Source organism: Neoarius graeffei, chromosome 3, assembly GCF_027579695.1.
Source record: "Neoarius graeffei isolate fNeoGra1 chromosome 3, fNeoGra1.pri, whole genome shotgun sequence".
In the NCBI taxonomy this organism is placed as follows: Eukaryota; Metazoa; Chordata; class Actinopteri; order Siluriformes; family Ariidae; genus Neoarius; species Neoarius graeffei.
This window is the reverse complement of record NC_083571.1, coordinates 99242927-99384478: the sequence shown is the minus strand read 5'-3', so window position 1 is coordinate 99384478 and position 141552 is coordinate 99242927. Positions and strand designations below refer to the sequence as shown.

Here is a 141552-nt window from a genome sequence, read left to right as displayed (position 1 = left end):
GGGGGAAACCGGAGCACCCGGAGGAAACCCATGCGGACACGGGGAGAACATGCAAACTCCGCACAGAAAGGCCCTCGCCGGGCACGGGGCTTGAACCCGGATCTTCTTGCTGTGAGGCGACAGCGCTAACCACTACACCACCGTGCCGCCCTACATTGTAAGTATTATCCCAAATTATGACTTGTCTGTCATTCACTGAGAAGCATTGCTAAATAATGTAATTATGTCATTCCTGTTACCAAGTTGTCATTCCTGTTACCGCTTGGTTTTAACCCTCTCACCGAGTCTGTCGTAATTGTCAACTATCATCACCTGAACAGAATCAGCCATCAGGCTAAGGCCTTTGATCCTGTAATGTTTTTTTCAGATTGGCCATAGTCCAACCATACAGGGCTAATACTTCACTTTCATTTTTGTGCAAAACTGGTATTGGGGCGTAGTTAACTCAGCAATTTGCAGTATAGTGTTAAAATCACTTCAGTTTTGTCTTTAAATCTGTTGAAGGGGACCAAAAACAAATTTATGATATCTGTTTTAGAATACTGGTGTGCTTTTTGCTATGTTGTATCCTGCTCATGTCCAGTAACAGGAATGACCCAAAGTCACCTACGGTCACTTTTGAAACATCTGTGGGAAGACATACATAAATTATTGAGCACTGCTAATGACATGTTTAGATGTTCACATGTCCTGTGAATAATGAGACATATACACTAGGGCAAAATATTTCTAGTAACTGAACTGAAGCTTCAGTAAAAGAGCTTGCACGTTCTGAGGAGAATGACCCATATTCAGAAGATTGCTATGTGCAATGGAATCGACCCCTACAGTCTGGGAAAGAAGGATTTGTCATACAATCTCGAAAACTACCCTTCAGTCGAGTTCCCCGACATCTCGAACTATCTGGTGTTGCAGACGTCCTTCTACACCGCAAAACAGATGAAAGCGTGGAAGAGTATGGAGGCTTACAACTTTTTTGCATGTGGCTGGGTAAAGGACCTCGGTATCAAGTCACTGCCGAATGAATCCTGGATTGTTTTTGCCCATGTAAGTATGTTTTTTAAGCTTTTCGTTCGTGTCTTTACAACGAAGCGCTGCAAGTTGAAGTGTAAATAAACAACAGTTGGCTTGATTCTCACTTGTGTTGGCTCTTATCTCTCAGGTAAATAATTCACAAAGATCATCAGAAACCCCTTTAAAGACCTGGATCTTAGTTAAACAAGACGGAGAAGTGATCACGGCGCATTGTAACTTTATGGCTGGGGAAGAATTTTGTCGCAACCTTCATGCATACGGACTTTGTGAGGAGTAAATAAAGAAACAGCTGGGGACTTTAGCACTCTGTGACTAAAAAAAGTACCGTAAAATAACGACACATCGCAAGAAAAGTACTTGGAAAACACTAAGGACATAGCTGAGAGGGAAATACAAACTTTTCGCCAAGTGATCACTGCAAACTCGAGCATGCTTCAACTCTGCTCCCTTCGATTTCAGTGAGAGGTTCAAAAGCCACATTTCTCTACATCTTTTTGTGAAATCCTGTGTTCGTTCACTCTTTTTTATGAGTTCATGGGGAACCCCGAAGAAACTTTTATCAGTTTCACGGTTTGATTGATTCGAACAACCTAAAACAACGCAAGCATAAGGCATTTTTCATGTGAGAAATGCACCTTCTCCATACAAACACTGTCAACTGAGCTTTAGTAGACCACCAGCTAGAGTTTTGAATAACTAATGAGGCGGATGTGACATCACATGAAACCCAAGAATAGCATAGGGTCTAAGAATACTATTAAGGTAAAACACTGTTTGAAGGGGATTTGGAATTTAGTGGTATACTTCAAACCACAGTATACGTTACTGATAACCTCCAAATACAAAACAGAAAGCACAAAGATCATCGTTAACTGGTTGAGCGAGAATCACAATGAGCACTCTCTCTCCCTGTTTACTTTGTGATGCTTTTGGGAAACTCAGCTCATAGTATAGATTCATTATGATTAAACTGATTAAAGTTAAAATGGCTTTAAACTGATTAAAGCCATTTTAATCCCTCAACACCTCCATGAGGTACAACCATAGGGTTTTGAAACAGCACGATATCATAAACATCTGTAATAATAGGAAAAGACATGGACAGAAATGCTGAGGTTTCTGTGACTGAGAATGAATGTAATTATACCCAGTCCACTGTATAATGAATAATCCATGAACTAGGCTTCTTACAAGTGCTGAAATCCCATGAAAGTCTCCAGTAGAGCTTTCATTATTAGATAGAAAAGAGAAAAAGAAAACCTCAAAAAAGAAAAGTCAATTCAGATATTCTCTTTATTCTACTGTGTAAAGCCTCCATTTAATAATACATAAGTCATTGAGACAAATTGCTTTAGGTCTTGGCACAGAGGAAGTCACACTATGTCCCTGTAGGACCCTTGCACTGATGTCACATTTACCTTAGCAACCGTCACTACCCTAGGCCTGGGGGACAAGCAAACTTTGTTTACATACTGTCCGCATACTGAAGCCAAGCGAAAATGTCCAGTGTCTGTTGCTGTCGCCTGAAGAAAACTACAGCTAACAAAGCTCTACTACCGGATTACTTGGATAATCTTAGTCAGAAAGAAGCGAAGGATAGATATAAGTGGAAATTAGAGTTTATTAGCAGTTATGATCGGTACAAAATTCCTCGAAATGACTGGAGTGACGGTGCATATTTGTGGCCTGGCATTAGCGTTAGCTACATGTTGGAATATACCTTCTTTTTCCCGAAGAGTCCCGACACAGAAGAACAGTTAAAAAAAAACTACAAAAGCAAGAAAACCTTCTTTGGGTAAAGCATTTTTCCCAACATCAGCTTTTGGGAACAGAATGTTGCGAAAGCCAAAGCATTTACTCTCCTACCTGAACTGTGGGCTAGATGGTATTCCTGCCCTCCATGTCTCCGCAACCCCGAGAACATCAAGTTACAGAGCTATTTGCACTCTATCATTTATACAGTGATACTTATTCTTGTTAAAACAATATCTGAAGTGTTATTATTTGCAAAATAACAAAATAATTTGCTCTAGACTTTCAAACAATATTATAAGATTTTATTTTAATTTTATCTAATAGTGGATGGTACAATAATTACAAACGCAAACAGAATCAACACATTCCAGTTGTAGCTACAGTGGATATAAAAAGTGGTCACACCCCGTTAAAATGATAGGCTTTTCTGATGTAAAAAAAAAAAATGATATTACGATAAATAATTTAAAAACTTTTCCTACCTTTAATATGACTTATAACCTGTACAATTCAATTGAAAAACAAACAAATCTGTTAGAGGGGAAAACATCTCATTATCTCTAACTGCTTTATCCTGTTCTACAGGGTCGCAGGCAAGCTGGAGCCTATCCCAGCTGACTACGGGCGAAAGGCGGGGTACACCCTAGACAAGTTGCCAGGTCATCACAGAGCTGACACATAGACACAGACTACCATTCACATTCACACCTACAGTCAATTTAGAGTCACCAGTTAACCTAACCTGCAGGTCTTTGGACTGTGGGGGAAACCGGAGCACCCAGAGGAAAACCACACGGACACGGGGAGAACATGCAGACTCCACACAGAAAGGCCCTCGCCGACCACGGGGCTCAAACCCGGATCTTCTTGCTGTGAGGCAACAGCGCTAACCACTACACCACCGTGCCACCCCAGGGGAAAACATCTCATCTCATCTCATTATCTCTAGCCGCTTTATCCTTCTACAGGGTCGCAGGCAAGCTGGAGCCTATCCCAGCTGACTATGGGCGAAAGGCGGGGTACACCCTGGACAAGTTGCCAGATCATCACAGGGCTGACACATAGACACAGACAACCATTCACACTCACATTCACACCTACGGTCAATTTAGAGTCACCAGTTAACCTAACCTGCATGTCTTTGGACTGTGGGGGAAACCGGAGCACCCGGAGGAAACCCATGCGGACACGGGGAGAACATGCAAACTCCACACAGAAAGGCCCTCGCCGGCCACGGGGCTCGAACCCGGACCTTCTTGCTGTGAGGCGACAGCGCTAACCACTACACCACCGTGCCACCCCCAGGGGAAAACATAAAAAATAAAAAACATACAATAAGCTGGTTGCACAAGTGTGCACACCCTTAAACTAATACTTTGTTGAAGCACCTTTTGATTTAGAATTTGAATTTGAATGACTTTAAACATGAGCTAATTTTATCCCTAATCTATCCCCATTGAGCAAGCCTGTGGCGACGGTGGCAAGGAAAAACTCCCTCAGACGACATGAGGAAGAAACCTCGAGAAGAACCAGACTCAAAAGAGAACCCATCCTCATCTGGGTGATAACAGACAACATGATTATAACATTAACAGTTTGAACATGAAGTCAGTTTCGTTGATGTTATAACTCTTCATTGATAGAAACTTGAGTGCAAAACTGTTCATGACAACTGCAGTCCTAAATTTAGCAAGTCAACTGTAGTCCTCAACCATAAAAGCATTACTGTAAGAGTCCAGAGCATCTTCCAGGTGTGACTTTCAACTGTTCATATGGGGCTGTCCTCCACAGGAGCGATGTGATGAGACTCCAGCCAGACACAGGGCACCAGGATGGATCAAGCAGGTCCGAGGAGCAGAAGGAGGTCAGCATCTTGATCTCAGGATTGACATGTAACTCAGAGGGACAGACAGGAGGAGGGAGGGGGAGAGAAAGAGAGAGAAAACACAGGTTGTTAGGTATGCCCAATGTCATCTGATAAGTAGAAACAGTATACATTTTGCGCTGAGTGCAAGCAGAGACTCCGGCAAAATTAACTATGACAGCATAACCAATACGGGAGAGCCAGAAGGTAACACAGGCATGAGAGCACCCCAAGACATAAAGTAGCAACCACTACACCGTCAACAAACTCAAGTGAGCAAGTGAGTAGGGGCCGACAGCATCCATACATCCCAGTTTACCAAAACACACTCTGTCTGAGGACCCTCCAGATCTACTCCTTTACCTCATAAACACCATTAACAAAAGGCTTGACTAAACAGATATGTTTTGAGGCGAGACTTAAACGCTGAGACTGTGTCTGATTCCCGAACACTACTTAGAAGGCTGTTCCAAAACTGTGGGGCTTTGTAAGAAAAGGCTCTGCCCCCTGATGTAGCCTTCACTATAGTTTTGTCAATTGTAAATGCATTTTCAAAATGGCTTGTTTACTGTTATTTGAGTAATTTTCTTGATCACCACTTTTACTTTACACATTTTAATTATTAATGAATTCATTAATGAATTATTACTATAGTCAAAGTATTTTTACTCAAGTCAGTGTGTCAGTTTGTCTTCTTTCCACCACCAGTAGAGTGACAGTAACAAGCCATGTTGATTATCTCTCTGAATGGAATTTTAAAATATAACTGCTGATTTGATCTAATGTTCAGGTCAAGTTCTTCTTGAATTTGTATGATATTTTTAAATGAAATAATAGTTATTCTTTGGCTGTATTACATTTTATTAGCATGTATTATTGTTCCCGTCAAAGCTGACTCTTCTGAATCAGTTGGTACTTCTTTCGGGAAAGTTGATCACTGTGACTGACTCATCCACCTCAGCTCTAAGTCACTGGTCAGGATCATATGATTTAATGGCATCATTACAAGTCATCACTTTGAGACATCTTGTAATTTCCTGTTTGCTGCACCCCACTCCATGTTTATGTCTAAGTGTTGATATTCTGTCTGTGTACTTGAGAATTGCGTAATACTAACCACTCAAGATCGGTTCATGTATTAAATGGCTATGTTCCGTGTGATATTCAGGTACGGAGTCTGTAAATAGAATACAAATTAACCCCTTGAACACACAATGTGGTAGTGAATTTAGACTGCAAGATGGATAACTGAATAGGAAGTTGTGAATTAAGGGGCAAAGTGCTGTGTTTTGTGGCAGAGGCTTCCCAGGACTGGACAGATCATGCTCTCTGGTGACCTAAGAGCCTGAGCAGCATCGCACTCTATGGGCGCAATAACAAACTGCAGCTGCCCTTTAAATCCTTGGAGGAGGAGTTCAAGGTAACGAGGGCTAGAGAAGTGTTGCTGTACAGAGACTCCAGTGATCCAAAGGTGGCCAATGCTGGAATCCAAGTGAGGATGGGTAGAAAGTGGAAGGCAGAAGAGGCCGTGCAAATGGCTGAAGCTAGGCTGCGCCACAGGGCTCTGGTGGGGGTGGTCGCATGAGGCAGAGCTGGTCTAGGATCCTTTCCAACTCCACAAATGAACACCAGGGGGAAGGAGAAGCGGCGCCTGGTCCAAGAGGAGGTGAGGGCTGCTGTGGAGGAAATAAGATCTTGCAAGGCGGTGGGCATGAGACAGCAGGGGGCCTGGACAAGATGGGAGAATGCGCTGGAGAGGAAAGTGACCTGGACTGAGATCTGGAGAGCTGAGCCTCACCGCATCAAATTTCTCATCCAGGCAGGGTCACCTGGATGAGGGTGTATGATGTTGAAAGACCCGAAACACCCAATGATTCCAGGAAAATCACTGACGATGTGTCCAGTTGCATCAGTAGATGTGTTTCCACAGTCTGGTGGGAACAGAATAACTGCTGGCTACTAAAAACCCACTGGACACTGGATAAATACAGTGTGCAAGCAGACGCTGGGCTCTGCTTCACCCCTCAACACAAAGCTCTGTGTCTGCAGCTACCCAATATGAAGACTGTCAAACTGACAGTCAGCTTCTCAGCAGTGGTCTTCAAAGCTGTAGCAGAAGTCTGCAGAACACTCAGTAAGTGTAGAAATATCCAGGTAATTTTATCGATGTGAGTTTCGAATGAAAGACTGGGGTCAGCAATCACCCCGAGGTCTTTTACTGCTGCATGTGAAGAAACAGAAAGGCCATCCAGAGTTACTGTGTAATCAGAAAACTTACTTCTAGCTGCATGTGGTCCTAGTACAAGTACTTCAGTCTTGTCAGAGTTAAGCAGAAGGAAGTTCATAAGCATCCAGTGTTTACTGTCCTTTACACATTCCTCAATTCTATTAAGCTGGTGTGTCTCATCTGGTTTTGCAGAAACATACAACTGTGTGTCATCAGCATAAGAGTGGAAACTAATACCATGCTTACGAATAATATCACCCAGAGTTGACATATATAAAGAAAAAAGCAGTGGACCCAAGACAGAACCTTGTGGAACACCAAACTTTACCTCAGTATGTCTAGAAAAATCACCATTTACATCAACATACTGATAGCGATCAGTTAAATAAGAGCTGAGCCAGGAGAGGGCTGTTCCCTTAACTCCCACAACATTTTCTAGTCTATCCAGAAGAATGGAATGATCAATGGTATCAAATGCTGCACTAAAGTCAAGCAACACAAGCAGCGAGACACAGCCCTAGACGCCAACAATAGGTAATTTACTACTTTCACCAGTGCTGTCTCTGTGCTATGATGAGGTCTAAATCCTGACTGATACATTTCATGGATGTTATTCCTATGTAAATATGAACATAACTGCTGTGCCACAGCTTTTTCTAGGATCTTGGAGATAAAGGGGAGGTTTGATATTGGCTGATAATTGGACAGCTGACAGGGATCAAGGTCAGGTTTTCTAATCAGGGGTTTGATAACTGCTAGTTTAAAGGATTTGGGTACACAGCCAATCCTAAGAGAAGAATTTATTATTTTTAGAAGCAGTTCAATTACTTCAAGTATTATCTGTTTGAATAGACGTGTAGGTAAGGGATCTAGTACACAAGTTGAGGATTTTGATGAGGAGATTAATGAAAGCAATATGATTTCTCTAAGGGGAGTAAAACATTCTAATTGCTGATCTGATACAGTTATATTGTTAACTACAGGGTCACTTACATTGTCTGACCTTAAATTAGTAGTTTGATTTTTTTTTTTGTCGGATATTCTCAATTTTGTCATTAAAAAAATTAATGAAGTCGTTACTACTACATACTGCAGGTGTGCATGTGTCTATAGTGGACTTATTCCTGGTTAATTTTGCTACAGTATTAAATAGGAATCTAGGATTATTTTTGTTATCTTCTATTAGGGAGGAGAGATATGTTGATCTAGCAGCACTAAGAGCTTTTCTATACTTCAGGAAGCTCCCCTTCCATGCTAATTTGAACACTATCATTTTTGTTTGACGCCATTTACGTTCCAGTTTTCGAGTGGTCTGTATTAAAGTGCGAGTGTCATCATTATTCCAGGGTGCTAATTTTTCTCTCTGATATTTTCCTTTTAAGTGGAGCTACATTATCTAAAGTATAGCGAAACGTTGACTCTAAGCATTCAGTTGCCTGATCAAGTTCTGCAGGGGCTGACAGTGACCCAATCAAAGTTGATAACTCTGGGAGATCATTTATAAAACTCTGTGCAGTAGTTGACATGAATGTACGTTTAATACATGGTGAGGTGCAGATATATTTTTAATGAGATGAGATAATGATCTGAGATAACTTCAGACTGTGGAAGTGTGACTATATTTTCTATGTTTAACCCGAATGTTAGTATCAGATCGAGAGTGTGACCACCATTATGGGTCGGTCCACTGACACTCTGATTAACCCCTGCTGAATCTAAAATGGACACAAACGCTGTTTTCAAAGGGTCTTCTTGGTTATCGAAGTGAATATTAAAATCTCCGACAACTAAAGCTCTGTCTAAGGAAATAACCAGATCTGAGATAAAATCTGCAAATTCAGAAAGAAACTCAGAATATGGCCCCGGGGGCCTGTAAATAATAAGTAACGGAATTAACTGGGTAGACTTGTTTTTCAAGGCTACATACATTATATTAGTATGAAGAACTTCAAATGTATTAAATTTATAACCAGATTTGTGTGTTACACCTAGATAATCATTATAAATAACCTTATTATAAATTACTTATTATAAATAAGTAATGTCATTGTTGTCCCATATTTTCTCCACTTCTTGATGACTGTCTTCACTGTGCTCCATGATATATCTAATGCCATGGAAAAAAAATTTTGTCCCCTTCTCCTGACTGATACCTTTCAACAATGAGATCCCTTTGATGCTTTGTAAGCTCTCTGTGAACCCTGGCTTTTGCTGGAGGATGCTACCGAGTAAATGTCTGAACTTTATTTGGGGTTAATCAGAGTCATTTTAATTGATGGTGGGTGCGAACCCAAAAAGACTGAATGCTGTAATTAAATCAAAAGGTGCTTCAACAAAGTATTAGTTTAAGGGTGTGCACACTTGCGCAACCAGCTTATTGTATGTTTTTTATTTTTTATGTTTTTCCCCCCTAACAGATTTGTTTGTTTTTCAGTTGAATTGTACAGGTTATAGGTCACATTAAAGGTGGGAAAAGTTTTGAAATTATTTATCATGATAGGTTTTTCTGATGTAAAAAAAAAATCATTTTAATGGGGTGTGTACACTTTTTATGTCCACTGTATAGTCATATAGTAACTATAATCACCCTTGTCATTATAATTTCAATAAACAGTTAATGTTCAGTTCCCTCTTCATTTATTCTCTATTCAAAAGGCACAACTGAGTCACACAAGTTGATAAGTGTGTAATGGACAGTAACAATTTTATCCAAAATAGTTTGTCCTGCCTGAGTCCATTTATTTCCATTTCACATGCATACAGCTGTTGTAAAGTTCAGTGTGTTTGTGTAGAACTCTCTCGAACTGTAGGTTCATTACTACACTCTGACTCCATGGTGACATTTTGCACAGGACTGGGTTCCTCTGATAACAGAAACAAAGCTCCAGCTCTCTCTGCTCTTAATCTTTTCTGTTCTTTCAGGATATATTGTGCACGTCGCTTCTTGTGGGATTTTTTACTGAGTTATGTCCGAGTTGTTTGGTGCCCAATCTGGGTTTTCTGTGTCGAATAAGGAAGCTGCTTCACCTATAAGAAAATCAAACACTTTCATGAAGTAGCTAACTCGAATGCGAGCAGAAATAAAACAAGATTCTTAAACACACTCTTCCATCCTCACTTCTGACTTTCTATTATTTAAAAATGCATTTGAAATACAATCACGAATTTCTCTGGAGTTTTCAGGCTTAGCTTCTCTCATCGTATTCTCTTTAACCACTCATTTCTTCATTATTCTTGAAGCATTTGCTTCACGTTGTTAACATTTTTCTTGAAGCATTTGCTTCACGTTGTTAACATTTTTCTTGATAGCAGGGAGATGGTAATATCTTTTATCTACTTCTCGATTTGAACAACCAAAAACAGCACAAAAAATTAACCATATTGAAGACAGGTTAAGCCTTGCTTACATGAAAGACAGTGTCTGTTTGACTCCCAGGTGTAATTATCATGTGACGCATGACATCATGCATACGGGGTCTACTGTATATATGGCAAGAGCAAGAGGAAGTGGTGGACTTTTTTTTCCTCATTATGGCAATGTCTTTTACATAGAAACTAGTAACTGTTGCTTTCTGTGACAGAGGAAAAATGCTCAAACATTAAAGACCAGTCAAAGACATTAAAATAAACTATAGCTTGTGTGTCAAGAGTCATAATTTACTGGCTTGATGCTGCCATATGTTTGTCAAGACAGTAATGAATAATTAACTTCTCTTCTTGCTCAATCCAGATAGGTGCTGTGTAACATCCAGTACCTAAACCTCTTTGGTAAGTTTTATATTTCTTAACAAAGGAAATTTTACACATTTTTAAGTTGTAATATTTACTTGTCTCGGTATATAGTATATACCATCATTTTGCTAAAAAAAAAAATCACAGAAAATTGGTTATCAATAGATTCCATTCATACTTCACGTTATAATTTTTGTTATTTGTATTGCTTATTTGCACGTGCAATCCAACAATAAAAGTAGTGTCCATCAATATAAGCAACTTAAATCACTACATTTGAAAGAATGAAATAATTTTGTATACTGCTTTCTGTAAACATTTCACACTGAGGCTCCCTTAACTAAAACTGATGTTTGTTTCAATGTTAACTGAGATTTGTTCCGTCCAAAAAAGGTCCACATAAGTTAACATCAAATAAATAACACCATACTAAATGCTAATAATTAATTAAAATATTGTAATTCAGCAATTCAGCCTCACTTCTGAATTGTACTAATTTCCTGTCACAAACATACAACCCCAAATCAGAAAAAGTTGGGAAGGTATGTTGAAATTGAAATTAAAACTGAAAACAGTGATTTGTAAATAACACTGGTTTATAGCTAAGATGCTTCCGAAATAAATATAGTCAAACTTTACTAATTCTGGGTCACTGAGAATGAAAATGAAGCTTAAAATTGTTCATTGGCTCTAGTTTTCAAGATATGCTCCTGAGTCAGTATGTACAAACCATGACATAGGAATGGTAGAGGTGATACAAATTATAAAGTGAAGCATTCTCAATTTAAAGCAGAAATGACTAAAAATATTCAATAAGTTTCAAAAAGAATCAATAAGTTTTGTATACTCAGATTTAAATACAATAGAGAATTAATCCATCCATGCATCCATCCATTATCTGTAGCCGCTTATCCTGTACAGGGTCGCAGGCAAGCTGGAGCCTATCCCAGCTGACTATGGGTGAGAGGCCGGGTACACCCTGGACAAGTCACCATGTCATCGCAGGCAATAGAGAATTTGTGAAATAATAATCAACCATGGGAAATGGCCTGAAGGATCATTTCCAACGCACTTATATTTAAGTAGGTATTACAAGTTAGTCTCCAGCAGATGACTATGACAGGGCTATATCCTAGTCCTGGCAGCTCACAAGGAGGAGCATCTTCAGAACCTCCTTAACTGTTTCTCCCAAGCCTTTTAAGACTTTAAAGGTCATAGGCAAGGGTCAGAGGTGGAACATAGAATATCAACTTTATTGTCTAAAAGAACGACCCAAAAAGCGTATTCAATCTTCCTGGTGTCTAATTTGCACCCTAAAATTGAATAAAATGGTTAAAATATACTGGTTTGCACAAGTTCCGAAGGTTTGTTTACATCTCACTTATGTGCACTTTTACCGCCAGGGGACAGTCGTTGTGACGTCATTCAAGGCAAACAGACTGGGAGCAGCTCTGTGTTTACTTGCGAACCGAGCACACGTATATGGACTTTGGTCGTGAGAGGTTGTGTAAAATGTCTGAAAGCAATAGCGATTTTGAAGTAGGAACTCTCCAAATTGAATATCGAGAGGTGAAACCATATATGTATGAACGTATGGCCGTTGCAAAGCAATTGGTGAATGTGGTTCACTGGTTTGACCGTGTGGCCTCGGAATCGGACAGCGACTCGGCCGACTCTGATCGCGGTGACCCCGGACCTCAACAAGACTCGCGCCCAAATATAAATACAAGCATTAGTAATTATTAATAGTAATACAAGCATTATACTATTATAGCCTACTCTAAGCAAGGAAATATCCCTTTTGTCTCATTTCCACAATGATTGTACAGGAGCCCTCAGGATTCTTGACTTGTCAATTGCAAGTAAAGGTAAAAATGTTTGTCTCCAATCTTTTCCTTTTTGCTTGAGTGTTGCTGGTCCTTTTCTTCTTTGACTGCTTGATTTTGTGTTCAAATTTTGTCGGAACAGCGTCAGGTTTGAGCCTTCTCTGTCCGACAGTGACACCTAAACTTGCCAACAGATGGGGATTCTTCAAAAAGTGATCAGAGCACAGAGTGGCATATTTACCCGGCTGCCAACTCTCTCGCTTCACATGCACAATCCACTCTCGCTACCTCTTCTCCTCTCTCGGAATAAGGTAAAAACTTCTTCCTGAACCGGTCCCGTTGTTACAGTTCACTGCACAACAATAAGGCATGGTTTTTCTTTGGAAATTCCCAAATGCACGTCTGCACTCAAGCTGAACGGGAATGCGAATAAAAGGAAGTGGACTCAACTCAAGTGGTTTGTTTGCCATAAATGACGTCATGCGCCGAGTGGTCACGAAAATTGCTGAGCAGAAATTCGCTGCGATCCGCACTAACTTATTCTAACTTATTTTAATTATTACTTATTAACAATACTTCTTGGGAGCAGAAGAAAATTACAGAGGGTTTTTTTAACATATAAAGTTTCAAATGTGCATAAATTGAAAACCTTTGCCTATGACCTTTAAACTGACAATCAGTCTAAAGAAAACACATATCATGGGTCAGGATACTGAAAGCCCCCCAACCATCACTATAAGTAATTATCAGTTGGAAGTGGTGAAGGAGTTCACGTATCTTGGTTCAACAGCAACTGACGACCTCTCAATGGACTCCAAAGTCAGTAGATTGGCCGAGCAGCTTCAACATTTGCCAGGCTCACAAAATGGGTTTTGAACAATGCCAAGCTGACCCTGAAGACAAAGATGACTGTCTACAGAGCTTGTGTCCTCAGAGCCCTTCTTTACGGCAGTGAGTCATGGACCCTGTACTCCAGGCAAGAAAGGAGGCCAAACACCTTCCACATGCACAGCCTAAGGCAGATTCTGGGTATCAAATGGTCCGACCATATAACAAACAATGAGGTCCTCAGGCATGCTACCACACCCAGCATCTACACTCTGCTGTGCCAACATCGCACGTCTGCAGAATGCAGGACATCAGGATCCCCAAGGACTTACAGTATGGAGAGATGGCAACAGGCAAGAGAGCTCGAGGCCACCCCCAGCTCCACTTCAGGGATGTCTGTAAAAGAGACATGAAGGGCCTCAATCTGGACATTGATGGATGGAAAAGCCTTGCCCAGGATCGCTGCCGCTGGACACAAGAACTCAACCGCTGCCTATGGAGGGGCAAGGAGAGACTCTGGCTTGAGGCAGAAGCCAAAAGAGAATGCCAAAAGAACAAACGAATTGTACCTACTGACCCTGTCTACAAGTGCAGTAACTGTGGCAGAGTATGTTTGTCCCGTATTGGCCTGTACAGCCATAACAGGAGCTGCACCAGCACCGACAATTAGCCACTACTCCAGGAACAGACCATGGTCACCCGTGACTGATGGTGCCAATGATGGAAAATGGCCTGAAGGATCATTTCCAATGCACTTTTATTTAAGTAGGTATTACAAGTTAGTCTCCAGCAGATGACTGTGACAGGGTGAACTTACACTATATCCTAATGTTCATTTGAATATTGCTATAAAAGGTGAAACATTTTCCCAACACTCCATTTGTTTAATTTCCAGCTAATAGGGAAAAATAAGGAAACAAAGCAAAATGCTTATGGTATATTTGTAGCCATGCAAGGTGTGTATTCCATGTGCAGTTTATATTATTCCTGAAGACCTAGTGTGTATTTAACTCAATAAAACTATAACAAGCTTTGAGTCAACAAGGTGATTCTGAATGTCTCATGCCACTATGTTTGATTTTCAAGTCTAATTACTGTTAAAAGGAGGCAGATGGGCATCAGGTATGCAGTCTCAGAGCTGAGATGTTCTTGAGCCTTGTGCCCTTTCCCTTTCTAATCTAATCCAGGGAACATGTGATGAATTGGATCTTACAGCTATCTATTTAACCCTTCCTGATAATGAACATATGTTTGCTCTGTAGAGCAAATACAGCTTTGTTTGATGTGAGCTGGTATTTCATTGACAAATAATGAATCCTAATGCCAAGAATTCATTAAACAATATTGACCTCCTTAACTGACCTTTGTCTCATTAGGTTTCAATTTGGTTTTATAATCAGTTAAGTAGATCAGGGTCTATATGGGGTGCATTTCTAATGTTTCATAATGTGATATACAGTGTTAATGAGTTTTAATGAATTAATTCACTCTAATCACTCAACTAGTGGACTCACCCTGCTGTATGCTGCTTTAAGGCTATAACCTGTTATTCTGCACCAGTTCAGGAAGAAATATACAGTAACAAAAATGACTGATGGAAGGATCTGACCTTTAAATGCTGTCAAATTATTTGCAGTAGATGACATAGTTGTTATTATGTTATGGTGTTTCACATGTGGATCTGGGAACAGAGCTAATCAACACCTTTATATTGGCAGTAATAAATAATTACTTAAGACTCTTTTGAAAAAAGCACAAGTTGGCCTAGTGGTTAGCCTGTCCGCCTCTCAACTGGGAGATAGTGAGTTCTACTCGAGGTCGGGTCATACCAAAGACCATCATAAAAATGGTACCTACTCCACCTGGCAAGGCACACTGCAATACAGATGCAAGTAGGGAAGTCAAACTCTAATGGTTACCAGAGAACTAGCCCCCCACTGTAACCCTAGCTGTATAGGCAAGAGGCTGAGGCCTATAGAAACGGAGATCAGCGCTGCACCCATTTGCCTCAAAGAGCTGGTTCGTACTGGGACAGGAGACTGCCTGGGAAGACCAAAGACCATCATAAAAATGGTACCTACTCCATCTGGCAAGGCATGCTGTAATACAGATGCAAGTAGGAAAGTCAAACTCTCACAGTTACCAGAGGACTACCCCTGCCTCTCACCCATATATCTTTGGCTCTTGTGTCTTTGTAGACAGTCTTAGCAGCTGCTTGCGGATGCATGACAAGCATGTTCATGACTGATTCTGCCGATGTTGGAGAGGCACTGATGATTGCATTTGTGGTAGGGGAAAATCGGTCCATTGGGCATGGAGGATGATGACGCTCTGTCTTTTCTGTGCTGTCGCTTTGCCTTGTGGTCACTGTGCTGCTGTCTCTTGTATGCTGAGGCTCCCTTGTGGATTGCTGCCCTCCATCTGCTTCTGTCGGTGGCTATTTTCTCCCAAGTGTCGGGTTTATCTGAAGGTTCTTCATGGTATCTTTGCAGACATCCTTGAAACGGAGTTTGGGACGTCCTCAATGTCGTTCACCTCCAGCCAGAGCGCCAAACAGGAGCTGCTTGGGGATGCGGGAGTCCTCCATCCGCCTGACATGACCCAGCCACCTCATCCACCTTTTGCTCAGGATGGTTGCAATGGATGACTGGTGAGACATTTCGAGCACTCGGGTGTTAGGCGCTTGGTCCTGCCACTTAATGCCAAGGATTTTCCGGAGACAGCGAAGATGAAAGGTGTTGAGTTTTTGCTCCTGACCCTTGTTCATAGTCCACGTCTCTGATCCATACAGAAGAGTGCTCAGCATGTACGCGTCATACACATGGATTTTCGTCTTGGTGGTGAGGTACTTGTTTTGCCAGACTCTCTTTGTTAGCCTGCCAAAGGAGGTGGCTGCTTTGCCTATTCTGCAGTTGATTTCCTCATCCAAGGAGACAGAGGTAGTGACGGTGGAGCCCAGATAACAGAACTTCTGGACAGTGTCAAGGGGGTTGCCATCAACTCTTATTAGCTCTTGCATGTTGTCAGGTGTGCCTTGATGGAGAACAACAGTTTTCTTCACACTCACAACCAGGGAGAAGGCCTTGCATGTCTCATTCAGGCTGTTGATCATCTCCTGAAGGGTGGTGGGGTTGTGAGCAACAAGTGCATCATCATCTGCAAACAGCAGGTCATGCAGCATTGTCTGTCAGATTTTGGTTTTGGCTTTGAGACGGGTGAGGTTGAACAAAGGGCCATCAGTCCTCCAGTGTAGGAGTACATCCCCTTCAGAGTTCTGGAATGCTGTTTCTAGCAGTATGGCAAGGTAAATACCGAAGAGGGTAGGCGCCAGTACACACCCCTGTTTGACCCTGCTTCTAATTTCAAAGGCCTCTGATCTTACTCCGTCAAACTGGATTGTGGCTTTCATTCCATCGTGGAAGGAGGATACGAGCTTCAGTAGGGTTGGTGTGCATCCAACAGCTCTGAGAACTGTATACAATCCAGATCCGCTGACCATGTCGAACACCTTGGTTAGGTCGACAAAGGCGATGTGGAGGGGCTTCTGTTGTTCACGGCACTTCTCTTGCAGTTGTCTCAGGGAGAAGATCATATCAGTTGTAGCGTGCTTTGAGCGGAAACCACACTGGCTCTTGGGTAGCACTCTCTCAGCTAGTCGCTGTAGTCTTGTAAGGATGACATGAGCAAAGGCCTTTCCTGCAATGCTGAGCAAGGAGATGCCACGGTAATTGTTGCAGTCCCCTTTATCACCCTTTTGTTTGTAGAGTGTGATGATGTTAGCGTCTTTCATGCTAGATGGTACTGTTCCTTCCTGCCAACAGAGATTCAGGAGTTGATGTAGGTGTGGTAGGAGGGATGCTTTGTTCAGCTTTAGCAGTTCTGCAGAGATGGCATCTGTTCCGGGGGTCTTGCCGCCGGAGAGCTGGTCGATTGCTTTGCTCAGTTCCTCTATGGTTGGGACCATGTGAAGTTCAGTCATCACAGGGAGAGTGATCAGCGGTGTTTGGTCTTCCAGATGGTGTTCCACTGAGTAGAGGTCCGAGTAGTGCTCAACCCAAGGTTCTAGCTGCTCCTTCTTATCAACTATAATCTCACCAGTTTTGGACTTGATGGGGGCCACCTTGGTCTTGCTTGGGCCCACTGCAGTTTTGATTTTGTCAAACATTGTCTTTGAGTCACCTCTATCTTTAGCGTTCTGGATATCGGAGCAGATACTCATTTGCGCATCTTCTGGATTCCCTTTGAAGATTACTTTTGGTGTTTTTTAGTCGATCTGAGTGTGACTGGGTGGGTGTGGAGTTGTAGGATAACAGTGCTTTCCTTTTCTCTTCCAGGAGAGGAAGCAGTACCTCAGCATACTCTTCAATCCAGTCTTCACGCATCTTCTGCTTTCTCCTAAAAGCATCCATTGCTGATTCAAGCATGGCAGAGCTCAGGGTTTTCCATTTCTGGTCGATGGACTGTGCTGTGCTGGTGTTGGGTCCTTGGTCTTCAAGGGCGTCAGTGAGCTTAGCTGTGAATTCACTTTGTCTGGCAGGGTTGTACATGTTGACAGAGTTTAGCTTTGGGATCATGGGCTGCTTAGCAGAATGGGACTTCTTCTTTGCCAGCTTGGTTTTGGAGAGAACCAGTGCATGATCTATGTCGCAATCTGCACTGTGGTATGATCTGGTAGACTTTGCTGTGCTCAGGTTGCTCCTCCTTGTAAGCACAACATCCAGCTGATGCCAGTGGGATGACCTGGGATGGTGCCATGAGACTCTGTGCCACTGCTTGCTGTCAAAGAAGGTGTTGGTCACGCACAGCTGATGCTCAGAGCAGAACTCCAGCAGCCTCTGTCCATTGTCGTTCATCTTGCCAATGCCAAATTTGCCGAGACAAGATGGCCAAGAGTGGTGCTCTGATCCCACACGGACATTGAAGTCACCAAGGATAAAGAGATGGTCACTGGCTGGTACTCATTGCATGGCTTGGCCAAGGTCTTCATAGAACCTGGACTTGCATTCCTGGTCAGCAGCCAGGGTTGGTGTATTGGCACAGACAATGCTGATCTGAACAGAGTGTCTCTAGCTTCATAGTGATTATTCTCTCTGAGATTCCAACTGGGGTGCTGATGCTTTCTAGGAGGTTGTTGCGCACTGCGAAGCCCATGCCGTGAAACCATCTGTCCTCTTCACCAAGTCCTTGCCAAAAGAATGTGTAATTCTTTTCCTTGATGGGACCGGTGTCAGGTAGCCGAGTTTCTTGTAGAGCTGCTATGTCCACACTGAGTCTGTCTAGTTCAAGGTTGATGATTGCCATTTTCCTGACACTAAGGTCTTTTTCATCAGTTCCAGTGCAGAGAGTTCGGACATTCCATGTTCTGAGAAGTAAGTGTTTGTTTCCGGGTCCATGGATATATTTGCCGTTCGACTTTTGGTCTATCCTCTTGCACCCAGAGAGGCAGGCAGACGTGACGGATCCATACATTATTGGCCGAGGACTGCTCAGCTTGGGTGGGCAGTAACCAATCAGTGGAGCACGATGAATCCTCCCACCATCAAAGAAAGCCCCTGGCATCTCCTCTTATGTCAGTTCGAGGGAGCTTAGAACTGGTAGACTGCCTTCTTCTGTGCTGATCCCTCATGATGCATCCATCATGAGCAGGAAGTGTCCTCTTCACCCACCAACTTGCTGCTATGCCTGGGCGACAGGTATGGAGAAAGTGTTGTGCCCAGGTTCCACTTTCCCCCTCTCAGGTGTGTTGAATGTTTCCAAGAAAAGATAAGGTCAATACGTTTGGAGTTTCAGCAGGACTGCAAGGGATGCCAGTCATGAGCATTGCATGTGTGGTGACTGTCTAACGGGTCCCTCCCTCTGGATTTTTCATTTGGGGTTCACTCCTAGCCTTTGCCAAAAGAGACATGACCTACAAGGCAGCAGGTGGGTTTGATTTTGGAGCCACCTTCTCCTAGCCTTTACCTCTGATAGCATACCCTACAAGGCAGCAGGGGGCTGATTAGTGAGTGCCAGGGCGTGTCCACTCACTGGTGGGCCTGTACACTGCACCTCTGGGGCTCAGACCTGCTCCGAGATCCCTCACAGTTCAGCGTTACCCATGGTGTGCCAACTAGGAGGCACTGTGAGAGTCCTGGTGTGGTAACCATAAAACCAACAGGAGAGGGCTTACGCACATGGCCCCTCTTTTCTCTCATGGAGCTAGATGGTGGCTGCAGCTGGAAGTGGAATGACAAGCACACATGCATGCAACTACAACACTACAGCACACACACACACATCCTGTGCATAAGCACCACACCACCGCCCATATATATGTATATATGTAATACCCATTCGCTCTTGGAGGCGAATGGGTCCGGCACTGATCTCCATTTCTATAGCCCTTGGCCTCTCACCTATACAGCTAGGGTTACAGTGGAGGGCTAGTCCTCTGGTAACTGCAAGAGTTTGACTTCCCTACTCGTATCTTCCTGGCAGGGAAGGGACTTTGACTTTTCACTTGACTATTCTGAGCATTTTGAAATCCATCCATCCATTATATGTAACTGCTTATCCTGTGCAGGGTCACGGACAAGCTGGAGCCTAACCCGACTGACTATGGGCAGGAGGCAGGGTACACCCTGAACAAATCACCAGATCATCACAGGGCTGACACATATGGCCCTTTTCCACTACCCTTTTTCAGCTCACTTCAGCTCGCTTCAGCCCGACACAGCTCGCGTTTCGACTACCAAAGAACAGCACGACTCAGCTCGCTTCAGCCCTGCTTAGCCCCTAAAACTCGCACTGTTTTGGAGTGGGGCTGAAGCGAGCCAAACCGAGCTGAGTGAGGCTGGGGGCGTGAGCAGACACTCCCCTGTGCACTGATTGGTGAGGAGGAGTGTCCTCACATGCCCACACACGCCCCGCGAGCACACTGGGATCTGTAAACACCGCAAACCCGGAAGAAGAAGAATTACGAGAATTTCTGAAGCCTTATACGCCTCGCCTCATCTATATGCTCTTGCCAGTATCTGTTGGCGTTGTTGGTGACAACAAGCCACAGAACCAAGACCAGCAACACTAACGACTCCATGTCCTCCATGTTTATTGTTTACTATTCGGGTCGTGAGACTACCGCTTAAAGGATCACTGATGTCACTGTTTGTGCTGCTTAACGACATCATGTGACGTCCACCCACTTTCGCTAACTCCACCCAATGTGTCCACCCACTTCCAGCCAGCACGGTTCAGCACGGTTGTAGTCGAAATGCAACTCCAACAGCCCCGCTCAGCCCAACTCAGCACGGCATGGCTCAGCCCGACTCAGCCGCGTTTGTAGTGGAAAAGCGGCAATAGAGACAAACAACCATTCACACCTACAGTCAATTTAGAGCCACCAGTTAACCTAACCTGCATGTCTTTGGACTGTGGGGGAAATTGGAGAACCCCAAGAAAACCCACACAGACACAGGGAGAACATGCAAACTCCACACAGAAAGGCCCCCATCGGCCACTGGGCTCGAACCCAGAACCTTCTTGCTGTGAGGCGACAGTGCTAACCACTACACCACCATATCACCCACATTTTGAAATACTAAAGCATAATTTACATCAACTTATTCAGACTTAATAAATGTTATTTTCTTCAACTAATGGAAATTAAATATTTGTCTTTTGGTTGTGCACACATCTCTATTCCCGAAGTGACTTTGACGAAATTGTAGAGCAAGATGCAAAGTAAGTCTATTAGACACAGCCATGTATTTTGCATTTTTAGGTAGAAACCAAATTACACCCCCAAATTACATAATTTTAATGCAAATGTTCACATCTCATCCTGTCTTACTCACATAAAAAATGCACTCCTGCACAGATTTTGTTAGTAAATCAATTCACACATTTTGGCTGGCTTTATCAAGTTTGCACACCTTCAGTAAATATAACATATACGTCATGTCCTTGTTGCTTTAAACTTACTCCCTAGCTTTATTGCATGTCCCAGATAGCACTGTTGCCTTCAGCAGTTTCTATTTAAACCTGGACTGACAGATTAGAACAGACATTTGTTTTTCTCAGCCAGAGATGGTGCCTGGCCTAGAGGGGTATCATGTTCATTTGTTCATTGTTGTCTCAACTGACTAGCTTAATTCAGGATTCTGGGTATTTCTGCTGCCAATGAATGCCCATCCTGTTTTATAGTGCATCTGTCAGTCATTCTTTTCTACATATGTGCTTAGGTTTATCAGACAAGTGGATAACAATACAGTGTTAGAAATAGAGGTACAGTAGGAGTCCATTTCTGTACCCCATGATACAATCTACACGACTGTACCCCTTAGGGCTCATTATTGGACCTCAAGGTAACTATATATTAGGGCCAAGAAGGTACATATATGTTCCTTAGCAGTATATAAAGGGTACAAACAAATATCTTTGAGGGTTTCAGTGACAAGGCATTGTACCCATAAAGGCATAATAATAACAAGAACAAGTCTTTGTCTTATTCAATTTGCCTGCACTGAACATTATACTACAAGTAAAATTATTAATAAAATGAATGAAACTCTGCAGAAATGTTGATCATTCTTAACAAATGTGGATGTTTGAAATTATAGTTTCTTTAAATTATTGAATTATTGCTCATCAGTAGTACTGAAGACACATGACGTGTGTGTGGGGGGGTGGGGTGTCATGTTCTCAAAAAGCTCAAAAACCTCTTGTCTCTTATTCTGTTCAAACCCATTGAAATGATAAGGTCATGCACAAAGCCTGATCATCACAGTACAGTTCTTGATGTGTAAATTACCCATGCATACCCAAATGAAGCCATTTTCAAATGCAAATTATTTATAAAAGGTCTCAATACAGGTAGACTACTTTTAATGATCATCTGATCTACACATGAACCTTGATCTTTCCAAATTTGGATTGGCTTGGATGTGAATTTATTGCCAGAACATTGTACATTGTGAAGTTTAATAACCCAGACACTTTTAACAAAGCAAATATGCCCTCTTAGATATTACCATAATACAAGTACATCCTGAATGCATTATCTGACTTGTAACTGCTTGTCAGAGCTACTCAAGTCCAGATGATCTGTTAATTTATGAAAACATTGAAGAAATAGAGACCACAGAACAATGTTAATGTGAGCCAAACTCATGCAGACTCATACATCCTATTTGAACCAGCAGGGGTTCATTTGCATTGATGCATACTGTATAAAAAGCCTATCATACACAAATATACTATCATGGATAACATGGAAGGAAGAGGTGAATAGGTCAAATTAGGCATGAGTTTATTATCATCCATCCATCCATTATCCGTAACTGCTTATCCTGTGCAGGGTCGTGGGCAAGCTGGAGCCTATCCCAACTGACTATGGGAAAGAGGCAGGGTACATCCTGGACAAGTCGCCAGATCGTTGCAGGGCTGACACATAAAGACAAACAACCATTCACACCTACGGTCAATTTAGAGCCACCAATTAGCCCAACCTGCATGTCTTTGGACTGTGGGGGAAACCGGAGGAAGCTCATACAGACACGGGGAGAACATGCAAACTCCACACAGAAAGGCCCCCATCAGCCACTGGGCTCGAACTCAGAACCTTCTTACTGTGAGGCAACAGTGCTAACCACTACACCACTGTGCCACCCAGAGAGATGTAATGTACGTTAATATCAATAATGAAAAATCCTAAAGGGAACACTTAAAAATGTGGTAATTCAGGTTAATGAACAAAAGCTAGTGGGAGCCAAATTTCTTCATGCCAAATGAAATTGAGTCACATCCTGGTACAGGTATTCCAACATCTCAGACTACAGAACTACAACAAGTATGAAAAACAACCAAGAATGTTGTTTCTCTTCCTTCCACAGATAATATTTACTGTAAATGCTGCCTCTACAAAGCCTGCAGCACAATGAATGACCCCTACAATGGACCATCTGGCAAAAGTTATTAGAGCATCCGGGCTGCAACTACAGTACAGAACTCTAATATGTTTTTCTCCCAGGCAGTCAGCCTTTTCAACAAATTCTGCCCCTCGACACACACCTCAACTGAATAGAAGAGGCACAAAGCTCCAACATCATAACCACTAGTGTCACCAGAGCTTTATTGCACTTTATTCTCTTCTCAACCATATTTCTTAATCATGCAAGGTTGTTCATTCAGTGTTGAAAAAAAAAATCTCATGTGGTCTTATGATGTGTGCAATTTGGACATTTAGTTTGCCCAGTTCTGTACACTTACACCAACTAGTTTATCCTGCAACAGAAAGGCCACCATCGGCCACTGGATCTGAGAGGGAAAATAATTACTTTATTGTAAGCCAAATTTTACCTCTAGTGCACTCACAAGATTTTTACGTTTATTTCTTACCTCCGCCAACTTTGTTGAAGGAGATTGTTTTTGCTTCCATTTATTTGTTTGACTGTTCCCAAAGTAAGTCAAAAAGTAGTGAATGGATTTTGATGAAATTTTGAGGAAAGGTGGACCATGGGCCAAGAAACAATTGATTCGATATTGATGCAAATCCAGATATGAATTTGGATCCAGGATTTTTTTTGTTTGTTTGTTCCCAACATAACTCAAAAAGTAGTGAATAGATTTTGATGAAATTTGGTGTACAGATTTATAGTGGTGCTTGAAAGTTTGTGAACCCTTTAGAATTTTCTATATTTCTGTACAAATATGACCTAAAACATCATCAGATTTTCACACAAGTCCTAAAAGTAGATAAAGAGTATCCAGTTAAACAAATGAGACAAAAATATTATACTTGGTCACTTATTTATTGAGGAAAATGATCCAATATTACATATCTATGAGTGGCAAAAGTATGTGAACCTCTAGGATTAGCAGTTAATTTGAAGGTGAAATTACAGTCAGGTGTTTTCAATCAATGGGATGGCAATCAGGTGTGAGTGAGCACCCTGTTTTATTTAAAGAACAGGGATCTATCAAAGTCTGATCTTCACAAGACATGTTTGTGGAAGTGTATCATGGCACGAACAAAGGAGATTTCTGAGGACCTCAGAAAAAGTGTTATTGATGCTCATCAGGCTGGAAAAGGTTACAAAACCATCTCTAAAGAGTTTGAACTCCACCAATCCACAGTCAGACAGGTTGTGTACAAATGGAGGAAATTCAAAACCATTGTTACTCTCCCCAGGAGTGGTCGACCAACAAAGATCACTCCAAGAGCAAGGCATGTAATAGTCGGCGAGGTCACAAAGGACCCCAGGGTAACTTCTAAGCAACTGAAGGCCTCTCTCACATTGCCTAATGTTAATGTTCATGAGTCCACCATCAGGAGAACACTGAACAACAATGGTGTGCATGGCAGGGTTGGAACAATGAATTCTGAATTATACCAGCAAATTCTAAAGGAAAATATCAGGACATCTGTCCATGAACTGAATCTCAAGAGAAGGTGGGTCAGGCAGCAAGACAACGACACTAAGCACACAAGTCGTTCTACCAAAGAATGGTTAAAGAAGAATAAAGTTAATGTTTTGGAATGGCCAAGTCAAAGTCCTGACCTTAATCCAATTGAAATGTTGTGGAAGGACCTGAAGTGAGCAGTTCATGTGAGGAAACCCACCAACATCCCAGAGTTGAAGCTGTTCTGTACGGACGAACGGGCTAAAATTCCTCCAAGCCGGTGTGCAGGACTGATCAACAGTTACTGGAAACGTTTAGTTGCAGTTATTGCTGCACAAGGGGGTCACACCAGATACTGAAAGCAAAGGTTCACATACTTTTGCCACTCACAGATCTGTAATATTGGATCATTTTCCTCAATAAATAAATTACCAAGTATAATATTTTTGTCTCTTTTGTTTAACTGGATTCTCTTTATCTACTTTTAGGACTTGTGTGAAAATCTGATGATGTTTTAGGTCATATTTATGCAGAAATATCAAAAATTCTAAAGGGTTCACAAACTTTCAAGCACCACCGTAGTATTACCCAAGGTTCCATTGATTTGATTTTGATGTTGATAATTGGCAGAGATATGCACTCGACTGTGTGCCCTTCTAGTTTTGTTTTGTTTTTTAAAGAGATATCAGGTAGCTCCTGCAGTAAAAAAAAAAACTGACACTGAGTTTGTGTAGAAGAGATCAGTCTACACACATATTGTGTTGAATGTTGTCAACAAATTTACAAGTTGTGTTAATTGTAAAACTACACATAACGATGTGCAAAAAGCTGAATTCTTCCAACACATCTTTATTTAATATTGACACAAAATGTGTAAATTAGAGTTACATCATTTGTGTAACTTTTCTACACATTCCTTCTGAGTGTATTTGTATATGAATGGATGATAATAAACTCAGGGCAGCATGATGGTGTAGTTGTTAGCACTGTCGCCTCACAGTAAGAAGGTTTGAGCCCAGTGGCTGATGGGGGCCTTTCTGTGCGGAGTTTGCATGTTCTCCCCGTGTCTGCATGGGTTTCCTCTGGGTGCTCCGGTTTCCCCCACAGTCCAAAGACATGCAGGTTAGGTTAACTGGTGGCTCTAAATTGACCGTAGGTGTGAATGTGAGTGTGAATGGTTGTTTGTCTCTATGTGTCAGCCCTGCGATGAGCTGGTGACTTGTCCAGGGTGTACCCCACCTCTCACCCATAGTCAGTTGGGATAGGCTCCAGCTTGCACGTGACCCTGCACAGGATAAGTGGTTACGGATAATGGATGGATGGATGATAATAAACTTGTGCCTAATTTGACCTATTCACCTCTTCCTTCCATGTTATCCATGATAGTATATTTGTGTATGATAAGCTTTTTATACAGTATGCATCAATGTAAATGAACCCCTGCTGGTTCAAATAGGATGTATGAGTCTGCATGAGTTTGGCTCACATTAACATTGTGGTCCACATACTTTATAAAGTATGCATCAATGCAAAAGATCATTATGATTTTTTTACCCAATGTTTGAGTCATTTTGTAAGCTCTCAGATATGTCTGAAAGATTCAGCAAAGTTCCAGCAAAACATGTATTAACAAGTGTACTATAGGGGTATGTACTATGGGGTTTTAAATTTATGCTGGAAGCTCCATATTCACCGTGTCTGCTAGCAGTTTCAGAGCAACAGACTTCAGAATGGGTTGTAGCCTGAAGCATTCTGGTGGATCCATAAATATTCGACTACTCATCACTAGTGCTGCCTGCAGAGAATTGTATTGAGTTAGTTATGAGCACAGTGAACCATTATTTGCTAGTCTGCTAAGCGCAGGGACCTACTGGATACAGAGATGAAACTGTGCAGGATCACGTTTGTATCTGACCAAAGTATTCAGCATTCACAGTAAAGCTACAGTATATACTAAATGCTGAAGCTTCACCCCTATTCATGAAAAAAGAACAAGAATGGATGCTGATCATTCCCTGTCTAAGCAACTCATGATTATCAACAGTCTAGATCTGATATTACAGCTAAAACTCTCAAGTGTGAAAATGTTGAGTCAGGTTGTCAACTCAAATAACCTAATTATCCAGAAATTATGAAATTATCAACATGCCAATAATTATGTCTTAATAAGATGTATTTCAGTAAAATAATCACTATTATCAGCTGTAGTGTACAGTGCATATACAAGAAAATTATCTTATATTACATAAGTGGGCCTGAAAGATAAAATGTTTGTACTATATACCATTCAAAGTATATAACACATATGAGTATAAATAGTATAAATTTTTAATTCTTCCTCACTTAAGGTGACAAAGTGATTGGCCACCATTTTGCCAAGTGGCTCGAGGTGATTATCGAGAAATAGTCTGTGTTTCTCGACCAATCAGCAAGTGCAGTTTCCTATAATTGCCTCCGTATTTATACTAATTGACAATTATTTGCCGAAGACAAAGTGAATATTGGTGAATAATAACCTCGACTTCATCTCAGTTATTATTCACCGATATTCACTTCTCCTTTGGCAAATAATTATTAAAATATACAATAGCCTCTGTCTCATTTGAGAATCAGTGTGAAATCTATTTTGTTGGGTTGATAAAAGGAATATATCACATATCAGAAACAAACTTAAATTCATGTAGGGCTGTGATGGTTGTATGTTTGAACTGAAAAATGTTTTTGCAGTTACCCAAATTGGCGGCACGGTGGTGTAGTGGTTAGCGCTGTCGCCTCACAGCAAGAAGGTCCTGGGTTCGAGCCCCGGGGCCGGCGAGGGCCTTTCTGTGTGGAGTTTGCATGTTCTCCCCGTGTCCGCGTGGGTTTCCTCCGGGTGCTCCGGTTTCCCCCACAGTCCAAAGACATGCAGGTTAGGTTAACTGGTGACTCTAAATTGACCGTAGGTGTGAATGTGAGTGTGAATGGTTGTCTGTGTCTATGTGTCAGCCCTGTGATGACCTGGCGACTTGTCCAGAGTGTACCCCGCCTTTCGCCCGTAGTCAGCTGGGATAGGCTCCAGCTTGCCTGCGACCCTGTAGAAGGATAAAGCGGCTAGAGATAATGAGATGAGAATGAGATGAGTTACCCAAATTTGTTTCACAGCTCAAGGGTCCCTGGTTCAATCCTGAGCTCAGGTTACTGTCATGTTCTCCACATGTCCATATGACTCTCCTCTGGGTTCCCTGGAGGTACAATTCACATGAAAAAATTCACCCTCGGTGTGAATGAGTGTGTAAATCTGTGTGTGTCATCCTATCAAGGATACATTCCTGTGTTGCACACAGTCCTCCCAGGAACCTCCCAGGGTCAGCAACCTTCACCCTTAAAATAAAGATCCATCCATCCATAGCCTCTTATCCTGTGCAGGGTTACAGGCAAGATGGAGCCTATCCCAGCTGGCTATGGGCAAGAGGTGGGGTACACCCTGGACAAGTCGCCAAATCATCACAAGGCTGACACACAGAGACAAACAACCATTCACACCTATGGTCAATTTAGAGCCGCCAATTAACCTAACCTGCATGTCTTTGGACTGTGGGGGAAACCAGAGCACCTGGAGGAAACCCACGCAGACATGAGGAGAACATGCAAACTCCACACAGAAAGGCCCCCATCGGCCACTGGGCTCGAACCCAGAGTCCCTCTAGTGGCTGGGTGCAGAGTTCAGAAATATGCTGCAGCCAGCCACTAGAGGGACTCGGATATTTTGGTTGAAAGGCATACTTGCCAACCCCCAGATAATGAAAAGCAGTAGATTAGATTGTGTAATACAGTCATGCCCTTCTAGTGGGGTCCGGAGGCATGCTCCCCTGGAAAATTTTTTGGGGGAAAACAGTGTAAAATTGTTCACTCACTTGCATTCTGAGTGCCATATTTTAAAAACATTGATCAGGAAATTGGACCAACATACTTCACAAAATGCATGCTTCTTACCTTGCCTCGATGCTTTGATGCATGGATGATGTCACCTTGAACTTGTTGTCATAGCAAATCTTTTTTTTTCCTTCAGAGTTTTCATTGTTCGTGATCACCAGAGTTTGTTTGATTTTTACACATACTGGTGCAATTTGTTGGAACATGTGAGGTCATTATTGATTGGCTAGAACTATAATGAGAACCTATGGAATGGCGCAATAGAGCGATACAATTTAGATTCAACATCATTATCGTGCCTTCCATTGGCTCTCGGCTTCACGTAATATGGCTATTTGACACTGTATACTTATATCCCCTGTGCTGAAAACAGCTGAAGCAAAGTCAGAAGAGCAAATCCAATAGTGTTCACTAATTATTTTGTAATGCTGTACTTTTTAGAACTAAAAGCAGTAGGCAGTATTGACCTGTCAAAAGCGGTCGACTGGCGTGTGAATCTATATTTTTGGTAATTATGGAAAGGGGCCAGCTCACACTTCCCAGAATCCTCTGCGTCAAGCAGCAAGTCACCATTTTCTATGCAAGTGATATTCCAAAACCAATCTGCAACAATTTGGCAACATCCTAGGCCATAAATCTTAAATTGTAACATGACTTGAAAGATATTTTGTCAGAGTATCTTTAATATTTTAAATTCTGGAAAATGATCCAATATTACATATCTGTGAGTGGCAAAAGTATGTGAACCTTTGCTTTCAGTATCTAGTGTGGCCCTCTTGTGCAGCAATAACTGCAACTAAATGTTTCTGGTAACTGTTGATCAGTCCTGCACACCAGCTTGGAGGAATTTTAGCCCGTTCCTCCATACAGAACAGCTTCAACTCTGGGATGTTGGTGGGTTTCCTCACATGAACTGCTCGCTTCAGGTCCTTCCACAGCATTTCGATTAGATTAGGGTCAGGACTTTGACTTGGCCATTCCAAAACATAAACTTTACTCTTCTTTAACCATTCTTTGGTAGAACGACTTGTGTGCTTAGGGTCGTTGTCTTGCTGTATGGCCCACCTTCTCTTGAGATTCAGTTCATGGACAGATGTCCTGACATTTTCCTTTAGAATTCGCTGGTATAATTCAGAATTCATTGTTCCATCAATGATGGCAAGCCATCCTGGCCCAGATGCAGCAAAACAGGCCCAAACCATGATACTACCACCACCATGTTTCACAGATGGGATAAGGTTCTTATGCTGGAATGCAGTGTTTTCCTTTCTCCAAACATAACGCTTATCATTGAAACCAAAAAGTTCTATTTTGGTCTTATCCATCCACAAAACATTTTTCCAATAGCCTTCTGGCTTGGCCACGTGATCTTTAGCAGCGATGTTCTTTTTGAAGAGTAGTGGCTTTCTCCTTGCAACCCTGCCATGCACACCATTGTTGTTCAGTTCACTCATGAACATTAACATTAGCCAATGTGAGAGAGGCCTTCAGTTGCTTAGAAGTTACCCTGGGGTCCTTTGTGACCTCGCCGACTATTACACGTCTTGTTCTTGGAGTGATCTTTGTTGGTTGAATGCTCCTGGGGAGGGTAACAGTGGTCATGAATTTCCTCCATTTGTACACAATCTGTCTGACTGTGGATTGGTGGAGTCCAAACTCTTTAGAGATGGTTTTGTAACCTTTTCCAGCCTGATGAGCATCAATAACACTTTTTCTGAGGTCCTCAGAAATCTCCTTTGTTCGTGCCATGATACACTTCCACAAACATGTGTTGTGAGGATCAGACATTGATAGATCCCTGTTCTTTAAATAAAACAGGGTGCCCACTCACACCTGATTGTCATCCCACTGACTGAAAACACCTGACTCTAATTTCACCTTCAAATTAACTGCTAAACTTAGAGGTTCACATACTTTTGCCACTCACAGATATATAATATTGGATCATTTTCCTCAAAAAATAGATGACTGAGTGTAATATTTTTGTCTCATTTGTTTAACTGGGTTCTCTTTATCTACTTTTAGGACTTGTGCGAAAATCTGATGATGTTTTAGATCATATTTATGCAGAAATATAGAAAATTCTAAAGGGTTCACAAACTTTCAAGCACCACTGTACATGTTGATAATGATTTTATACCTAATATCTCTCATCTCTCAGATTTAGATTTTGAATCAGAATCATATGTTTGTGAAAGAGAGAATTCCAGTCAGAACCAGAATCACGTGTGTATGAGAAAGAGAAATAGAATTTGAACCAGAACCAGAAGGAAGATAATCATGAAAAAAAACTATTTTTACCTTTTTGGTGACCTTGAACTTGACCTGATGACCTTCAAAATGTTGGAGGTTCTATTTGAGACCAATGCCCATCCATCCTGAAAGTTTCATGAAGATTGGTCCAGCCCTTTTCCCGTAATGTTGCTAACAAAAAAAAAACAAAGAAACCCCACCGAAAACAATACCTCGTCCCCTGGTGGACTCCATCCTGGAATTGGACTCTGGGATGGGTGAACCAGCCCCTTTAACTTTTGAATCCCTGTTACCCAGAAACACTCACTGAACACTTTATTACCAGCACTATTCTAATACTGGTTAGGATCTCCCTTTGCTCTCATATCAGCCTCAATTCTTCATGACATGGATTCCACAAGATTTTGCAAACATTTCGTTGCGATTCTGTTCCATGTTGACATGATTGCTTTACCCAATTCCTGCAGATTTTTCAGGTGCACTTTCATGCTGTGAATCTCCTGCTCTTCCACATCTCAGAGGTCCATTCAGATCCATTTCACATCTCAAATTCAGATCCATTGACTGGGAAGGCCACTGAAAAACAAGGCTTTTTTATTGTTATTTCAACCATATACAGTTGGTACAGTACACAGTTAAAAGGAAATGTTTCTCCAGGACCATGGTGCTACATTAAACATCACAGGACTACAAATCTACATATAACAACATAAAGTGCACAAGTGCAGCGAGAGCAAACATTGCAGACAATAAACTACACACAGTATAAAGTGCAGACAACAAGGACAGTGCAGAAATGACAACTAGCACAGACAGACAGACAGTACACTGCCAATCAGTACCTGTTACTCTTAATGTGTGGAACGTTGAATGTGCATTTTGAGGTAGTATGTAGCTATATGTGTGTGGGTGCAGGGGCGCCGCCAGAAATTTTGGGCCCCATGAAAGATTAGAATTTTGGGCCCCCCAACTTTGCCCACCCTCGTCACAATTGCACTATTGTCATTATTTGACTTTTGATAGCCCATGGACCTTGAGTTTGTGACTTTGTTATTACATTTTATGTATTAACCTACCAGGGACTAGATGAAAACTGGTCAGTGACTACTTCTGGTGCATTTACAATCACAAATGAAAATTCAAGATTTTCCTTCTCCAAAGGGGGGTTCAGTGGTTTGGTAGGGTGGAGGTCCCCCTGAGGCTGAATCTGTGCATATTTAGGGCACCCCATTAGTTATGAAACTGGTTATTAGCACTAGTTATTAGCACCGGCATAACGTAATATTTCATCTTGTTTATCACACAAGTCAGTTCAGTTATTAAAATGGAAAAAATGTCACTGTACAAACTGTAAAAGTGTTCTCTTGATAGGCTAATCCAACCACGTTCATACTGTTCATTTACCATTCGCTAATATTTTGAACACACATGTGAGCGATAGCTACCTTTCTTTGGGAAAAACTGAGTGACCAGTTGCCTGCCTCTCCGGTCCCTCTCAGCTTTCAGCTGCCTTTCTTTACGTTTTTGACAGCCACTCTTCATATTTAGCGATCATAGACTGTACGCACTCCACTGCTGGCTGGCTGGCTGGCTGCTGCACCGCGACACAGCAGCAAGTAGCGTTGCACTGATCAGCACACAGATTCAACGCTTCACGCTTCTACCAGAACTGGACTGTACCATTTCACAAAAGGGGGAGGGTTAAATGACAATATGTTGAAGAACTCAAGAAATAGACAACCTTGTTCAATTAGCTCATTTTACCAGATGGAATATTGCATTGTTGTTATTTCAAAAGTCTTATTAAAATCATTAAAAGCATATTATCAGCCCCTTAAAGGGCCGTATGGCAGTGCTGGGCCCCTAGAATTGTTCTAACCTTTCCCCCCCGGCGGCACCCATGTGTGTGTGTGTGCGCTCATTACTCACTTGTGTGTGCATGTATGTGTTCACTGCTTCAGATGGGTTAAATGCAGAGGAGGAATTACACTGTGCTTGAGTGTACATGTGACAAATAAAGGCCTTGGTGGTGTAGTGGTTAGCACTGTCGCCTCACAGCAAGAAGGTTCTGGGTTCAAGTCCTGTGGCCAACGAGGGCCTTTCTGTGTGGGGTTTGCATGTCTGTGTGGGTGTCCTGCAGGTGCTCCAGTTCCTCCCCCCCTCCCCCAACTGCTCCCTGGGTGCTGGCCAATGAAGAAGAAGAACTTTATTCATCACACGCTTGTGAAATTCCTCTCTGCATTTAACCCATCGGAAGCAGTGAGCACACACACATACCCAGAGCAGTGGGCAACCATGCTAACAGCGCCCAGGGAGCAGTTAGGAGTTAGGTGCCTCGCTCAAGGGCACCTCAGCCCAAGACCATCCCATATTAACCTAACCACATGTCTTTGAACTGTGGGGGAAACCCACGCAGCCACAGGGAGAACATGCAAACTCCACACAGAAAGGCCCCAGCAGGCTGCTGGCTCGAACCCAGAACCTTCTTGCTGTGAGGCGACCGTGTATGTGTGTGTGTTCAGTGTTTCATCTCATCTCATCTCATTATCTCTAGCCGCTTTATCCTTCTACAGGGTCGCAGGCAAGCTGGAGCCTATCCCGGGTTAAATTCAGAGAGGAATTTCACAAGTGTACATCCATCCATCCATCATCTGTAGCCGCTTATCCTGTCCTACAGGGTCGCTGGCAAGCTGGAGCCTATCCCAGCTGACTATGGGCGAGAGGTGGGGTACACCCTGGACAAGTTGCCAGGTCATCACAGGGCTGACACAGAGAGAAAAACAACCATTCACACTCACATTCACACCTCCGGTCAATTTAGAGCTACCAATTAGCCTAACCTGCATGCCTTTGGACTGTGGGAGAAACCAGAGCACCCGGAGGAAACCCACACAGACACGGAGAGAGCATGCAAACTCCACAAAGAAAGGCCCCCGCAGGCCGCTGGACTCGAACCTTCTTGAACCTTCTTGCTGTGAGGTGACCGTGTATGTTTAAGTTCAAGTACAAAGTGTTTATTGTCATATGCAGAGTAAGGACATGTCCCCTTGCACAATGAAATTCTTAGTTTGCTGTCCACCATGAATGCCAATTACAAATAAATAAATAGGTGGAAGAAGTAATACAAAGTAAAGGCAATATCGTGCAAAAATAAAAGCAAAGAAAAGCAAAAAAAACCAATATAGTACAAAATAAAAGTAAATGTAGTGCAAAATAGGTTGTGTAATACAAAAATAAGGCAATGATCAGACGTAGCAGCAGAAGTGCAGTAATGTGCGAATGTGCAAATAATGTAACCAGATGTAAACAGTCAAGGAACAGCAGCAAGAGGGGAAGTAATGTGCAAACATGTGCAAACAATGTAACCAGATGTAAACAGTCAAGGAACAGCAGCAAGAGGGGCAGTAATTTGCAAACATGTGCAAACAGTGTAACCAGATGTAAACAGTCAAGGAACAGCAGCAAAAGGGGCAGTAATGTGCAAACGTGCAAACAATGTAACCAGATGTAAACAGTCAAGGAACAGCAGCAAAAGGGGCAGTAATGTGCAAATGTGCAAACAATGTAACCAGATGTAAACAGTCAAGGAACAGCAGCAAAAGGGGCAGTAATGTGCAAACATGTGCAAACGATGTAACCAGATGTAAACAGTCAAGGAACAGCAGCAAGAGGGCCAGTAATGTGCAAACGTGCAAACAATGTAACCAGATGTAAACAGTCAAGGAACAGCAGCAAGAGGGCCAGTAATGTGCAAACGTGCAAACAATGTAACCAGATGTAAACAGTCAAGGACAGTTTACAGGGAGGTAGTCCATGGTTATAGACTCCTGTCAGCTGTTCAGGAGTCTGATGGCGGTGGGAAAGAAAGAGTTCTTTAGTCTGACAGTCTTAGATTTCACAGTCACACTTCTGTACCTCCGGCCTGAGGGTAGAAGTGTGAACAGTCCGTGCTGGGGATGGGTGGGGTCTTTGAGGATGGGCCTGTGAACTCTGCGGTGGTAGATGCTCTGCAGAGAGGGCAGTGGAGTTTTGGTGATCCTCTCAGCAGTCTTCACCACCCTCTGCAGGTGTTTGCGGTCCATAGTTGCAGTACTGCTGTACCACACAGTGATGCAGGCAGCGCTACAGCTATGTGTGTGTGTGTTCACTGTTTCAGAGGTGGACAAAGTACCCAAGTTTATTACTTAAGTCAAAGTACAGATCCCACTGGTCAAATGTTACCGTGATACAAGTGAAAGTTGTCCAGTCAAATTTTTATTTAAGTTAAAGTACTGAAGTACTTGCTTTTAAAAATACTTAAGTATTAAAAGTACATTTTCTGTCAACGCATCATTGTATTATTGCCACAATGCTTACAAAACCTAATGCCTCTGAAGCAACCGACTGGATTTTCTGACGAGTTTGTAGAACCTGTAGAGCTGAAGCTCCACCTGACATGCTAGCAAACTCTTTTCAAACTCGAAATCATATTGGGTAGCTAACGTTACTAGAAAAGAAAGATTTCTACATTCTGTTTATTTAATTAAGATTATCCTAAAGTTAATGTTATTCAGGTTAGCGTAACTCTGTTTTTACATGCTAACTAATAGTGTCCAAGTTAACTAGCTATATGTTAACGTTAGCCGTGGACAAGGCTGTAGCAACCTGGTGGACAAATCATTTGACTAACCAGACTGCATAGCTACATTTGCAACGTTATCACTAGCTCTAAGAGCACAGACAACTTCATTGCAAGCTTTCTCTTGGAATAAAACATTTATATACCTCAATATGCTTCTGCAGGTTGGATGGCGAGTTTTTGAAGGCTGTGATGTGGTTCGTTTTAGGTAAACAAAACAAGCATTTAAAACAAAAGGAATCTTTAATCCTTTCTGAAAACTGAAACATGGGTTCTAGGTATGGCCACGGGTGCGTGCATTCTCCAGAAAAACTGCCTCCTTCCATTCTGCCATCAACTGATCATGTTCAAATAATACTGCTGAGAAACTGAACTTGATTTTATACAGTCTATGGATGTGACGTGACCCTAGTGATTACTGATAGGCTGTCTCAGTGTCACCTGCGAAAAAACCAATCACGCTTTTTAAAAAAAAAGAAGAAAAAACATCCACTTTCAAAGCTGCTTCATAGGAATGAGTAACGAGGACCTTGATAGAAATGTAGTGGAGTGAAAAGTATGATATTTGTCTTTCAAATGTAGTGAAGTTAAAGTCATAAGTATCCAAAAAAATAATACTCAAGTAAAGTACAGATACTCAAAAAGTGTACTTAAGTACACTTGGGGTGGCATGGTGGTGTAAGTGGTTAGCATGGTCCCCTCACAGCAAGAAGGTTCTGGGTTTGAGCCCAGCGGCCGCCGCCGGCCTTTTTGTGTGGAGTCTGTGTGGGTTTCCTCCAGGTGCTCTGGTTTCCCCGACAGTCCAAAGACATGCGGTTAGGTTAATATGGGATGGCCTTGAATGAGGTGCTGCTCCCCGGGCGCTGTTAGCATGGCTGCCCACTGCTCTGGGTATGTGTGTGTGCTCATTGCTCACATGTGTGTGTTCAGATGGGTTAAATGCAGAGAGGAATTTCACAAGTGTGTGATGAATAAAGTTGTGCTTTCTTTTCTTTCAAGTACAGTACTCAAGTAAATCTACTTCATTACTGTCCACCTCTGACTGTTTCAGATGGGTTACAGGGGCGTAGCTAGGATTTTTCAAAGGGGGGGTCATACACTGACTGGCAGCCTGAGTACATTCATCTCATCTCATCTCTCATTATCTCTAGCCGCTTTATCCTTCTACAGGGTTGCAGGCAAGCTGGAGCCTATCCCAGCTGACTACGGGTGAAAGGCGGGGTACACCCTGGACAAGTCGCCAGGTCATCACAGGGCTGACACATAGACACAGACAACCATTCACACTCACATTCACACCTACGGTCAATTTAGAGTCACCAGTTAACCTAACCTGCATGTCTTTGGACTGTGGGGGAAACCGGAGCACCCGGAGGAAACCCACGCGGACACGGGGAGAACATGCAAACTCCGCACAGAAAGGCCCTCGCCGGCCACGGGGCTTGAACCCGGACCTTCTTGCTGTGAGGCGACAGCGCTAACCACTACACCACCGTGCCGCCTCCTGAGTACATTATGTCACAAAAAATAATTACCATTGCTAGTTTTAGGTAGCTTAGAAACTGGCTCTTCCATTATTGCTGCTTCTTCCACGTTTTCTTGATGTTGTGTTCTAGAAATGGCAAATTAAAACTTAGCTTCGAAGCCACAAAATGCAACTTTGACTGGAAAAAATATATAATAAATTGCTTACCTCTCTTCACGTTGAAAGAAGAAGGAAAGTTTTGCTTGTTTTGACATGGCGAATTATTAACACAAAAGGAAATACTTGTAATTCACAACTAAAAAGACTGCAGCTACACTGGCAGCTTGACCATGCTTTCTTGTGCGATCATGTTGCACTTGCGCAGAACTGTGTCAGTCCTGCGTGCCTTGGCTCGTGCATCTGAAGGCGCACCTCCTGCGCGTGCACCGTTAACAAAGAACACCTGTCTTTAATCAATGAACTATGTTTGGGCTATTTAAGGACTGCGCCCATGCAAGGATGATGCGAAGTATTACGCCGCATCTAGTGTGCCTTACTGTGCCTTGTTCCCTGTCCCTGTTCTTGTTGACCTACTGGTTTTTCGACTCCTGTTTCTCGTCCCTTGATCTTGTATAGTTATGTTAAATAATACACAGTGCGATATGGGGTCATGGGCACCCCAGGACCCCCCTCCCCAGCTACACCCCTGGTTAAATTCAGAGAGGAATTTCACAAGTGTACGTCCATCCATTATCTGCAGCCGCTTATCCTGTCCTACAGGGTCGCAGGCAAGCTGGAGCCTATCCCAGCTGACTATGGGCGAGAGGTGGGGTACACCCTGGACAAGTCGCCAGGTCATCACAGGGCTGACACAAAGACACAGACAACCATTCACACCTACAGTCAATTTAGAGCCACCAATTAGCCTAACCTGCATGCCTTTGGACTGTGGGGGGAAACGGAGCACCCGGAGGAAACCCACGCAGACACGGGGAGAACATGCAAACTCCACACAGAAAGGCCCTCATCGGCCGCTGGGCTCGAACCCAGAACCTTCTTGCTGTGAGGCAACAGTGCTAACCACTACACCACCGTGCCACCACAATATTATAATCATATATATATATATATATATATATATATATATATATATATATATATATATATATATATATATATATATATATATAAATCTCCTTCTCAACCCCGGCGGGGGGTGGTATCCATGTCATCCTCAAGCTCGGGTCCTCTACCAGAGGCCTGGGAGTTTGAGGGTTCTGCGCAGTATCTTCGATGTTCCTAGTACTGCACTCTTTTGGACTGAGGCTTCAGATGTTGTTCCTGGGATTTGCTGGAGCCACTCTCCCAGTTTGGGGGTTACTGCCCCAAGTGCCCCCACTACCACGGGGACCACGCAACCCTTGACCTTCCACATCTGTTCCAGCTGCTCTTTCAACCCTTGATACTTCTCAAGTTTCTCATGTTCCTTCTTCTTGATGTTGGCATCAGCTGGGATCACCACATCTATCACCACCACCCTCTTCTGCTCTTTGTCCACCACCACTATGTCCGGTTGGTTAGCCAGGATCTGTTTGTCAGTCTGGAAGCTGAAGTCCCACAGAACCTTGGCCCTGTTGTTCTCAGCCACCTTCTGTGGTATGGCCCATTGGGACTTGGGTACTTCTATTCCATACTGGTTGCAGATGTTCCTGTATACTATCCCAGCCACTTGGTTGTGCCTCTCCATGTACGCTGATCCAGCTAGCATCTTACACCCTGCTACTATGTGCTGGACTGTTTCAGGGGCTTCTTTGCACAGTCTGCATCTTGGGTCTGATCTACTCTGGTAGATCCTGGCCTCTATGGCTCTTGTGCTTATGGCCTGTTCTTGTGCTGCCATGATTAGTGCCTCTGTGCTGTCTGTCAGTCCTGCATTATCCAGCCACTGGTAGGATTTCTTGATATCAGCCACTTCCTCTATCTGACGGTGGTACATGCCATGTAGGGGTTTGTCTCTCCAGGTTGTCTGTTCCTCCTCCTCCTCTGCACTCTCATCAGGGTTCTGCTGCCTGAGACATTCACTTAGCAGTTCATCCTTTGGGGCCATCTTTCTGATGTATTCTCGGATTTTCGATGTTTCATCCTGGACCGTGGTCTTGACGCTCACTAGCCCTCAGCCTCCCTCTTTCCGCTTAGTGTATAGTCTCAGGGTGCTGGACTTGGGGTGGAACCCTCCATGCATGGTGAGGAGCTTTCTAGTCTTGATATCTGTGGCTTCTATCTCCTCCTTTGGCCAGTTTATGATACCAGCGGGGTATCTGATGACTGGTAGTGCATACATGTTGATGGCTCGGACCTTGTTCTTACCATTCAGCTGACTTTTCAGGACCTGCCTTACTCTCTGGAGGTATTTGGCTGTGGTTGACTTCCTTGTGGCCTCTTCATGGTTTCCATTAGCCTGTGGAATGCCAAGGTACTTGTAGCTGTCTTGGATATCACCTATGTTGCCCTCTGGTAGGTCAATCCCCTCAGTCCGGATCATCTTGCCTCTCTTTGAGACCATCCGGCCACACTTGTCCAATCCGAATGACATCCCTATGTCATCGCTGTAGATCCGGGTGGTGTGGATCAGCGAGTCTATTTCTCGCTCGTTCCTGGCATACAGCTTGATGTCATCCATGTACAGCAGGTGGCTGATTGTTGCCCCACTACGGAATCGGTACCCGTAGCCACTCTTCGTGATGATCTGACTGAGGGGGTTCAGGCCTATGCAGAACAGCAGTGGTGATAGCGCATCTCCTTGGTATATGCCGCACTTGATGTTGACTTTGGCAATGGGTTTTGAGTTGGCCTCTAGGGTTGTCTTCCACATTTCCATTGAGTTCTGGATGAAGGTCTTTAGGTTCCTGTTGATCTTATACAGTTCCAGACATTCCAGTATCCATGTGTGTGGCATTGAGTCGTAGGCTTTCTTGTAGTCAATCCAGGCAGTGCACAGGTTGGTCTGTCTCTTCTTACAGTCTCGGGCGACTGTTCTATCGACCAGTAGCTGGTGCTTGGCTCCTCTGGTGTTACTGCCAATTCCTTTCTGTGCGTCGCTCATGTATTGAGCCACATGCTTACTCATTTTTGCCGCTATGATGCCTGACAGGGCCTTCCATGTTGTGCAGAGACAGGTAATTGGCCGGTAGTTGGATGGGATGGGTCCCTTATGGGGGTCCTTCATGATTAGGACTGTCCTGCCTTGGGTTAGCCATTCTGGGTGGGTTCCATCCCTCAGCAGCTGGTTCATCTGTGCTGCTAGGCGTTCATGGAGTGCAGTTAGCTTCTTCAGCCAGTACGTATGGATCATATCGGGGCCTGGTGCTGTCCAGCTCTTCATCTTTGACACTCTTTCTTGGACGTCTGCCATTGAGATGGTTACTGGTTCTTGTTCTGGGAGGTTGCTGTGGTCAGCTCTTAGGTCCACTAACCATTGGGCATCGGTGTTGTGTGATGCCTTTCTTTCCCATATGTCTTTCCAGTATTTTTCCACCTCAGCTCTTGGTGGGTCTGACCGGTTGTTGTTCCCCTGCCACTGAGAGTACACCTTGGCTGGTTCAGTGGAGAACAGCTTGTTTATTCTCCTGGCCTCTCCCTCCTTGGTGTATCTCTTCAACCGGGTGGCCAGAGCTGTTAGTCGCTGTTTGGCAGTTTCGAGTGCCTCTGGTATGGAGAGTGAGTTGTACTTCCTGGGTGCCCCTTTATTCACCATGTTCCCTTTCTGTAGTTCAGCTAGCTGGCTAACTTCTCTCCGTGCTGCCTTTATCTTGGCCTCTAATCGTCTCTTCCATGGTGGATACTGTTTGTTATGTCCCAAGCCCACCTTGTGTCCAAGCATTTACATGATTACTGTTGCTGTACTGTGTATCAGCTTGTTGGTCTCAGTGATGGTTCTTGTGGAGATTGTCTTCAGAGCAGCATTCACATCTACTAGTAGATCTTCTGAAGGTACTTGGCAAGTCAGCTTCGGTATTCGTCGGGGGCTCCAGGTTTCCAGTTGGGTCACGATCTTCCTTCTCAGGTCAGCAGCTCTTGTGTTGAGGCTGTTAGTTGTTGGGGCTTGGTACCCAATCTCTGGTTGTGGGGATGATGACATCTCCCTGCTGACCTGTCTTCCTGGCTCCCCCTTGCCGTAGCATCGTTGTTGTATTTCATTAATCTCTAGTTGTGATAGTAGATTTCGATTACGGATGTTGGAACACTGGGCTAATAGCTGTTTCTTTGTTAGCCTTGATTGTGGGTTTCGAAGTATCCAATGGTCCCACATTCGCTGCACGTATCCCCTCTCTCTGGGATTGCTTGTATAGTAGCATTCCAGCAAATCCGTATTTTCTGTCCTCCTCCATTGATGTCTTGTTCCAGTAGCCCATTTCTCATCAGTTTGCCCTGGTTCCCTAGCAACTGACGCAGACCTTGTTGACCCGGGCGACGTCTGAGCCGGTATGACTCTATCATTTATGTCTTCACTCATTCCTGAGGAAGGCTGATATATCATGAGGGGTTTTTGCCTAAGAACCCTTACTGGATGATGTTTTGCCCCGACCGGGATTCGAACCCCGACCTCCTGCGTCGTAGTCAGTGAGCGTTACCACTGTACTATCCAGCTGATTATATATATGTATATATAAATCTATTATATAAATTTTTTCAATAGCCGCATAAGAATATTAGAAAAGCCCTCACTGTAATTTTTCTAACATTTTTTTTTATACTAGATTGTCACCTCAGCCTCATTAGGGTTTCTATAACCTTGTATGGACTTCCTGTGGTTTGGGCACAGAAACCCAGTCTGTCAGAGTGTGTGCGGGAGAGGTGGATGAAAGTGCAGATATGTTAAATAATATACAGTGCGATATGGAGTCATGGGCACCCCAGGACCCCCCTCCCCAACTACACCCCTGGTTAAATTCAGAGAAGAATTTCACAAGTGTACGTCCATCCATTATCTGCAGCCACTTTATCCTGTCCTACAAGGTCGCAGGCAAGCTGGAGCCTATCCCAGCTGACTATGGGCGAGAGGTGGGGTACACCCTGGACAAGTCGCCAGGTCATCACAGGGCTGACACATAGACACAGACAACCATTCACACTCACATTCACACCTACAGTCAATTTAGAGTCACCAGTTAATCTAACCTGCATGTCTTTGGACTGTGGAGGAAACCGGAGCACCCGGAGGAAACCCACGCGGACACGGGGAGAACATGCAAACTCCCCACAGAAAGGCCCTCTCTGGCCACGGGGGTCGAACCCGGACCTTCTTGCTGTGAGGCGACAGCGCTAACCACTACACCACTGTGCCGCCCCTTTTACAAGTGTATGTCCATCCATTATCTGCAGCCGCTTTATCCTGTCCTACAAGGTCACAGGCAAGCTGGAGCCTATCCCAGCTGACTATGGGCGAAAGGCGGGGTACACCCTGGACAAGTCGCCAGGTCATCACAGGGCTGACACATAGACACAGACATGGGCGCCGCCGGGGGGGAAAGGTTAAAACAATTCTAGGGGCCCAGCACTGCCATGGGGCCCTTTAAGGGGCTGATGATATGCTTTTAATGATTTTAATAAGACTTTTGAAATAACAACAATGCAATATTCCATCTGGTAAAATGAGCTAATTGAACAAGGTTGTCTATTTCTTGAGTTCTTCAACATATTGTCATTTAACCCTCCCCCTTTTGCGAAATGGTACAGTCCAGTTCTGGTAGAAGCTCGATGCGTTAAATCTGTGTGCTGATCAGTGCAACGCTACTTGCTGCTGTGTCGCGGTGCAGCAGCCAGCCAGCCAGCAGTGCGGTGCGTACAGTCTATGATCGCTAAATATGAAGAGTGGCTGTCAAAAACGTAAAGAAAGGCAGCTGAAAGCTGAGAGGGACCGGAGAGGCAGGCAACTGGTCACTCAGTTTTTCCCAAAGAAAGGTAGCTATCGCTCACATGTGTGTTCAAAATATTAGCGAATGGTAAATGAACAGTATGAACGTGGTTGGATTAGCCTATCAAGAGAACACTTTTACAGTTTGTACAGTGACATTTTTTCCATTTTAATAACTGAACTGACGTGTGATAAGATGAAATATTACGTTATGCTGGTGCTAATAACTAGTGCTAATAACCAGTTTCATAACTAATGGGGTGCCCTAAATATGCACAGATTCAGCCTCAGGGGGACCTCCGCCCTACCAAACCACTGAACCCCCCTTTGGAGAAGGAGGTAAGCAGCAATACAACCCATAAATGCTTTAGGATTGAAGTTTTTAATGAGCGAGCGCCATATACAGTTTGCTAGATTAAAGTGTTGCTAATAAACTTTTTCTATGATTTATTAGCAGTCACATCACACATTTCACTACCAATTGTCCTAGCACAAGAAGGCATGTGGCAAAATCTTGAATTTTCATTTGTGATTGTAAATGCACCAGAATTAGTCACTGACCAGTTTTCATCTAGTCCCTGGTAGGTTAATACATAAAATGTAATAAAGTCACAAACTCAAGGTCCATGGGCTATCAAAAGTCAAATAATGACAATAGTGCAATTGTGATGAGGGTGGGCAAAGTTGGGGGGGCCCAAAATTCTAATCTTTCATGGGGCCCAAAATTTCTGGCGGCGCCCCTGGACACAGACAACCATTCACACTCACATTCACACCTACGGTCAATTTAGAGCCACCAATTAGCCTAACCTGCATGCCTTTGGCCTGTGGGAGAAACCAGAGCACCTGGAGGAAACCCCAACAGACACAGGGAGAACATGCAAACTCCATACAGAAAGGCCCTCATCGAACCCTTCTTGCTGTGAGGCGACAGTGCCACGGGCGCAGATAGAGGGGGGGACGGGGGGGATTCGTCCCACCCAGATTTAAATTCACCTCGTTCGGTCCCCCCCACTCATAGGGAGGAAAAAACGTCTATGCTGTCTTTCTTTGCATAAGGCAAACCTCACGGAAAAATCAAAAGACTAATTACCATTTGGTTTATTGAGGTGCACAGCAGTACAGACGTAGTTGCAACTGCGCAGACTGCACAGGTTGCGAGCTCGAGCTTGGTTGCTATGGTTACCCACAACAAGTTTGACAGGCATATCAGGGACAGCTCCTCCTAGTTCAGGACCCCAACACGGCATGATGAAGGGTGCCAAAAGGCAGAAAACGATTGCATCGTTTTTTTTAAAAAAAAAAACGACTGTAAGTAAACTGTGCCTTACTTTATCATATCACCTTGCAATTTTTTGATAGTCTGTTCAAAGTAATGTCGTAGTGAAAGTAAAATCGTACGGAGTAGAGATGCCTTTCTGGTAGCCTCCTTCTTTCGATGGTAGCCTGTAGATACAGTGCTCAGAAGGCAGTTTTAATGTTTAATTTGGCGTTCCCTGCCATAATTTCAGCGAGCATATTGTTTCATAAGGAAACTTTGCGAAGGGTTGTTGACTGACTGACGCTCACGCAACACACAGGCATAGTTAGAAAGTCAGGATGCACTGGTTTACACTTTACACACACACACGTAGCCCAGCCTCTCGCTATGTTTAACAGTTGGAATTTAGCGGTTTTAAAACTAGTTTTGCAGTTTTGCAATTTCTGTGCGTGATGATAATGTGCAAAATTTGGATTTCCATAGGCTATGTTAAAATGTTATCATTGTCCTGGCCTGCAGGTAGTTCCTGGTGATGGCAGTGAGGGAGGTGAAATAACATGTATACACACTACCGTTCAAAAGTTTGGGGTCACCCAGACAATTTTGTGTTTTCCATGAAAAGTCACACTTTTATTTACCACCATAAGTTGTAAAATGAATAGAAAATATAGTCAAGACATTTTTCTGGCCATTTTGAGCATTTAATCGACCCCACAAATGTGATGCTCCAGAAACTCAATCTGCTCAAAGGAAGGTCAGTTTTATAGCTTCTCTAAAGAGCTAAACTGTTTTCAGCTGTGCTAACATGATCGTACAAGGGTTTTCTAATCATCCATTAGCCTTCTGAGGCAATGAGCAAACACATTGTACCATTAGAACACTAGAGTGATAGTTGCTGGAAATGGGTCTCTATACACCTATGGAGATATTGCACCAAAAACCAGACATTTGCAGCTAGAATAGTCATTTACCACATTAGCAATGTATAGAGTGGATTTCTGATTAATTTAAAGTGATCTTCATTGAAAAGAACAGTGCTTTTCTTTCAAAAATAAGGACATTTCAAAGTGACCCCAAACTTTTGAACGGTAGTATATATAGATAGATAGATAGATAGATAGATAGATAGATAGGGCGGCACGGTGGTGTAGTGGTTAGCGCTGTCGCCTCACAGCAAGAAGGTCCTGGGTTCGAGCCCCGGGGCCGGCGAGGGCCCTTCTGTGTGGAGTTTGCATGTTCTCCCCGTGTCCGCATGGGTTTCCTCCGGGTGCTCCGGTTTCCCCGACAGTCCAAAGACATGCAGGTTAGGTTAACTGGTGACTCTAAATTGACCGTAGGTGTGAATGTGAGTGTGAATGGTTGTCTGTGTCTATATGTCAGCCCTGTGATGACCTGGCGACTTGTCCAGGGTGTACCCCGCCTTTCGCCCGTAGTCAGCTGGGATAGGCTCCAGCTTGCCTGCGACCCTGTAGAAGGATAAAGCGGCTAGAGATAATGAGATGAGAATGATATATATATATATATATATATATATACAAAATGGAATCGTTTGCTGACAGCTCAGTCCCCCCAGTTCAAAAATCCTATCTGCGCCCCTGGACAGTGCTAACCACTACACCACCTGCATAAAGTAGTTCTTCTGCAGTCTGTATTAACACCAGCCTCCGATAGAGGGCAGGTTTGTACCCTGAACCTGAAGCCTTGAACCGGCTCAGCTGGACCAGCGGGGTGAAGAGAGGGAAAGTACTTTGTTTACCAACGTGGCTTCCATTTATGGATATGTAGGCGGGGCTACATTTATCTCGAGTTTCTCTCCGCATTGGGGCGTGGCTTAGGCAGTGCAGCACGCTGCAGGCAGGATGATTATTAAACAAATGGACGGTGTAGGCTGGCTGTGAATATTTGATATTTCGTCTAAGGTAAATTGTCACACTTTTTTTTATTTATTTATTTTTTAAAACCATTTTGTATTTGCCCTAGCAGGTTTGCTGGTGTTAGAAACTTAGCTTTGAGCTCGTTGCTAGCTAATCGCACTGATATTCTTCTCAACAAAGAACCGGTTGAGACCGGTTTCTGTAGCTGCCTAGTGGTACCCTGTTAGAACGTGGTGTTGTTTCTTCTTCTTCTTCTCCTCACATATTCAAGGTAAACGATTTTGTTTTCATTTTTGCAAATATTAATGTTGGGTAATTATTTCGGCTTCGTAATAACCGTTAGTTTATTTCAGAGCTAGCTTGTTAGCAGTGTGAGCTCTGCAGTGTTGATAACCACCTCAGCATCAAACGGGCAGAAACTCTGGTCTGATTTATAGCCTGTTTTTACCTCAGGGTTTATTTTATAATATAAAAAAAAACACTTCGAATAAGGCAGTTAATACTTCACTACAATACACCACAGCACAGAATTATCGAATTCTATCCACATTACAGAATTTTATCAGAATTACATTTAGTTCTTAGTGGTACACACCTGCCACTAACTTGTACATATTAAACACACACAGTTTAGATTACGGCTTGTTTTACAAGCTAAAAATCACATTTTACACTACCGTTCAAAAGTTTGGGGTCACTTTGAAATGTCCTTATTTTTGAAAGAAAAGCACTGTTCTTTTCAATGAAGATCATTTTAAACTAATCAGAAATCCACTCTATACATTGCTAATGTGGTAAATGACTATTCTAGCTGGTTTTTGGTGCAATATCTACATAGGCCCATTTCCAGCAACTCTCACTCCAGTGTTCTAATGGTACAATGTGTTTGCTCATTGCCTCAGAAGGCTAATGGATGATTAGAAAACCCTTGTACAATCATGTTAGCACAGCTGAAAACAGTTTAGCTCTTTAGAGATGCTATAAAACTGACCTTCCTTTAGTTTGAGCAGATTGAGTTTCTGGAGCATCACATTTGTGGGGTCGATTACATGCTCAAAATGGCCAGAAAAATGTCTTGACTATATTTTCTATTCATTTTACAACTTATGGTGGTAAATAAAAGTGTGACACTTCATGGAAAACACAAAATTGCCTGGGTGACCCCAAACTTTTGAACGGTAGTGTAACACTTATCTTCAATATCAAAAGGCTTGACTAAATAAACTTGGTTGTTTATTGTAGCCCTGTGATCGCTCTATTTACCGTGCAAAAAAAAAAAAATTGGTGATAATGTTATTTTTGGTGAATGTATGGCAATATATGTCATATTTAGCAAAATTACTCGTGTCATTTAGAAAAAGTGCTTTTTTTTTACCACATTTTATAATATAAAAAAAACACCTCGAATAAGGCAGTTAATACTTCACTACAATACACCACAGCACAGAATTATCGAATTCTATCCACATTACAGAATTTTATCAGAATTACATTTAGTTCTCAGTGGTACACACCTGCCACTAACTTGTACATATTAAACACACACAGTTTAGATTATGGCTTGTTTTACAAGCTAAAAATCACATTTTACACTACCGTTCAAAAGTTTGGGGTCACTTTGAAATGTCCTTATTTTTGAAAGAAAAGCACTGTTCTTTTCAATGAAGATCATTTTAAACTAATCAGAAATACACTCTATACATTGCTAATGTGGTAAATGACTATTCTAGCTGGTTTTTGGTGCAATATCTACATAGGCCCATTTCCAGCAACTATCACTCCAGTGTTCTAATGGTACAGTGTGTTTGCTCATTGCCTCAGAAGGCTAATGGATGATTAGAAAACCCTTGTACAATCATGTTAGCACAGCTGAAAACAGTTTAGCTCTTTAGAGAAGCTATAAAACTGACCTTCCTTTGAGCAGATTGAGTTTCTGGAGCATCACATTTGTGGGGTCGATTAAATGCTCAAAATGGCCAGAAAAATGTCTTGACTATATTTTCTATTCATTTTACAACTTATGGTGGTAAATAAAAGTGTGACTTTTCATGGAAAACACAAAATTGCCTGGGTGACCCCAAACTTTTGAACAGTAGTGTAACACTTATCTTCAATATCAAAAGGCTTGACTAAATAAACTTGGTTGTTTATTGTAGCCCTGTGATAGCTCTATTTACCATGCAAAAAAAAAAAATTGGTGATAACGTTATTTTTGGTGAATGTATGGCAGTATATGTCATATTTAGCAAAATTACTCGTGTCATTCAGAAAAAGTGCTTTTTTGACCACAGGTAGCTCCAAAAGGGATGCACTTAAATCATTCTTTGTACCATAAAACAAATATTTGGAGGCGGCACGGTGGTGTAGTGGTTAGCGCTGTTGCCTCACAGCAGGAAGGTCTGGGTTCGAGCCCCGTGGCCGGCGAGGGCCTTTCTGTGTGGAGTTTGCATGTTCTCCCCGTGTCCGCGTGGGTTTCCTCCGGGTGCTCCGTTTTCCCCCACAGTCCAAAGACATGCAGGTTAGGCTAACTGGTGACTCTAAATTGACCGTAGGTGTGAATGTGAGGTGGTGTTTACATTAGACCGTATCGTTTTCGTTGCGGATGCACTGTCCGTGCACATTAAAACGCCGGGAAACGACTCCACAGGCGGAACAATTTGAATCCGCCAGGGCCCACGTATTCAACCCAGTACGTATCTGATCCGGTGCTGTGTAAAGGAACGAGGATACGCAGTGCTGAGCTCTAGCTGACGTCGTCATTGGACAACGTCACTGTGACATCCACCTTCCTGATTCGCTGGCGTTGGTCATGCCACGTTGGTCATGTGACGCGACTGTTGAAAAATGGCGCGGACTTCACTTCCTGCTATTTGTCGACGGAAATACAGCATGGAAAACATGTCCCCATATTTTGTTTGGACACTTTCCCAGTCCACAGCCTGAGCCGACACCGTTGTTTTATAATCCAATGTTACGTTTAGTAACAATTGGACCTCGTCGTCCGTCCATGAAAAAATGGTCTTTAGGCTTGCCATCCTTCCACTTGCAAGTGGTGAGTGACTTGCGCATGCCCGATATGCACTGGGATCATGTGACGTGCCGTCTAATTAGTCATGTGATTAGCGTATCCGTGTATTGGCATTGCTGTGTGCACGGGGAACGGTTTTGTTGCGGGCACAGAAATTTTGTGTGTGTACGCGAATCGTTTTAAAAACGTTAATCTGATGATCCGCTGATTCGAAATAATGTAAACAGGGCCTGTGTCAGCCCTGTGATGACCTGGCGACTTGTCCAGGGTGTACCCCGCCTTTCGCCCGTAGTCAGCTGGGATAGGCTCCAGCTTGCCTGTGACCCTGTAGAAGGATAAAGCAGCTAGAGATGATGAGATGAGATATCTAAAATGATTATTTTCATCCTAAAATGTGGTCAAGATATTGGGACATAAATATTAGAGACAACTAACACAAAGCTTACAGCCTTGTATTTAAAAGCACTATGGAAGTAGTGGATTCTGAATTGTCAAAAAAAATGTCCTCTCCGAGAATCACTTAATTTGTTTCTCCCAGCCCTGCTTAAAGCTACACTTAATCTTCTTTATCTTATAGCAGATTACACAAAACTACCATACACACGTCAAAAAATTACCTGAAATCTGTTCTTTAACTTGTCCTTCACTTAAAAACTGGTACGAGAACCAGTTTGAATCAATTTGAATTTTGGACCCCTGTGACAAACTTTGTACCCTGATTGTAAAACAACCCTTATATTTTCTTTACACTGAGCTCAGTATTTGTTTTTTGTTTCTTTGTTTTATTTTTCAGGTGTTTCTTTCTGTCCCCTTCCATTATCTGTATCCCAGTAACAGCCATGGACTGTATTCAGGTGACCCTTACTGTCAGAGGAACTACATCATTTGGTAAGTGAGATATTTTGTGAATAAATCTTGGTCATAATTAAGCCATAAAATCTTATCATACACACAGTTTCAGGAGGAAGTGGTGTGGCGTTCCGTTGTGAATTTTTTTGGTCTCTTAAAGGGCGCATCTTGGGTAAATTCAGGAGCAAGATCAATGTAATTCTCCTATTTTATATTAAACTTTGGTCATTTTGTGCAATTTTTTTTTTACCTTGTGCAATTTCAGTTGAAATCAAGTAATTTGAGGTGAATTGGTCCGTCTCTGAAAAAACTTGGCATTTGGATTTCCTGGCAAGCGTTGATTTTCGTGACGTCGCGTGCGGGACGCCTCCTTCTGAATCCTACATCAGCGCTGGTTTGTTTATGAGAAAACGACCTGGTGGTTTTCTGCAAATTTCTTCAATGTTATCGCGTAATTATTAAAATGGTTAACAGATGTATCGTAGGAGGATGGGATTAGTACTCACTGTTTCCCAAAAGACTGGGCAGTGAGAGAGAAATGGGAGCGCTTGGTCTACACAGGCTGTGCACTGATGCCCCTTTTCCACCAAAGCAGTTCCAGGGCTGGTTCAGGGCCAGTGCTTAGTTTGGAACCGGGTTTTCTGTTTCCACTGAACAAAGAACTGGCTCTGGGCCAGAAAAACCGGTTCCAGGCTAGCACCAACTCTCTGCTGGGCCAGAGGAAAGAACCGCTTATGTCAGCGGGGGGGGGGTGTCAAGACCAACAACAATAACAAGACCGCGAAAGATCCCCATTTTTAAGCGACGAGAGGCAGCAGCTGTACAAACACGAAGTCATCCATTATTATTGTTGTTGTTGCTGCTGCCAGTTCAGTGCTTCCATGTTGTTTTTGCTTCGATATTCGTGCCAAGGTTTATGCAAACGTAGCGACGTATAGGGTGTTCACACGGCACATATTTGCATCGATGCTGCACCGATGTATTTTCTTGCGATATATCTTACACCGGTGTAAATTTTGCGCAGCGTTCACACGTCACAACCCTGCTTACTAGAGAGAAGCGTGTTAGCACCGGTGCAGCCCCACTTGCGGTCACACGGCAGTTTCTGCGACCATGCAATAGTAGCAAAAACTTTATTACTATCATTTCCTTTGATAGTAATAAAGTTTTGATATAATTTCCTTTTATTACTATCATTTCGTATCATTATTACTATCATTTGCGATAGTAATAATGCGGAAATTAAATATGCGCATGCGTGAAAATGTACTTCCTTTTCCCGGTTGTCATGGCATCACCAAGCGCCGGGAAAACAACGTGGATGAAGACACCAGTGTTGCCAGATATTGCTGATGTTTTCCATCCCAAAATATGTTCAAATCCGCCAAAATGCACTTAAAACTGCCCAATCTGGCAACACTGGAAGACACGCAGTTCTGTTGTTGTTGATATTCGCCATTTTGGAAGCGCAAAATACCAGGATGCAAATTATGCAATGCTCGTATGTAATCAACTCTCCTCACGCGTAGCGAGTCTACCCCTGTAGCGTTCAGACGTCCCATTTTATATCGGTGCTGCCCCGCAAACTAGCATTTACTCCGGAGTAAATTTCTTAAACCACCTTCCGAGCAGGGTTAGATTTGCACTGGTTTAAGCAGCTTTCAGGGGCTGCACCAGTATAACTTTGTACCGTGTGAACGCTCTACCGGAGCAGCCCCGGTGCTACACCGGAGTAAAAGTTGCCGTGTGAACACCCCTATTATGACATGGCTCCCTTAGCACCCCGAGCTATGGAAAAGCAAACTGGTTCTCAGCTGGCTCGCAAGTTGAACGAGTTGTGAACCAGCACCAGCACTGGCCCCGAACCAGCCCTGGAACTGATTTGGTGGACAAGGGGTATGAGACTGTGCAAAGCTCGCGCAGCCTGCTGGCGCTTCTGCAGGTGACGTCACGAATCTGGCTCCAGACTCCCTTGGGATTTTTCCAGACGTGTTTTGTTATTTTATTTTTTTTCTGCTGTAGACAGATGGCCTTGTGCAAAATTACCCTTCTGGATTAGTGTGTAAAGGGACATTCTTTCATATAAAAAAAAAAAAATTGGTCCAGGATATGCACTTTAATCCTAACCATTTAGCAAAAATCCTTGACAGTAGGACAAAACATTTGCGCAAATACTGGATTTGTATTAAAATCTGATCTGGGATCTTAATCCTCTTCTAGGGCCATTCGTTGTGAACAGATCCGAAGGGAGAAATCTGGTAAAGAACGATCTTTATAGGATGGTCACACTAGAGGTGGAAGGAGCCGGAATGCCATTGGAATTAAAATTCTTCGTATATTCCGGGATATTCGAAGTGCATTCTAAAAATTCTGAGTGCATTCCAAACATTTTGGCCCGTTCTTGTGGCCGGCCCGAAAGTTTTGCTCATGCTCAAAACATTCGAGGTGCATTTGAAGAGGAGAAATATCGAAGGGCATTCGAAGTGTATTCCAAGTGCATTCTAAATGTTCTTACGACATTCCAGCAGCATTCGAAACATTCTGATCGCATTCGAGGGAAAAATCGAAATGGCAAGCCACTTCAAATTAGGGCTGCATGATTATGGAAAAAATGATAATCACGATTATCTTGATCAAAATTGTAATCGCGATTATCAATCACGATTATTCTTGATGTTAGGGAAATTACTTAAATTTTATTTCACTATATTCAAACAAACAATATGAACAGCTTTCAGTGCAGAATGAAATTTAAGAGAAATTCTGATTTCCAAATGACAAATAAATGAAATTTATCCAAGAAATTACCAAAGGATGAAGGAACTGAAAACTCAATTGCAACAATTACATAGCATTATACTGAGGCCTACAAGTTTTTAGCTAGAAAGACCAGCCTATCAACATGCTCTGGCTTTAAACATGAGCGAAGGCAGGTCACAACATTGCCTCCAGTGCTAAATAGTCTGTTGTTCCGACATAGTTAGCTTTTCTGTCTCACCTCAATCTGTTACCTACTCTCATGCTACTCTCTTTCTGCTCTCACGCTATCACCCCTTGAAGAAGATACCGCTGCACTGAAGCGCTGCGCACTTGGCCAATGTTGCCAGATACTGCTGACGTTTTCCAGCCCAAAATATGTTCAAAACTCGCCAAAATGCACTTAAAACCTCCTAATTTGGCAACACTGCACTTGGCTGACTTGCTTGCTTGCTTATTTAGGTGGAGTAATGAAACCTTACATGCGTCGGTTCGCTCCCCTGATGGTTTGGCGGAGTATTGGTCAAAAAGTGTTTGATCAGATATGCAGCAGAGCTCGCATTTTAAATGGAAATAAATCGCGATTTTCATTTAATTTAATCGTGGCAACCAAAATCGCGATTTTCGATTAAATTCAATTCATTGTGCAGCCCTACTTCAAATCCTGCCAGAATGTCCCAAATGAGCTGGAATGCCGTCAGAATTAAAATTCTTCGTGTATTCTGGGATATTCGAAGTAGATTCTAAGTATTCGAGCTGCATTCTCTTTGAATTCTTAGATGTTCAAAACATATTCAGCGGCTATTCCGGGAGCATTCTGACTGCATTTGAGGTGAATTCATACAATATTCGAGGCACGTTCTGACCAGACTTTGGGTGGTATTCGGGCAGCAATCGAACCGCACTCGTACGGCATTCAGAGTGCATTCTTAAGATTCTTACTGCATTCTAACAGCATTCTAGGTATTCCTACAGTATTCTAACTACATTTGACCTGCATTCGAAAACTAATACACTTGGAATGTGCAAGAATCATTCGAGGCGGGTTTGAAGCACATTCTAAGTATTCGAACAGCATTCTTACAAAGCTGTAAGACGAATGCTGTACGAATTCACTTCATATGCAGTCAGAACGCTCCCGGAATAGCCACTGAATATGTTTTGAACATCTAAGGCTACATCCACACGACAACGGCAATGAGATTTTTTTTTTTTAATATCGCGTCCACATGGGCAACGGATCAGTAAAATATCAGGTTCATATGGCAATGCAACGCTTGCTGAAAACGATGCAATACACATGCCACACCTCTACGTGCGCTGTAAGACGGTCCCACTGGAGGCACCAGAACAATAGAAGAAGTAGACGCATGCGCATAAACCCCTTCTTCTGTAGCATTAGCCACATAAAGTTTTGATTATTAATCAGTAGCATAAAACGAAAGACGCGGAAAGAGGAATGAACGGGGATAGATGGAAGCCGGAATAAATTGAATGCTACACGTTGATGGATTACTTTGTTCTTCTACGCCCTTTTTGAGGAATGTATTGTCGGACTTAAACTAACATCTGAAGAGGTGAGGTGCCCTAAGGGCTATTCTCTCCCCTCTCTCTCTCTCTCTCTCTCTGCACCATTACACAATAGAGGTCGACCGATCTATCGGCCGGCCGATTTTTGCCATTTTTTTAATGAATCGGCATTGGCAGATTTTCTTATTTGGTCGCACCGATTTAAAGTCAGGCATGACAGCTATGTAGAACGCGGCGTGCAAAAGACCCAAGCCAACAAGCGTTTCAGGAGTCAGCAGAGATAGCCTACAGGTAAGGCTTCAATTCTTACATTTCAATGTCCTAAAGTCGTATATTTGCTCTCATGATAGTTGTAATCTGTGATGTGTTGCTTCATTTAGCGAAAGGAAAAACGAATAGCATTTCAACTGCATCGGAGTTGTAGAATTCCTCTCGAAACGAAACGTTGCGATGCGTAGCCTTGTGGCCGCGAGTGCGTCGGGAATGCGTCGACTATGTAAGCCCCCTTAACGCTGGTGACCGCTATGTTCCGATCTAAACTGTAGTAACGGACAATCTAAGTGAAAAGTTAACAAAAAGAGGACGCAAAACTAACCTGTGAACGTATTATAACATTGCCATCCCATGTCCATTCGTTTTCGCGATGTATACATGTTTGATTTGATTGTGAACCAGAGACCGATGCTAGACCTCTGCAGTTCCTATTTCCAGTTTCCTGCACAGCATGCTGGGAGACGGAGTTTTATATTGTTGAAACGGAAACGAGTGAAAGTTCAAGGCATGGAAGTTCCACAGTGAAACTGTATAACTTGAACATGTATTTTGCCGTTTTGAAGTAACTGTCTGAAGTTGTCACATCATGGAAGTCTTCTTGCACTCTGTTAGTCTATTGATTATTCATTTTAATACGTTTAAGTCATTAATTTGTTAATTCTTATTGTTATGATGAGTACAGTCATTTTTATATAATACATAATATTTATACTATATATTATGTTATTTATAATGAATAAAATAAATGTTATGAATAATAAAATCTAAATGAAATTAATAATTTTCTTTCATTAACATATAGTAACATAGTAACATTGAAGGCACTATTAAATGCGAACCTTGAATGTTTGTTCTGTTTAGGAATTGCTATTTTTTTATGTTGCTAGTACGTCCTGTGTTACTAGTGTGTTTGCAGCACTAATATATTTTTATTTCATATTTATTTTTATGTTGATTATATATTGAATATTTCAGACTCAGAGTTCAGTAGTATTTCATTAGTAGCCTTTGACTTAACTAGTATTTATTTATTTTATATTTATTTCATATGTTGATTTTTTCAGTGTTCAATTTTCAATAAATCGTGTTAAGTTTATAAGTGTTGTGCGTTCTCTGACTAGTATGATATTTTAGCATGCCAATTAAGGACAATACGATAGCATATCGGCCCAAAAAATCGGCAGCTCATATCGGCCATCGGCTGACTCTGACCTCTAAATATCGGTGTTGGCATCGGCTTTAGAAAAACCCATATCGGTTGACCTCTATTACACAATAAATATTCAGTGAAAATATTTTGTAAGTGCGTTTCATGAACCAAGTTATAGGATTTGCTGACAACTCACATCGAGTTCGTTACACTTCTACCCGGCGTGAAGCACTGACAGTCATGTGGTTGTGACGTCATCGTAAACAAATCCGTTCTACTCATCCAGACGACTTCGCAACGGCGCCGTTGCCAGATTTTTCCACTCTGGAACCCGTTCTCAGAAGATTTCGTTTTGGGGCACCCAAAACGCCGGTGCCGTGTGGACGCCGGGCCGAAACGATAAACAATTTTATCAGATTCACCTGAATCCGTTGCCGTGTAGACAGGGCCTGAGAATTCAAAGAGAATGCAGCTCGAATACTTAGAATGTACTTCAAATATCCCGGAATAGATGAGATATGAAGAATTTTCATTCCGTCTCATTTGAGGCACATTTGGGACATTCTGGCAGGATTTGAAGTAGCTTGCCATTTCGATTTTTCGCTCGTACGCGATCGGAATGTTTCGAATGCCGTAAGAATATTTAGAATGCACTTCGAATGCAGTTCGATATTTCTCCTCTTCAAATGCACCTTGAATGTTTTGAGCATGAGCAGAGCATTCGGGCCGGCCACAAGAATGGGCTCGAATGTTTGGAATGCACTTACAACGCCAATTCCAAAAAAGTTGGGACAAAGTATAAATTGTAAATAAAAACGGAATGCAATGATGTGGAAGTTTCAAAATTCCATATTTTATTCAGAATAGAACATAGATGACATATCAAATGTTTAAACTGAGAAAATGTATCATTTAAAGAGAAAAATTAGGTGATTTTAAATTTCATGACAACAACACGTCTCAAAAAAGTTGTGACAAGGCCATGTTTACCACTGTGAGACATCCCCTTTTCTCTTTACAACAGTCTGTAAACGTCTGGGGACTGAGGAGACAAGTTGCTCAAGTTTAGGGATAGGAATGTTAACCCATTCTTGTCTAATGTAGGATTCTAGTTGCTCAACTGTCTTAGGTCTTTTTTGTCGTATCTTCCGTTTTATGATGCACCAAATGTTTTCTATGGGTGAAAGATCTGGACTGCAGGCTGGCCAGTTCAGTACCCGGACCCTTCTTCTACACAGCCATGATGCTGTCATTGATGCAGTATGTGGTTTGGCATTGTCATGTTGGAAAATGCAAGGTCTTCCCTGAAAGAGACGTCGTCTGGATGGGAGCATACGTTGCTCTAGAACCTGGATATACCTTTCAGCATTGATGGCGTCTTTCCAGATGTGTAAGCTGCCCATGCCACACGCACTAATGCAACCCCATACCATCAGAGATGCAGGCTTCTGAACTGAGCGCTGATAACAACTTGGGTCGTCCTTCTCCTCTTTAGTCCGAATGACACGGCGTCCCTGATTTCCGTAAAGAACTTCAAATTTTGATTCGTCTGACCACAGAACAGTTTTCCACTTTGCCACAGTCCATTTTAAATGAGCCTTGGCCCAGAGAAGACGTCTGCACTTCTGGATCATGTTTAGATACGGCTTCTTCTTTGAACTATAGAGTTTTAGCTGGCGACGGCGGATGGCACGGTGAATTGTGTTCACAGATAATGTTCTCTGGAAATATTCCTGAGCCCATTTTGTGATTTCCAATACAGAAGCACGCCTGTATGTGATGCAGTGCCGTCTAAGGGCCCGAAGATCACGGGCACCCAGTATGGTTTTCCGGCCTTGACCCTTACGCACAGAGATTCTTCCAGATTCTCTGAATCTTTTGATGATATTATGCACTGTAAATGATGATATGTTCAAACTCTTTGCAATTTTACACTGTCGAACTCCTTTCTGATATTGCTCCACTATTTGTTGGCGCAGAATTAGGGGGATTGGTGATCCTCTTCCCATCTTTACTTCTGAGAGCCGCTGCCACTCCAAGATGCTCTTTTTATACCCAGTCATGTTAATTACCTATTGCCAATTGACCTAATGAGTTGCAATTTGGTCCTCCAGCTGTTCCTTTTTTTGTACCTTTAACTTTTCCAGCCTCTTATTGCCCCTGTCCCAACTTTTTTGAGATGTGTTGCTGTCATGAAATTTCAAATGAGCCAATATTTGGCATGAAATTTCAAAATGTCTCACTTTCGACATTTGATATGTTGTCTATGTTCTATTGTGAGTACAATATCAGTTTTTGAGATTTGTAAATTATTGCATTCCGTTTTTATTTACAATTTGTGCTTTGTCCCAACTTTTTTGGAATCGGGGTTGTAAAGTATCGGCTCCTCTGATTGGACAAGATCAAGGACCCAAACCAATCAAATTGCACGTTTTGTTTTGAAGCAAAGCTCTGGCCGATCGCTTTCTTGCATCGATTTAACAATGTAAGTGTAATGGTTGCACGGTAAAAGTGCATTTATAAATCAGTAAAAATTGAAATAAAAAATGTTGCCCAATGAAACCAAAAATACAAACTCGATTTTCGGTGCACCGTGGTGAATCGTTGTAGCCTTATTTGACAGTATCTGTTTGATCCAGTCGATCAAGATTGAGTGATTAACATGCATATCACGGGTAAATTCAGGAGCAAGATCAATGTAATTCTCCTATTTTATATTAAACTTTGGTCAAATATCTGTCACATTCTGCATTCTCTGCAATTTTTTTACCTTGCGCAATACCAGAAAAATTCAGTTGAAATCAAGCCATTTGAGGGGAATTGGTCCGCCTCTGAAAAAACTTTGCATTTGAATTTCCCGGCAAACATTGATTTTCGTGACGTCATCTACAGGATGCCTCCCTCTGAATCCTACGTCAGTGCTGGTTTGTTTATGAGAAAATGACCTGGTGGTTTTCTGCAAATTTCTTCAACGTTCTCATGTAATTATTAAAATGGTTAACAGATGTATCGTAGGAGGGTGTAGCAACACCAATCTTGATGGGATTAGTACTCATCGTTTTCCAAAAGACTGGACAATGAGAGAGAAATGGGAGCGCTTGGTCTACACAGGCTGTGCACTGAGACTGCGCAAAGCTCACTCAGCCTGCTCGTGCTTCCGCACGTGACATCACGAATCTGGCTCCAGACTCCCTTGGGATTTTTCCAGACGCGTTTTGTTATTTTATTTTTTTCTGCTGTAGATAGATGGCCTTGTGCAAAATTACCCTTCTGGATGAGTGTGTAAAGGGACATGCTTTCATATTTAAAAAAAAAACGAAATTGGTCCAGAATATGCCCTTTAAGAGTTCAGTTTACATGACACTTTGTAGTACAGTATTATAAGTGCCAAACTGCCAATCAATGGTTATGTTGTTGTTGTTGTTGTTGTTATTATTATATACATTTTTTTCATTCATAATAAAAATGACAGTCATAGTCCTGTGCTTTGGAGGATGTAGATTTTTATATTTGAAGAGTTTTTATTTTCTTCTATTTGTCTAGCAGATTTTAGTCTGAATGTCAAATGAGATTACCATGTCTAGTTTTGAGTCACTGTAAAAGTCATTTTGTTACAAAGTTACTTGGAATCTCGTACTCAAAATTTTAACTCTGTTATGTAAGCAGGCCTAGACATTAAGCATTTGTAAATTAAGACATTAATGGGCCCAATGGTGGCCCATTGGGCCAGTGGAATTGAAAAGTTACTAAGTTACTGGCCCAAATGGAAAATGTGGTGGCCCGAATGCGCGCGGTACCCAAACCACGGCTGCCACACGCAGCCACTGCAAGTACCGCAGGTGCTTGCACAAAGAGGGTGGTCTGGGGGCCTTCCCCCGGAAAATTTTGATTTTTCAATTCATATTCGTGCATTCTGGTTAGGGCTGCACAATTAATCGAATTTAATCGAAAATCGCGATTTTGGCTGTCACGATTAAATTAAATGAAAATCGCGATTTATTTCCATTTAAAATGCGAGCTCTGCTGCATATCTGATCAAGCACTTTTTGACCAGTACTCCGCCAAACCATTAGGGGGCGAACCGACGCATGTAAGGTTTCATTACTCCGCCTAAATAAGCAAGCAAGCCAAGTGCGCAGAGCTTCAGTGCAGCGGTATCCAGTGTTGCCAGATTGGGCGGTTTTAAGTGCTTTTTGGCGGATTTGAACATATTTTGGGCTGGAAAACATCAGCAGTGTCTGGCAACACTGGCGGTATCTTCTTCAAGGGGTGATAGCGTGAGAGGAGGTAACAGATTGAGCGTATTTAGCACTGGAGGCAATGTTGTGACCTGCCTTCGCTCATGTTTAAAGCCAGAGTATGTTGATAGGCTGGTCTTTCTAGCTAAAAACTTGTAGGCCTCATTATAATGCTATGTAATTGTTGCAATTGAGTTTTCAGTTCGTTCATCCTTTGGTAATTTCTTGGATAAATTTCATTTATTTGTCATTTGGAAATCAGAATTTCTCTTTTAAATTTCATTCTGCACTGAAAGCTGTTCATATTGTTTGTTTGAATATAGTGAAATAAAATTTAAGTGATTTCCCTAACATCAAGAATAATCGTGATTACAATTTTGAACAAGATAATCGTGATTATCATTTTTTCCATAATCGTGCAGCCCTAATTCTGGTGCATTTTAAGGTGAAATTAAGATTATTCATATTTTGCTAACATTATTATATCTTTATTGTTTTTTTCACATTGATATTTTATTGTTTGCATTTCTTGTTCTATCAATTTCTTAGTTACATTTAAAAATTTCCTTTGTTCTTGTTCTCTGTTCGTTTAACACATGCTGTTGATTACTGTTTTACGTTAACAATTGTTTGTATAAGTTTTAGAATAAGCTAAGTTTTGCCTCACCATGCAACTAACTTGTTTATAGAATAAGCTTTGCCTGTAACCCACCCTGTGTGATGTAGACATATTTTCCTTTCTTGTCATGGTTTCAACTTTGGCTCATATATTCTCAACATTGTAGATATTGAATTCTCACCACTGTAGATATTCTTATAGAAATAGAAGTACAGTGAACTTTTTAAATACATCTTTATATAATAGCCACAAGACACACACAGGCCAGTCCCAAGTCTGGATGAAAGGTGAGGGCGGCATACTAACCCTTATCATGCTGGATTTAAATGGGCATTTTTATTGCCCATGAAGAAGTTTTATTTCTTAATTAATAAAATATCATGAGAATCATTGACAAACCATACATTTCCTGAAAGGGTGGACTTTGGGGAATAATCTAGTGAGATTTTTGCAAAGCCTTACGTGCTCGGGGGTGATTTATAACCCTAATTACCTGTTAATTAGCTAATTAACAGGTATGCTCAGGGGTGAAATGTATTTTTTTTTTTTAATAAGACAAGATATAAACACCAAATTTTCAGGATATGTCCTTGGGGGAACTAGTAGTACATTTTTGCAAATTCAGCTCATTTGCATAAACCGTTGCCATGGCAACAGCAGCTACCCTAGCAACTGGGGGTATACTGGGTTTAGCATGGTCTGGTTGTACCAGGGAGGGTCAGAATAGTTATTTTTGTTGTAATGAACTAATGTAGACCTAGTTTGGCTATTTTGATAGATTTCATCATCTTTGGATATTTGAATAATGTAATATATGGGATCAGATCTAATTTACCACATTATTTTATCTGTTCTTCTATTTCAGTCATAGCAACCAACATTTATACTTCATTCTTTAATCACTAAAAGTTGATACACGTGTAGCCATATTTCTTGGCAGTGCATCCTGAAATTGATATTAATATACAAAGTCTGAACGATTTTACACCATCTGAAGCTAAAGCGCGTGTTGAAATGCTGTTTTACGATTTGGCAAGTTGTAAACCGAGCGTGACGCCACGCGCTCTGATTGGCTGCCGAGTTCAAAATGAAGCTGTTCGTTAACACCCGATAGTTAATTTATGCACGATCGTATTTAAACTGTTGACCTGGCCTTTGGCCAGGTTGGGGAGCGTGGAGTTTGAACGTATTTCTATTTGAATTTCACCGTTCTGATGGTCTCCTTACCGCAACCGTCTTCATCTACAAGGTGCTATTTTCCCACCAAAATGACGCTTCCGAACAGCGCCGAACATCTCCAAAGATGCACGAAGACGACACACTCCTGCCGCAGCGTGGAGGGTAACGAAAACAAAGATGGTGGACCTAGTATCAAAAAGATGCATTTTACGAACAATTTCTTCACAATTCTGGGTAAAATATGAGTAATAAAATTTAATTTGTATCGAAAATGTACTGGCCCGCCCGGGCCACTGTTTGGCCAAATTTAGTGGCCTGAACTGGCCCGAAAGACGTAAAAAAACACCGCCGGGCCATCGGGCAAGTGCTAATGTCGAGCCCTGCTGTAGCTTTGAAATCCTGTGCAGTTAATTTCCATCTCAGAAGGTCATTTTTGGCAGCAGAGAAATACAAAAATCTGAGATTTAGAATTTTTGGACTGTTGTGGACCAGAAAAGTCTACCCTGATTTTGAAACAGCTCGTATGTTCCATATGTTATTTCATAGTTTTGATGACTTCAGTATTGTTCTACAGTGTAGGAAATGGTCAAAATACAGAAAAACCTATGAATGGGTAAGTGTATCCAAACTTTTAACTGGGGCTATATTTAACGGTTTGTTTGCTTTAAACCAGGTGAGGTGATAGCAGTAGTTGGAAGCTGCGAGACTCTCGGCAGTTGGTGTCATCAGAAAGCGCTGCCTCTACAACCCACAGAGGAGGATGGGTAGGTGTGCACTTGTGTCGTCGTCATCCCCCCCACCACCACCATGATTATAATTGGAAGTCATTTCTACCATCTGTCTTCTTCCAGCAATCTATGGAAAAGATCCATCACCGTTTCAAAGGGAGTAGAAATCAAGTATCGCTATTTTAAGGGGTTCTTCCTGGAAGCGAAGGTGAGCACTTTTTTCTAAACCACATTTGAATACTTTACTTACTAGACTGTTTTAGATTAAAAAAAAAAAGTTAGACATTTTATAATTTTACAAGAGAAACCTGACTTTAAGTATTTATATTTCAAACTAAATATACTGATAATTTTGCTTACAATTTTCTAGAATATTTTAATGTAACTGTATTTCTGACCGTATTATGCAATTTGTGTAAAATGACCTGTGAATTGTTTTCCCTGTCTACCATTAAGGTGATTGACCTTTGCTTGCCTAAGTGCTCTTGTTTTTAGTCCGCTAAGGTTTAATTAAAATACACACCATCTTACTATCTTCGTTTCTCTATGAATGTTTTTGGTTTTTTTTTTTTTATTATTCAACAGTGATGTTTTGTAAGCAATAGACGTCTCAGTCTTGGTGGGAGGAGTGGTAGTACCAAGTTCTCCTCATACACATTTACTTTTTGGGAGCTGATAATTGACTTTTTTTTCGGTTTGCTTAAATAATTGTACTGATGGTTTATTTGTTTGAGTGCATGTGATTTCATAACGAGCTCTAGAGTGCTCATAGAATACACAGTAGAAATGCCACACTGGCTCTCAGAACACCCCATGCAGGGTATTTTTTGGTGTGGGGGAGGGGTGTTTTATTTTTTACATATTTTTATTTTTTAACATATATAAAACCTTTTGGTTTTATTAGGTAGGACCACTTGTCATGCACCAAGCAAATGCATACATAGAATTCTATCATTTTTGTTTTCTGTTTATTACATGTCAGTGTATTGATAATTATGCATGATTAAATGTGCAGCACTATTACTAAATAGTGCAAGCTGCCAGTTGGATAATATTTTTTTTCCAACCCCATTCCACACTGAATAACTAACAGTTAGTAATGCTCACATCGAAGTGTTAGCTTTTCTCTAAGTTGTAGCTTGTTGATTTGTAGGCAGTGTTAAAGCTACAGGATGTAAGATTTGGGAATTTTCCCCTTTCTGGTAGGATAATGATATTTCAAGCTACTTGTAGAAGAATTTCATAACCTGGATTGTTCTGCATGATCCTCCATTGGTCAGAATAATCTGAAGGCTGTGATATGCAAATAATACACATTTAACTAGTATAGACTATTGATATTGTACTTGGTGTGGGGGCGGCATGGTGGTGCAGTGGTTAGCACTGTCGTCTCGCAGCAAGAAGGGTCCGGGTTCGAGCCTCATGGCCGACTGGGGCTTTTCTATGTAGAGTTTGTATTTTGCCCCTGTGTGTATACAAGTTAAATGTGTATTATTTGCCTGTCACAGCCTTTAGATTATTCTGACCATTCCAGTGGAGAATCATGCAGCACAGCCCAGGTTACGAACTTCCAGTTTCCCCCATCCAAAGCCATGCGGTTAGGTTGCCCGTAGATGTGAATGTATATGAATGGTTGAGAGGAGAAAACGGCTATAATAATTAGAGATGCACCGATTGCAATTTTTTGGGCCGATTCCGATTTCCGATTTCCCATAGAGTGTGACCTGCCGATACCGATTTTAGCCGATTCCGATTTCATTTTTTCAAACCACTTCACAGCACACACAAAGACTATTTTCTTTTTATCTTTTGTTTAATAGAACATTCTGCCAGATTTTCAGTAATAAATTTTCAACACCTCAAAGGTTGAAAACAAACAGAAAGACATTGTTCTTTGTAAGATCTTTCTTCATGTTTGGTATTAACATATTAATTCCTGAAATAGGAAATTCACACAAACATTTTTTCTTTTCCCATCCAATATCTGGCACAAAAACAACTTCCCCCTCATATATTATTTGCCTACTGCTATGGAACACACTTTCATAAGCCTATTTAGATCTGAAAACTTACGCCTTATAGAACAACCCATTTATTCATTCAGTATCAAAATACAAAAATAATTTCCAGTCATACTTACACCATAGCCATTCTATCATCTTTGTCAAATGTGTATTTGTAGAGTAATTTCCAATGGAATCAAGTGCAACCAAGGTTGTAAAAAAACAAAAAGACATTTTTTTCTCTCTCTCTCTTTGTATAAATCTAACTAGATGTTTGGTAATAGGCTAACATATTAATTCCTGTAATGGGAAATTCACACAACCACAAATGTTTTCTTCTTTTCACATCCAATATCTAAATTCACTATATTTGGATATCCAAATATAATAAATTTTTTTTGATGATTTTCTGCCAATCAAAACTTGTGTATCACAGAGATGAAAGTGGAAATACTCGTAATTCGCAACTAAAAAGGCTGCAGCTCCACTGGCAGCTTGAACATGCTTTCTAGTGCGATTGTGTTGCGCTTGCAACTATATAATATAGTGAATTTTTTTTGTTGTTGTTAACGGCGCGCGCGCCGGAGCTCGTTAGGTGCGCAGGACTGACACTGTTCTGCGCAAGCGCAACACAATCGCACTAGAAAGCATGTTCAAGCTGCCAGTGTAGCTGCAGTCTTTTTAGTTGCGAATTACAAGTATTTCCACTTTCATCTCTGTGATACACAAGTTTTGATCGGCAGAAAATCGGCATATTTTAATTTTGCCCGGCCGGTCACCGGTCATGGCCGATCACGTAAAAATCGGCCGATTCCGATCAGCAGCCGGTCAATCGGTGCATCTCTGATAATAATCCAATAGAAGGCGACGGGAAACCACTACTGTAATTCTTTCCTGGGAACTTTGCAGCCACGTCACTGCAGTGATGTGCCGAATAGAGAGACTTGATGTGGTAGTATGTGGTTTGGGATGCAACCCAAACTGTAGGCTTAATTGTTTCTTCTTTATTGAGCTCTACCAAGCATTATAGGTGTGTCATGAGAATAAAATCTTTGTTGTGCACATCGATCTTAGTGACAGAGTACTATCCGAATGACTGAGCTTGTCTTTTAACAATGCACTAACATTAGAAAGCTAGCTCTGTAACATTGACTGACTGTTTTGTGAGGTTTTTTGTGACCCCAGTGCTGCTTGATCTTTATGAGGGCAGTAAACATTACACAGCCAATAATGACAAGGTAGCTGACTAATGCTTGTATACTATCTCTGAAACACAAAGGTCTTGTGTGAAGGAGTTTTGGCATGTCCATGCATCTTCACCTTGCTCTGTGTCATTAAAGGAACAGTCCACCGTACTTCCATAATGAAATATGCTCTTATCTGAATTGAGACAAGCTGCTCCATACCTCTCCGAGCTTTGCGCGTCCTCCCAGTTAGTCAGACGCAGTCAGACGCGCTGTTACTCCTGTTAGCAATGTAGCTAGGCTCAGCATGGCCAATGGTATTTTTTGGGGCTGTAGTTAGATGCGACCAAACTCTTCCACGTTTTTCCTGTTTACATAGGTTTATATGACCAGTGACATGAAACAAGTTCAGTTACACAAATTGAAACGTAGCGATTTTCTATGCTATGGAAAGTCCGCACTATAATGACAGGCGTACTAACACCTTCTGCGCGCTTCGGCAGCACATTGATATCTGAGCTCCGTATCAATGCGCTGCCGAAGCGCGCAGAAGGTGTTAGTACGCCTGTCATTATAGTGCGGACTTTCCATAGCATAGAAAATCGCTACGTTTCAATTTGTGTAACTGAACTTGTTTCATGTCACTGGTCATATAAACCTATGTAAACAGGAAAAACGTGGAAGAGTTTGGTCGCATCTAACTACAGCCCCAAAAAATACCATTGGCCATGCTGAGCCTAGCTACATTGCTAACAGGAGTGACAGCGCGTCTGACTGCGTCTGACTGACTGGGAGGTCGCGCAAAGCTCGGAGAGGTACGGAGCAGCTCGTCTCAATTCAGATAAGAGCATATTTCATTATGGAAGTACGGTGGACTGTTCCTTTAAGGCCAATTATTGTGAGATACCTAACTCGATGTAGATGATAGGAAGAGGCTTCTCCGTGTTAAGGCATACCAGACATTTGGGGGCAGGCCTTTGGCCATACATCCTTCAAACATGATTAGTTGGGACATACACTATATTGCCAAAAGTATTTGCTCACCCATCCAAATTATCGGAATCATGTGTTCCAATCACTTCCATGGCCACAGGTGTATAAAATCAAGCACCTAGGCATGCAGACTGTTTTTACAGTTTGGAGCTGGCCCCTTCCTCTTCCAACATGACTGTGCACCAGTGCACAAAGCAAGGTCCATAAAGACATGGATGACAGAGTCTGGTGTGGATTAACTTGACTGGCCTGCACAGAGTCCTGACCTCAACCCGATAGAACACCTTTGGGATGAATTAGAACGGAGACTGAGAGCCAGGCCTTCTCGTCCAACATCAGTGTGTGACCTCACAAGTGCGCTTCTGGAAGAATGGTCAAAAATTCCCATAAACACACTCCTAAACCTTGTGGACAGCCTTCCCAGAAGAGTTGAAGCTGTTCTACCTGCAAAGGGTGGACTGACGTCATATTGAACCCTATGGATTAGGAGTGGGATGTCACTTAAGTTCATATGTGAGTCAAGGCAGGTGAGCAAATACTTTTGGCAATATAGTGTACTTGGTCTGAGCTGGTGTACGATGCGTGTGTTCAAAGTTTCCCACCAAGTTGAATTTGACAATTCTGAATTCCTGTAACTTTGTATTATAGAAGTCCCATGGCAATTCACAGAAGCTTAGTTGTAAAGTATCTCTCCTGATTCACTCAGGCTATTTTTTTAAATTTCTAACCAAGAAATCCTACACACTGTAGCTTTAAATGTTAGTACTGTTTTGTTGTTTTTTTTTTTTAATAATCTTCCCATTGATGCAGTCAGAGCAGTTTCTAATTTCAAACTGGTAAGTATAATAGTGTGTAGACTTTCTTCAGTAAGGCAGAAATCATCTAAATAAAAATGTCAGAGCAGTTGTGTAGCCTTGTAATGCATGTATTTCTTTTGACTAATGAATCCACTTTTCAGATGTCAACCAATTGTGGCTGGGTGGCTGAGAGAGTGGTGACTATACTGTCTCAAATTATTTGTTTCAGAGTGAGACTTTGGTTGAGTCCAAAGTCTGATTTAATTGTAATTTTTCCCCCAACAATCTTAACACCATGTCAAACATTGGAATTACAGACTGCAGGTGGTCCATGTCAAGTCATAGTCAATAATTGGGAGACCCATCAGCAGCCTCGGTCATTGAGTTCCTCAGGTATATAAATCCAGAATAGTGCACGGTTTGGTTCAGTGTTTCAATCATTTGCAAGGTCCCTATCCTACAACCCAACTTACTCATACAGCACATTTTCTCAGACAAAACATGCTGATCTAATGGTTTCCCATCAGTTGTCAGCCCCTCTTTAGTTACTATGTGGCTGTTTACTTTAGCTATGCAACATCTTACTCCCAGTTTATTTGCCATTTTAGAATTCTATTTTTATTTAGAGTTAATAAGACTTAGGAAATGTTTTTTAAACTAACAGTAGAACAAATGTTAAGGAGCACCGTATTTTTTGTCTTTTTTTTATCTTTTGCTTTGTGTTTTTGTTTCTTTACAAAATTTTCAACCAAGGTAGGCTCACACTGTCCTTTTTTTTTTTTTAAGGTTTGTAAGGCTTTTTTTAATTATTGTTTGTGCCATGATGTGTGCTCCAGTGCTAATTACCTGCACGATGTAATACCATTGATTGATTGATCGATTGATTGATTTTGTTTTATTAACACTGACTGTCTTGAGGCTTTTTGAAAAATGCCTTTAGGTTAATTCTTTTCACACAAAGATTATTTACGTTGTAATTACCATATCCTGTATGTACAGCATAAACACTTAAAGGGGAACTGAAATAATTTTTAAACTTGCTTTATTTCTTAATTAACATGTTATTCAATTACGTTTTCGGTTTTATTAACCTTATATCGTGACTCGTATTGGCATATTATATGACGCTTATCAGCCTTTTCGGTTTTTAGCCATGTTGAATTTAGTTCGTTTGGTCCACGGCAGGCGTCGCTTATCTGCGCGATCTTCACAAAACTTGGGCGAGACTTCAAACGTGAAGTGTCAGCGCCGCCATTTTGAAAACTGTTTACACAGTGGCCAGATCGCCATATCATTCCAATTTAGATTAATTTCGAGATTATGCCAGCTTCATCAGTGATGGAGTGTCAATCCAGTCACTGGGGGTGAATAAGCATACTCTTGGTACCGGTCCCAAGCCCGGATAAATTGGAGAGGGTTGCGTCAGGAAGGGCATCCGGCGTAAAACTGTGCCAAACCTAACATGCGGATTGAAAAGAGACCAGGAGTTGTACGAAAGGCTGGAGACCAAAGAAGGAGAGAAAGACCTGTACAGACTAGCTAGGCAGAGAGACAGGGAAGCGAGGGATGTACAGCAGGTAAGAGTGATGAAAGATGTAAATGGAAATGTGCTGACAAACAAAGAGAGTGTATTAAGAAGGTGGAAAGAGTACTTTGAGGATTTATTAAATGAGGAGAATCCATGAGAGAAAAGGTCAGATTCGTTGGAGACAGCAAGTCAGGAAGCAGAGTTGGTTAGTAAGGATGAGGTGAGGGCAGCCATGAAAAGAATGAAGACTGGGAAAGCAGTCGGACCAGATGGCATCCCGATTGAGGCTTGGAGATGTTTGGGTGAGACGGCTGTGGAGTTCCTAACGAGATTGTTTAATAAGATCCTAGAGAATGAGAAAATGCCAATTGAATGGAGAAAGAGTGTGCTAGTCTCAGTATACAAGAATAAGCGAGATGTACAGAGCTGCAGTAATTACAGAGGAATAAAATTGATGAGCCACACCATGAAGCTATGGGAAAGGGTATTGGAGGTGAGATTGAGAAGGGAGGTAGCAATCTGTGAACAGCAGTACGGGTTTATGCCAAGGAGGAGTGCATCGGATGCAATTTTTGCTCTAAGAATGTTGATGGAGAAGGCCAGAGAAAGCTACATTGTGTGTTTGTAGACCTGGAGAAGGCATACGATAGAGTGCCGAGAGATGAGTTATGGTATTGTATGAGAAAGTGTGGAGTGAAATGAGATGTATCTTAGAGCAGTGCAAGACATGTATGAGAACAGTGAAACAGCAGTGAGGTGTGCAGTTGGAACGACTGAATAGTTCAAGGTGAAGGTGGGACTCCATCAAGGATCTGCTTTGAGTCCTTTCTTGTTTGCCATAGTGATGGATAGCTTGACGGACAAAGTGAGGCAAGAGTCACCATGGAACACGATGTTTGCAGATGATACTGTGATATGTGGTGAAAGTGGAAAGGAGGTTGAGTTGGGTTTGGAGAGATGGACGGATGCATTGGAACAAAGAGGAATGAAAGCGAGCAGGAGCAAAACAGAATACATGTGCATCAGTGAGAATGGGGATGAGAGTGTAGTGAAGATGCAAGGAGCAGACGTAAAGAAAGTTGGTGAATTCAAGTACCTGGGGTCAACTGTGCAGGAAAATGGGGGCTGCGATAGTGAGGTGAGAAAGAGAGTGCAGGCAGGGTGGATCAGTTGAAGGATTTCGGGAGTCATTTGTGATAGGAAAGTCCCAGCAAAAGTGAAAGGTAAGCTGTATAAGAGAGTAGTGAGACCAGCTGTGATGTATGGATTGGAGACCGTACCCTTAACGAAGAGACAGGAGGCAAAGTTGGAGGTGGCGGAGTTGAGGATGTTAAGGTTTGCGATGGGAGTGACAAGGTTGGACAGGATAAGGAACGAGCACATCAGAGGGACAGCACATGTGGAGAGCTTGGGAATTGAGCTAAGAGAGATGAGATTGAGATGGTATGGGCACATCCTGAGAAGAGATGCAGAGCATGTTGGAAGGAGAATGTTGAGGATGGAGCTTCCAGGCAAACGAAAACGAGGAAGGCCAAAGAGGAGATACATGGATGTGGTGAGAGAGGACATGAAAGTGGCAGGTGTGGTAGAGAAGGATGTGGAGGACAGGGAGCAATGGAGATGAAAGATCTGCTGTGGTGACCCCTAATCGGGAGCAGCCAGAAGAAGAAGATCAGTGATGGAGTGTCAGTCCTGTGTGCTGTGGGGCGTGCACCTGAAAAGCGCGCCTTGGGCTGCGTGCACGCCGAGTGGACTCCAGCACGCATGTCGTGAACAAGGCACACCTGAGCTCAATTAAGGAACTATGTGTTTTGCCTGTTGAAGGACTGTGCTGATGCATTTGAATCGCGAAGTATTACAATACACATTACCGAGACTTTGTACCCGTTGTCTTGCTTTCCTGTTTCATGATCCTTGTGCCTGGTTCTTGTCCTTGCTTAGCCTTTGATGTACTGTTTGCGCCTCGACTGACCCTTTTGCCTGTATTCTCGTTTTTGATCTAGCCTGCCGGTTTGGATTGTTTGCCTGTGTATATATTTGTCTCACTGTATATATATTCTGCACTTTATTAAACTGTATACTTCTGCACATACATCCGCCTCCCTCGCATACGTGACATGGAGATTATTCCATACGACTTCGAACCAACGTGGAGGAGAGAAGAGTTGGAAAGACGACAGGATAAGGACTAGTCCGTCACGCTGGTATTTACGTCATTACTGTCACACAATGAAAACGTGCCAGATCAGGCGGCTGGTGGGTTTTCAAAATAATAAATACATGCATGTATTTTTGTGATAAATACATCTTGTACTGAGCGTATTTCCCACATAATCCTCACTAAGGTTTTGGACAGCACTACAAAATGGCGTCCCCACTATATATAGTGCCCTATATAGTGAGTAGGGAGCAATTTCGGACACAGGGAAAACTTCCGGCTTGATTACGTCAGCATTCGAAGGAGGGTGCACGCATGTCTTTTGACAACATTGGCAGATGTTGGTCACTTTGATTTCCGCTGTACATTTTACTTCCGTCCTACGATGTCTCGCACAGGTCTCATCAAATCTCATTTACAGCCATTGCTTTGACATATGGACTGATATATCACATAGCATATTTCAAACACTCATAACTTGCTATAGCAGTGACAAAATAGCTGTCAGAAATGCATTCCTACATTTTATAAAATGAGAAATAGAATTTTGATGATAAATTTGCCTTCAGTTCTCCTTTAATAAGCTAGACTATATTTCATGCCAAGTTTGTCATCTACAAATATTTGGAGGCATTCCTAGTGCAGCGCATTCACAGTTTGTCATGTGAGTTTACAGATTTTGTCATTTAGTTCTGTCAACGTATCGTTGCATTTACAACCCCGATTCCAAAAAAGTTGGGACAAAGTACAAATTGTAAATAAAAACGGAATGCAATAATTTACAAATCTCAAAAACTGATATTGTATTCACAATAGAACATAGACAACATATCAAATGTCGAAAGTGAGACATTTTGAAATTTCATGCCAAATATTGGCTCATTTGAAATTTCATGACAGCAACACATCTCAAAAAAGTTGGGACAGGGGCAATAAAAGGCTGGAAAAGTTAAAGGTACAAAAAAGGAACAGCTGGAGGACCAAATTGCAACTCATTAGCTCAATTGGCAATAGGTCATTACCATGACCGGGTATAAAAAGAGCATCTCGGAGTGGCAGCGGCTCTCAGAAGTAAAGATGGGAAGAGAATCACCAATCCCCCTAATTCTGCGCCGACAAGTAGTGGAGCAATATCAGAAAGGAGTTCGACAGTGTAAAATTGCAAAGAGTTTGAACATATCATCATCTACAGTGCATAATATCATCAAAAGATTCAGAGAATCTGGAAGAATCTCTGTGCGTAAGGGTCAAGGCCGGAAAACCATACTGGGTGCCCGTGATCTTCGGGCCCTTAGATGGCACTGCATCACATACAGGCATGCTTCTGTATTGGAAATCACAAAATGGGCTCGGGAGTATTTCCACAGAACATTATCTGTGAACACAATTCACCGTGCCATCCGCCGTTGCCAGCTAAAACACTATAGTTCAAAGAAGAAGCCGCATCTAAACATGATCCAGAAGCGCAGACGTCTTCTCTGGGCCAAGGCTCATTTAAAATGGACTGTGGCAAAGTGGAAAACTGTTCTGTGGTCAGACGTATCAAAATTTGAAGTTCTTTATGGAAATCAGGGACGCCGTGTCATTCGGACTAAAGAGGAGAAGGACGACCCAAGTTGTTATCAGCGCTCAGTTCAGAAGCCTGCATCTCTGATGGTATGGGGTTGCATTAGTGCGTGTGGCATGGGCAGCTTACACATCTGGAAAGACACAATCAATGCTGAAAGGTATATCCAGGTTCTAGAGCAACATATGCTCCCATCCAGACGACGTCTCTTTCAGGGAAGACCTTGCATTTTCCAACATGACGATGCCAAACCACATACTGCATCAATTACAGCATCATGGCTGCGTAGAAGAAGGGTCCGGGTACTGAACTGGCCAGCCTGCAGTCCAGATCTTTCACCCATAGAAAACATTTGGCGCATCATAAAACGGAAGATACGACAAAAAAGACCTAAGACAGTTGAGCAACTAGAATTCTACATTAGACAAGAATGGGTTAACATTCCTATCCCTAAACTTGAGCAACTTGTCTGCTCAGTCCCCAGACGTTTACAGACTGTTGTAAAGAGAAAAGGGGATGTCTCACAGTGGGAAACATGGCCTTGTCCCAACTTTTTTGAGATGTGTTGTTGTCATGAAATTTAAAATCACCTAATTTTTCTCTTTAAATGATGCATTTTCTCAGTTTAAACATTTGATATGTCATCTATGTTCTATTCTGAATAAAATATGGAATTTTGAAACTTCCACATCATTGCATTCCGTTTTTATTTAGAATTTGTACTTTGTCCCAGCTTTTTTGGAATCGGGGTTGTAAATTGTAGAACTTTAAAATGGAAAAGTCTTCAGTTTGTAATATAGCTCTGCCCTGGGGATTCCTCTTTTGTAGATGTGCAGTTATGGCAGATGAAAATGATGCTAACACAAGGTTTGTCTTACAGAATCGGACCATGTAATTGATGACGGGCAGTTTGGATTCTTTAGTAAGTTGTATATAATTCAACTGCCATAAGTTGTGTGACTTTGTCAGGTTGTTTCAACTTGGTGCTAAAGTAAGGTGTTCCCATGCAGATGGTGTTGAATGTGTGGACTCTGGCTGGCTGACATGTCAGACAGAGATCCGTCTACGTCTCCATTACTCTGTAAAGCCACCAGTGTCCATTACCAAGAAGAAATTCAAGACCTCTCGCTTTAGGTACTGTTCTTTCACAGAGAGAATATTTGGTGTGTGGGGTTGTTTTTTTTTTGTTTTTTTTTTTGGAAGTGTGGAATTTTAAGTTTATTATGTACTCTAGACTGAAATTGATGCTGGAGGGTATTGAAGAGGAAGATGATTATGATGAGAGCCCTTCATCCTGGCACAAGATGACCACCACACTAGAGATTAGTATGATCAGTGATGGTTGCTATAAGTCCCGTCACTCCCAGCCAGAGTGTGGTTACGCTCTGGAGCCATCGCAGTGGACTGAGTACAGTATTCACACTATGGAACCTGACAACCTTGAGCTTGTGTTTGAGTTTTTTGAGGTATGTATTATTGATTTATAGGCTTCTAATAAATCTTGACTTTGAACCCAGTGTTACCTCCACATTTGTTAGCTGTATCTCTCCTTTCTGTTTTGTTCGTGTAGATGGAGTTTTTATATATCTCTTTTCAAAGAATTGCTTTAAAGAAAGCTCAAAATTTGGGGCGGGGGGAGCAATTTGATATTCCCAGTTTTGGGAGGATTGTCCACTTAAAATCATTATCCGTAGTGCTCATTGAAGCACAAGCTACTGTACTTAGTTGAAACAAGGAGTGGTGGTGTTGCTGCAGTTATGTGACTCAGTGTTCCTATGTTTACTCTCTAGGAGGATCTAAGTGAAAAGGTCGTTCAAAGTGACGTCCACCCAGGTCATGTTGGCACTGCCTGCCTCTTATCATCTTCCTTTCTGGAAAATGGCAAAGATAGTGGAGTGGTTACCCTCCCAATCATGGGCAGAAATTCCAGGCAGACCATTGGCAAAGTCAGAGGTATGCTTTAAAACATGTTCAGCAGCAGTGCAATGCATAAAATCATGCAGATACGGGCCAGCAGCTTTGGGTAATCTTTGCATCAACCATCAGAATAGCGGGGGGAAATGTGATCTCAGTGATTTTGACCATGGTATGCAGGGTTCTCCACTTTTAAAAAATAAAAGGTGGTGGCATGGGTTTGGGGGCCTGCTTAGGCCCCCAACGGGGTCCAGGAGGACAAAGTCCCCCTGAAGCTGACGGACTTTGGGCTTTTTTGACTGTGAAACTGGCCAATAAATGGATAGGAAATGCTAAATCATTGTTAAAATCATTTTACAAAAAATTAACACATTCTTACTGTACATATCTTTATTGTCAATATGAGACTCATTTGACATTTCAGTTGAGACTGATGCGCCTGTTGCGCATTCCTGAGTTAATATTTTTTTTCTGTGTGTGAAAAATAAATGAACTTCCATGCATAAACAAAATACCCAATTACAATAAATGCATACTTTTTTTACAATACACCTAATGCTAATTGGGTGAAACCACTCCGATCAATGTACGAGCTGGTGCGCGTGCCCGAGACTGGCACTACAAAGCCACCCCGGCCTCCGTAGTTTGGATCCTTTGACCCAGGAACCCGGAAGTCCTGCAGTAAACAACCATAGTGAAGCAACGGGAAAATGCAGCTCTCACCTACACAATCGCAGATACATAAAAATATAAGACCTGAACTTCACTAGTGTGTGTGTGTGTGTGTGTGTGTGTGTGTGTGCTGTTATATGATTACTGTAACAGTGTATGGTCAGAAAAGACGATAGATAAGTGTAACCATTGCACAGTAACACTACAAGCAACCTGCGTGTGCACCCGAAAAGTTGTTTAGCTGCTGACTAGCTGCAGCTTGTAGCTTCCAACGTTACTGTGTCAGTATAGTGTAATGTGGTGTGGTGTAGTGTAACGCAGGGATGGACCTCAATCTGCAGAGTTCTGTGTCACAATCTGTATGCAGCTGGCCAGATATATTTTTTTTTCTATTGCAGTCGCGTGGCCACTTCAGGTAGCCCCGTATGCATTTGTTTAATGGTCTTCTGCGTGTTAAATTGTTACAAAATTATAATAAAGTGAATACTTTTACGCTTTATTTGGTGTATACTGATGAAGTTACCCCCCCCCCCCCCCCCCCTTCTTTTTTTTTTTGGGGGGGGGGGCAAGGGAAAGGTGGCAGGCCAGAATTATAACATGGTGGTGCGCCACTTTAAAAGTGCCCGTGGAGAACACTGGCATGATTGTTGGTTCTAGACAGGCGTTGAGTATTTCTATAACTGCTGATCTCAGTTCAATTATTTCAATAATTATTTAGTTATTTGTGTAGCGCTTTTTACAATGGAAATTGTCACAAAGCAGCTTCACAGAACTATATAAATTGCAGATATAAATTTTACTTGTATGAGTTTGTAAATGTATCCCAAATGAGCAAGCCAGAGGCAAGGTGGCAAGGAGAAACTCCCTGAGACGACATAACGGAGAAACCTTGAGAGGAACCTGACTCAAAAGGGAATCCATCCCCATCTGGGTGATACTGGATAGTGCGATTTTATAAATAACTCGCTTCTGTAACTGTGTGTGTGTGGTGTGTTATAGTGCTGCACTCATCCATGATGGCAGCATATCTGTATGTGTGTGTTGATTGAGTGAACTTTGTTTTGTTTATCTGTTTGTGTAGAATATTTTTGCTTGAATTTTTTTACCGGATTAAAATTATGGATCAGTTCAACACGCTGTCTGTGGGACTCTTAAGTGAAATGAGGCTTACTTGCCGGTTCTGGGTCGTGCTGTCCGGTTTCGCTTGTCAGAGCTGGAGTACTGGGAAGCAGTTTATCTCTGTCTTTTTTTTTTTTTCGTATACCATACAATTATACAAAACAATCACAATACAACTACACAAAAATCAAACACAACAGTGAATTTAAAATTGAGTGAAAAACCAAAATTAACAGTGAGGAATAATGTGTATATGGAGGTGTGTGTGTGTATGTATGTGTGTGTGTGTGTATATATATATATATATATATATATATATATATATATATATATATATATATATAAGGAGTAGTACTGACTTACTGTTGGACCGGGGAGATGGAGGCTAGATTGCAGAGAAGGAGGGTTCCAAAAGAAATTAGAATTATTATCTTTATGTAGGGGGGCGGCACGGTGGTGTAGTGGTTAGCGCTGTTGCCTCACAGCAAGAAGGTCCGGGTTCGAGCCCCGTGGCTGGCGAGGGCCTTTCTGTGCGGAGTTTGCATGTTCTCCCCGTGTCCGTGTGGGTTTCCTCCGGGTGCTCCGGTTTCCCCCACGGTCCAAAGACATGCAGGTTAAGTTAACTGGTGACTCTAAATTGACCGTAGGTGTGAGTGTGAATGGTTGTCTGTGTCTATGTGTCAGCCCTGCGATGACCTGGCGACTTGTCCAGGGTGTACCCCGCCTTTCGCCTGTAGTCAGCTGGGATAGGCTCCAGCTTGCCTGCGACCCTGTAGAAGGATAAAGCGGCTAGAGATAATGAGATGAGATGAGAACTTTATGTAGGATAATAATAAGAGAAATAAGAATAGGAATAATTTGATTAGCTGACTGATTATACAGATTGCCTGGGCACCCAAGTATGACCACGGTGTCATCCCGTCCCCGCACAGGATATACCACAATGAGACAGCAGAGGGAAGGCCCTGCGTGCTAACCAGCCCACGGCCCCCAGCACCCCCCTCACCCCTCACGACCCACCACACCTCAACTCCAGACCATCACGCAACACGCCATATTTGTCCTATGTAAGAATGTAAATGGCTATATTGTGGGCTTTCTCTAATGTATTGCATTAAAAGAAGTGTGCGCGCAGGGTGAGTCTCCGCCCAGATTTCCCCCTGCACGCCACAAGAACCCTGCGTGCTCCTAGATATATACCTCCTCTAAATTGTGTTAGCATTAAAAGAAGCGAGGCGTGCAGTGAAACACCTGCAGAGGCATCTGCATGCACGCCTCGCTTGCCCTAGTCTATTTGTTGTTCTTGGTTATTGGTAGATGTATGATGTATGCAATCTAATATGTAGTGCATTTAAAAGAGAATAAGGCGTGTTGCGTATTGCCAGGAAGAGGTATGTGTGCGTGCGTGCAAAGGGCAAGTGCGCAGCGGGGGCCCAGAACCCATGAATACCCCACAGCACCGACCAACACCGGTCCCACATGGCAACCCGACAGGACCAGGCCGCCCAAGCCACCCATGGGGCTCAGGCAGAACAGGGATGAGTGAAGTAGAGGGAGGCAAAGAGAAAGAGAAGGGAGGAAAGGAGAGGGGAAAAAATTGTAAACCAAAAAAATAATAATTAAAAAAAGAGGGGAGAGGGAGATTATATGTATATATTAGTGCTGTCAAAGTTAACGCGATAATAACGCGTTAACGCGATCTCAATTTAACGTGATTAAAAAAATAGTGCCGTTAACGCAAATTCTAATTTGGCCCTGCGAGTCACCCGTAGTTCCTGCTGAGGCTTGTCGCGCACTGCGTTTAACTACCAACAGGTTTACCGTCCAAACGAGATCACATGGGATTACCTTTCACAGGTGAGACTGGAAAAATACTTTTCAATACTTTTCCTTCAGTCTTCGGTTTCCCAGCTCATCTCCACCGGGTAGGTGTAGAGTTATAAGCAGTGAGAATTAGATAATACAGTGCCACACTATGATGAACGTTTTTGAACGCATGATGAATGTTTTTATTTTTGTTATCTGTTTTTTTCTTCTTTTATGGCAAATACTTCTCTTCAAAAGAAACTAATGAAGAGTAAAATAAAACTTTTTTATTTTCACAGTGATATGCACTTTATTTTTCATCCCTTGGTTTTCGCATCTAATATGGAAGTTATGGATGTCAGTGGCTGTGACAAGACGTGTTATGCTCTGCAATAAAAAAAACATTGATATGAAGCAAGCCCATTCACTTTTTTATGCTGATTAAGAGAATTACAATGGTTTTTCATGTGACAAAAATGTGCGATTAAATTGCGATTAATCGCGAGTTAACTATGACAGTCGTGACATTAATCGCGATTAAATATTTTAATCGCTTGACAGCACTAATATATAATATATAAATAAGGGTGATTCTTAGACTACGGGCACTTTTATGTCCTTTGATCATATTTTATGAAAGAAAGAAAAAAAGGGAAATTTCACACCTTTATAGTTATCTTTACAATGAGAGTGTTTTAAGAAATTTGTACTGGTAGTGTATGATGACTTTTTCACCTTTTTCAACATCATTATATATGCAAATGTTGCTGTTTTGTGGTTGTCCCACACCCAGACTTTTGATCTTCAATGATAAAAATTAATTGTAAAAAAAATGTTTTTTCTAATGTTTTAAAATGTCACTGAATGAAGTATCAGTAAAATAATCAAAACATAATTGGGGTATTCGAGGTCATTCAACTGTTTTGTGTTTTTTTTTTTTTTAACCAAATGTAGTTGTCCCACACTATTGCTGCAATTTCCACCACAACACTGTAATGTCCCTTTAAAAGGTTTGTATGAAAGATTGTTTGGGTAGTTTCTGTGGAGATGAACAGTGACACCAGAGAACATGTCTGATATGGAGGGAATTTTGACTTCATCCATCAACTTTTGAAGAAAAGCTAAGGTAAATATAGCTTGAAATGAAAATATTTTTATTGCATGTAATTTCCAAACATGCCGTAACGTCAACTGAGTTTGTAAATAAGTTGTTTTTTTAACGCACATAGATGTATTTTGCGTGCACAAAATGCTAGATACCACTTCTTAGCTAATATAAGATGTTAGCGTAGATTTTTCCTCAAAAAACTGTAGATTGTAATTTCTACCACCGTAATTTCCACCACATTGCATTCTTGGGTGGAAATTACAATGGTGTGGTGGAAATTACATTTATGCATGCAGGCGAAATTCTTAGATCCCCATACACTGCCTTTGCTCTCTCACACACTCATCTCATGCTCTCCCCACACATTCAGCCTATGCACACACTTCACACACTCAGTCTACTCTTCCCCCATCACATCCTGTCCATGCTCTCCCACATCCACATCACTGAATGCTCTCTCACACCACAGACACGCATAGACCCCAACTACCTCATGCCCCTTCACATTACCCCACTCATAGCTCACTTCTCACTGACACACACAAAGTTCATGGTGCCCATCGCATCCAGTATAGTCCATGTTGTCCCACACACTCCATCTCCCTTTCACAGAGAGCCCATGTCCAGGCCAACCACCACGGCAGTGTACCCTCACTCTCTCACACACACACACACGCTCCTCGCTTAGCTCAGAAAACTGTGAGTAATCAGAATGTTTCAATATCTCATCCAAATGTCTTCAGGTTTACTTGATTGCAAGTTCACATGATGGCTGTGTTGTGATGTTTTCTTTCTTTATTGTGAATACTGTTCCCAGCCCAATGACTTGTGTTCTCATTGTGACAACTCCAGCCGCCGCCTTATTTTGTTTGTTTGTTTGTTTGTTTGTTTGTTTGTTTGTTTGTTTTTAGTGTTCCTGATTAACCATTCACATGCCAACAATGGTCATGCTCTCTTGGCCAACAATGGTCATGCTCTCAGGACAAACCTCCCTCTCTCTGTGTTCAGAATACTTTTCATGATACTGTCAAGACTACTGTTTGTGAACGGTTTCAAAATACTGTTCATGTTGTATGCAATATATGATATGAAATGTATATGAAGTTGTCTTTTTAAAAAGAAAGGTTCAAACATACTAAATGAATTTGTTGAATGGAATTGGGTGCTTCATAAAGTTTTAAAATAAAAGTTTAGTTTTTCTATGGGGTCCATTTATTGTAATTTCCACAACAACCAGTAATTTCCACTACGCCTAGTAATTTCCATCACCCCATTTCTTTTTAAACAAATAGTTACAAAACTCTAATCACTCATTAAAAACATCTGCATAATTTATGAGGTAATGTTCCACTTCAAGTAAAAACACAAGTAGTTACTCCTTGAAGTGTATCTAACCATTCCAATGTTATATCTCAGGTTGTGGTGGACGTAAGATTCGTGTTTGGTCCTCATCACAATTAATTTTCCTAATCCATAAATTCATGGGAATTACAATATAGGCATAAACTGCTAAAACTATATATGAAATTGGTCTTCCAGTGAAAAGAAATGATGTGTATCATACTATTTTAAAATACATGACAAATATTTACGTGATGGAAATTACATTTGTGCAAGGGGAGTCGGGAAATCTGTTAAAAATCACCAACTTGTCTTAGAATATCAGTGTGTTCTCTTATGAACCATCAAACTAGACTAGTTGTGTTTACCTATCCCAGTGTGACAATTTATATTTTCACACTTTTTTCCCCTTCAAGTTCACAAGGCCAATAGTGCCCATAGTTAAAGAATCACCCATAAACATAATAGTAAAAATAATAAGCGAAGTGCGCAACGCTTGTACGCATGCGCGGCTTTTCTAGGTCAACTATTTCGGCTACCAAACGAACTACCGAGGCGCTGAAGTTACTATAGGAAGACAGGTAGCGGACCGTGAACTTTAAAGCTTTATAGCGATTGGCTTAAAGACCTTAAGCCTTAAGTGAATTGTAAAACTATGACCGGTGCACACTGTGCTTTTTACCAGTGTACTAACGGAAGTTATAAACTTAAGCGGTGGAAGAAAACACAAAATTGTACTGGGCCTACATCTGAAGACGGGTCATGTAAATGTGAACCTCCGTTTGTTTTGATTACATTTCCAACTGAAAAAAAAGACCCAGAAGGACGTAAAAGATGGCAAAAAGTTGTTTGTTCAGATATTTAGTTTGTCATTTATTTTTGGCAATTCTACCAAAATATTACGTAGTTATTATGCAGAAAAGGCCTACAGGTTTACCACATCTTTCCATCTTACTGTAATATCGCCCACCTTCGTGTCCCATAATAAGGGCCATATAGATTATAGTCAGGAGGCCTACAGATTAAAGCAGGCTTAGATTACTTTATATAATTAACAGTAGATGTATTCATATATATATATACATGTATGTGTGTGTATAGTCTAGACAATGTAGGCCTAAGATAAAACGCACGGTAAGTTCTGGACTGATGCTGCATAGGCAAGGGCAACCAGTTCTTCTTTACGTTTTGCCCTAGTGCCAGTCGTGGTCTTGGTTGTCACAGGCAGTCCACGACGACTGCAAAACCGTTTCAAATCGTCAACTTTCCAAAGTTTAAACTGATCTAAATCGTAGTTATCAATACTGCTTTCCGCCATTTTGAAGTGCTGTTTGGTAGCCAAAAAAATTAGCGATCCCATAATGCACTGCGCAGGCTGAGATTCGCAATTCACTTATTGTTCCAGCTACCATCCGCCGCCCTATTATATATAGCTATTTACATGTGGATGTAAAGTTGTGAGTTGGATCTCAGGCGCAGAGGGTCAGGTCATAACTGTAAGAAGGTGATGAAGGGTGACCAAGGGGAGGGTGTATCCTGAGTGTTAAGTTTGGAGTAGATATATTGTCCAATGATGTATAATCCGTGAACAAATTTTTCCAGTGAGTGATGTGTACAGTATTCCTTGATTTCCAGTTCATGAGGATTGTTTTCTTGGCGATAGTCAGTGCTACTAGCAGCGCTACTAGCATGAGGTGCTTATATTGATAGCGGTTGTATCACCAAGTATATATAGGGAAGGGGTTGCTGGGATGTGACCGCCAAGAATGGTAGAAAGTAATTCTGTGACGCTTAACCAAAACCTGTTGATTGAAGCAGTTTATCTCTGATGGCCCAATTGTCCTCATGATAAAGATTCAAGTCTCTGGATCACTCTCTGGTGGATCTTAGAGCCAGTTCCCGCCAGAGCTGGATTGCTAAGACGTCGCTTTTTGATGGGTTCCATTTCTGTATATCTACCTCATTGCTTCACTGGGCTTGTCTTCCTGTTTACAGCTAGCATCAGGGCGTCATCTCATGCAGGAGAAATAAACAAGATTGGATTTTAACGGCACTGAGTTAATTCTGGCTCTGTATTTCTTCTGCGTCTTTGCTGTTTTATCTGACTGAAAGGTCAGATGGCAATGAACTTTACACTGTTGCTCTTTGCTACGCTCTGTTTGTTAACTGTGGGCGCCAATGGAAATGGCTCTCATTGGAATGACCACTCCAAACCAGTATTTCCAGTCCTGGGTGCAGCATTCTGGAGAACGTGCACGTCTGGTTGTGCGTTAAGCGCAGTATAAATGTCAAATCGTTTCCCCTACCCCTACTCCTTTCCTCAGACGCTGTCAACTTGGTTCGTTTGATCAGTGTTATGGCTCTTCAAAACAATTTAAAAATTTCTTTGTGTTCTTCATGGGTTTGTACCAAAAGTCAATAATTCCAAGAAATCTTACAGTAGATCACTTGGGCAGAGGTGGCTGATTTGTTTTATTGTTGCTGATTTCTGGGAACATGCAACCCAATCCTGGACCAGATTCTGTTACAAGTTTTAATACTTCTGCCGATTTTAAAGCGAGGACTTGGCTTGGCTTATTCCATCTGAATGTCTGCAGTTTGGTAGCTAAAATGGAAATGATTCATATTTGGGCACATTCAACTGATTCCGATAGTACAATTACATCTGCAACTTGGCTCAGCAAATCTGTTTCAGATAAGGGTATTGAAATTGATTGGATATAATATTTTCAGGACTGACACACCCAAAAAGGGTGGGGATGTAGCAGTTTTTATTAAAAAATAAGTTTCATGTGAATGAAATGAACTTGTCTTCGACTCGTTCAATATCATGCTAGCTGGATGGAATATATCTGATCTACCATTCAACGCCAGCCAATATTATTTAAATATCCAGTGAACAGCAGTTCTGTGGACAGAAACGCCTTGGAGAATGGCCAGAGTGGTTCAAGTTGACAGAAAGGCTACAGTAACTCAGATAACCACTCCGTACAATTGTGGTGAGCAGAAAAGCATCTCTGAATGTACAGTACGTCTTGAAAACCTTGAAGATGGATGGGCTACAACAACAGAAGACCATGTCAGATTCCACTTCTGTCAGCCAAGGACAGAAAGCTGAGGCTGCAGTGGGCACAGACTCGCCAAAACTGGATAGTTGAAGACTGGAAAAATGTGGTCTGGTCTGGTCTGATGAATCTCAATTTCTGCTGAGGCACACTGATGGTGGGGTCAGAGTTCGGTGCCAACAGCATGATTCCATGGACCCAACCTGCCTTGTGTCAACAGTCCAGGCTGGCGTAGGTTGTGTAACAGTGTGGAGAATGTTTTCTTGGTGCACTTTGGGCCCATTTAATACTAATCATTCATCACTTGAATGATCTGGCATGTTTGAGGTGTTGTTGCATCCCTTCATGGGCACAATTAACTAATGGCTACTTCATGCACCATGTCACGAAGCAAAAGATGTCTCAGAAGGGTTTCATGAACATGACAAGGAGTTTTTCGGCCTTCCCAGTTGCCAGATCTGAATTCAGTAGAAATTATTTTGTTAAATAGGAAAGCAGATACTATTAAACTTAAAGCAGATACGCAGAACCTTTTTATTTTAAAATAAATTTCTGAGTGGATAGTATCTCCATCTTTGACTCTTGTATGCTGCATAAATGGGAATTAAAAATGTATATATTTTTGAGAGTTAAAATCAACCACAAAGTTGGCATTCGAGCTGCCCCGCTGAGCCAGCCAGCCCTGAGTGCATGACGTCACAGCAGTAACCGGTTTTAAGGCCGAGGCCTTTTACAGCTATAGACCAAAGTCATATAAATAAAAATTTATGGTGAAAGTAAGAAATCCCGTTACCGACTTGCTCAACTAATGCCTCTTTTCCACCAAATCAGTTCCAGGGCTGGTTTGGGGCCAGTGCTGGTTCACAACTCGTGAGCCAGCTGAGAACCAGTTTGCTTTTCCATAGCTCGCGGTGCTAAAGGAAGCCATGTCAGTCACGTCGCTGTATACGTCAGTCACGTCTCTGTATACGTCATTACGTCGCTGTATACGTCAGTTACGTCGCTATGTTTGCATAAACCTTAGCGCGAATATCAAAGCAAAAACAACACTGAAGAAGCAGCAGCAACAACAACAATGATAATAATGGATGACTTTGCGTTTGTACAGCTGCTGCTTCTCATCGCTTAAAAATGGCGATCTTTCGCGGTCTTGTTATTGTTGTTGGTCTTAACAACTCCCCCCCCCCCCCCCCCCCCTCTGACGTAAGCGGTTCTTTCCTCTGGCCCAGCAGAGAGTTGGTGCTAGCCTGGAACCGGTTTTTCTGACCCCAGAGCCAGTTCTTTGTCAGTGGAAACAGAAAACCCGGTTCCAAACTAAGCACTGGCCCCGAACCAGCCCTGGAACTGCTTTGGTGGAAAAGGGGCATAAGACTGATTTGACTTCATTGATTGTGGGTTGACTCTCATTAAAACAGGATAGGTGTTATAACTTATGCAACATACATGTACATGCATGCATTTTCACTGATAAAACGTAAAAGGCTAATTAAATAATCAGATAAACTGAGACAATCACATTCTGAAGCAAATTAAATAATCGTATACTGGAAACTTAAACACACAATACAAGTTACATGTATTAATCTAAATGCAGGTAAACAATGTGTTGTTGTTGTGTTTTTGTCCAAATAAGAGTTGGAGCTTACCCGTCTGTGTTCTCGCTTCTTGAAGGCCGACCTTGTGGTCGATTTGTTTTGAAACAGTCTGACTTTCAGTTGTTCGTTCAGTTCTCCGTTCATTCGCTTCTTCCACGTAAGGGTGAGATGGCAGCGATATCCAGTGGAGAAAATCAGACAGTTGCTCCACTCATTCTCCATTTTCTCCATACGGAGTACTCCGCCATTACTGCTTGGCTCAGGCAATTACTAAAACCCGGGACGGAACGGGATGTCACTGGTTTTAGCAACAACCGCAGGGAGGTCACTGCCCAAGTGATGGGTCACATCCCATTCTGGGTTTTATCAACAAACCTCGGCTCACGCTTCGGGAGGACTGGTGCAACTAAACTTACTTTCCTTTCAAAAAATAAAATAAATAAATACTTTCCTTTTCTTGTAGTTTTTCTTTAATTGTTGGTACCGCACCCTCTTTCAATACAGGCTTATAGCCAACGCTCCGCAACAGATCAGAGGTTTCGTATGAGTCTTCAGTAAAATGTGCAGAGGAGAGACCACTTCGTAGACGCACAATGTGCCTGTGAACTTCTCGCAAAATGCATCCAAATCTTTGCAGTTTGAACATTCTTGGACCATGAATGCAACGTAAATCCACCTTCTGTTACATGGCATGGTGATAAATTAGCTCAAAATGGAGGATCGGAGTTGCAGTCAGCTCTGTGTTTTAGTATAGCGGAAATGGCGATGGGACCGATAGACTTCCTGTTGTGACGTTACGGATGTCAAGGTCATTCACTCAGACCGCTACCTATATAAATCACTTTAATCGTAAAAATTACTATATTAGATTTATTGTTAACGCTTAAAACTCTTCCTGTGCCATTCTTGAAGTCTCAAGGCATTTATGAACGAAAGTGAGGCCACGGTTCTGCATACATGCTTTAAAGAATAATGGTCAGGTTTTTATCTTGGTTCCTAAAAGCAAAGCCCTTTTTTTTTTTTTAACTCACTATTTTAGAAGGGCGGCACGGTGGTGTAGTGGTTAGTGCTGTCGCCTCACAGCAAGAAGGTCCTGGGTTCGAGCCCCGGGGCCGGCGAGGGCCTTTCTGTGTGGAGTTTGCATGTTCTCCCCGTGTCTGCGTGGGTTTCCTCCGGGTGCTCCGGTTTCCCCCACAGTCCAAAGACATGCAGGTTAGGTTAACTGGTGACTCTAAATTGACCGTAGGTGTGAATGTGAGTGTGAATGGTTGTCTGTGTCTATGTGTCAGCCCTGTGATGACCTGGCGACTTGTCCAGGGTGTACCCCGCCTTTCGCCCGTAGTCAGCTGGGATAGGCTCCAGCTTGCCTGCGACCCCGTAGAACAGGATAAAGCGGCTAGAGATAATGAGATGAGACTATTTTAGAACAATAATGTTAATGAGATGACATGCACTGTCATTGATCATGAAATTAGAATGAAAGGTGACTCTTTGAGGCCGGATCTGTTTGAAGAGAATATACAGATGAGGAGGTGAGGGAGCTGGACATCCTAAAGGACTAAAGCACTGCTGCTTTGCTGTCTTCAGTTAGAAATGAAATAGGAGCCAAATCTTGCTGGCACTGCTATCAGCAGGTTGTCGGCTGGTATTGTGGGTAATATATGCCAATGACCTTGAAACACTGTTCTCTGTTTTGAGATAATCACTTCCATTAATCCGTTTTCCCATAATATGTCTAACGTGTTGACACTAGCATGTCTTGACGCATTTTATATAATTTCCTATGGTTTTGTCCTTCAGACACATTTGCTTATGTTGTATGTAAATACAGAAAGGCATAGCCAGTGCACATAAACACAATCTCGGATGTTTAGGTGTAGCTACATTTGAAAAACTAGAGGAGGTTTTCATGTTGGATATGTTGTGTGATTTGCAGTGGACTACCTGGTTATTCGGCCTATTCGAGGCTTTAAATGTGACATGAGCCAGTGTTACACTAAGTACTGGCGAAAGAGGAGTGCGCTGGATGTGGGCCACAGAGGAGCAGGGAGCACCCATGCTGCCAAGTAAGCTGAAACACGTTCACACTGAAACCATTTCTGTGCTGAGCAGTCTCGAGAGCCATAGTGTTCTTAATTGTTCTATTTTTATGTACAACCCCGATTCCAAAAAAGTTGGGACAAAGTACTAATTGTAATTAAAAACGGAATGCAATAATTTACAAATCTCAAAAACTGATATTGTATTCACAATAGAACATAGACAACATATCAAATGTCGAAAGTGAGACATTTTGAAATTTCATGCCAAATATTGGCTCATTTGAAAATTCATGACAGCAACACATCTCAAAAAAGTTGGGACAGGGGCAATAAGAGGCTGGAAAAGTTAAAGGTACAAAAAAGGAACAGCTGGAGGACCAAATTGCAACTCATTAGGTCAATTGGCAATAGGTTATTAACATGACTGGGTATAAAAAGAACATCTTGGAGTGGCAGCGGCTCTCGGAAGTAAAGATGGGAAGAGGATCACCAATCCCCCTAATTCTGCGCCGACAAATAGTGGAGCAATATCAGAAAGGAGTTCGATAGTGTAAAATTGCAAAGAGTTTGAACATATCATCATCTACAGTGCATAATATCATCAAAAGATTCAGAGAATCTGGAAGAATCTGTGTGCGTAAGGGTCAAGGCCGGAAAACCATACTGGGTGCCCGTGATCTTCGGGCCCTTAGACGGCACTGCATCACACACAGACATGCTTCTGTATTGGAAATCACAAAATGGGCTCAGGAATATTTCCAGAGAACATTATCTGTGAACACAATTCACCGTGCCATCCGCCGTTGCCAGCTAAAACTCTATAGTTCAAAGAAGAAGCCGTATCTAAACATGATCCAGAAGCGCAGACGTCTTCTCTGGGCCAAGGCTCATTTAAAATGGACTGTGGCAAAGTGGAAAACTGTTCTGTGGTCAGACAAATCAAAATTTGAAGTTCTTTATGGAAATCAGGGACGCCGTGTCATTCGGACTAAAGAGGAGAAGGACGACCCAAGTTGTTATCAGCGCTCAGTTCAGAAGCCTGCATCTCTGATGGTATGGGGTTGCATTTCCCTCTGGCGGGAAATTTTGGAAAGTCAGTGAGGTGAGGAAAGGACTCTCCAAACATTTTTCCGAATTGGATGGATTTATTGGTGAATTATGCCACCCAAAAATAACTTTACAGCCGAGGAAGGCGAGGACATTAAAAAGTCACTCGACTTTCTGGCAGAAGAGGTTTCTGTTATTAAACAGCAACAGAAAACCATCATGGACCTGGTGACGGAAGTAAAGTCGCTCAGGCTGCAGAACGCCGAGAAGGACCGGCGTCTCGCCCACCTGGAGAGCAGAGTTGCTGAATTGGAACAGTACACCAGGATGAACGACGTCATTGTCACTGGGATTCAAATTAAACCCCGGTCATATGCAAAAGCGGTGACAAGGGAGGGAGAATCTGATGAACTGGGCAGCAACTCCGTGGAGCAACAAGTGTCGGCATTCCTACATTCGAAGGGAATCGATATTGATTGCAACAACGTCGAGGCCTGCCACATTCTACCCAGGAGAGACCAGGAGAACACCGCCATCATCATGAGATTCATCAGCCGGAAACATAAAGCTACACTGCTGAAACAAGGAAGGAAACTGAAAGGTACAAACGTCTACATCAACGAGCACCTGACAAAATGCAATGCTGACATCGCCAGCAAAGCACGACATCTGAAGAAGGAAAATGAAATTCAATCTACATGGATCACCAACTGCAAAGTATTCATCAAGCTGAACGGGACACCGGAGGAGGCGAGAGTTCTGGTCATACGGAACATCGAGGACTTGGACAAATACCAGTGATGCTATCAGGACTGTACGGTAATCAATACCTACGTGACACTACACCAAACTCAACCATGACACACACTGAAATAACTCCTTCATCCATTACTTGGAACACTACTCGGCTCACGCAATTGCTTGTTGATTATGAAAATCTGGAACTGAAACCACATGAATTCGCTGACCATAAACTACTGGATACAGAAAATGACACAGACCCGGACAATAACTTTTTCTCAACCATTAATGACAGTTGCCACTATTACACAGAGGAACAGTACAATCAGTCCACTCAGGCTGTGGGAAAATTATCAATAATACACCTCAACAGCAGAAGCATGTACGCTAACTTCAAACACATCAAGAAATACTTAAGTCAGTTTACTCATCCATTCAGCATAATTGCCATCTCGGAGACCTGGATTGACCTGGAGAAAGGAGTGGATTTCGAACTGGCTGGATATGAATTTAATTATATAAATAGGAAAAATAAAGGTGGAGGAGGAGTGGTGGTGTATGTGGACTGTAATTTGAATTGTAAGTTAATAGATGGCATGACAGCGGTGATTGATAACTTATTGGAATGTTTAACAATCGAAATTAATATTGAAAAAAGTAGAAATGTATTAATTAGCTGTATACTGTATGGTATATAGAGCGCCAGAAACTAGTATAGAGGCGTTTAAGGACTGGGTAGAAAAGACATTTACAGTAGATAATAAAGTTATCTTCATTTGTGGGGATACTAATATTGATCTGTTCCTAATAAGCACAGTATGACTGAGGAATTTATTAATACCATGTACAGTATGAGTCTCCACCCAAAAATTACCAGACCCACCAGAATTACTGACCATAGTGCTACCTTAATAAATATATTTACCAATGATATAGATAATAACATAAGTGGAATATTAATCAGTGATATTAGTGATCATCTACCAGTTTTTACAATTTATGACTGTAATCATAAGAGAAATGTGACAGACCATAAACTTAAGTATAGAAGAGTTAGGACTGAGGAAGCCATGTTTGCATTAAATAATGATTTATTAATACAAGACTGGGAATCAGTTTATATAGAGAATAGCATTGATAGAGCATATGATAACTTTTTAAGTATATTCAAATTATTATATGATAAAAATTGCCCACTGAAGCAATATAGTACAAAACAAAACTATAAGGATCAACCTTGGATTACTAAGGGATTACAAAATGCCTGTAAGAAGAAAAACACTCTATATAGAGAATTTATTAAATTAAGAACCGAAGAGGCAGAAAATAAATATAAAAATAAGTTAACGAGTATCATAGGGAGATGTAGGAAGGATTATTATGGTAAATTAATATATAATAGCAAAAATAATATTAAAGGAATATGGAATATATTAAATAGTATTATTAAAGATGGCTCTGGACAAATACATTACCCTAAATACTTTAATGACAAAGGTATCGAAAATTATAACATGGATGTAGTTGCTAATAGTTTTAATAATTTTTTTGTTAATGTTGGACCAAGATTAGCTCAAAATATCTCTGATCCGGTAACAAATGATGATTGTATAGATAATATTATAAAGAGGAATTCTTGTTCTATGTTTCTTACACTAGTAGATGAGAAGGAAATTATTGATATAGTTAATAAATGTAGTAATGTCCACAGATTATAATGATATTGATATGAAACTAGTGAAAACTATTATTGGGGGGATTTCTAAACCATTAACATACATCTGTAACTTGTCATTTCAAACCGGTACATTTCCAAGTAATATGAAAATAGCAAAAGTAATTCCATTGTATAAATCTGGGGACAAACACAACTTCACAAATTGCAGACCTGTTTCTTTACTTCCTCAATTCTCCAAAATTCTTGAAAAGCTATTCAATAACAGATTAGATAAATTCATTGAAAAATACAAACTACTCTGTGATGGTCAATATGGATTTAGAGCAAATAGATCAACAGAGATGGCACTAATGGAGTCAATAGAGGAAATCAGTAACTCTATAGATAAGAAATATGTCGCTGGGATATTTATTGATCTTCAAAAAGCTTTTGATATTATTAATCATGATATTAATTCATAAGATGGAACAATATGAGATAAGGGGAGTTGTATTAAATTGGATAAGAAGTTATTTGAACAACAGGACACAATTTGTGAAGTTGGGTGACTCTGTCTCAACTCGTTTGAATATTGATTGTGGTGTCCCTCAGGGGCCAGTATTGGGTCCTAAACTGTTTATTCTTGATATAAATGATATGTGCAATGTATCAAAGATATTTAAGATGGTATTATTTGCAGATGACACAAATGTGTTTTGTTCTGGAACAAATTTACATAAGTTAGAAAACATAATCTCTTCAGAATTGTGCAGGTTAAAAAGTTGGTTTGATAAAAAAAAAATTATCATTAAATCTGTCTAAAACTAAAATCATGTTATTTAATAATTATAAAATAAATAGGGCAATAAATGTACAGGTAGATGGTGTTGATATTGAAAGAGTTTCTAATAATAAATTTCTTGGGGTAATAATAGATGATAGAATTAATTGGAAATCACATATAAAATACATACTAATTAAACTATCAAGAAGCATATCTGTGTTGAGTAAAGCTAAGCACGTCCTGGACTGTAATTCACTCCGCATTCTTTACTGTTCCCTGGTTTTACCGTACTTAAATTACTGCTCAGTGGAGTGGGGAAATGCGTATAAATGTTCACTTTATGCAATAACTATAGACCCTTTTCAGTCACATGACCTTCGTAAACGCGACCACCATTTTGGACATGTAGCAGACTTCGGCTCAAATTGGTTTGAATGCGAGGAAGGCGACAAACGGAGAACATACAAGAAAAAGGAGCGAGATGCAGAAAACACCTTCGCTATCCAGCGACGTAGGGCATTTACAGGGCGAGCAGAGGGAGAAATAACAACAGTAACGACACATTAGCAACGCCGTACAGAAATAACGGTTTATGGCACAGACCCTTTCGGTTCTCGCTCATCTAGCTGCTACAATGACTGCTTAGACTGCAACAATAATACCTAACACACATTTAAGTATCCGTCGTAAAGACGTGAAACTCGTCGAGTGACGAGTGTGTTCATTGATAAGCTAACACAATCTAAAAGTAGACATACCATCACACTGCCCTGGCGCTGTGTACAGTTTACCTTCTATGGTTTGTGCACTCGCTATTTGCCATTACTTTCTCCAACCCAGTGTTAGAGATTACAGGGAACGGCCTGGATTTAAGAGACAAATACATGTTCCTCTTGTTTTAAACACTTAGCCCATGTTTACATTAGACCGTATCAGCGGATCATCAGATTAACGGTTTTAAAAGCGATTAGTGTGCACACAGCAACACCAATACACGATTCGTCTGCACACAGCAACACCAATACACGGATACGCTCGGCTCCGCAGGCATCCTGCGCTCCAAATCACTCCGCCCTGAACAGCGAGTGCCCTCTGGAGGGTGCGCACTCCGGCCCTGCGCAGCTCACACAGCGCGCGAGTGAAGTGCACAAGCCACGATTCGGGACTGAGCCGCTGTGTGTGTGATCCCAGCGCAGATCACTTACCACTCGCAAGTGGAAGGATGGCAAGCCTAAAGACAATCGTTTTTTTTTTTTGTTACATGGTCAAAAGAGGTGTCGGATCACTGGATCCAGTGTAAATAGCTGCCGGAGCCAACGCCCGAGGTTCCGGAGCGCGCTCCGGCTTGCTCCCCCTCAAATTAAGCGCTGTTTGTAGGACACTGCCTCTGATCTGTCCTACAGTCTACCAACAGCAAAGGAACACAACGCTAGCTAATGTCGTTAGCTAATAGCTACTACAGAAGAACAAAGAGGTTACAATGGGTTATTTTAGCCTATTTGGTTACACACTCGCCGCCACAGAATGTTAACAGCAATGTAATGCCTTTTCTGGCTAATTTTATTCGTCTTACCTCCAACAAAGTGGTCACTGCACAAGCGCTGGTATGCCGAGGGCTGCCAATCTGTTAATGGCCGCTATCCATCTTCTCCTTCGGGATCCGATAAAATGATAACCCTTGCCTTGTTTGTTGATAGTTACTACATCCAGGCGCACAACAATATAGTGGCATGATGGAAGTCTTGCTGAAAATAAACACTTTCTTTGCTGCCGTTCCTCAATGCTGGCTGTGGTAAACTACTGGTAGTACATGTCCAAAATGGCGGCCGCGTTTGTCATGACGTCACGTGAAAAGGGTCCATACTTCAAAAAAGAGATATAAGAATAATTCATAGTGCTGGTTACCGAGATCATAGTAATTCACTATTCCTAAATTCAAAATGTTTAAAATTCAGGGATATTATAGAATATAAAACTGCCTTAATAATGTACAAAGTAAGGAATTATAAAGTACCAAGGAATATCCAAACAATGTTCTTGGATAGAGAGGGGGGCTATAATTTTAGGGGGAAATTGAAATTTTAAATTCGCAGTGCTAGGACAATGTTAAAAATGTTCAGTATTTCTATTTGTGGAGTAAAGCTATGGAACAGTTTGAATGTGGAGCTCATGAAATGTACAATTATAAACCAGTTCAAAAAAGGGTATAAGGAACAGATCTTTGAGGTATAGGGAGGAGGAATTACAATAACATTCTATTGATAATATAAGTGTATATATGTGGGTATGGGTACATACGGATATATATATTATATAAAATGTGAGTATTTTTGTGTTTTATATATATACACACACAGTGGTGCTTGAAAGTTTGTGAACCCTTTAGAATTTTCTATATTTCTGCATAAATATGACCTAAAACATCATCAGATTTTCACACGTCTTAAAAGTAGATAAAGAGAACCCAGTTAAACAAATGAGACAAAAATATTATACTTGGTCATTTATTTATTGAGGAAAATGATCCAATATTACATATCTGTGAGTGGCAAAAGTATGTGAACCTTTGCTTTCAGTATCTGGTGTGACCCCCTTGTGCAGCAATAACTGCAACTAAACGCTTCCGGTAACTGTTGATCAGTCCTGCACACCGGCTTGGAGGAATTTTAGCCCATTCCTCCGTACAGAACAGCTTCAACTCTGGGATGTTGGTGGGTTTCCTCACATGAACTGCTCGCTTCAGGTCCTTCCACAACATTTTGATTGGATTAAGGTCAGGACTTTGACTTGGCCATTCCAAAACATTAACTTTATTCTTCTTTAACCATTCTTTGGTAGAACGACTTGTGTCCTTAGGGTCGTTGTCTTGCTGCATGACCCACTGTCTCTTGAGATTCAGTTCATGGACAGATGTCCTGACATTTTCTTTTAGAATTCACTGGTATAATTCAGAATTCATTGTTCCATCAATGATGGCAAGCCGTCCTGGCCCAGATGCAGCAAAACAGTCCCAAGCCATGATACTACCACCACCATGTTTCACAGATGGGATAAGGTTCTTATGCTGGAATGCAGTGTTTTCCTTTATCCAAACATAACGCTTCTCATTTAAACCAAAAAGTTCTATTTTGGTCTCATCCGTCCACAAAACATTTTTCCAATAGCCTTCTGGCTTGTCCACGTGATCTTTAGTAAACTGCAGACAAGCAGCAATGTTCTTTTTGGAGAGCAGTGGCTTTCTCCTTGCAACCCTGCCATGCACAGCATTGTTGTTCAGTGTTCTCCTGATGGTGGACTCATGAACATTAACATTAGCCAATGTGAGAGAGGTCTTCAGTTGCTTAGAAGTTACCCTGGGGTCCTTTGTGACCTTGCCGACTATTATACGCCTTGCTCTTGGAGTGATCTTTGTTGGTCGACCACTCCTGGGAAGGGTAACAATGGTCTTGAATTTCCTCCATTTGTACACAATCTGTCTGACTGTGGATTGGTGGAGTCCAAACTCTTCAGAGATGGTTTTTTAACCTTTTCCAGCCTGATGTGCATCAACAACGCTTTTTCTGAGGTCCTCAGAAATCTCCTTTGTTCGTGCCATGATACACTTCCACAAACATGTGTTGTGAAGATCAGACTTTGATAGATCCCTGTTCTTTAAATAAAACAGGGTGCCCACTCACACCTGATTGTCATCCCATTGATTGAAAACACCTGACTCTAATTTCACCTTCAAATTAACTGCTAATCCTAGACGTTCACATATTTTTGACACTCACAGATATGTAATATTGGATCATTTTCCTCAATAAATAAATGAGCAAGTATAATATTTTTGTCTCATTTGTTTAACTGGGTTCTCTTTATCTGCTTTTAGGACTTGTGTTTTTTTACCATCAGGTCACAAAACATGTAATCTTTAATGAATGATATGTTAAAAGATAACTTTAATTTTCTGAGATGTAATAAAAACATATTTATATGCCAAAGTCAGAACGTAACAGAAGTGTTGTGAACATATATATTCTCAATTTTAACAATGTAGAATTACTTTTTGAAACATAGGAAGGTGATGTTTTAGCAAATATAATTAATAAACATGTGTAGTAGAATAAACATACACATTCTTTCAATAAGATTAACATGGTATATAGCTAGATTGTAATTAATTTGTAACAGACGCGAGATGGACAATCGTAACAGAAGTAATGTAACAGACATCATTTTGGAACTCATAGGCTTGACTTTGGCATATAAATGTTTTTATTACATCTCAGAAAATTAAAGTTATCTTTTAACATATCATTCATTAAAGATTACATGTTTTGTGACCTGATGGTAAAAAAAGAAATGGTTTTAGGTGAATAAGTTCATGTCCCCATTTCAGTACCCATAAGCGTGGAATCACTCATATGCATAATTATGATATGGGTGTCTGTACGTATGGATGTGTATAGTTATAGGTATGTGTATATGTACTGTATATATGTATTGTATGTGTGTGTGTATATATATATGCATAAGTATCTGTATATATGATTTGATTTGGTCAATATTATACCATGTTGGTATGTTTTCTTTTTTTGTTGATTTTGTTTTCTTTTGTATATCTGGTTTATTATGGTGGAAAGTGACGTTTGATTAGCAGTGGTATAGAGGGTTAGGATTTGATAAGTCATTAACTTCTTCCTAATCCTTTACGAACATTATGTTACTGCCTTGTGGCTACGCTATTCTGTTTGTTTATGACGATGTTTTGATGATTGCATTTTTTTTTTTTTTAAATATCTTCTTTACTGTTCAGAATAAAGCAATCAATCAAAAAAATTAGTGCGTGTGGCATGGGCAGCTTACACATCTGGAAAGACACCATCAATGCTGAAAGGTATATCCAGGTTCTAGAGCAACATATGCTCCCATCCAGACGACGTCTCTTTCAGGGAAGACCTTGCATTTATCAACATGACAATGCCAAACCACATACTGCATCAATTACAGCATCATGGCTGCGTAGAATTAGGGTCTGGGTACTGAACTGCCCAGCCTGCAGTCCAGATCTTTCGCCCATAGAAAACATTTGGTGCATCATAAAACGGAAGATACGACAAAAAAAAACCTAAGACAGTTGAGCAACTAGAATCCTACATTAGACAAGAATGGGTTAACATTCCTATCCCTAAACTTGAGCAACTTGTCTCCTCAGTCCCCAGACGTTTACAGACTGTTGTAAAGAGAAAAGGGGATGTCTCACAGTGGGAAACATGGCCTTGTCCCAACTTTTTTGAGATGTGTTGTTGTCATGAAATTTAAAATCGCCTAATTTTTCTCTTTAAATGATAGATTTTCTCAGTTTAAACATTTGATATGTCATCTATGTTCTATTCTGAATAAAATATGGATTTTTGAAACTTCCACATCATTGCATTCCGTTTTTACTTACAATTTGTACTTTGTCCCAACTTTTTTGGAATCAGGGTTGTAGTGTGTATAATTATAGACTGAAGTTATACACTTTTAAGATAATTTTTGTTATAATATTTGTACTAATAGCGAGGAAAAGATGTATATCTTACATTTGTATTAGATGTTCAAAAACTTGTAGCATTTTTCTTTTAAGGGCTCATTGAAAGGAAAATGTGCAGCATGGCGGCTATATTGAACAAATGTCCTACTTCGCTATCTTGGTTCAGAATATAGCAATTGAGAATTTTTTTTTTTTTTTTTTTTTTTAATCCCCCACTGGCCAAAATCAACTCCTCTCATAATTTTTGGAGGAATTTCACGAAATTTAGCACAAGCCGTTGTTCTATGTCAGGAGTACACATATTGCTATTTTGTTCAATTCGGTTGCATTTTACAAGAGTTGTGGCCCTTGATTAACAACCTTGAACTTTCACAATTTCATGAAGGTGTGCTTGCCTTCTGACATCAACTTCTTTCATAATTTGTGGAGGAATTTCACCAAACTTGGCAGAAAGCTTTGATATATGACAGTCATACACATATTGAAATTTAGTTTAATTTGGGCAAATTTTTACCAGAGTTATGCCCTTGATTTATTAACAAATTTGTACTTTGTCAGTTTCATCAAGGTGTGCTTGCTTTCTGAAATCAACTTCCCTCTCAATTTTTATCCCCCGCTGGCCGAAAGGCCCGACAGGGGATTATGTTGTGACGATGTCTGTCGCAGGAAGGGTACTCACCTTCTGAAATCAACTCCTCTTACAAATTTTGGAGGAGTTTCACGAAACTTGACAGGATTCTTTGTTATATGTCAGTAATACACATATTGCTATTTTGTTCAATTCAGTCGCATTTTACCAGAGTTATGGCCTAGTTGCCAGCGGGGGATATTGTGCTCTCAGAGCACTCTTGTTTTTTGGTCTGTCAGAGTGAACTTTTCTTCATACATTTCATTGGAAAGATGTTGCTTTGTATCTGTATTTACTAAATTTACTTCAGTTTTACTTATTGCTTAACCATTTGGATAGTTTCAAATACACCGAAATGTGGTTATAAACTATCTTTTCAGCGACTGGTTTTTGTTACTATCTTTTTATATTTCTAGTTGATATTAATCTCTGTTGCAGACATCACAAGATCAGTGAAAACACAATTGCCTCATTTCTAAGTGCTGCTAGTCATGTAAGTGAATATTACTAGAGTTGCTTCCCTTGCATATATTTATTTGATTGGTGTTTCAGTGTAAGATAAAATATCAATGTCTTATTATAGGGTGCTGCCTATGTGGAATTTGATGTCCATCTGTCCAAAGACTTGGTTCCAATTGTGTACCATGATCTTACATGCTGTATCTCCACTAAGAAGGTGACTAATTTGGACTTGTTGGAATCATAAGACCCCTAATCTAATCTCTGTTTATTGCTTTCACAAACAGAATGGCGGAATGGTAGCTGCCCTTCAACCCTAGGTTTATTGGCATGTTGTTTTGTTTTTTGTTACAAAGCCGTTGACGTTGCGCAACATGTCTTCCACAGAAAAATGACAAGAATTCTATGATGTTGTTTGAAGTTCCTGTGAAAGATCTGACATTTGACCAGCTTCAGCTTCTTAAAGTAAATATTTACTTCCAATTGGATTTCATCATCCCAAATATTCTATTCAAATATATCCTACTAAAATACAAATGTTTTTGCATATCATTTTTTCATTTTGACAACGACAACATTTGAATGCTGTTTCTGTTTCTTACAGCTTGCCCATTCTACAGCTATGAAGGTTCATGATCACAAAGGTATCTCCCATCATTAAAGCAGAGTAATTCTTCTGCTTTGAATAGGCTTGTGTGGTTATAACAATTTTACCATCCCGACATATTATACAGTGACATTTACTGATGATATTACAAGATAAATAAAAAATGTTTTGAATGAATTAATGTGACATAAAATGCATCAATATATGTTCAACTTGCTTAACATTAGAAAAGATCACATTTTATTCGGAATGCCACTGAAAATGGCACTTTTCATTTGTTAACTGTAGCAAACTTAAATTTAGCATTACTTTTGAAATAATGTAGACTCGTAGTTATTGCCCATGAACCCGATTTCCTCTGAATGGTTCTCTTCGAGGTCCCATACAATCGAAACTCTCAGGCGAGTCAGGGAGGGGATTCCCCGTCAAGGTTGCACGCAGTGCGTTAGCGTGAGCATGTAGCCTATGGGAAATGAATAGTGTGCTGGATTAGCACTAATCTGATGTTTTGGAAAATCAAAAATGTTGTCTCAGGCCCCTCTGGGGTGTTGCCAATCCATATACAAAGTATGGAGTATGTGTGCCCAGCCCTGTCGATTTGCATAGGTAGACAGACAGACAGACAGCCTTCCTTTAGTGATACGGGTCATTTCGTCCAATGCCATTTCGTCCAAAGCCTTTTTCATACGCACAAACAGTTATTTTTTATTTCAGGTACTTGTTTGTTTGAAAAAAGGAGGAATTCTCAATGGAATTTGACCAAAGCAAAACACACATTTTTGCAAAATGAAAATGAAACCGGAAATGATGGGAATCAGCGAGTGTCAACTTCGGGCATGTTCGGCTGGGACCGCTTGTGGGAAGAGATCGTTTTTATTCGACCAAATTATATAGAAAATCTGTCCTCGCACTTGCCAGATATGATATCCAGATATGAGAAAATATGCGTTTTTTTTTTCATCTTTATATAGAAGAAGCAGCAGCTTTATTGTCATACAACGAAATTCCATTTGGCAGCATCTCTCTTATAGCAGCTACGTGTCACAGTCACAAGAAAATATATTAAACATAAATAGTAAAAAAAAAAAAAAGTAAAGTGCAGATAAAATGTCTCATCTCATTATCTCTAGCCGCTTCATCCTTCTACAGGGTCGCAGGCAAGCTGGAGCCTATCCCAGCTGACTACGGGCGAAAGGCGGGGTACACCCTGGACAAGTCGCCAGGTCATCACAGGGCTGACACATAGACACAGACAACCATTCACACATTCACACCTACGGTCAATTTAGAGTCACCAGTTAACCTAACCTGCATGTCTTTGGACTGTGGGGGAAACCGGAGCACCCGGAGGAAACCCACGCGGACACGGGGAGAACATGCAAACTCCGCACAGAGGGGCCCTCGCCGGCCCCGGGGCTCGAACCCAGGACCTTCTTGCTGTGAGGCGACAGCGCTAACCACTACACCACCGTGCCGCCCCCAGATAAAATGTTTTTTATATATATATATATATATATATATATATATATATAAAAAAAAATATTTAGTCTGTATTAAAAGTGCAGTCTATATTTGAGGTGCAAGAGTTATTGTCCGTTGACTGGGAGGCAGTAGTGTGTGTGTGGGGGGGGGGGTCATGATTCCTGCAGCAGTCTTTTCACAGCCATGGGGAAGAAGCTGTTCTTCAGTCTGTTGGTGCGGGCTCTCATGACTCCGAGTCTGCCAGAGGGGAGGTTGGAAAATAGAAAGTGTCCTGGGTGGGCGGGGTCATATAGGCACGCTGATGCCTCTTGAACAACTAAGAAGATGGCGGCGCGAGGAGTCGCAGCGGCCCGAGGCTCTATCTATCTATGTGCAGGTGAGCCTCATTAACAGCATGTGCGAGAGTCCGTTCGGGTGCACTCCAGACTGCGCCCGCGCCGAGCAGACTCTCACACACGCGCTGTTTAATGAGGCTCACTTGCACATGATCAAGAGGCATCAGCGTGCCTATATACACTACCGTTCAAAAGTTTGGGGTCACCCAGGCAATTTTGCGTTTTCCATGAAAAGTCTCACTTTTATTTCCCACCATAAGTTGTAAAATGAATAGAAAATGTAGTCAAGACATTTTTCTGGCCATTTTGAGCATTTAATCGACCCCACAAATGTGATGTTCCAGAAACTCAATCTGCTCAAAGGAAGGTCAGTTTTATAGCTTCTCTAAAGAGCTCAACTGTTTTCAGCTGTGCTAACATGATTGTACAAGGGTTTTCTAATCATCCATTAGCCTTCTGAGGCAATGAGCAAACACATTGTACCATTAGAACACTGGAGTGATAGTTGCTGGAAATGGGTCTCTATACACCTATGGAGATATTGCACCAAAAACCAGACATTTGCAGCTAGAATAGTCATTTACCACATTAGCAATGTATAGAGTGGATTTCTGATTAGTTTAAAGTGATCTTCATTGAAAAGAACAGTGCTTTTCTTTCAAAAATAAGGACATTTCAAAGTGACCCCAAACTTTTGAACGGTAGTGTAAAGACTGAGAAAACGTACGTTCAGTACAAAGTATTGCACCACGTCAGTGCACATTACCGAGCCTTATTCTCCCATGTAGATTCCCTGGGTTTCCGATCCTGTTTCCTGTTCTTAGTTTCTGTTTTTGTCTTTGCCTGATTTAGCCTGTTTGTGCCTCGCCTGACCTTTTGTTAGTTTCGTGTTTACGAGATTGCCTGCCATTTTGGATTGTTTGCCTGTGTGTTTTTTGATGGTGCTTAATGCACTCCCTTAAATGAGTTATGGTTTGTTTATATCTCGCTCTTGTCGCACGTATAAAATAATTGATGGTGCTTAAGAAAAAAGCTTTGATAGTGCTTAATGCACTCCCTTAAATGAGTTATGGTTTGTTTTTATATCTCGCTCTTGTCGCACATATAAAATAATTGATAGTGCGTATGAAAAAGGCTTTGCACGAAATGTCTCAACTATTGGACGAAATGGTCATTGGACAAAGTGTCCTGATCACTCCTTTAGTAGTGTTTTAAATACACTTTTTGTTTGGTTGTTTGTGGTGTTTATATTTGAACACATTATTGTGCTCTTATTACACCTGAAATGATGGAAATTCGTGTTTTTTGGTTTTTATTTAGATTATTGGTTGTGGATGATTTTATATAGTTAATGAGGGTTTTGTTTTTTTTAAATGGAAAATCTCAACCAGGTAAAAATCCTTGCACATCGCAAAAATGTCAGAATCCTACAGTTGAAGTATATTTATATATTTGATTGTGACGCGGTGAGGGGGTTTATGGGTGAGCTGAGCGTGTAGATGTGCACATCCTTAAAATCTTTACAGCATGTTGTGCATATCTGTGGTGCTGTGTGTAAATCAGCCTTCAGGGAATGTTGATTGTTTGAGCCAGGGAAGTGTGTCATAAGTTTTATAAATGATTGCAGATTAATATTGTTAATAGTGGTCGTGCACAATATGTACTAGTGTTAATTATCACCTCCACTACTTTTCTTTCATTCTGTAGTGAAACGCAGTTTTGTGTACAAGTTCTTGTTACATGCATGTACGATAGCAGACACCTGTGCCACTGCTCTCGCATGGCACTCTCGTTTTTACAAATTTGTAAACCATGCCTGACTATACCAGCGTCGTCATATTTGTATTGAACACTGCAATACATTTACCTTCTTCTTGCCAGCTGTGTAAGAGAAATCTCCAGTAAGATGTGATTTGATTTGGGCATTTTATTAAGATTTACAGGATGAAGAGGAGTATATAGATGAACATCAGCCATTTCCTTCACTTTCTCAGGTATTCATCCAAACACGATTAGGTGGTGGTGTCCTTCTCATATACATATTGTACTGAAAACTTTTTCATATTTGAAAATGCATGCAATCTTTCACTGCAGATCTTTCAAACTGTTCCAGACCATGTAGGATTTAACATTGAGCTGAAATGGATAGCCCAGATGAAGGTTAGCATTCACGTGTGTATACGTTTGTTTAATAGTGTTAATGACTTAAAGGGTGATACAACCTGTTGTATCATTTCCTTCTTCTGGTAATAGGATGGCTCCTGGGATGGAAACTTGTCCACTTACTTCAACATGAACCAGTACCTGGATGTCATCCTCAACTGTGTGCTTCAAAATGGCGGAAAAAGAAGGATCGTCTTCTCTTGTTTTGACCCTGATGTGTGTGCAATGTAAGAACTATTATTATAGCTTTGTTTTAAACATCCTTTTGGTGCTGCTTTATATTCTGGAATATAAACTTTGTGGGGTTTTTTGAGTTTTAGGTTTCTGAAAGTACAGTTAGGTTCATAAATATTTGGACAGAGACAACATTTTTCTAATTTTGGTTCTGTACATTACCACAATGAATTTTGAACAAAACAATTCAGATGCAGTTGAAGTTCAGACTTTCAGCTTTAATTCAGTGGGTTGAACAAAATGATTGCATAAAAATGTGAGGAACTAAAGCATTTTTTAAACACAATCCCTTCATTTCAGGGGCTCAAAAGTAATTGGACAAATTAAATAATTGTAAATAAAATGTTCATTTCTAATACTTGGTTGAAAACCCTTTGTTGGCAATGACTGCCTGAAGTCTTGAACTCATGGACATCACCAGACGCTGTTTCCTCCTTTTTAATGCTCTGCCAGGCCTTTACTGCAGCGGTTTTCAGTTGCTGTTTGTTTGTGGGCCTTTCTGTCTGAAGTTTAGTCTTTAACAAGTGAAATGCATGCTCAATCGGGTTGAGATCAGGTGACTGACTTGGCCGTTCAAGAATATTCCACTTCTTTGCTTTAATAAACTCCTGGGTTGCTTTGGCTTTATGTTTTGGGTCATTGTCCAAATGAAACGCTGACCAATCAGTTTGGCTGGATTTGAGCACACAGTATGTCTCTGAATACCTCAGAATTCATCCGGCTGCTTCTGTCCTGTGTCACATCAATAAACACTAGTGACCCAGTGCCACTGGCAGCCATGCATGCCCAAGCCATCACACTGCCTCTGCCGTGTTTTACAGATGATGTGGTATGCTTTGGATCATGAGCTGTACCACGCCTTCGCCATACTTTTTTCTTTCCATCATTCTAGTAGAGGTTGATCTTGGTTTCATCTGTCCAAAGAATGTTCTTCCAGAACTGTGCTGGCTTTTTTTTAGATGTTTTTTAGCAAAGTCCAATCTAGCCTTTTTATTCTTGAGGCTTATGAGTGGCTTGCACCGTGCAGTGAACCCTCTGTATTTACTTTCATGCAGTCTTCTCTTTATGGTAGATTTGGATATTGATACGCCTTCCTCCTGGAGAGTATTGTTCACTTGGTTGGCTGTTGTGAAGGGGTTTCTCTTCACCATAGAAATTATTCTGCAATCATCCACCACTGTTGTCTTCTGTGGGCGTCCAGGTCTTTTTGCATTGATGAGTTCACCAGTGCTTTCTTTCTTCCTCAGGATGTACCAAACTGTAGATTTTGCCACTCCTAATATTGTAGCCATTTCTCGGATGGGTTTTTTCTGTTTTCGCAGCTTAAGGATGGCTTGTTTCACCTGCATGGAGAGCTCCTTTGACCGCATGTTTTCTTCACAGCAAAATCTTCCAAATGCAAGCATCACACCTCAAATCAACTCCAGGCCTTTTATCTGCTTAATTGAGAATGACATAATGAAGGAATTGCCCACACCTGCCCATGAAATAGCCTTTGAGTCAATTGTCCAATTACTTTTGGTCCCTTTAAAAACAGGGTGGCACATGTTAAGGAGCTGAAACTCCTAAACCCTTCGTCCAAGTTTAATGTGGATACCCTCAAATGAAAGCTGAAAGTCTGGACTTTATGTCCATGTCCATAATATAACTCATCTCATTATCTGTAGCTGCTTTATCCTGTTCTACAGGGTCGTAGGCAAGCTGGAGCCTATCCCAGCTGACTACGGGCGAAAGGCGGGGTACACCCTGGACAAGTCGCTAGGTCATCACAGGGCTGACACATAGACACAGACAACCATTCACACTCACATTCACACCTACGGTCAATTTAGAGTCATGTCTTTGGACTGTGGGGGAAACCGGAGCACCCGGAGGAAACCCACGCGGACACGGGGAGAACATGCAAACTCCACACAGAAAGGCCCTCGCCAGCCACGGGGCTCGAACCCGGACCTTCTTGCTGTGAGGCGACAGCGCTAACCACTACACCACCGTGCCGCCCCCCATTATATAACTATAACTTGAATATGTTTCAGTAAACAGGTAAAAAAAAACAAAATTTGTGTCAGTGTCCAAATATATATGGACCTAACTGTACTAAAAGGGCTTGTTTATTGTCGATCAGGTTGTCCATTAGAGCAGTGTTTTCTCAATCACTGGGCCATCTAGTGGGCCGCGAATTTTTTTCAAATTTGAGGCCAAATACTAAATAGTCCAGGATGTCGTCGTGTCCCAAATCCGGTAGCTGGTTTGCTGTATCTTTTTGAAGTGGAATAAATACATTTGTGGGTAAATTAAGAACAAGAAGCTTTTTTGTCCTATACATACACAGAGAGAGAGAGAGCAGCAGGCTGAATAAATAAATACATTTGTTGATATGGATCTGTGATGCCTGCTGGAAAAGAAGAGCAGGGAGGATTGAGAATCGAGCGGCTGTGGTTTGTTTACACCCGATACTAAAACGTGTAGCGTCCTAGCAACCTTCTCAGAGATGCGTACAAAAAGCCCAGAAACTCCTATTTACCCGGGCAAAAACAATACAGGATTTATCTTGCAGTGTCCTGATCCTCAGATCTTTAACCCAGACACATATAAAAAGTTGTACGCCTCCATGCTCTTCCAGGTTTTCATCTGTGTCCCCATGTAGAACGATGTCTGCAGCACCAGGTAGTTTGAGATGTTGGGGAACTCGATGGAAGGATAATTTTCCAACTCATAATGAAGTAATAACTTTATTTAAACATGATAAGTTGATCAACAGAGCTGGTGGGGTCGTGTATGTACAGATACAAATAAATACAAAAGACTAAAAATATACACAATCTTTAAAAAAAAAACTTAAATCTGTTGATTCTCTGTTAATTATCTCCACATTAAGTTAATTAATAGTATGCATAACTTTTGTATTTAGTTACGGCTAGAATAGGATCAAAATTTATTCTCCAAAATAATGTCAGATTTAGCTAGTAAATTTTTCTTTCCTAGGAAAAATCCTTCTTTGTTAGCATGTAAGGATCTATCTTATTGAGTGGTTTCTATATCCACTTCTTGGTTTTAATAAATTGCTTGTTTGCTGTACACAAACATGGCAATAGGATCTTGTGTTAATCAACCAGACTCCACTTTTGGATCATTAATCCCTTTTGACTGAGAATGACCCGCATGCATGATTTTCAGAGGTGGACAAAGTACCCAACTTCATTACTTAAGTCAAAGTACAGATCCACAGAAAGTCATTTGACGAACCAGACTGCATAGCTACGTTTGTTAAATGGTCAAATGTTACTCCGATACAAGTGAAAGTTGTCCAGTCAAATTTTTACTTAAGTTGAAGTACTGAAGTACTTGCTTTTAAAAATACTTAAGTATTAAAAGTACATTTTCTGTCAACGCATCATTGTATTATTGCCACAACGCTTACGAAACCTAATGTCGTTACCAAAGACAGAAATGTGAATTCACAAAATGAACGCATGCTGTGCCATCATGGTGGTTTAACTTGAAGCTAGCTAGTCAGTGAAGCTCCACCTGACATGCTAGCAAGCGCTTTTCAAACTCGAAATCATATTGGGTAACACTACTAGAAAAGAAAAATTTCTACATTGTTTATTTGGCAAGATTATGCTAAAACATATTTCTGAAAGGACTTCAGATGAGTTAACGTTATTCATGTTAGCGTAACTGTTTTTACCTGCTAACTAACAGTGTCCAAGTTAACTAGCTATGTGTTAATGTTAGCTGTGGACAAGGCTATGGCAACTTGGTGGGCAAATCCACAGAAAGTCATTTGACGAACCGGACTGCATAGCTACGTTTGCAAAGTTATCACTAGCTCTAAAAGCACAGACAACTTCGTTGCAAGCTTTCTCTTGGAATAAAACATTTATATCCCTCAATATGCTTCCGCAGGTTGGACGGTGAGTTTTTGTAGGCCGTGATGTGGTTCGTTTTAGGCAAACAAAACAAACATTTAAAACAAAACAAATCTTTAATCCTTTCAGAAAACTGAAACATGGGTTCTAGGTAAAGCCACGGGTGCGTGCATGCTCCAGAAGAACCGCCTCCTTCCATTCTGCCATCAACTGATTGTGTTCAAATAACACTGCTGAGAAATCACTGAACTTGATTTTATCCAGCCTGTGGATGTCATGTGACCCTAGTGATTACTGATAGGCTGTCTCAGTGTCACCTGTGAAAAAAACGTTTTTAAAAAATTAAATTAAATTTAAAATCCGCTTTCAAAGCTGCTTCATAGTAACAAGTAATGAGGACCTTGATAGAAATGTAGTGGAGTGAAAAGTATGATATTTGTCTTTAAAATGTAGTGAAGTTAAAGTCATAAGTTTCCCCAAAAAATAATGCTCAAGTAAAGTACAGATACTCAAAAAGTGTACTTAAAACAGATACGCAGAGCCTTTATTTTTAAATACATTTCTGAGTGGATAGTATCTCCATCCTTGACTCTTGTATGCTGTATAAATGGGAATAAAAATATATATTTTTTTGAGAGTTAAAATCGACTGCAAAGTTGGCGTTCGAGCTGCCCCGCTGAGCCAGCCAGCCCTGAGTGCGTGACGTCACAGCGGTAACCGGTTTTAAGGCCGAGGCCTTTGACAGCTATAGACCAAAGTCATATAAATAAAAATTTATGGTGAAAGTAAGAAATATCGTTACCGACTTGCTCAACTAAGACTGATTTGACTTCATTGATTGTGGGTTGACTCTCATTAAAACAGGATAGGTGTTAGAATTTATGCAACATACATGTACATGCACGCATTTTCACTGACAGGGTTCTTGCAGGATTCAGTAAGTTAAATTTTAGACCTTTTTTAGACTTTTTAAGACCATTATGAAAAATTTTTTAGACCAACACGAAGCATTACAACCTGCCCTTCCCCAAAAAGACAATCGAGTTCAATTCTCAAAACAAAGTCATTTGTATTGGTAAACTGACTATCAGGGATACAAACTGATTGTGTGCTTATTTATGTCATATGGCAACATTAGTATAACATTACTACATTATGTCACATAGCAACAAAAGTACAAGACAATAGAGTGATAAAGGGCATTTGTGCAGTAAATGCAGTCTGTAGGGGTTTGGTTTTTTCCCCTAACTGCAACAGAACTCATTTAAACTTTTGGTTCGTGGTGTTCTGGTAATAAAACAGCGTTATTATATAATGCACTGTTGTCATATGATGACTTTCTTGATTGCTCATGTGAACCCCATGCTGCAAACCACAGCATCGCAGACCTCCACTTGCTGTAGCAACCATTTCAACCATATTAACAGTAAAAATGCATACACATCTTTTAAAACTAATAGTTAAAACATACGTAGTAGCCCCGTAGCACACTTGCTTCCAGTTAAACAGCAAACTCACGCAAGGCGGCAGCGATTTACCAATGAAATCAAGTCATACCTTGCGAGAGGTATACAAGGGAGACAGCAGGTTTTTAAGCAGTAGCGGAGCAAACAGGGGCCATTTGAGACAGAGGTGTAAAATCATTGCAAAATATGGATGCAAAATTAATAAATACTAAATATTAAAGCCAGGAAAGACACACCATTGGGGACAGAATAATATATTAAAAAAAAAAAGCACTGTTAGAAAGCTGAATACGCTGACTGGACTCATGCGCTCCATGTTGTCATGGTAACGTTGACGACATGTAATGTGCACGCTAAGATTGTCTACAGCAAGGGTGCCCAAATTCTTCTCTACAATGGGCCAAAAATTAATTCTGTGGGTGGGCCGCGGGCCAAAAAAACGAATGTCCACATTATGTTACCTTACATTTTATTGAAACGTGTCATTTTTATATAGGCTAAGATCATTAAACTCAAATATAAATGTTTAAAGCAATTAAACACATATTTTGTATATTTATAGTAGGCCTACCTTTATTAATTTCAGAAGATGACAGAACATCCACATGGCTTATTTTAAGAGGTAGAAACATATTTGAAAGGAAAGCAACATTTCAGACTATATTACAAAAAGTGCTTTGGTAGCTTGAACAAGTTGAAAACAGTTGGATAAGGTCCAGGACAACCAAATATACAATTCTATTTAAAAATTAACTAAAATGTGAATTGAGCAATAACACATGCCCTTGTAACACTGTGCCTTTTAAGCCATTTGAAACCAGCTGGATTGCCCAACTTATGAAACCAGAGAGAATTTACTTTAGACGGAATGTGAAATTAGATTGAGTATTAGGTATGGAATTGGACAATGTGAACTGAGCAATATAGAACACAACACAACATTTCCCTCGTGTTGTACCTGAAAGTGTCTCAAGGCCAGCCAGCTCCTGTGTCACTTCAAAATCCTCACTGACTCCGTGCAAAAATGCCATCAATTGTGCATAGTCACATATGTCGGTGCTCTCATCGCAAGCAATAGAAAAGACCGTAAATCAGGATGCTTTACCAACGATCTGTTCTCTGAGATCCTCAGCCATGTCCTCGATGCGGCGGGTAACTGTGTTCCATCATAAACTAATTTGCGAAAAGGCCCGTGTCTGGCTCGGGGACACAGTCTCTGCAGCCACAGTCAGGCAACTTTTAACAAACTCTCCACATGACAAAGATCTCATCTCATTATCTCTAGCCGCTTTATCCTGTTCTACAGAGTCGCAGGCAAGCTAGAGCCTATCCCAGCTGACTACGGGCGAAAGGCGGAGTACACCCTGGACAAGTCGCCAGGTCATCACAGGGCTGACACATAGACACAGACAACCATTCACACTCACATTCACACCTACGGTCAATTTAGAGTCACCAGTTAACCTAACCTGCATGTCTTTGGACTGTGGGGGAAACCGGAGCACCTGGAGGAAACCCACACGGACACGGGGAGAACATGCAAACTCCACACAGAAAGGCCCTCGCCGGCCACGGGGCTCGAACCCGGACCTTCTTGCTGTGAGGCAACAGCGCTAACCACTACACCACCGTGCCACCCATGACAAAGATCTCCCAGATTTCGCAATCATTGCGCTGATCTTATAGCTGGCCTTAGTTGCATTTTCTTGAGCAGATGACGGCTGCAGTAACGTGCGTTGTTGGGCACTGAGCCTGGCTAACAGTTCGCTAGCCTTCTGCTTTCTTATTTCACCACTGTATTTCGCAAACTGAGGTAAATGTTTTGTTTCATAATGTCTACGGATGTTGTATTCTTTCAAAACTGCCACTCTGTCTACAGATAAGGCACACTGCCGAGGAATCGATTTCCGTGAAAAAAAAATCTTGCCAACTATTTTTGAATTTTCTTTTATCCGTGTGCCACTGCCTAACACAGCGCTCCATCGTAAGCTCTGCTCCTCACTCGTGTCATGAGCCTGCTGACAGGCAGAAGAGCCAGCAACTCAACAGCGCCCCCCTTGTCCCCCCTTATAAAACTGTGGTCAGAAAGTGAACTGCAGGCAACTCTTCGGAGCCGTTGGGACAGAAATTCCCAGCGGCTGGCACTGACGGGCGGGCACAGATGGGAAAAATGAGGCAGGCCAAAAAAAACAGAACATGGGCCAAACTTGGCCCGCGGGTCCCAAATTGGGCACCCTTGGTCTACAGTGTGAAAGCTGTCCGCGCTAATGTGAGCGGCTATTTAACCCACCGTTCCAGCCCAACACAGCTCCTTTTAGCGATAGTGTGCTTCAGCCTATTGCTTGCAGAACATTCTCGTTTTTCATACTTACGGCGGTGCTTGAAAGTTTGTGAACCCTTTAGAATTTTCTATATTTCTGCATAAATATGACCGAAAACATCAGATTTTCACATAAGTCCTAAAAGTAGATAAAGAGAACCCAGTTAAACAAATGAGACAAAAATATTATACTTGGTCATTTATTTATTGAGGAAAATGATCCAATATTACATATCTGTGAGTGGCAAAAGTATGTGAACCTCTTTACTCACTATTATTCGACGTGCTATCCACACTCATCGCACTGCCAACACAACCGCTAACCTTCTCTGACTGCCACAGACTGCATAAACTCGGCGGGAACTTAGAAGGTAGAACTACGGTAGGCGTAGTGGACAAACTGGACCGTTGCATACTTGCCGCGATCACCGGTGATTGAAGTTTTTTAGCAGGCAGACAACAATGCAACCGGCACATTTTTTATTAATGTTTTGCAGGCACTTCTAGGAACGGACTGAGCGGATGTAAGAATTTTAGACTTGGATAAATTAAATTTTAGACCTGGGATGAAAATGTGTGCTTTTTAGACATTTTAAGGCCTAAAATTTAACTTTCTGAATTTTAGACTTTTTTAGACCCCGCGGGAACCCTGCACTGATAAAACGTAAAAGGCTAATTAAATAATCAGATGAACTGAGACAATCACATTCTGAAGCAAATTAAATAATCTTATACCGGTAACTAGAGCCCTGCACTCCCGCGGGAGTCCCGCGGGACCCGCCGCAAAGCAGTGCGGCGCGGGACAAATTTTGAAAGCTCATTGCGGGCGGGAGCCGTGATAAGCTGCAGTCCCGCTAACTAAAAATGTGTTTGAATTAAAATGTATAAATTATTAATCTATGTATATCATATATAATTTGTGCTGGATATTTTATTTGGCGGCGGCACGGTGGTGTAGTGGTTAGCGCTGTCGCCTCACAGCAAGAAGGTCCTGGGTTCGAGCCCTGGGGCCGGCGAGGGCCTTTCTGTGTGGAGTTTGCATGTTCTCCCCGTGTCCGTGTGGGTTTCCTCCGGGTGCTCCGGTTTCCCCCACAGTCCAAAGACATGCAGGTTAGGTTAACTGGTGACTCTAAATTGACCGTAGGTGTGAGTGTGAAGGGTTGTCTGTGTCTATGTGTCAGCCCTGTGATGACCTGGCGACTTGTCCAGGGTGTACCCCGCCTTTCGCCCGTAGTCAGCTGGGATAGGCTCCAGCTTGCCTGCGACCCTGTAGAAGGATAAAGCGGCTAGAGATAATGAGATGAGAAGAGATTTTATTTGGCATTAATAAAAATATTTTACAATGCGCTGGATATTTTATTTGGCATTAATAAAAACATTTTACAATGCCTAAATTTGAAGACAGAGTCAGATTGCTAGAAAAATGGCATCATAAATTTGCCATTGACCACCCTAACGGGAAATCCTCTGATCATTCTGACTCGCAGTTCACACCCAGCTAGCAAGAGAACCATGAGTGAAGTTATTAACGCTTGCGTTAGTCTACAACTTTAACCAGAGAGACAGGTTTCACAGTGACGGTAGGCTTGATTCAATGCTATCCCAGAAATCCTTCCTGTAATATGCAAATTTGGCTGTCCAATCAGAGGCGGCCAAATTTGCATATTACAGGAAGGATTTCTGGGATAGCATTGAGTCAAGCCTTCCGTCACTGTGTAACATGTCTCTCTGACTAAAGTTGTAGACTAACTCAAACGATAAATCAGTTCACTTCTCTTACTAGCTCTGCTTTGCAATAAAAAAAAAAACCACACCCCCACACACACCCACCACCATCATTGGTACAAAGCAAGCCCATTCACTTTTTTATGCTGATCAGAGAATTACAATGGTTTCTCATATGATAAAAACGTGTGATTCGTGATTAAATATTTTAATCTCTTTACAGCACTAATTATTATTATTAGAGATAGTACATGCTGAATTCCGAAACAAGGTAAATAATAATAACGTGAGCTGTAGATATTTATGCTGAAATCCACTCAAAGCAGGGGGCGGGGCACCATCACGCTGTGTCAAGACAAGAACTTTCCTGAGAAATAACGCGAACGTCTGCATCATGCGGGATTTGCGGGCGGGAGCGGGACAAAATATGGCAGGCGCAGGCGGGAGCGGGACTGAAAATCATAATTTTTTGCGGGCGCGGGCGGGAGTGGGACTGCACAATGCGGGCGCGGGCGGGCGCGGGACTGAAAAATCCGACCCGTGCAGACCTCTACCGGTAACTTAAACACACAATGCAAGTTAAATGTATTAATCTAAATGCAGGTAAACAACGTGGTGGTGTTTTTTTTTTTTTTTTTTTTTAATCCAAATGAGAGTCGGAGCTTAACCGTCTGTGTTCTCACTTCTTGAAGGCCGATCTTGTGGCCAATTGTTTTTGAAACAATCTGACTTTCAGTTGTTTGTTCAGTTCTCCGTTCATTCACTTCTTCCACGTAAGGGCAAGATGGCAGCAATATCCAGTTTAGAAATAAGATGGCTGCTCCACTCATTCTCCATACTGAGTACTCCGCCATTACTGCTCGGCTCAGGCAATTACTAAAACCCGGGACGGAACGGGACGTCTCCGGTTTTAGCAACAACTGCGGGGAGGTCACTGCCCGAGCAATAGGTCACGTCCCATTCCGTCCCGGGTTTTACCAACAACCCTCAGCTCACTCCAGGAGGACTGGTGCAACTGAACTCGCTTTCCTGTAAAAAATAATAATAATAATTAATTAAATAAATACTTTCCTTTTCTTGTAGTTTTCTTTAATTATTGATACTGCATCCTCTTTCAATACGGGCTTATAGCCAACACTCCTCAACAGATCAGAGGTTTCATACGAGTCCTCAGTAAAATGTGCAGAGCAGAGGAGAGACCACTTCGTAGGCGCACAATGTGCCTGTAAACTTTTCACAAAATGTGTCCAAACCTTTGCAGTTTGAACATTCTTGGGCCATGAATGCAGCATAAATCCACCTGTCATGTTGCTGCACCCGCCAGCAACACATCTACATGGCATGGCGATAAATTAGCTCAAAATGGAGGATTGGAGTTGCCGTCAGCTCTGTGTTGTAGTATAGCAGAAATGGCGATGAGACCGATAGACTTCCTGCTGTGACGTTACAGACGTCAAGGTCATTCACTCAGACCGCTACCTATATAAATCACTTTAATCGTAAAAATTACTATATTAGATTTATTGTTAGCGCTTAAAACTATTCCTGTGCCATTCTTGAGGCATTTATATATAAACGAAAGTGAGGCCATGGTTCTGCGTATATGCTTTAAGTACAGTACTCAAGTAAATGTACTTTGTTACTGTCCATCTCTGATTTTATGTTGGCTTCTGGTACATCCATACAGTTTTAAATACAATACCTACAATTAAAGAGTTTGTTTTTATTGTATTTATTTAATTCCTGGGCTCCCATCTGTAACAGGGAGTGATGTTGCATCACATTAATACACGTTACAGTACAGTAGGTTATTAGATTGTAATAGAATAGATGAGGCAAAATAATTGGGGATCTTTTTTTTTTTTAATGGGCCCCGACAAGTATGAATAGGTGGGCCTCGACGCAAAAAAGGTTGAGAACTCCTGCATTAGAGTCAACTGTGTAAATATCATGAATAAAGCTTTGGATGTAGTATTTCTCAAACTAAATCAGTGATGAGTAAACATCTTGTGCCTTTTGTTTTAGGGTACGGCGGAAGCAGAACAAATATCCGATCCTGTTTCTGACTCAGGGTGTGTCAGAGGTTTACCCTCAGCTGATGGATATACGCTGTCGGACAACACAGATTGCCATGAGCTTTGCTCAGAGTGAGAACATCCTGGTGAGTGCACTATGGCAGCCAACTTATCTTGTCATGAGTATTGCAAAACGTTTCTAAATGTTCTCGTATTTGATCAGAGAGCTCTGGCATATTGAGCTGCATATTTACCCATGTTTAGCTATCCAGTTATCAATTTACTATGAACCTCACTATGAGTTTGTGCGAATCGCCTTCCAGTGGCTTGTAAAACAAGACAGTTTTAAACATAATCAGATCAAATTCAGTGTAAGGAAAAAGTCATAAAAAGAAATAAAACGTCATATGTTACCATGCCGAAGTGAATTATTTTTATTAAACATTGTACAGCAATTTGAAGTAAACTGCAATTTTTATTTATTTATTTTTAATTAATGAACGGCACTTCAAGCTTTTGAATAATTTATTCTTAAATGTAATGCTGTGGAATGTCCACAAGACAAGTTAGTTTTTGTTGACAATTATGTTACAGCAGTTGTAAAACGCTGTAAATTAATAGGACAAAAACATGCACTTATGATAGTTACATTTAAAGGGGAACTGAAGGCAAATTTTTTATGATCAAAATTCTATTTTTCATTTTATAAAATGTAGGGATGCATTTCTGACAGCTATTTTGTCACTGCTATAGCAAGTTATGAGTGTTTGAAATATGCTCTGTAATATATCAGTCCATATGTCAAAGCAATGGCCGTAAACGAGATTCGCTGAGACCTGTGCGAGACTTCGTAGGACGGAAGTAAAACGTACAGCGGAAATCAAAGTAACCGACATCTGCCAACGTTGTCAGAAGACGCGCACGCCCTCTTTTGAATGCTGACGTAATCAAGCCAGAAGTTTTCCCTGTGTCCGAAATCACTCCCTACTCACTATATAGGGCACTATATAGTGTGGACGCCATTTTGTAGTGCTGTCCGAAACCTTCGTGAGGATTATGTGGGAAATATGCTCAGTATAAAATGTATTTCTCATAAAAATACATGCATGTATTTATTATTTTGAAAACCCACCATATTTTAATTGTGCGACAGTAATGACGTAAATACCAGTGCGACAGACTCGTCCTTATCCTGTCGTCTTTCCAACTCTTCTCTACTCCGCGTTGGTTCGACGTCGTATGGAGTAATCTCCAGGTCACGTACATGAGGAAGGCGGATGTATGTGCAGAAGTATACAGTTTAATAAAGTGCAGAATATATATACAGTGAGACAAATATATACACAGGCAAACAATCCAAAATGGCAGGCTAGATCAAAAACGAGAATACAGGCAAAAGGGTCAGTCGAGGCGCAAACAGTACATCAAAGGCTAAGGGCCTCTGCATGCTCTTGCGACAAGGCTTTCGCAGATAGCTTTTCGCAGACAGTTGTAATTTATCGTTGAGCGGGGAGTAATAGGCGTGCGCGATGTTATTCACCGCCACAACGCAAGGGGGCGCGAAGTCGCGAAATCGCTAGGAGTAGTTGGTGGGTGTGGTTAGTGGAGTGTTTATCCTCCGGTTACTTATAATGACTAGAACTGGAGTCGTATAGATGCACGTACTTCCTCACTTCCTCGATCAACCGCTCTTCGTGCTGCTCCATCTTCGCTCGTGTTTTTAAAAATGCCGGTCGTGAAAACAAAACAAACCGGGAAAGTAGGGAAGCGGAAGTGCGTGTACAGCGGATGTAGAGTGGACCAATCAGAGCCCTCTTGTCTGCGACACTGTCTGCGAGGCTTCTGCGGTGGTCACAATTTTTGGGAGGTGCGCGCAGAGCGTCTGCGAAGGTGGGGGGGGGGGGGGGGGCTACGCAGACGCTGTCTGCGACACCATCTGTGAGGACTGGGTTGTCAGCATAAATTAGCCTTAAGCGAGGACAAGAACGAGAACTAGGCACAAGGATCGTGAAACAGGAAATCAAGACAACGGGTACAAAGGCTCAGTCATGCATATCGTAATACTTTGCGATGCAAATGCATCAGCACAGTCCTTCAGTAGGCAAAACACATAGTTCCTTAATTGAGCTCAGGTGCACCTTGTTCACAGCGCGCACACAGCCCGAGGCGCGCTTTCAGGTGCATGCACCACAGCGCATCACTGTGCATGCACCACTCCATCACTGACGAAGCTGGCAAATCTCGAAATTAATCTAAATTGGAATGATATGGCGATCTGGCCGCTGTGTAAACAGTTTTCAAAATGGCGGCGCTGACACTTCACGTTTGAAGTCTCGCACAAGTCTCGTGAAGGTCTTGCGGATAAGTGACGCCTGCCATGGACCAAGCGAACTACATTCAACATGGCTAAAAACCGAAAAGGCTGATAAGTGTATTTTGTATAATATGCCAATACAAGTCACGATATAAGGTTAATAAAACCGAAAACGTACAACCCCGATTCCAAAAAAGTTGGGACAAAGTACAAATTGTAAATAAAACGGAATGCAATGATGTGGAAGTTTCAAAATTCCATATTTTATTCAGAATAGAACATAGATGACATATCAAATGTTTAAACTGAGAAAATGTATCATTTAAACAGAAAAATTAGGTGATTTTAAATTTCATGACAACAACACATCTCAAAAAAGCTGGGACAAGGCCATGTTTACCACTGTGAGACATCCCCTTTTCTCTTTACAACAGTCTGTAAACGTCTGGGGACTGAGGAGACAAGTTGCTCAAGTTTAGGGATAGGAATGTTAACCCATTCTTGTCTAATGTAGGATTCTAGTTGCTCAACTGTCTTAGGTCTTTTTTGTCGTATCTTCCGTTTTATGATGCGCCAAATGTTTTCTATGGGTGAAAGATCTGGACTGCAGGCTGGCCAGTTCAGTACCCGGACCCTTCTTCTACGCAGCCATGATGCTGTAATTGATGCAGTATGTGGTTTGGCATTGTCATGTTGGAAAATGCAAGGTCTTCCCTGAAAGAGACGTCGTCTGGATGGGAGCATATGTTGCTCTAGAACCTGGATATACCTTTCAGCATTGATGGTGTCTTTCCAGATGTGTAAGCTGCCCATGCCACACGCACTAATGCAACCCCATACCATCAGAGATGCAGGCTTCTGAACTGAGCGCTGATAACAACTTGGGTCGTCCTTCTCCTCTTTAGTCCGAATGACACGGCGTCCCTGATTTCCATAAAGAACTTAAAATTTTGATTCGTCTGACCACAGAACGGTTTTCCACTTTGCCACAGTCCATTTTAAATGAGCCTTGGCCCAGAGAAGACGTCTGCGCTTCTGGATCATGTTTAGATACGGCTTCTTCTTTGAACTATAGAGTTTTAGTTGGCAATGGCGGATGGCACGGTGAATTGTGTTCACAGATAATGTTCTCTGGAAATATTCCTGAGCCCATTTTGTGATTTCCAATACAGAAGCATGCCTGTATGTGATGCAGTGCCGTCTAAGGGCTCGAAGATCACGGGCACCCAGTATGGTTTTCTGGCCTTGACCCTTACGCACAGAGATTCTTCCAGATTCTCTGAATCTTTTGATGATATTATGCACTGTAGATTATGACATGTTCAAACTCTTTGCAATTTTACACTGTCGAACTCCTTTCTGATATTGCTCCACTATTTGTCGGTGCAGAATTAGGGGGATTGGTGATCCTCTTCCCATCTTTACTTCTGAGAGCCGCTGCCACTCCAAGATGCTCTTTTTATACCCAGTCATGTTAATGACCTATTGCCAATTGACCTAATGAGTTGCAATTTGGTCCTCCAGCTGTTCCTTTTTTGTACCTTTAACTTTTCCAGCCTCTTATTGCCCCGTCCCAACTTTTTTGAGATGTGTTGCTGTCATGAAATTTCAAATGAGCCAATATTTGGCATGAAATTTCAAAATGTCTCACTTTCGACATTTGATATGTTGTCTATGTTCTATTGTGAATACAATATCAGTTTTTGAGATTTGTAAATTATTGCATTCCGTTTTTATTTACAATTTGTACTTTGTCCCAACTTTTTTGGAATTGGGGTTGTAATTGAATAACACGTTAATTAAGAAAGTTTAAAAATGACTTCAGTTCTCCTTTAACGCTGTGGTATGTCTGCACAATGTGCTACTTCCTAACACAGCTTGTTACGTTTCTGAGAATCTGGAAAGCGTAAAGTCCTCTGTTGTGAAAGCTGTCCCAGGGTTCCCACGGGTCCTTAAAAAGTCTTAAAAAGCCTTAAATACAACTTTGGGTTTTCAAGGCCTTAAAACGTCTTAAATTGTTTGGAATGACTGGAATTTTCGAAAGGGAGGTATTAAATTTAATATTGGACCGAACGAGTGAAATGTCTCCATCCGGTTTGGGGTATTTTTTAACCATAATTTTAAAAGTGACCAGCGTAGCTTTTGGGGGCAGCATTGGTTCTGTGTGTTCTGTAGAACAAGAACTAACGTTAGGAGGCTACTGGAGGCAGTGTGGTGTGGTGTGGTGGTTGTGAAGAGTGAGAGATGCGCAGGTAGCTTACATGGGCGCTAGAAAGCGTTGATAATTATGGGAAGATGTCTGTTTAACGACAAGTGGTTGGGGGATGACAAATGCCCCCAAAATAAGGAGAAGACTCGTTTGCGATTAAAACGCGCTGGATTGCACAAATGTGTTTAAAGCCGGTAGCGCAGCGCTGGGGACATGGCGGACTGGGAAACTGGCTTTTCACGGACTCGAGGCGCGCGCGCGTTAGAGGTCAAGCGCTCCGGAGTGAAACGCAGGGGGGTTCACGCATGCGCACAAGAGTCAGGTGGAAAAAGGGACTTATATGACATAATAATAATAATAATAATAATAATAATGATTAGCATCATTTTTTACATAATTAACATTGTTTATTGTACTAAGTTTAATATAAATATATAAACAACCTTTATTTCAAAACTCAATTAAAAAGAACTCCAGAAAATACAATAATTCTAAATATAGTACAATATAAATAATTTGTACAAAAAGTTTTTTAGTTTTATTACTTATCGTCTACAACAGTGTTTTTAATATAATAAGAATAATAACCACTAATAATTAGTAGTAATAGTTATTATTGATTATTAATCATTACTACTTATGAATTAGTGATGAATAAGTACTAGGGATTATTAAATGTTATAAAATTAAGTTATTAAAAATTATTGCAAATAATTATTAAAAAGTAGTAATTGGTAGAATGCAAACAAACTCATGGATTATAGATAATTTTTTAAAATGGTGAACATTTGATATAAAATAACTGTACTAATACTACGAGTAATACTTGTTAATGTTATTATCAGTTCAATTGTTATATCAATGTTCACTATTAAAAACAAATTATCTATAATCCATGAATAATTGTATCACTACTAATAATAATTACTACTTTAATAGTTTTAGCTAATCTTGTAACTGTTTTATAGCATTTTAATAATTACTACTTATTATTAGTATAATTTAGTAGTTGATGATAATAATCACTGCTTATTAATTAAATAGTAATTAATAATACTGAATTATAATAATTGCTACTCAATTAATTAATATAGCTAATAAGTAGTGATTAAAATGTTATAAAATTGAGTTAATTTTTTAAATTATTATTAAAAAAGTAGTTTTATTATTATTAGTAGTAGTAGTAGTAATACAAACAATTATTCATGGATTATAGATAATGATTATCTTTGAATAATAAACATTGATATAACAATTGCACTGATTAGTTTACAGTTATTACAACACATTGATTAATATTGATAATGGTTATGAAAGGTGACAGTTGTTTTTCTGTGTTTAATGTAACGCTCTGATGGTTGTATGACTGCATAAACAGGTTTATGCTGTTACCTGCTATAATGCAGAAGAACTTCCTCAGCCAGCTGTATACTGTACGACACTCAGACTGATTTTGCTGTCAGACACAAAATCACACATCATCAAAGATAATCTTTGGGGATTGAAACAATGCCGGCTAAGGTTGTTCAGCTGGTTCTACTTGCCGTTTATTGTTTTCGTTTTTGAAATGATTCATGGTGTTTTCTCCAGTCTTCTCCTTGCTGCTACAGTAGTTCTGCAGGCCCAGAACACACGACTTTGCTTCAGCTGTTTGCATGTCTAACAGTTGCCATTGATGCACCCTATTGTTCACCAATTGTGTGCATTCTTAAAGTTAGTATAAAAAAAAACTATTGCAGAAAACAGTTTTACGTTGTCATATCATTTTCTTTGCCATGGTACAGTCTTAATTTTTCCATTTAGAGATCTTGAAAAGGTCTTAAATGTCTTTAAATTTGTACTTGAAAAATGTGCAGATACCCTGTGTCCTGTGGTCGAACATGTGTTGACTGTTCCAGAACAGAATGCTGACCCTGTAGACTTCACTTCTTCATAAATGTGAACTAAATCTGTCCTTACAGAAAACCTGGCCACATTAAGAGTTGTATGTTATTCTTTGTTAAATAACAACATGCTTTCCTCATGGTTTATTCGGTTTAATTTATGTGGAGGGTCCACCAAGCAAGTCCATGTAAATAAGCTGTTACTATAGAAACAGTAACATATTAGAATGAGTGCATTAATGTTAACCTCAAAGCTGCTGTTGCAGAAAATTAATCCACGCGTTCAGATTCAAGAATTCAACAGAGATGTGGCATAAACCTGTAATGAATGTTGAAAAAATAAAACTATAACAAACACTGATTTCATTCTATCATTTTTATCAGGGTTAGTTTACAGCACATTGCAGTTGCTTCTCTAAATATATTTGCAAATACATACTTGTAGGTGGTGACTGACACTGAATGAGCCATTATGTGGTATGTTTAGTTTTGGAAGTTTGTTCTTTCATGTAAAAAAAAAAAAAAAAGGAACTTGCCCTTTGTTCTTGTTCACAGGGTATCAGTGCTCACACTGAGGATCTGCTGCGCAACATGGACTGCATTACAGAGGCCCAGTCCAAAGGCCTGGTGGTTTTCTGCTGGGGAGATGACAACAATGACCATGAGAACAGGAGGATACTCAGGGAGAAGGGCATTGATGGCCTCATTTATGACAGGTGTCATGACATTTTTGTGTTTCTGTGCCAAATCATGATTGTTTGAGGAACTGTAGTTGTCACGGAGTTAGTTTCAGAGATGCAAACACCTGACCTTTTGGTGAAATTCACTGTTTTGAGATCAAAATGGGTCACTTACGAGATTCGTGCAGCTTGTGCAGATCCAAGGATGCATTTCGTATCGTGCACAGGTTTTGAGACTAAACACCGCACTGTTGTCATGCCAACTGCAGGATAACGATAAGAGCTCCTCACCTTCAGGGGTAGCCTCCTTTTACTTTATTTTAACTCCAAACTAACTGATAATTAACCTCATACACAGTCATTGCTGACACTTACAGAGCAGTAAAATAGCCATTTCTGGATATTTAACTGTATTATTGTTAGGGAAAATCCTTTTTGAAATTTCATACATGTATATGAAGTGTCTTTGAAGATGTCCGAGACTACCAAGACATTTATTAATAATAGTAATAATAATAATAATATTAATACTTTTTTAATGTTCAATAAATGTGTGATATTTCCAAAGTCAGTGAGTAAAAATGGTGAATAATCGTGATCTCAATATTGACCACAATATTTTTCAACATCATTGAGCAGCCCTACCCCAGGCATGCTGTGAAACACTTACCCTGTGTCCGAAACCACTCACTCGTCCACTACTCCCTACTCACTATATAGGGAGTTACTATATAATGAGCTCATGGATAAAATGAAAAAACACTTTCGGCGGACACTGCTCCGCCGTGCCGTTATTTACGTCATTACTGTCGCAAAATTAAAACGTGCCTGATCAGTCGGCTGGTGGGTTTTCTAAATAATAAATACATGCATTTATTTTTTTCGCGGTCCGGTTTCCATCAAATCCTGCGCTTTGATTGGCTGGCGAGCAGGTCCGTATCCTACGATACGGACCCCGGATACGGACCTCTGGCGACAACAACAAACATACTAGCAATTTTTGTCAACATTTATTTTCGCATTTCTCAGGAGAATAGCATTAATTTTACAGCATGGATGGCGATAATGACAGTGTTCACAGCGAAAGTGAGTTTTACTACCCTGAGGAAGAAGAAATAAAATAAAACATTTCAGGAGAAAGCTAAAAACCTGTAACTGTTGCTAACGCCGAGCAAAAACATGGCTGAATCCTGAATGACTCAATTTTGTATAAATAGGGGACTACATAGGCAGCAAAATGTAGTTGGTTTTTTTTCCTGCCATGGAAGTGCACTTGTATACCAAGGAGGAAGCAATTTGCACTACAGCCGTGAATGAGGATTCAAAATGGCGGCTCGCCTCGGCTCGGTTTTCCCTTTCGGGCGCTCTCGTTTTCTGTTAGAAATTGGTAAAGAAAAAAATTAATATATTATAGTGCTGTCAAAAATGTCGCGTTATTAACGCGTTAACTTGACTCAATTTTAACGGCGATAATTTTTTTATCGCGAGATTAACGCTCTGTGACATGATGCCACGCCCCGCACAGCCAGAGTCCTCTGCCCTCCCCCAAAGAGCCACGGTGCTCCGATCGTTTTCCCATCGGCGGCTCCAGCCCCACTTTGCAGTGGCTGTGACAAGACGTGTTATGCTCTGCAATAAAAAAAAAAAAACATTGGTACAACCAGTGTTCGAACTATGCCGATATTTTCGGGGGGTCCCTTTTTTTTTCCCTGGGGGGGGTGCTTGCGCTTGTCTCAGAGCGCGGATCTCCGATCGCGCGCTCACTTCGGATATGCAAATGCTTCCCGTTACACACGATTGCTATGTCAATAAACATCATTTTGCCAATATTTTAGAGACCCCCCCAACATTTCCCAAATCATGTTTTCAAGGGATCTCATGTCTGTTTCAGGGGATCTCGGATCCCCCGAGTACCCCCGTAGTTCGAATGGTGAGCAAGCCCATTCACTTTTTTTATGCTGATAAGAGAATTGCAATGGTTTTTCATGTGACAAAAATGTGCGATTAAATTGCGATTAATCGCGAGTTAACTATGACAGTCGCGACATTAATCGCGATTAAATATTTTAATCGCTTGACAGCACTAATATATTATTTACCAGCTTAAGGTCGATCCATATGGTGAAATACCGTGACCTCGGCCTTGAATACTGACCTCGGCCCAGAGGGCCTCGCTCAGTACTTTCAAGATCTCGGTCACGGTATTTCACAGTACAGACCTCCCAGCTGGTAAATAACATATATTTATTTTTTTCGCGGTCTGGTTTCCATCAAATCCTGCGTTCTGATTGGCTGGCGAGCGGGTCCATCTCCTACGGTACGGACCCCAGTTACGGACCTCTGGCGACTCGCTCGTTCACAACAACAAACATAGTATTATTTTTTTGTCAACGTGTATCTTTTTTTTTTTAAATAAGATTTATTTATAAGATTATCAAAAATCTTATAAATTTTTGCGAGTTAATAAAGCGAGTTTTACTACCCTGAGGAAGACAAAATAAAAGAAAACATTTCAGGAGAAAGCTAAAAACCTGTAACTGTTGCTAACGCCGAGCAAAAACATGGCTGAATCCTGAATGACTCAATTTTGTATAAATAGGGGACTACACAGGCGGCAAAATGTAGTTTTTTCCTGCCATGGAAGTGCACTTGTATACCGAGGAGGAAGCAATTTGCATTACAGCCGTGAATGAGGATTCAAAATGGCGGCTCGCCTCGGCTCGGTTTTCCCTTTCGGGCGCTCTCGTTTTCTGTTAGAATTTGGTAAAGAAAAAAATTAATATATTATTTACCAGCTTAAGGTCGGTCCGTATGGTGAAATACCGTGACCTCGGCCTTGAATACTGAGCGAGGCCCTCTTCAAGACCTCGGTATTTCACGATACAGACCTCCCAGCTGGTCAATAACATATGTATTTTTGTCATAAATCCATATTATACTGAGCATAATTCCGATATTAATAAATACAAAGTACTTTGTGTCTGCTGCATCTTTTAGTTCTTTTAAATCAAGGCTGAATACTTTTTCTTCTTTGCCGCTACCTTTTATTAAATCAAATTTGAGGCTTTTGATTTTCTTTCAGCGCAACCACAATGCATGATGGGATATATTGCTTGGTTAGTGACCATCGGTTGTACACTACTTTTCATGATGCATTGTGGGATACTTTGAGTGCACTATATAGGGTGTAGTAATCCTCACTGTGCATTCGGACAGCACTACAAAATGCGAACTCACTCTTCAGTCCACTATATAGTGAGTAGGGAGTGACTTCAGACCCAGGGTTAGTCATTTTGTATCTGTGTGTTGTCCATATTTGATTAATATAATGACAACATTTAAAGCATGTCTCTAAACTTCTCCCCCCACCCCATCCACCTCCAAATGTAGCAGGGTTTTTTTCTGTCCATGCAGTGTTTTCACTCCTTTTTTAACCCATTACCTGTTTGCAGCCCGGACATTTCTATGTGCAGTTCTGCCAGAAAAATCTGTAAAGATCTGTGTGTTAAATCCTGCTTTGCAGTCATGTCACTTCATAAATTCTGTGTGCGCGCACATTTTATGTTTCACTTCCTTGTTTCACTTTCTGTACCTCATTTTCACACAGTTTTACAATCACTAGGTGTAGTGAGTTGAGATCAGCTGACAAAGGCATTTTGTAATGGTTGCTGATGCAGTAATTTGTGCAGTCATTAGGTCCCATGTCTGTTATCTTTATATCCATTACTATATCATGACTGTGAGGTCACTTGTAATAGACTCGTTCAGACTGCCATACTGTCTTATTAGTAATAGTCCTCCAGGCAGCTCGCACACGTTTTTCTCATTTTCCCTCGATCACCTTATTCTGTCAGCCTTTTAAGCCTTTGTGCTACTATCTCTGCCCTTTCTTTCAGAATTTCTGAACCCTTGGTGCCAGATATGAGTGTTTCAGCTACCTCTGATGTCAGTAATGTCTACCAACACCCTGGTTGTGTTTGCTTTAGTTTGTTCCTTGTTGCTGCCTGGAAAACAGTTGTTTGTTTGTCATACCCTGTTGCCATGATGTGGCATTTTTCTGGCAATGATGTCTAAGGCAGTAGAAATTATAACTTGGCAGATAGAAGTGCTCTAAACCGATGCTGTTTGTTTTCATGATTAGCAATTTTTCAGTAGGCTTAATTAGAGGTTACATTACACTTTCAACTGCCTCTTGCATCATTTTGAGAAGTACCATAACACATTCACAGAGGATTTCAGTTTTGTCCAACTTTTCAGTGCATGTGTTTACAGGCCTTTCAATTACATCATTTGGGCTACACCCTGTATTTCTGAATTTGGGCTTTTTCTGCATGCGCAAAGTGCTGTTTTCCCAGCACTCTGTGTTTGTTTAAACCTGCTGCTGCTTTTTTTTTTTAGCTACAAAGTTATGAATAAATAAAGAAATCTATGAATGTTATTTTTACCTTTACTGCAAAATGTCTACAGCATTAATCCCTCTTGATGTACATGACAAAAATAATTAGAATACAGTTAGTTAGTATTTAAAAGATGTGTTGGGGCCTGAGGAGAGCCTGGAGGAAAGGAGCCTGGGAATGAAAAAGGAAGTTCTGCACTGTTACCATCAAAGAGACGAACCTGCGACGCAAAAGGTTTGTCAGTCCCATCACGAGAATCGGCAGTGCAATTCACAATATATAGTCCGATAAAAGATCTTAGTTTAAAGGAAAGGCCAGTGTCTAAGACTATCAGCAAGAGGACCAAGCTCCAAGTCAGTGATTCCACCCACACTTACACAACTGTGTGTATTTAAGATGCAAGCTGTATCTTAAATACACACAGTTGTGCCCTGAATAGCTCTCTTTTATTCAGTCTTTTACCTGATTTTAAATCATATGAAACTAGGTATCCGAGAGATATTGCAGTTGAGGTCAGATAATGTGGGACGTAGGGCTATTTTTAGGTTTTAAATGATACAGGAATTATTAGGAGAATTTAGCACAATGGAGCACTTGCATGTGACGTTACAGCCCATCCAGATTGTGACAGACGCCATCTTGTCGGTCAAACGCCATATTTCCGCCTTCTACTTCTAGTTCTACTTCTGCTTTTACTTCTGCCTTTTCTTCTGGAAAACCCTACTATATACAATTCTACTACAACGGCTGCGGCTACAAGCTCTCCCTACCTGTGCACGTTTTTTATGTTTTTTGTGTGTATTTTTGCGTGTTGTTCGTCTGTACCGGACTTCAATATCCACTACAACCGTATGGACTTACTGGACATTGGTTTCCAGCAGAAAATGACGGTTTGTAGCGATTTCCATCGCATGCACAACATTCCGGACGAGATAGCGAGACCAGCAGGGTCTCCGTGGATTGTTATCGGAAGCAAAGCGAAGGAGGCGGCGTCGGGAGAGGAAGCAAAAGCGAGGCTGCAGAGCCGGCCTGTTGACTAAGCTCAGAAAACAGCCACTCAAATCTCCACTGCCAAGCCTCTACCTCTCCAACACCAGATCCATGGTAAACAAGACGGACGATTTGGAATAACAGCTGGAATTACCTTATTCTATTCTATAATCGGCTGGTCAGTGCTATACTAGATACTGATATAAATAGTATTAGTACTCAATACTTAAGTGACTTACCCGTCCAATGAGGATTGCTATTTTCTTGTTTACAAGATGCCACATCTTAGTCGCTGTCAAATCCTGAATTTCTGTAAAGATAACTGTCCAGAGATTTATAATTCGCAGTGCTTCACCACTGAACAGCGAGGGAAAGTGCAGCAGTATTCAGCTGTGTTTTTTACCGACAAGATGGCGGCTGTGTACTTTCCAGTCACGTGACTGCAAGATCTCTATAGGGTGTGAAACGTTCTGGTTCACACTCCAGTCCAGAAGGTGGCGGTAATGCACCTAAAAGCTGTTTGCCAACCGCCATAAAACAATATAAAAGAAGAAGAAAGATTTCACTGGTACGCGAGTCTCGCTCCTCCACGAAATCATGGCGTGCCGGTCGCCGTTGATGGAGAATTCGTGCTCTGCACGAGGCTTATGGCTAATTCAGTGAACCTGGAACAACATGGGAGTCAGTTACGAGAAATACATGCAAATTCTCGCTAATTTCAGTGTTTTTAAAGAAGAAAGTCAAGACATTTGGGTTTTATGCAGCCAAGTTTATTTAATCTTTTTTTTTTTTTTACTTTTGGTAACATATTTTGGCTGCTTGACGTTAATTTGGCCGCCTACGACGTTATCCATCGCAGGTTTCATGTAATTGAAAGGCCTGATTTAACTTATCTCTGTATCAGTATCTGGAGCTGATTTTGTTAGGAATGAATGGCTGCTTTGGCTCCCAATCCAGCATGACATGGAAACTTGCTTTGTAAAGGTGTGCGTGCATCATTTTTGAGGACTCACACTCAACACCTGAGTCAGGTGACAGATTTAGTTGACGTGGAGTTGAGCTATGGCACGTTCCAAACTTGTGTAAGAAAGACATGACAACGGAGTACATCTCGGTATAGCTCATAACGCAATATTGTGCTACTTGTCACTTGACACAGGTCTTGTATAAACTTGACCTAAGCATTGATGAATGCTGCCTTTATGAACTACTGGAGTAAAATACCACACAACCAACGGTCATACGAAAATATTCCATGCAGGGGTGATGGATATGGGTCGACATGAAGCTGAGTGCTGTAACCACCGTGAAGTGCATTGTCTCATAAGCACACGCTCTGGCATGTGTTATTCTGCTTATACCACAGTGATCTGGCAAATATTACAATGTTTAATTTATTCATGATCGTCACACATTTTTGCTTTTTGTTGAGGTCATATTCCGAACCCATCCGCAAGACAAATTAGCTCCTGTTATCACTTAAGGTTATAGTTGATGTAAAACAGATGTTCCTTCACCACCTCACACTCTTTCTCTTTCTCCATCAAAAAAAAACCCACAGCTTGTCATTTTACAAAGAAATTATAAAACATAAACGCCTCTGTCCTGAAGACTTTTTTTTTCCCCTGTGCTGACAATTTTGCATTGCAAAAACGTTCGAAAATGTTTCCTAACAAAAAATTTTGCCACATCAATGATTACATGATTTTCTTTGTTAAAGGAACAGTCCACCGTACTTCCATAATGAAATATGCTCTTATCTGAATTGAGACGAGCTTTGCGCGACTTCCCAGTCAGTCAGACGCAGTCAGACGCGCTGTCACTCCTGTTAGCAATGTAGCTAGGCTCAGCATGGCCAATGGTATTTTTTGGGGCTGTAGTTAGATACGACCAAACTCTTCCACGTTTTTCCTGTTTGCATAGGTTTATATGACCAGTGACATGAAACAAGTTCAGTTACACAAATTGAAACGTAGCGATTTTCTATGCTATGGAAAGTCCGCACTATAATGACAGGCGTACTAACACCTTCTGCGCGCTTCGGCAGCGCATTGATATCTGAGCTCCGTATCAATGTGCTGCCGAAGTGCGCAGAAGGTGTTAGTACGCCTGTCATTATAGTGCGGACTTTCCATAGCATAGAAAATCGCTACGTTTCAATTTGTGTAACTGAACTTGTTTCATGTCACTGGTCATATAAACCTATGTAAACAGGAAAAACGTGGAAGAGTTTGGTCGCATCTAACTACAGCCCCAAAAAATACCATTGGCCATGCTGAGCCTAGCTACATTGCTAACAGGAGTGACAGCGCGTCTGACTGCGTCTGACTGACTGGGAGATTGTGCAAAGCTCGGAGAGGTACGGAGCAGCTCGTCTCAATTCAGATAAGAGCATATTTCATTATGGAAGTACAGTGGACTGTTCCGTTAAACAACACATTTTTAAAAATCTGTTTAGTATTAGATTATGTGGAGCATCCTCTGTACAAGTCTCAAGTGGCACAACAGAAAAGCACAATCAGCCGGAGACTGCTAGTACAAATCCTGATGATTCCACCATGCCAGGAGCCCCAGAGAGTAACAACAACAACAAAAAAATAATCCAAAAATAATGAGCACCTTCTGAAAAATCAGATTTGAGAATTCAGCCACACTGTACAATTACTTTTAATAATAATTCTGGGTGTGCTCTATAAAATGGTTCTACTTATAAACCACTGACTATATAGCCATCACATTTATACAGTGGTATGCAAATGTTTTGGCACCCCTTGGTCAAAATTGCTGTTACTGTGAACAGTTAAGCAAGTTGATGATGAAATGATCTCCAAAAGGCATAAAGTTAAAGATCACTCATTCCCTTTTATATTTTAAGCAAAAACAATTTTTTATTTTCATCTTTTACATTTTCAAAATGACAAAAAAGGAAAATGGCCCGAAGCAAAAGTTTGAGCACCCTGCATGGTTAGTACCTAGTAACACCCCCTGTGGCAAGTATCACAGCTTGTAAACACAGGAAAGGTTTTCTTCTGATGACTCTCCCATGAAGGTCATATTTGTTCAGGTGTCGCTGCATAGTAGAACAGTGCACCACCACTCCAGGGTCTGCTAAACCTTTCTGAAGGTCTTTTGCAGTCAAACAGGGGTTTTTATTTGCCTTTCTAGCAATCCAACGAGCAGTTCTTTCAGAAAGTTTTCTTCATCTTCCAGACCTCACCTTGATCTCCACTGTTTCTGTTAACTGCTATTTCTTAATAACATTACAATCTGAGGAAACAGCTACCTGAAAACACTTTGCTATGTTCTTGTAGCCTTCTCCTGCTTTGTGAGCATGAATTATTTTATTATTCAGAATGCAAGGGAGTTGCTTAAAGGAGCCCATGGCTGTTGATTTTAGGGACAAGTTTGAGGGGTCAGAGAATTTATACAGCTTTGAAATCTGCATCATCTGACCTTTCCTAACGAAGAATTTGAACAAGCCACAGCTCAATAAGCTAATTCAGGTCGGGAACCTTGGTAAAAGTTACCTGAGAACTCAAATGTATTGGGGTGCCCAAACTTTCGCATGGTGTTCCTTTTCTTTTTTCACTCTCCAATTGTACAAAACAAAAATGATACACAAATCTTGCAGAAAACGCTGAAAAAAAGTGTCGTCTTTACCTTTATGCCTTTTGGTGATCAGTTCATCTTCTACTCACTTAACTATTCACAGTAACAGACATTTTAAATAAGGGTGCACAAACCTTTGCATGCCACTGTACATACGATGTACGAACCATCTTAAGTACAGCTTTGAGAAGCTGAAGCATTTATTTATGACAATTTATGCTACTGACCATGATGGCCTGGGTTATTGATTGATTGACTTGTACTTTTCAGTGCTTTTTGTCATTATGATTATAAATGTAGACACATGAATGGTTTGCTTGTGGAAATGTGCATTGTGATTTTTTTTTTTTAATTTCAGCACGAGCAATCATGGCAATTTGATTCATTTACAATGTAATAATGAAGCATCCTTCTATGTTACCAAATGTTGCTGTATTTGCTTATGATAAAAATGACCTCCTGAGCTTTTATTATCCCCCACTGGCCGAAAGGCCCGAAGGGTGATTATGTCATGGCGATTTCTGTCCGTCCCGGGAAGGGTACTCACCTTCTGAAATCAACTCTTCTCATAATTTATGGAGGAATTTCACAAAATTTGGCAGGATTCTTTGTTATATGTCGGTAATACGCATATTGTAATTTCGTTAAATTTGGTCACATTTAACCAGAGTTACAGCCCTTGATTCACAAAATTATACTTGGACAATTTCATGAAGGTGTGCTCGCCTTCTGATATCAACTCCTCTCACAATTTTTGGAGGAATTTCACGAAACTTGGCAGGATTCTTTGTTATATGTCAGTAGTACGTATATTATTATTCAATTCGGGCGCATTTTACCAGAGTTACAGCCCTTGATTCACAAAATTATACTTTGACAATTTTATGAAGGTGTGCTCGCCTTCTGACATCAACTCCTCTCATAATTTTTGGATAAATTTCTCGAAGCTTGGCAAAAGGCCTTGTTATATGACGGTAATACGCATATTCCGATTTAATTTCATTTGTGAAAATTTTACCAGAGTTACAGCCCTTGATTAAATCACTTGTACTTTGACAATTTCATGAGGGTGTACGTTCTTCTGAAATCAACTCTCTTCTCACAATTTGTGGAGGAATTTCACCAAACATGGCAAAAGGCTTTGGTATATGACAGTTATACGCATATTGAAATTTCTATTCTTTAAGTTCGTTTCTTAAGACACGTATTTTTTAGGATGTTACCTTGTTTGTTGACAGTTTCGGCAAACACTTCTGCCTTCTTCAAAACAGTCACCAGATGTTGAGTGGTGACGTGCCTTATCAGCTGATGTACTCTACATCTGGTGACTGTTTTGAAGAAGGCGGAAGTGTTCGCCGAAACTGTCAACAAACAAGGTAACATCCTAAAAAATACGTGTCTTAAGAAACGAACTTAAAGAATAGTAATAATAGTTAGACATAATGAACTTTCACTACATATTGAAATTTCGTTTAATTTGGGCAAATTTTACCAGAGTTATGGCATAGTTGCCAGCGGGGGATCTTGTGCTCTCAGAGCACTCTTGTATCAGAAAGGAGGCATGACATGCTCAGCTATAGCCCTTTTGTTCTTAGTTGAAACCTTTGTTTGATTTCAGCTTTTCTTCTTTTTTTTTTTTTTATTCCCAGAATCTGTGACAATCCAGTTGAGCAGCTCAACATCTTTAAAGTAGAAGAGCAAGTGTCTATAAAAGAGGTGATTCCTGAGGAGACGCTGAAGAGTTGCGCTTGCTCCACATTCAGTATGCCTTGCTCAGGTGAGGTTTGCGCGGGCAGCGGCGAGTCAGACTCGGGGCTCAGCTCATCTTGAACTTGCCACACTCCATCCTTTTTATAGCACAATAAAAAGTGCGCACACATACGCACATGCACCTTCTCCCTGGGTGGTTTTCACCGAAGCAATGGTTTTTTTGCCTAATAATGGTATGTGCTTAATCACTAGACCCTGAAAAGTATCATATTAAAGAAAATCAAGTATGTGTACACTACCGTTCAAAAGTTTGGGGTCACCCAGACAATTTTGTATTTTCCATGAAAAGTCACACTTTTATTTACCACCATAAGTATTTAAAATGAATAGAAAATATAGTCAAGACATTTTTCTGGCCATTTTGAGCATTTAATCGACCCCACAAATGTGATGCTCTAGAAAGTCAATCTGCTCAAAGGAAGGTCAGTTTTATAGCTTCTCTAAAGAGCTCAACTGTTTTCAGCTGTGCTAACATGATTGTACAAGGGTTTTCTAATCATCCATTAGCCTTCTGAGGCAATGAGCAAACACATTGTACCATTAGAACACTGGAGTGATAGTTGCTGGAAATGGGCCTATGTAGATATTGCACCAAAAACCAGCTAGAATAGTCATTTACCACATTAGCAATGTATAGAGTGTATTTCTGATTAGTTTAAAGTGATCTTCATTGAAAAGAACAGTGCTTTTCTTTCAAAAATAAGGAAATTTCAAAGTGACGCCAAATTTTTGAACGGTAGTGTATATACATAGGCTTTCCTGATGCATTTACTCAACATGTTGTAAATGCAAGTGCTTTTATATGATTATATTATTGCTTTTATATGACTTTTTTTATATTACAGCATTGCCCTGTGATATTTTCTCCTCCCTTTCAGTGTAATACCATCGTCACGGTATTGGTTGCCATATTTAATTATTTTAAGGTGTTTCATTCCTGCCTGTATTTTAAATATTTAACATTTGTTTACTAAAATGTGTATTACAACATTGTAAACTTAAATTATGACTGACTGAGTGTCACATTTTAAACATGTATAAAGCTCACTAAAACACTTTGGCCTTTTACATGTTACAGAATCATTGCAAAAATATGTGCTAAATATAGTATCGTGTATTGTAGAAATCTAATCAGAAATCCTATTCAAAACGTACCAAAGTGTTTTTGAGAGCTTTGAAGTAAAAAGTAAAATTACGAAGGATGCCAAACATACTAATGTACAAAACATGTAAATGTTAAGAAGTAAAATAAAAAGCCTAATGTTGAAGAATCATATAAAAGTAAACATCTGGCTCCAGTGCCATTTGAAGTAGTTGAGAAAATGCTGTGTACTCTGTTTATCATGCTCCTGAACACTGCTGCTGTAAATCTCTGTGCTGAATGTTAAGCATGGCTCTATGTCGGAAGTCTTCTGCTCAAGTAGAGGCCTTAATATTTCTTCTACTCTGCAGATGTGTCTTAAACATGCTCCACAGAACTCAAAACTCTGAGCTGACTGGGTCGTTGCACTGGGTAATTTACAAACAATTGTAAAGTGTTTTTATACATACAAAAGCTAACTTTGCTTTAAACACCATCACAGTTCCTGATCCACATATCGAAGTGTGTGAGAGACATTGATATTTCCATAGGGTCTTTGTCCTCAAAGCCAAAAGAAAACCCACTGAGCAAATCCTGTTTATTTGCTGTATTTTCTAATGTTGAAGGCTTTTGGGGAAATAAAACCTTTTCAGGAACATAAGCTTCTTGTCTTTGTGTGTTTGGTGTTTGAACTGCAGGAACTACGCTATTCTCTCTGTTTGTTTTCATTTCCAGCATTAGGTCTCTGATCTTGTGGATTAATGTTGGCTTTGTACTTCTGGGAAGCTTTGCTAATATGCTGTGTTTTCTGTGAGATTAGTTGTAGTCAGCAGTTCTGTCCCTGCTTAAAGCATGTACGCAGAGCCATGGCCTCACTTTTGTTTATAAATGCCTTGAGACCTCTAGAATGGCACAGGAATGGTTTTAAGCGTTAACAATAAATCTAATATAGTAATTTTTACAATTAAAGTGATTTAAAGTGAATGACCTTGACGTCCATAACATCACAGCAGGAAGTCTGTCGGTCTCATCGCCATTTCCGCTATACTAAAACACAGAGCTGACTGCAACTCCAGTCCTCCATTTTGAGCTAATTTATCGCCATGCCACGTAGATGTGTTGCTGGCGGGTGCAGCAACATGACAGAAGGTGGATTTACATTGCATTCATGGCCCAAGAATGTTCAAGCTGCAAAGATTTGGATGCATTTTGCGAGAAGTTCATGGACACATTGGGCAGCTGTGAAGTGGTCTTTCCTCTGCTCTGCACGTTTTACTGAAGACTCGTACGAAACCTCTGATCTGTTGAGAAGCATTGGCTATAAGCCCATATTGAAAGAGGGTGCAGTACCAACAATTAAAGAAAACTATAAGAAAAGGAAAGTATGTATTTTATTTATTTTTTTAAAGGAAAGTGAGTTTAGTTGTGTGGGCGGCACGGTGGTGTAGTGGTTAGCGCTGTCGCCTCACAGCAAGGTCTGGGTTTGAGCCCCATGGCCGGCGAGGGCCTTTCTGTGCAGAGTTTGCATGTTCTCCCCGTGTCCACGTGGGTTTCCTCCGGGTGCTCCGGTTTCCCCCACAGTCCAAAGACATGCAGGTTAGGTTAACTGGTGACTCTAAATTGACCGTAGGTGTGAATGGTTGTCTGTGTCTATGTGTCGGCCCTGTGATGACCTGGCGACTTGTCCAGGGTGTACCCCGCCTTTCGCCCGTAGTCAGCTGGGATAGGCTCCAGCTTGCCTGCGACCCTGTAGAACAGGATAAAGCGGCTAGAGATAATGAGATGAGATGAGTTTAGTTGTACCAGTCCTCCCGGAGTGAGCCGAGGGTTGTTGGTAAAACCCGGGATGGAACAGGCAGTGACCTCCCCGCGGTTGTTGCTAAAACCGGTGACATCCCGTTCCGTCCCGGGTTTTAGTAATTACCTGAGCCAAGCAGTAATGGCGGAGTACTCAGTATGGAGAGAATGGAGAATGAGTGGAGCAGCCATCTTATTTCTAAACTGGATATTGCTGTCATCTCACCCTTACGTGGAAGAAGCGAATGAACGGAGAACTGAACGAACAGCTGAAAGTCAGATTGTTTCAAAACAATCGGCCAAAAGATCGGCCTTCAAGAAGCGCGAACACAGACGGGTAAGCTCCGACTCTCATTTGGATAAAAACAACACGTTGTTTACCTGCATTTAGATTAATACATGTAACTTGTATTGTGTGTTTAAGTTACCGGTATACGATTATTTAATTTGCTTCAGAATGTGATTGTCTCAGTTCATCTGATTATTTAATTAGCCTTTTACGTTTTATCAGTGAAAATGCGTGCATGTACATATATGTTGCATAAGTTATAACACCTATCCTGTTTTAATGAGAGTCAACCCACAATCAAATGAAATGAAATCAGTCTTAGTTGAGCAAGTCGGTAACGGTATTTCTTACTTTCACCATAAATTTTTATTTATATGACTTTGGTCTATAGCTGTAAAAGGCCTCAGCCTTAAAACCGGTTACCGCTGTGACGTCACGCACTCAGGGCTGGCTGGCTCAGCGGGGCAGCTCAAACGCCAACTTTGCGGTCTATTTTAACTCTCAAAAATATATATATTTTTAATTCCCATATACGCAGCAAACAAGAGTCAAGGATGGAGATACTATCCACTCAAATTTATTTAAAAATAAAGGCTCTGCGTATCTCCTTCAAGCAACATCAGAAACTACATGTTGCCATCTGATGTGCAATAACACAAGTGTATTTTTTGTGTTTTTATTACGGTCATATTGCAATGCTGTAAGAATACATTGCTTATCTAATGTGGAAAATATGCCTAGGTATTCATATGCAACAGTAAATATGGTTATATTCTTGAGCTAAAACTAGGATTTGGTATTTGAAAATTTGGCTGCTCCTTTTACAGTTGTTCTTGTTCTGTAAACTAGACTATAATTTAAACAACTGCGCTGCTATTAAATATACAGGGTGTTTCAAAAAATTTGACATCATTTCACAATCTAATACCTTTGCCAATTCTCGTTCGATTGACCTCAAATTTTATCAGCATGTATGGAAACGGGTCAAAAATTTGTTTAATGTTTTTTGTTTTTATCTTTTAGGTATAGAAAAGCCATTCACTGGAAAAGAAAAGGCATTTTGTGTGTTAGAGTACGCTCGAACACAGTCAAACAAGACTGCAGCGTGCATTGATGAGAGAATTCTCTAAAAATACACCAACTGCAATGCAGATTTGGACATGGCACAAAAAGTTCAAAGAGGAAGGCTGTGTGTGTGTGTCTGTGTCTCAGGCGGTGTGCATATTGAACATTTTGTGAAATCCTTCATGGAATCCATATGCCTTTTTTTAATTTCGCATTCAAATTTTGAGGAATAAATCTTATATTGTTCAACATTTAAGCCTGTTCAGTTTCATTTGCCTAGACTGTGTAGTTTCTGGGATATTTACATCTCAAATAATATAAATTTTTGAAACACCCTGTATTGCACAAAATTGTCCTGTACATGACCCAAAACAAAAGAGAGAGGTCCCCTGTCGCAGGGGAACGAAGGACCCTCACACTAATGGTGCAAGGGATAGCCAGGGCAAATTGCAAAATGGATCAGAGGAGGGTCTGGATATGAAGACTTTTGGGGCAAAGTGTATTGGGGTTAATCTTCTGGCAAACCCAAAAAACAATATAAACCCTACCTCAACCTGAAGAACACTTAATTATTAGTAGTATGGGCAGCACTATAATTATGATTCCTTTTTACCACATTGGCATAATCAGGACTAGACCGTTAGTCATATTGCACAATTCGAGGCTGTGAAAAATGTGTAAATTCCAAAATGTCCAACTTCCTATAAGGTGGAGTCACTCAGACCCATGTCAAAAATTTTCAAAATGATGACCGTCTTGCTCATGCCAAATTTAATGAATGGCAAAACAACTGTGTCATCTGGTTTAGTGCTGCCTCTCAAGCAAATCATTTGGCTGTCGTTATATCATTGTTTGAGAGATCCACTTCATACTTGCCAACCCTACCGATTCACATGGTAGTCTACCACTTTTGACAGGTGAATACCGCCTACCGGTTTTAGTTCTAAAAAATACTGCAGTACAAAATAATCAGCAAACACTGTTGGATTTGCTCTTCTGATATCGCTTGAGCTCTCTTCAGCACAGGGGATATAAATATTTAGTATGAATACGGAAGTGATTTATAGAAAATCGCACTATTTCGTGATCACCACCTCGAGTGTCTTGGCAAAATGGCGGCCAATCACTTTAAGTGAGGAGGAATTACAAATTATGAAAGAAAAATGTTGTTTCTAAAAGCATTAAAGATGCTATGAAGTTTGGTCTAAAACTGTTTAAAGGGAAGGTGGAATTGTGATCTCATCTCATTATCTCTAGCCGCTTTATCCTGTTCTACAGGGTCGCAGGCAAGCTGGAGCCTATCCCAGCTGACTACGGGCGAAAGGCGGGGTACACCCTGGACAAGTTGCCAGGTCATCACAGGGCTGACACATAGACACAGACAACCATTCACACTCACATTCACACCTACGGTCAATTTAGAGTCACCAGTTAACCTAACCTGCATGTCTTTGGACTGGGGGAAACCGGAGCACCCGGAGGAAACCCACATGGACACGGGGAGAACATGCAAACTCCACACAGAAAGGCCCTCGTCGGCCACGGGGCTCAAACCCGGACCTTCTTGCTGTGAGGCGACAGTGCTAACCACTACACCACCGTGCCGCCAGAATTGTGATCTATTTTATCTATTTCAAAACAAAGTATTTTATGTGAATTGGCAAAGATAAGTGACAAGTCTGCGTGCATTACATTTGCATGCCACTTTTAAAGATTATATTTTTAATATAATCAATCACTTGTGTATTGAGACTAAAACAATTATCCGGCTCAGGCTCAGTGAATAATAACCTCGACTTCGTCTCCGTTATTATTCACCTCACTTTCAGCGAATAATTGTTAAATAGCATCAAATAGTCATATTAATTGAAGCCGAGAGCCAATGGAACAGCGTGATAATGATGTTGAATCTAAATTGTATTGCTCAATCACACCATTCCATTGGTTAAGCATCAACTATGCATTTAAAACCGAGGGGGCACTATGGAGCCAATGATCCACAACGATTCTGAATTACGATATTAAATCAAAAGTTCTGCTTGACAAGAAAAAGTAGAGCTAAATTTTCATGAGTTTTCAACCATTGTACATCCCTCAAAACACTGAAAATTTAAAAATCATGTATTCCATCCAACATGACTGACTTCCTGTTGGGTGGAGTCGCATATAATTATAGTGTCTGATATGATGAGAGCAATGATCAAATTTTTTGCATATCAGACCAACTTCATCCTGACTATTATGTGAGTTCGGGGGCATTGTGGAGCTCCTGGACTACGCCCAAGCCCATGCGCACTAACTATTTTTTAAATTATTTTCGCACGTATGGTACATATGCCAAAATGTGTTAGTTTTCAAGTGTAGCAAATGTCTCAAATGTGAGTGAATGTGCTAAAAATTAAACAAATAAATACATAAATTTTAATAATAATAATAATGAGGGCAGCATGGTGGTGTAGTGTTTAGCACCGTCACCTCACAGCAAGAAGGTTCTGGGTTTGAGCCCAGCAGCCGACGAGGGTCTTTCTGTGTGGAGTTTGCATGTTCTCCCCATGTCTACATGGGTTTCCTCTGGGTTCTTCGGTTTCCCCCACAGTCCAAAGACATGCAGGTTAGGTTAACTGGTGACTCTAAATTGACCGTAGGTGTGAATGTGAGTGTGAATGGTTGTCTGTGTCTATGTGTCAGCCCTGTGATGACCTGGCGACTTGTCCAGGGTGTACCCCGCCTTTCGCCCGTATTCAGCTGGGATAGGCTCCAGCTTGTCCGCGACCCTGTACAGGATAAGCGGTTACGGATAATGGATGGATGGAATAATAACGTGGCGCCTGTCGTGGATTGGCCTTAACGGGGATCCACTACTATTAGGCATATCAGACGCTCACTGGTCGTGCTGTGAAAATTGTCCACACTAATGTTCATGAGTCCACCATCAGGAGAACACTGAACAACAATGGTGTGCATGGCAGGGTTACAAGGAGAAAGCCACTGCTCTCCAAAAAGAGCATTGCTGTTCATCTGCAGTTCGCTAAAGATCACGTGGACAAGCCAGAAGGCTATTGGAAAAATGTTTTGTGGATGGATGAGACCAAAATAGAACTTTTTGGTTTAAATGCGAAGCATTATGTTTGGAGAAAGGAAAACACTGCATTCCAGCATAAGAACCTTATCCCACCTGTGAAACATGGAGGTAGTATCATGGTTTGGGCCTGTTTTGTTGCATCTGGGCCACGACGGCTTGCCATCATTGATGGAACAATGAATACTGAATTATACTTGCGAATTCTAAAGGAAAATATCAGGACATCTGTCCATGAACTGAATCTCAAGGGTCATGCAGCAAGACAACGACCCTAAGCACACAAGTCGTTCTACAAAAGAATGGTTAAAGAAGAATAAAGGTCATGTTTCGGAATGGCCAAGTCAAAGTCCTGACCTTAATACAATCAAAATGTTGTGGAAGGACCTGAAGCGAGCAGTTCATGTGAGGAAACCCACCAACATCCCAGAGTTGAAGTTGTCCTGTACGGAGGAATGGGCTAAAATTCCTCCAAGCTGGTGTGCAGGACTGATCAACAGTTACCGGAAACTTTTAGTTGCAGTTATTGCTGCACAAGGGGGTCAGACCAGATACTAAAAGCAAAGGTTCACATACTTTTGCCACTCACAGATATGTACTATTGGATCATTTTCCTCAATAAATAAATGACCAAGTATAATATTTTTGTCTCATTTATTTAACTGGGTTCTCTTTATCTACTTTTAGGACTTGTGTGAAAATCTGATGATGTTTTAAGGTCATTTATGCAGAAATATAGAAAATTCAAAAGGGTTCACAAACTTTCAAGCACCACTGTAGATTGGCCTTAATAGGGATCTATATTGGTTCCCACTGCCTTGTGGGATAGAATGTAGTTACAGTCGAAGGCTAGGGGAGTCTACCCTTTAAACAAAATCCTGCTGCCTTGCAATACTCATATGATTATGATGAATACAAGTAATGAAACGCAAGCAAACAGCGTGAATGAGGGGGCCAGGCTCACCGGTCAGTTCTTGGCCAGCAGTGGAACTGTGGGGAACCAGGCAGTCCAAGGTCATCAATCTGCTACTGGAACATCCTCAAGGAGAAAGTACAGCAGAGATGACAACAGCCCAATCACGAGGTGCTACTACAGAAGTAGACTTGATGAGATGGGATATTGAAAGAGAAGGTTTGACGTGGAAAGATCAAGGTGGTTTTGATATCCCTGAACAGAGGATGGCAGACCAGGTCTGAACTATAATATGCAAGCAATGGTTTATATCAGAGGAGCTTGAGATCAGAGACAGTGAGTAACCTCGGGAGGGGGTAGAAGAGGAACAAGATCCATCACTTAGAGATGAGCATATCAACCGGGCTAACCCAGGGGTGATGATAGCAATAACAGGGCCTCAATCTGAAGATGACAAAGATCTGGTGAGGACAATCATAGAGAAGAGAGATAGTCTGAAAGATAACTGACCGAGATTGAGAGCTTTGAGACACACAGAGAGAGCTAAGATCATGGTTGAAGTTAAGAGAATGGTACTGCCTCATGAAGAGACTAATAATATAACCGAGGTAAATGATACTATCCTCACATGTGCAATTATGATAACTGAGAAATTGTGCCCAGAAAGAAAAGCAGAACAGACAAGTTCGGGTGTGGAACGAACTGTTGCAGAAGAAGCTAGTAGAGATTGAAAAAGATCCAAGTCGAGTTGTAGAAAGCAGGCAGAGAGCATATGATGATGGAATGAGAAAGTGGCTGGAGTAAAAGTATAAGATCAGGAGCAAGGGATTGGATGTGGTGATTGAAGAACTCAAACAAGACCTAAAAGCAATGTCAGAAAATCAAAAGATACTTGGAATGAACAAAAGAGTCTAAAGAAAACAATGTTTGTTAACAACCAGAAACAGTTTTAGCAGAGCTTACAGAGCAATACCACCAATGAGATACAGATAGCCCCAGATAAACAGGAAATTAAATTGCTTTGGCAGGGCATAATAACAATGCAAGTTGGATTGGGAGAGTTAGAGGAAAGTTAGAGTTAACTCAGAGGCAAGATGATCTCTAGATAACTGTAGACAATGTAAAAAGTATACTAAGTCTCAAACTGGAAGGCACCAGGCCCTGATGGAGTACAGGGATTCTGGCTAAAGAATTTTGAGTATGCATGCAAGGACTGCAGCCTTACTACAGTATGTCT

General features: G+C 41.1%; 1 protein-coding gene and 1 long non-coding RNA gene across 4 annotated transcripts; one reads left to right on the top strand and one right to left on the bottom strand.

Moving 5' to 3' along the window:
• Nucleotides 1-45896: 45896 nt before the first annotated feature.
• gpcpd1 (glycerophosphocholine phosphodiesterase 1) lies at nt 45897-133833 on the top strand. 2 transcript variants are annotated; one of them, XM_060917759.1, is made up of 21 exons: nt 45897-45988; nt 46124-46214; nt 49765-49859; nt 62240-62330; nt 62418-62502; nt 67589-67664; nt 73405-73446; nt 73535-73658; nt 73759-73990; nt 74315-74477; nt 87081-87210; nt 98000-98054; nt 98145-98237; nt 98408-98485; nt 98625-98664; nt 102380-102438; nt 102539-102604; nt 102698-102834; nt 114250-114385; nt 121201-121361; nt 131971-133833. In XM_060917759.1, exons 3-21 carry the CDS (start codon nt 49811-49813, stop codon nt 132149-132151), a joined length of 1998 nt encoding a protein of 665 aa, XP_060773742.1. In that variant the 5' UTR covers nt 45897-45988; nt 46124-46214; nt 49765-49810; the 3' UTR covers nt 132152-133833. The 2 variants fall into 2 exon arrangements, with proteins under 2 accessions (XP_060773742.1, XP_060773741.1); XM_060917758.1 differs by lacking the exon at nt 46124-46214.
• LOC132883766 (uncharacterized) lies at nt 112294-121420 on the bottom strand. Of its 2 annotated transcripts, none has more exons than XR_009654394.1 (3): nt 120623-121420; nt 120155-120377; nt 112294-113253 (listed from the first exon to the last, which is right to left on the bottom strand). It is a non-coding gene; the product is annotated as an uncharacterized LOC132883766 (long non-coding RNA). The 2 variants fall into 2 exon arrangements; XR_009654395.1 differs by having other exon boundaries at nt 120155-120728; nt 120893-121420.
• Nucleotides 133834-141552: the final 7719 nt, after the last annotated feature.

Bases quoted from the DNA above. Each gene is read 5' to 3' on its own strand.
- gpcpd1 (XM_060917758.1), top strand. From the start codon at position 49,811: ATGGACTGTATTCAGGTGACCCTTACTGTCAGAGGAACTACATCATTT. The intron at 73,447-73,534 runs GTAAGTTGTATA...GTTCCCATGCAG, and splicing joins CGGGCAGTTTGGATTCTTTA to ATGGTGTTGAATGTGTGGAC. The intron at 87,211-97,999 runs GTAAGCTGAAAC...TCTCTGTTGCAG, and splicing joins GGGAGCACCCATGCTGCCAA to ACATCACAAGATCAGTGAAA.